The 144,179-nt window shown below is 38.5% G+C and overlaps 3 protein-coding genes and 1 long non-coding RNA gene across 5 annotated transcripts; all 4 read right to left on the reverse strand.

Moving 5' to 3' along the window:
• Positions 1 to 48,713: 48,713 nt before the first annotated feature.
• LOC138885175 (uncharacterized) lies at positions 48,714 to 51,605 on the reverse strand. The gene is made up of 3 exons (XM_070166085.1): positions 51,093 to 51,605; positions 50,063 to 50,199; positions 48,714 to 48,744 (listed from the first exon to the last, which is right to left on the reverse strand). Exons 1-3 carry the CDS (start codon positions 51,603 to 51,605, stop codon positions 48,714 to 48,716), a joined length of 681 nt encoding a protein of 226 aa, XP_070022186.1.
• A 23,662-nt stretch (positions 51,606 to 75,267) lies between these two features.
• Positions 75,268 to 76,668, reverse strand: LOC104240085 (uncharacterized). Its single transcript, XM_009794867.2, has one exon. It carries the CDS (start codon positions 76,361 to 76,363, stop codon positions 75,608 to 75,610), a length of 756 nt encoding a protein of 251 aa, XP_009793169.1. The 5' UTR covers positions 76,364 to 76,668; the 3' UTR covers positions 75,268 to 75,607.
• Positions 76,669 to 94,910: 18,242 nt separating this feature from the next.
• Positions 94,911 to 95,831, reverse strand: LOC138885176 (uncharacterized). The gene is made up of 2 exons (XM_070166086.1): positions 95,752 to 95,831; positions 94,911 to 95,667 (listed from the first exon to the last, which is right to left on the reverse strand). The coding sequence occupies exons 1-2, from the start codon at positions 95,829 to 95,831 to the stop codon at positions 94,911 to 94,913; spliced, it is 837 nt and encodes a 278-aa protein (XP_070022187.1).
• Positions 95,832 to 129,832: 34,001 nt separating this feature from the next.
• LOC104240086 (uncharacterized) lies at positions 129,833 to 135,716 on the reverse strand. 2 transcript variants are annotated; one of them, XR_011405380.1, is made up of 3 exons: positions 135,489 to 135,716; positions 130,452 to 132,950; positions 129,833 to 130,369 (listed from the first exon to the last, which is right to left on the reverse strand). It is a non-coding gene; the product is annotated as an uncharacterized lncRNA (long non-coding RNA). The 2 variants fall into 2 exon arrangements; XR_714329.1 differs by having other exon boundaries at positions 129,833 to 132,950.
• Positions 135,717 to 144,179: the final 8,463 nt, after the last annotated feature.

A 144,179-nucleotide genomic window follows, 5' to 3' on the forward strand; every position in this document is an offset into this window, starting at 1 on the left:
CTGCAGGCCAGGCGGAGCCAGCTCTGTAGCTAGGTTGACCACGCTACATGCCTGGCTTCGCGAGGTCTATAGCCCAGTAATTAAAAGTCGCTGGATAAAAGACTACAACCCGGATTTGGACTAAGGGATTTTTGGCCCTAACATATAAATACTCCTCAAATAAATTGAGAGAGGGGAGAACAAGCCATTTTGGAGGCAAGAACATCACGTGGGACAACTTTTGGAGGAGAAAATCATCGATTTCTTCATTCCTTCATCTTTTCTTTGTAATTTGATTATGCAAAATACTTGAAAAATTATTACTACGAACATGAGTGGCTAAGCACTCTAGTTTCTAGGGTTGTGGTTGACATGATTATTAACGTTTATTAATTACATCTTCGTTAATTCAGATTATCATCCTGTGGTTGTTTCTTTAATTCTAGTTTTAACTTGTGAATTGTAGTAGCTACCAATTCACCCTACTATCTATGCTATGCTTGGAAAGCCGTATTTAGATTAGAGTAGAATTAAAGAGAGCTTATTTTTGAAGTCGTGGCTCGGGGAATAAATTCGCGGTTATAATAGGAATATACATAATAGTCTTACTTAGTTAGAAACCATATTATATTCATTCATGATAGATTCAATAGCATAGGAATATATGATTGATATATTATGGATAAGCGAGTAGTATTGTGGGAACATGCTATTCATATAAACAATTTGGTCAATTAACAACCATTGATAATCTGGATTAACAAGTGTGGTTATTGAACTTAATAGGATTGATAAACCAACCATAACCCTGGAATCTTCATTTCCTCTGAGTAAAATCTAAAACACATGTTGCATCCCTGATAAATTAGTTAATTACATGTTCAATATTTGCAAAAGTAGTTTAGTAGATAAACAATATTTTTGATTATCTTGGATAGTTAATTGGTTTTAGTTTACTTAGTTAACGATTAATCTATGTCTATGTGGGTTCGATATCCGACTTTTGAGTTACTTTATTACTTGACGGCAACGTATACTTGTGTGTACTTGGGGAACCAATAAGTTTTTGGCGTTGTTGTCGGGGACTTAGTTATTGATTGTTTATTTAAGTTAAGCTTTTATTCATTATTTGTTCAAGTTTTAATTTGTAGTTTGCTTTATTTGTGATAACACAAGGTCTAATCTTGAATGGGGAGGAGTAGAAGTGCGAACAACCTTCTTTCTCTTGAACTTGAAATAGAATGAATACTTCATAGGGTAAGAAGGGAAGTCGAAGCTAGAACTAGATCAGAAGGAGAGTTGGACATCATAGTTCAACCTCAACCACTTGAGATGGCATGTAATGAAGTGCGACCAGTGATCGAGGCCGCAAGGCCTAATCTTGCTAATATGACTTAGCTTATAGTAAAGCCTGATATCACGAGTGACTTTGAGCTCAAACAGTACATGGTATAACTGATTTAGTCCACAGGGCAGTATGTGGGTCTATCTCATTAAGATTTGTAGTGGCACATTCAAAATTTTTTGGAAATTACATATACTTACAATTATCCGAATGTTTCCAAAGAGTATGTCAGAAAAACACTGTTTCCCTTGTCACTGTCGGGGGAAGCCAAAGAATAGTTGCTAAAGGAGCCCGCAAACTCGATCCACATTTGGGATAATCTAGCACAAAAATTCTTAATCAAGTTTTTTCCCACTAACAAGACAAAGTCGTTGAGGAGTCAGATTCTTGGGTTTCAATAAGGAGATGGCGAGGCTCTTCGTCAAGCTTGGAAAAGATAAAAGAAGTTACTCAGAGACTGCCCACATCATTGTCGGACTGATGAGATGTTGGGTCACACTTTCGTGGATGGGTTGGACGAGACATCGAAGATGAATCTTGACTCAGCATGTTGGGGTAGTTGTATGGCAAGACCGTATAGTGAAATCCAGATCCTGCTAAAAAATTTACTGCTAATGATAATAATTAGCAAGGAAATGGAAAACCATGAAGAGCACTTAAACAAAAGGCATCAGGTGTAATTGAGCTTGATAATTTCTCAGCCATAAGGGTAGATATAGCGAGATTAGCAAATCAGATGAATAAAATGACAATGCACCAAGCACAACAGATGCAACATGTGCAAAAACTATCTACTTGCTTTGAGTTATGTGGCGAAGGTCACACAAGTGACATATGCTCCGTGAATCCTGAATCCATCTACTAAGTGGAGCAACAAGCTAGAGGGCCGATAAATCAAAATGCTCAATATTGTAACACATACAATTCGAACAGGAGGAATTATCCTAACTTCTCTTAGGGTGGAAATCAGAATAACAAGCCTCAAGCTAACTACAATAATCCACCTAAACCCCCATGGCAAGTAGAGGAGAGTTTGACTGACATGATTAAAAAGCTCATGATAGACAATCAACAGTTGTGCATAAAGTTCAGAAATCTAGAGAGGCGGTTTGGGCAAATGGCTAACAATCAAAACACTGGACCTGCTGGAGCTCTCCCATGTGATACAGAGAAAAATCCTCAAGTCAATGCAGAGACGTTGAGAAATGGGAGAGAGTTGGTAGAAATTCCTAAGAAGAAAAAGAAGTCGTCTCGGCTTTAAGAAGAAAGAGTGCCAAAACCTATAGAGGTAGATGAGAAAAACAAAATAGAGTCTGAGCATATATCAGAGAGGGTGTCACCCCCTTTTCCTCAAAGATTGAGAAAGAAAAATGATAACCACGTGTTCCACAAATTTCTAGATATGCTGAAGTAGATACACTTGAACATCCCTTTGGTGGACATGCTCCGTAATGTCCCAAAATATGCAAAATATATTAAGGATATAGTGGCAAATAAAAGGAGGTTAAATGAGTTTGAGACCGTCGCACTTACTGAGGAGTGCACTTCCAGGATTCAACATAAGCTTCCACAAAAGCTTAAGGATCTAGGTAGTTTACCATCCCCGTGAGGATTGGTGAAATTGATGTAGGTAGAGCCTTATGTGATTTGGGTGAAAGTATCAGTCTTATTCCATTGTCAGTGTTCAAACAATTTGTCTTAGGAGCTCCGAGACCCACCAAGGTGATGCTACAATTAGTTGATAGATCTTATGTTTATCCTGAGTGGGTAATTCAGGACGTCTTGCTGCATATTGGGAAGTTTATTTTCTCTGCAGATTTTATCATCTTGGACTACGAGGATGATGAGTTAGTTCCTATCATCTTGGGACGACCTCTCTTGGCCGCTGGAGATGCAATTATCAAAGTCTAAGAAAGTAAGATAATCATGAGGGTGGATAATGAAGAAGCAGTCTTCAATATATATTGAGCCATTCAGTTACCTCGTCATTACGAGGACCTTGCCATGATTTTTGTGGTAGAGATAAATGAACTAGCCGTGGAGCCAACTGTATTTAAAGATGAAGCACTAGAAAGGGCATTGATGTTGTTCAATCACTAAGAACTTGAAGAAGAGGTTGCGGAGATATTGCAAATTCTGGATGCTTCTTATGAATACATAAGAGAAAGATCCCAATTAGAGCCTCTGGATAGGCCAATCGCCCCGTCCCCTAAACCCTCAGTTGAGAAGGCCCCAACATTGGAACTTAAGCCCTTACCATCGCATCTTCATTATGAATATTTGGGAAGTTCTAGCACTTTACCTGTGATTGTTTCTTCTCATTTGTCTAACTTGCAGGAAGAAAAGTTGTTGAGGGGGATGAGGGAGCACAAGCATGTCATTGGTTGGATAATGTTTGATATAAAGGATATTAGTCCTGTATTCTGCATGTAGAAAATACTCATGAAGGAGGGACACAAGCCTAGTGTGGAACATCAATGCTGCCTAAATCCAATCATGAAAGAGGTGGTAAGAAAAGAAGTGATTACGCAGGTATAGTATTTTCTATCTCCAATAGTAAGTGGGTAAGCCCTGTCCAATGTGTACCTAAAAAGGGGGTATGACTGTTGTTGTGAATGAACAAAATTAATTAATCCCAACTAGGGCTGTGACTAGTTGTCGAATATGCATAGATTATAATCAGATTGTTATTGCCCCGGAAGATCAATAAAAGACCACTTTTACATGCCCTTATGGCACTTATGCATTTAAGAGAATGTCATTCGGGTTATGTAATGCACCTACAACTTTTTAAAGGTGTATGATGGCTATTTTCACCGATATGATGGAACGATTTGTGGAGGTCTTTATGGATGATTTTTCTGTGTTTGGTCCTTCTTTTGCTAAATGCTTGACCAATCTTGCTAAAGTGCTTGCTAGGTGTGAGGAGACTAATCTGGTACTAAATTGGAAAAAGTGGCATGTTATGGTACGTGAAGGTATAGTGCTGGGGCACAAGGTGTCCAAAGATGGACTGGAAGTTGACAAGTCTAATGTGGAAGCAATTGAAAAGTTGCCACCGCCAAATTCAATGAAAGGAGTTAGGAGTTTTCTGGGACATGCAGGTTTTTATCGCCGATTTATAAAGGATTTCTCAAAAATTTCATCTCCTTTGTGCAGGTTGTTAGAGAAGGATGTGCCATTCAAGTTTGACGATGCTTGTCTGAAAGTATTCGAGGAGCTGAAAAAGAAGTTAGTGAGGGCACCAATCATGCTTGACTAGAATGAGCCATTCAAGCTGATGTGTGACACTTGTGATGGTGCAATTGGGGCCGTATTTGGCTAGAGGAGGAGCAAAATATTTCACTCCATTTACTACGCAAGAAAGACTCTCACTCCTACTCAAATAAATTATACTGTGATGGAAAAGAAGTTGCTTGTTGTAGTGTAGGCGTTCGATAAATTCGGGCCTATTTGGTTGGCACCAAAATCATCATCTACACAGACCATGCAGCCATTAGGTATTTGTTCAAAAAGAAAGATGCTAAACCAAGGCTAATCCGTTGGGTTTTACTCTTGCAAGAACTTGACTTGGAGATCTAAGACCGTAAAGGAACAGAGAATCAAGTGGCTGATCACTTGTCCAGGTTAGAAACTCGGAATCATGTAGCTGATGGAGATGCCATCAAAGAAACCTTCTCGGATGAGCAATTGTTGGCCGTTACTGCTGGGGAGGTGCCATGGTATGCAAATTTATTTAACTATATGGAAAGTGAAGAAATGACACCTGACCTTGAACCTCATGCTAAAAGAAGTTCTTGCGAGATGTGAGATCATATATGTGGGATGAGCCGTTTCTGTTCAAATCTTGTACCAATCAGTTAATGAGAAGATGTGTGCCCGAATCTGAAATAAATGATATCTTACATTATTGTCATATGTTGCCTTATGTTGGTCATCATGCGGGTGACAAAACGGCAACCAAGGTGTTGCAATAGGGTTTCTATTGTCCTAGGTTATTTAAAGATGCCCATGAGTTTGTTAGGAGGTGTGATAGGTGCCAGAAAACAGGAACAATTATGAAAAGGAATGAGATGCCATTGCATGGTGTTATGGAGGTTAAAATAATTGATTTTATGGGTTCATTTCCCTTGTCCAATGGGTGCAAGTATATTTGGTGGCAGTTGACTATGTGTCAAAGTGGGTGGAGGCTATTTCTCTACCGACCAATGATGCCAAGGTTGTGGTTAACTTTGTCAAAAAGCAAATCTTTACAAGGTTCGACACTCCAAGAGTGATGATAAGTGATGGGGGTACCCATTTTTGTAACAAGCTATTGGACAATGTCTTATCGAAATACGGGGTCAAACATAAGGTTGCGACCGCCTACCATCCTCAGACTAGTGGACAAGTTGAAGTGTCAAATAGAGAAATAAAGCAAATTCTGGAAAATACGGTTAGTGCAAGTAGGAAATATTGGGTTGCAAAGCTTGATGATGCTCTATGGGCATACCAGACCACCTACAAAACTCCAGTCGGAACCTCCCCTTACAAGTTGGTTTATGGGAAGTCATGACATTTACCGGTGAAACTTGAGCACAAGGCATATTGGGCGATAAAGAAGCTGAACTTTGATGCAAAATAAGTGGGTGAAAATAGTTGATGCAATTGAACGAGCTTGATGAGTTTTGCTTGCACGCATATGAGAATGCCAAGTTATATAAAGAAAAGACCAAGCACTGATATGATAAGAATATCCATAATCGCGAGTTCGAACCAAACCAATTAGTTCTCTTGTTCAATTTGAGGTTGAGACTCTTTATGGGGAAGCTCAAATCATGATGGTCGGGCCCGTTTGAGGTAGTAAGAGTCACTCCACATGGTGTAATTGAGTTGCGCGTCGTAGGTGGTGAGAGAATGTTCTTAGTAAACGGACAAAGAGTAAAGCACTATTATGGAGGTGACTTTGATCGTCAGAAGTCGAAGGTGTTACTTGCCAATGATTAGACGAGGTTCTGCGTCGCGCCGCGACGTTAAATCAGACGCTTGTTGGGAGGCAACCCAGCTTCACTGCTTTATTTTATTTTTATTTTTATTATATTATTTTTATAGTGTCTATTTTTATTTTATAGGAATATAAGCATAGGATGCAAAGCTATTGGAAGAGTGTAAAAGTGAGCTAGATGGTGAGAACTAAGTGTGGGTGGTCCACACAAAGGATCATGCATGAGGGAAGTCTGAGTACTCCGTGAGCCGCTATTTTTCAGCCTTTGGCCTTTCAGGGAGTTTCTTGTCCACCCTCATTATTTTTTTGCTTTATTTATGCATTAGGGACACTGCACTCATTTATGTGTGGGGTGGGAGAATTCCTCTAGATAATTAGTAGTAGTATGTTAGGAAAATATTACTTCTTATTTTGATTTTAGCTTCTTATTTTTGTTTTCGTAGTTGTGTAGTATTTTAGTAGCTCCTAAATTTTGTTTTTCAAAATAAGAAAAATTTAAAAAAACAAGGTAGAAAAATTGGACATTTCCCGACGATGGATCTTCTTAGAAGTTTTCTTGAGGGATTAAAGCCCAAACAAAAATCAAAAAATATATCTTTTAGTTTCCTTTAGGTAGTAAAATCCCTCGTAATTTTTCTTTGTGCTTCGGTTCTTTTCCATGGAACGTAGTTGAACCGGTAGTAGTTTTTTTTTTGTTTTTTTTTTCTAGAGTAGGACTCAGGAAAAAATGGAGGAAGAAAGATGAGATTCCTAGGCACCCTTGACTTGTTTGATAGTAGCATATTTAGATTTAGCATGTGTAGTAACTTCCCTAGGTGCTAATATTGCTTATGAAGCCTTGGTTATTTGGATAGCATGTTTTGTGATGCCTATGTCTCATTTTCTTGACTTATGTTCACTTTGTGTTTAATGTTTAATATCTTGTGGCTCCGTGAATACTTGCATTAGTTTGAGAGTCGGAATGAAACCGTCCTTATTGAGTCATGTGCTATGTTTGAAGTGATATTTTTGTGTAGTACATGTCATTGTACTTGTGTCTAGAACTTGACATGTATGTGAGTCGAAGCGAATTTTTAGGTGAGGCTCGGTTTGACAAATGATTTTAGGCTTTTTTTAATCTTTTCGAGCTTTATTGCTATCACAAATAAAATCTATCCCTAGTTAACCATTTTGAGCCTATAGACTTTTATTTGGCACTCATATTACAAGCTTATACCCTCTTTATTCTTAATTGATGTTGTTTTGATCCTTTTACCTCTTAAAGTACTTTAATTGTGAGATGAGCGCTAAAATAAGTAAAGAGGGAATTCGGGTGGCTTTCAAGCGGAACCAATAAAAGAAAGAAAAATGCACTTGTTTTGTAAAGAACACACCACTAGTGAAAATCGTAAATAAAAAAACAAGAAAAAGAAATTTCTGGGGAAAAAAAAGAGGAAACATTTAGATGAATAAATTGATATCTTATTCTTTCTAGTGGTTATGAATTAAAAGTAGTACCTAAAGAAAGAGAAAATGTTGTTAGTGATGATCTTAGTTGTGAAATTAAAATTGGGATTGAAGAATTTGCGCTTACAATTGATTATGTGATGTTTTAAAGTGCTTAGGATGGTTATCCATTATTCCTAAATATATCATTCCCGTCCCTTAGCCCATATTACAACCATAAAAAAGTCCTAATTAATTTTAGACCGAGTGAGCTTACATTAATAGAGATTTACATTAAGGGCAAGCCTATGGTACCAATTGTATGCATGTGACTTCTGAGAGAAAGTGATATTCTTTGATATATATGAGTCTTTAAAATATATTTGAGCATTTGATTTAAGTGTGTAGATTCAACTTACTCTTTTGTTCTTGTTGTGAGGGCACATGGTTTCATGAGGGATAAGTAACGTTATAAGACTTTTATTTTGGGTGTTCAAGCCATGAGTGCATTGTGACACTAAGTCAGTTTAGAGGCTAGGATTGTTATAAGCATGCCATCTTTGTTGTAAATATTTAAGTTAAGGGAAGTGTAAGTGACTGCATATGCTACAGTTTGATTGTTTCTATCAACCATGATCATTGGTGTAGTTCGCTTCAATTGTGTAAAGTGCCTAATAATAGTATTAAATGTTGGTTGATCGAGGACGAGCAAGAGCTTAAGCGTGGGATGGTGATGTTTGGCTAAAAATCCATATTTTTGCAGGTAATTTACCGTGCATTATGCCTCAATCTTGTTAATTTTAGTGTGAATATTTGTGACTCGAGCTAAATAATGGTATTTATATGTGTAGGAGTCAATTGAAAGTGATTTGGAAAGTTTTGATGCAAAGTGAAGTAAGAAAAGAGCACAAAAGCATCAAGTACCTAAACTGTGCTACAGACCAATAAAGCCAGCTCTATATCATGCCTTATCGTGCTATAGACCAAGTAAAGCCAGCTCTATAGCCAGCTTGACCATGCTACAGGCCAGGCAGAGCCAGCTCTGTAGCCAAGTTGACCGCGCTACAGGCTAGGAGGAGCCAGCTCTGTAGCCCGAAAATGATGATATGATGTATCAATAAATAAAAATAGATATTGAGATATCATATGCAATGAATTATATGACTGAGTACGAAATGTTAATGAAATCAATAAGTCAACAGGAATTTCGGGATTTGGCCTATAATTTGGTATTTTTCTGGAATTGGTTCCCTTAGCCTATATTGATTGTACCGTATTGCTTTTGGCTAGATTTGGGATGTTTGGAGGCTAATTTCATAGGCAAAGGAATTGCGGAGTAGGATTTTGGCTTGGTTTGAGGTAAGTAACACTTTCAAACTTGATTCTGAGGGTTCAAAATCCCGAACTACGTGTTATGTGGTTAGTACTGAGGTGACGCACATGCCAAGTGACGGGCGTGCGGGCGGGCGTACACCGTGAGAATCATGACCTGGTTCATTTCATGGCACCGTTTAATGACTCTTTCTTGTTGATATCCGTGTTTTCATCATGTGATAAAGTAATTGAGCTGTAAATCATGTTAGATATCATGTTTGGTCTTCGCGCCGATATTGTTTGGACCCCTAGTGGTCATTTCTTGCTGTCATTCACTGATATCACTGTTATTTTTTACTCAGTCATATTCATACATTTCATATCGTATCTCAGTCTCAGTTGTTATTAGTGGAATAGCATATCATTATTTTCGGGCTAGTTTCCATGACATTGTGAGCCCGTGGGTGAGATTGGAGAGTGATTACTGAGTGAGGCCGAGAGCCTAGTTATGAGTGACAGTCATGGGTTGGGCTGCATGCCGTAGTAGTTATATTAATTATGATAGCGCTTGGGCCGTAGGAGCCCCTCCAGAGTCTGCACACCCACATTGGGCGCGGATGATATTATTGAGGGATTGATTTCCTTGGACATGGATTTGTTCGAAGTATTGATATCTGGATATAGATTTCTCCACAGGGTTGGATTACCCTTGTTCCTCGGTACCGGGTGACTTATAGTCAGTGATGAGTATGTTCCGGGATATATTTCCTTGGGCCGGATGGCCATATACGATACCGAGTGGTTAAGAATTTATATATATACCTGGAGATGGATTTCTCCTCAAGGTTGGATTGCCCTTTTTCCTCGATACTGAGTGACTAACAGTTAGCGTTGTATATATTCTGGGATGGATTTTCCTGGGCTGGATGGCCATATTCAGTACCGAGTGGTGGAGAACTTGAGAGTGGGAGTACACTATGCATTTCATGTAGTCGTGCATTGGTATGTAAAGGCAATTGAGTTGTGCATTTTAAACTGTTCAGATATGCATTTACCTTATTACTTTGAGTTGTCTATTTAACTGAAAGCATGCCTACGTTTACGTTGTTTCTATTATATCTGTTGAGGTTGAGTTCGTCACTACCATTCTGTCCATAGTTTGGACTCATTACTTACTGAGTTGGTGTACGCACGTTAACCCCTGCACCTTATGTGCAGATCCAGGTATCTCTGGGTACGGTAACGGTTGTTGATATTTTCTGTTGATGACCATTGGAGTTAGTAAGGTAGTTGCCTCGCGACTGCAACCCTGCTTTCTTCTTCTTTATCTTCCCCATAGATGTATTTTGGAGTTTTCCCAGACTATGTAGTCTTGTTATTACCATAACAGTGGTAGTAGTTGCTCATGACTCAGTGATACCCCGATGTTTGGGGCTTTATTTTCCGCATTTCTATTTTTGAGTTCAACTCTTGTTTTCTTTTATGAAACTCTACTAAATATGATGTCCTTTGGCATAGCTTTTAATGAATTATTGTAGTATTGTGGAAGTCGGTTGGCCTAGTACTATTGATAGGCGCCATCACGACAGGTTTGAGTTTAGGGTCGTGACAAGTTGGTATCAGAGTCTAGGTTACATAGGTCTCATGAGTCATGAACGGGTTTACTAGAGTATTGCGGATCGGTACGGAGACGTTTGTACTTATCTTCGAGAGGCTGTAGAACCCTTAGGAAACTTCACATTCTTGAATTTTTATCGTACGAATCTGTTGATTCTGGTAACTAAACTTCTGTTATTCTATTCTCTCACAGATGGTGAGGAAACGTGCTACCGGTCAGGAGGGACAGCTACCAGTTCCACCAGTTGGGGCTGCGAGAGGCTGAGGTCGCGATCGAGGCCATGGTAGAGGCAGGGGTGTAGCCCGCATAGCAGCTAGGGGAGCACCTATAGATCTACCAGTTGCCCCAGTTCAGGATCAGGTCCCAGTTGTGGATGCACCAGCATGACCAGCTCAGGCACCAGCTGTGCCCTTCATGATTCTAGGTCTTCAAGAGACCTTAGCTCAGATTTTGACCGTGTGCACCAGTCTTGCTCAAACTCCTGCCACCCACACACCTGAGCAGGTTGTTCAGGGACTTCAAACACCGGGGGCACCACCATCCTAGCCAGTTGCAACTACTCAGGACTATGTGGTTCCAGCCATGCCTGAGGATGAGCAGCATAGATTGGAGAGGTTTAGTAGACTTCAGCCTCCGACTTTCAGTGGTGCAGAGGGTGAGGATGCCTAGGGTTTCTTGGATAAGTGTCAGAGGATCCTCCGCACAGCGGGTATTTTTTAGACCAATGAGGTTTTGTTCACTAGTTTTCAGTTCTCCGGAACTGCATTCACTTGGTGGGAGGCTTATGAGAGGCATAGGCCGGTTGGTGCAGTGCCCCTTACATGTGTAGCAATTCTCCATTCTCTTCCTAGAGAAGTATGTGTCGCAGTCCCCTAGAGAGGAGCTATGCAATCAGTTTGAGCAGTTGCGTTAGGGTGGTATGACTGTGATGCAGTATGAGATAACATTCTATGAGTTGGACCGTCATGCTATCTGGTTGGTTCCCACAAATAGGGATAGGATCAGGAGGTTCATTAATGGCCTCATATATCAGCTGCAGATTCTTCTAAGTAGAGAGAGAGTGTGTCTAGTGCTTCTTTTGAGAAGGTGTTTGACATTGCTCGGGATATAGAGTCGGTTCGCCGCTAGAAGCAAGTACAGAGAGATGTCAAGAGGCCTCGTGGATTAGGTAGTTTTGGTGGTGTTCCTTCATAAGGTCATTTTCACCACGGTAGGGACCGTCCCTTCAGGCATGCTCAGACGGCTTGTCCAGCTCACCGTGGTGCATCATCTAGCCAGGGTTCTCATAGTTCACATCACAGCCACTCATCTCTCAGTGCCCTTCCAGCTCAAAGTTCGTCTCATGCACCATCAGTTTAGGGTTCATTTATGCCTGGTCCTTCTAGTGGGTAACCTAGTGCTCGGGGCTCCCTTCGGTCCCATTGCTAGTGGTCGGTAGAGGTTTCTTAGTATGGAGATTTGACTCATATCAAGAGATTATTTCCTCGCCTTATGGGAGGTTCATCCTAGCAGAGGAGTCAGCCTTCGGCTTCAGCACCGGTTACTTCACCACCCGCCCAACCAGCTCGGGGTGGAGGTTAATCAGCTAGGGGTCGCCTTAGAGGAGGAGGCCGATCAGGTGGCGGTCAGGCCCGTTTCTATGCACTCCTTGCCCGACTAGATAATATTGCTTCAGATGCTATGATCACAGGTATTATCTTAGTTTGCCACAGGGATGACTCTGTATTATTTGATCTCAGTTCAACTTTTTCATATGTGTCGTCATATTTTGCTCATTATTTGGATAGGCCCCGCGATTCTCTTGTTTCATATGTTTATGTATCTACACCGGTGGGTGATACTATTGTTGAGGATCGTGTATATCGGTCATGTGTAGTGACTATTGGTGGACTAGAGACTAGAGTGGATCTATTGCTACTTAGTATGGTTGACTTTGACGTGAAATTAGGTATGGATTGGTTATCTTAGTGTCATGCTATTATGTACTGTCACGCTAAGCGGAGACGTTGGCTATGCTGGGAGTGCCACGGATTGAGTGGCGAGGTTCGTCGGATTATGTTCCCAGTAAAGTGATTTCATTCTTGAAGGTCCAGCGGATGGTTGGAAAGGGTTGTCTTTCTAATTTGACTTTTGCAAGGGATGTCAGTGTAGAGACTCCTATTATTGATTCAGTTCCGGTGGTGAGGGATTTTTCGGATGTGTTTCCTGCAGACCTGTCGAGCATGCCATCGGACAGGGATATTGACTTCAATATTGATTTAGTGCCGGGAACTAAGCCCATTTCTATTCCACTGTATCGTATGCCACAGACAGAGTTAAAGGAATTAAAGGAATAGCTTCAGGAACTCCTTGAAAATGGGTTTATTCGACCTAGTGTGTCACCTTGGGGTGCACCAGTTCTAGTTGTGAAGAAGAAAGATGGCACTCTGAGAATGTGCATTGATTACAGGCAGTTGAGCAAAGTCACAATCAAGAACAAGTATTCTTTGCCTCGTATTGATGATTTATTTGACCAACTTCATGGAGCGAGGGTGTTCTCCAAGATCGACTTGAGGTTAGGGTATCACCAGTTGAAGATTAGGGACTCAGACATTCTTAAGACAGCTTTCAGGACCCGATGTTGATACGAAATGTTTCCCTCATATTTCTAATATATATATATATATATATATATATATACTTACTTTCAAAATAATATACTTGCATTATTTAGTTTACAAACTTATATAAGCATTTCCTATAATTTTTCATAATTTTTAAAGCTCAAAATTTATTGCATTTAGATTTTCATTATATAAATATCTAATAATTATCCATCAAACTATTTTGTGATGACTTAGCTACCTAAAATAATTATATTTGCACCTATAATATATGTTTCAAACATTTTATTTCATTACATATAATTACATTAGCATTTTTAAAGTTATTTGCACAATTTTGCAGTAATAGCCTATACTCATATAGAAATGCTCTTTATTTATGTCAAAATAGCATTTTACATTTTTATAATATTAAGTTGCCATTTTTAAGCATTTCGGTGTATAAATAATATTCTTACTTATTTATCAACTATTTTTATAAATTATTCTCATGTATTTAAATAATAGCCTAGATTTAAATTAATTTTTGAAACCCCAAGCCCAAACCAGGAGACCCCTCTATCCAACCCGATCGGTACCCGTCTTAGACCCGCTCCACCTTCTTTTTAAAATCCTGGTCGGTGATCTTAAAAGATCAACGCCCCACGATTAACTCCCCACTTTAATTACTCCCCCTCCCCCCCTCCCCCACCAAAACCCTAGATACTCACTCATCTCTTTACAACCGCCTCTACACTCTCTCGAACATTCCCCCTTCTTCTCCAAACCCTAGTATCCTTTGCATGATTCTCTCTGATTCCGACCTAAAAATGGATTCCACCTGCTATCTACTTGCCTTATTACCCCTATCCTGTTATTGGTCGTTCTATTATGGTATCACATATGTACTTGTCTAACTATGGCAAGTACCATTTACAAAATCGGACTGGAATGACTCGAATCTTTGGATTTTAGGCGGTTTTCCTTAGATACGCTCACCAAGGAGCGATTTGCACCTTTAATTTGGATTTTCAACCAACTGGACCCAACTAGGATTTGATATTTTCCCTTACTGGTTCCTGATTGATACTCTTCCTTTTCTATGTTTGACTATTTTTTTTTGTATTTCTGTTTAATCTGCCATGTCTCCTTATTTTCTACTTTATTTTGCCCTAAATCTGACTCTAAATGATTTTTGGTATGATATTTTCCTAATTCTCTATTTAATCTTATGTATTCTTTTATTTTTTTAGTATTATTTTTTATTCCCTGTTGATTTACTAAACTCCTCTATTTATGCCCTAAAATTGATTCTAATTGATTCCAATATATTCTTTGCTTTCTCATGTTTGATTGATGATTTTTCTTTTTTGGGTATTTAATTTCTACTACTATATAAACCCCTCCTTATTCCCCTTTAAAACAAACCCTAATCGCTAGATTTTCACTAAAAACATTCAAAGTTATTATTCTGTTGTTCCCTCATTCTCTTGTTCTGTGCTTTATTTCTTGGCCGGCTAATATCCAAGGCCACTGGGATTCTATTATTCAACTTTTTCTTGGTGCGAGCATTGCCCGGGGTTCCTTTGAATCTCTTGGGAACTTTGACGCATTAAGATTCTGGGTTCTTGTGGAATTTTTGTTCTTTCTTACTGTCCGTTTAACTAGTAAGACACTTGGCTTTGCAATTTCGTTCTCATGTGCTTGTGATTTGCATATATCCTCACTTCTGAAATGCATGACTTAATGTGTTTCTGGGCTACCTTTTGTGTGCAACTCTGTTAACTTTACACTCTTTTAAGCCTCTTTAGCATTTAACTTTCACCTAATGCTGCTAGTTCTGAGATTGTCTAAGTCTAACTGGGATAATCTGATACCCTTAAGCTCATTTAATTAGTGTATTGATGCTTGAAGGCTCATAAATATGCTTACTATTTCTCACTGCTCTGAATCTCTGCAATGATTGTCTTGTATATAATGTGTTTAGCTTGTGTTAAGACCTTTTCTATCAACTATAATCTGTTTCTTTGATAGTGTGTCTCACAGCATATCCCTGTTTTACTTAGTCCTACATCCTTAGTACCTGTTTGAAACCTTTAAAATAGCCATCTTAGTTTGTGTTCCCATACCATGTTTGACACTTTTCTGCTTCATGATACAAGTTAACATGGTTGTCTTGTGATACTAGGATGCATACTTAGCATAACCTGGACCTTTTAGGTTTTAAACTTGTTTAGTATTATGCACCTATGTATAATAATCTTTGTTAATCATGCAAACTTGTTATTTTGCTAAGTGTTGAACATGCTTCTAAGTCTTGTTGAACCTGCTTCTAAGTCTTGTGACATGTTTGCTCTGTGTTCTCAACTTTGCTATGTCTACTCTAAGCTATGAGTGTATTTTCTCAACATCTGTCCCTTAACCATTGTCCACTCTCTCCCATTTGTCACATATGCTATTTTGAACCAATCATTCTTGGTCGGCTGAAAGACAAGGCCACCAAGGCTCTTAATACTGACCTCTCTAGTGTGAGCACTGCTCGGGGTCCGTTTGAGACTCTTGTGAACTCTGGCACATTAGGATTTGGGATCCTTTAGTCACTCCCTCTACTACTGAGACTTGCACTATTCCTGATACTCAACTCTTTCTTCTTATGGTCTACTGAATATGTAAATTGGTTGGTCAATCCATGGTTGTGTGATCTAGCTTAAGTTCTTCAATGGATTCTGGTTGTGTTGGTGAATATGGATCTTTGTTGGAAGTGTGGGTAGGCTACTGAAGGCCGAGACAATGCTGGATATTTCTTTTGGGTCTGCTATATGTCTACTGTAATTATTTATGCCACGTTTGTAATTACTTTATCATTGGGTCTGTAATAACATTGTAAATAACAATTGGGTTGTTAGTAAAAATGGGGAATGGGTAGATTCTGATACTTGTGTGCAATTCAATTTCTATGTGCACTGTAGAAATAATGTCATTAGGAGAAGCACACACCCACACTACTCGTCTACTAGCAAAACATGAATTTAAATGCTTTAATTATTCCTACTGCTACGCGTTACTAGAAAACTTACCTATACGATACAAATACTACTGAACTTTTTTTCAAATCGCGTAACTGCTACATATGCACTAGAAACCATGACTATAGGATTTTAATTATACCATTTGCTATTGTATCATAACGCCCACTTAGAAAATATGTTTATAGGGGGATAAGCATAATAAAATTGGCCCCAAGCACTGATCGTTAGTGATCCTTCCTATAGGATATAACTACTCGCTCTAAATTGTTAGTGTTGAATTTCTCAAACAATGTTTACTGCTTATTCATGCCATTTTCAAAAACATGAGTAATTCTGGGCTTTTCCAATAGATTTCATTGCTCCCTATACTGCATAAACCACTTAGACACAGTGTTCCTATGGTTTAATAACCAAAAACATGTAATCTCAATAATCATGTAACAACTATGTAATCTCTTCTATAAGATGGCACCTTGCATCTAAAACTACTTGCACGAGGTCACATAGAAACCATGTCTATATGGCTTAATGGTTTTAATTTGGCTCAATTCTGAAACTATCTAATGCTTAATGTGAGAATTTGTTCGCGTACATTTTCTTGTCTAAGTGTGGAGGCTAACTTGAGCCCTTAATTGCCTTTACGTGGAGTCCAACTTGTTTTGTATATCGCCTAGTTTTATCATTTTTGAGCAGCCTAAGTTAAGTATAGAACTATCCAAAATTGTAGTCCAAATGCCTCCTGGGTCATAGGCATGGGACGGGTAGGGCACGCACAGGGCACTATTTAGAATCAACTAGTTCGCTTTAGGTAACAACTTAAAGATAGTAATCGGATAGCAGGAGATGATAGTCTGTGCCCGCTGAATAATACAAGTAACACCCTATCTTGAGGGAGTTACAAAGTATTATTTATGTTGCACGGGGTGATCCTTTAGGCTAAAAAAATTTAGGACCCCCCCCCCCATCTTGTCTTTAAATCAATTATTTGTATTTAATAAAACTTCCCAAACTTCTTTCTTTCTTTGTCTTTGTTTAACTGACTAATTCATACAATTTGAGTTCGGTTGGGACCCACAGTTGTGAACCTCGAAGAGTGCCTAACACCTTCTCTTTGAGGTAATTTGAACCCTTACCCGATCTTTGGTGACGCAAACTGTTTAAACCTAAGTTATTTGCAAATAAGTGCCCTAACGCACCTCAAACTCGTTAGGTGGCAACTCTCCTCTTTTAACCCTTCCTTAAAAGAGTTGTCATGTACCGAAACCAGATTTCACGAGAAAAAGGGGCCCGACAACAAGGCGACGCTGCTGGGGATATTTTTAGGCTCTTACCATAGCGAATTTGATTTGTATGAATTAGTCTTCTCTGATAAACGTTTCTTTTATTATTTTGCTGTTACATGAATGTCCCTGTCCTGTTTTTCTTTTATTTCTACTTGTACACACTTTTCCCCATTTTTCCTTTATTTGAATTCGCATTAATATGCATATCTCTGCTTAATTTGGTTATAACATGCATTTTGCTTTAGACATTTTTTAAAAATTGCTACCTCATGTCTCTCCCCACCCTCACTCCCTCGTTTACGTTATTACAATTTCCACATTGCACGAACTAATGTCTTCCTTGTTTTCCTTTCTTTTTATGTCTTTACGTTTCATTTAATACTGCATTTACTTTTTTCATCATGTAAAATATTTGACAACATCTTGTTTTATCTTTGCATAAAGCATGCTCCATGTCATATTCAACTCATGCGTAATTAATACCATAGTGGCGCTTTATGAGTGTCCGCGTTCTTCCTAAATCACCCTTTAAATTTGGAAAGGCTTATTTGCGGCAAAACGAGTCGATGCAGTCGACGGTTCCGTGCCATTCTCTCTCAAGTTATCCGCTTGAGGATATCGGTCTAGACTCTTCTAGACACCCCACTCTAATATTAACTGTGCATGCATCATGTCCAAACCTAGTATGGGTTAGAACTTTGTCCGTGTAATAACTCGCTAAGGCAAGCCTTGTCCAAAGTCCACCGGGATTTCCATAATCCCAATGGACACAATCACGATATGTGCATTATTTGGAGAAAATGTGCCAATATGTTGATCATTTAACGTGTAAATAGCCAAATCCGGAGCGGGAAAGGGCTAACTCTATTTGTTTTGTAGAAATGAGGCACGACGTCCATAGGTTAGGCATGGTTCAAAATATCCCACCTTTGCTCCTGGATTGGTGGGAAAATCTCTCACCAAGTGACAAAAATCATGTGAAAAGACTCCTCGGAAATTTACCCTCCTTGTTAGACATTCAGCCAAACAATTCATTAATTGAGTCTGCCACCGTGTTTTGAGATGAGAAGAGAGTCGTCTTCCATTTTGGTGACATAGAAATGACTCCCCTTTTAGAAGAAATAGGAGGCTTTGCTGGGCTCCCATGGGATAGTCCTGGTTTGTTGGTACCAAAAAACCGCACTTCTCGATGTTTCTTGAAAATGATGAGTTACTCTGTCTGAAGAAGTCTTACATACCATTCGATTTTCTGTATGAGCGTTATGGAAACATCAAGTCATATCGCCTTTATCATGATGAGTTTGCCATCACTTCTTTGGGCTGGACTCACTGGCAAGTTTATGTATCCATTGTCTGCTTTCTGTGGATGCTGGTATTTCCAATACATAGAGAAAGGATCCACACTCGCCTAGCTATGGTCATTAAGACCTTAATGTAGGGGATTGAGGGACAAACTTACACTATTGTCCCTATGATTTTGGCTGAGATATATCGGGCTTTAGACCGTTGCAAAAAGGTGTGTAGGCATTTCGAGGGTTGCAATCTATTGCTGCAAGTATGGTTGTTGGAACACCTTCAGAGAAAAGAATACCGTCAAGAACTTTTGCGATGACCATGGAATGACCACATAGCCTATAACCATCCGAAGAGAATGTCTTTTATCCCAAACAGGTTTGTGCAACCAGAAACCGCTGTGAGCTGGGTACATTTCTTCAGCAATCTGACTGATGACAAGGTACATTGGATGTTCGAGTTGTTCCCTAGCAGTGAATTTATCATCAGGTCAAGAGATACTCCTTATCTAGTGCTAATCGGATTGAGGGGGATCTATCTTTATGCTCCTATCAGGGTTATGAGGCAAGCTGGGAGAAAACAGATTATACCACGAGTTTCAAAAATGGTTCACTACAAAGCGGACTTCCAGGGGAACGCCATTCCATTCAAGTTCTAGGCACAACACATGTGGCATCAAAAAACATTTTGGAGAATGATACCATCGATCCAGATCGGTATCACGCCTGCCATGTCTATTTCTATCCATTATGGTTGGTAGATGATTTAGCGGGGGATGTCAAGCCAGGGATTAATCTGAAGAATAGGGTTGTAGACGATGCTGCTAAAGCACAAGTCAAATACAGGATGTTATGCACAAGGGTTTTCGAATCTGAAGCCAGGAATTTAGAACAACATAAAGTGGACATGGAAGCAATCAACGAGTGGAAAGAAATCGCTACTAAATCAACAGAGAGGCTGGAATATTTGGAGCAGGGGTTGATGGAGCTTGAGGGAAAGATGAGGAAAAGGATCTCGAACTGTCAAAATGCAGAGGGCAATGAAGGAGGGCATCTAGAAAGGGCATATCTGCTGCTGGACTTGCACGAACTGGGAAATCTGATCGATGGAGCCAAGAAGGACAAGCATGGAGAAGGTCCTTCTGGGACCAAATAGACTAGGAATAATGTTTTTATTTGTTTTCCAGACTCGTTTTAGACTTTGGTTGTAATAAGGCAAATGCCATTAGTGACTTTTTATAATTATTGTCGATTTGGTTCATTTATCATATTAATGAAATGACTCGGTTATTGGCATTGATTTTCTCCAAATCTATATGTCGCTTAGGCCTACCTTGAGCACAATGAGGTCCCCAAACTAGGACACAAATTTATAACTCCTCAATATGTGTTTAAATACCACAAACATCCTTTTAATACCCCTTACTGACTTGTTTACCCTTTTTTTCTTCTTTTCTTTCTTTGTTTATTCTCATCCCCTAAGGTTGGTTCGTGCATACTGGAATCTTCAGTATATCATACCAGATCTAGAGGTACTCCACCTCCTCTGCCTCCAAGTGATCCTAAAAGCAAGGGAAAACCCAGAATGGATGATATGAGCGGTATCAGGAAAGATAACGCTACACATGTAGAGAATGTCGAGACTTCGGATGGTCGGAGTACTCCGGCACATAATGACTTGGTTTTATGGTTGGAACAGAAGATACTGTAGCTACAAGGGGAACTTGAGCAGGTCCGGAACTTGGCAAACCTTTCCCTTACCCTGAACGTCCCCGACGTCAACCAACAAAACGCCCAAAACCAAGCACCTCCCCAGAACACACAAAACCAACAAAATCCTCCTGTACCTCATCAGTATGCCACACCTCCTCAAAATTCTAATCCTCCTCCAGTACTGACCCCTCCAAAACATCATCACCATCCGACCCAGTATCCACAAACCACCACCAACCGCACTCCTCAAAATGCACCATAACCTACCCCTGATCCTCAAAACTGAACCAACGACCACCACTACGCCTAAATTTCTGGAATCCATCAAAACAACCCTATATACGTGGAAACCTTACCCCACACTCCACAATAGACCTTATACACAATGGAGTCTGCCGAGAAGGACCTGATCATGAAGAGAGGAACTCAAGAAACTTACTAGTCGAGTCCAATGTGTTGAAGGCAGTAAAGGCATCGAAGGTTTGAATTATGAGGATTTGTGTATTCAACCGGATGTAGAACTACCAGAGGGTTACAAACCTTATGTTCAATGGGACAGGTGATCTGAAGGTACACTTGAGAACATATTGTGACAAGCTCGTACGGGTTGGTAAAGATGAAAGAATCTACATGAAGTTGTTCATGAGGAGCCTCACTGGAAAAATAACAGATGAATAAGTTCTTTGTCGGAGCTCAGGATTCGCAATATTAGGAGAGGTTGATGGTTATTAAAAACCATAAATTTTCCGACATCATCAAGTTAGGAGAAAGAATAGAATAGGGGATTAAGAGCAGAATGGTGATGAATTTTGAGGCACTCCAGGCTAGAAACAAAGACTTGTAGTCAGGCAGTATTTCTAAAAAGAAGGAACTAGGGGCAGTGATGGTGGCCCAAGGTCCAAAGTCTCCTCTTACATACCAAACACCTTCACCCACATATCAGCCTTCACCTCCCAGATACCAACAACCTGCTACCACCATCCATACTTATAACACCCAACCAGCATATTAACACTTACCACCACCAGCCCGCCAAAACTACCAAAAACCCAGACCAAATTCCGACCATAGACCACCCAGACAATACACTTCTATTGCTGAACCCATCGACCAATTAGATGAGAGACTGAAGGCTATCAGTTATGTCATTCCTATTCCCATTGTTGCCATGGAAAATTTCTCTCAATGGGTCAATCCAAATAAGGCATGTGCCTACCACTCGGGCATGAAGGGTCATACTATTGATGAATGTCGCACTTTGAAGGATAAGATCCAGACGTTGATTGACACCAAGGTTATACAAGCAAAAGAGGTTGCACCTAATAATCGCAATAATCCCCTTCCGGATCATAGGGTAGAGGGGGTAAATATTATCGAAACTGATGAAGAATAGGATACGGAAGGATCAATCGGGCTTATTCGTAAAGAGGAGGAACCTAAAATACCTCCAGTCATTCTCACACATATTGTGGTGCAAATTCAGTCACCAATTAAGGTTGTAGTAACCGCATTGACCCCATTTGAGGTTGAAGTAACAATGCCCTCAGCTACGCCAACTCAGTTTGAGGTGGAAGTGACCATATCATTTACCGGGACGGTAGCACCTACATCGTCCTTTAAGTCCAATGCCATACCTTGGGACTATGCTGCGGAAACAAGAAGGAAAGGAAAGGGGAAAATGGAAGAAACTGGTGCAGCACAAGAAATGACCAGGACTGGTAGGGTTTACACGCCCGAGCATTTGGAAGGAACAAGTAAAGAGGCCGCTTCCAAGTAGCCTACCATTAAAACTGGCCCGGATGATCTTTGGAGAAAAGTGCAAGCAAGAGAGTATTCTGTGGTTGATCACCTGAACAAAACCCCTTCTCAGATATCTATTCTATCACTACTAAAGAATTCTGAGGCGCATAGGAACGCATTGATAAAAGTGTTGAACGAAGCCTATATACCCCACAACATAACTACTGGAGAAATGGCCAACATGGTAGAACAAGTGTTGGAAAGCCACAAGATCACTTTTCACGAAGACAAGCTACCACCAGAAGGACTGAGTCACAACAGGGTACTACATATCACAGTGCAGTTTAAGGATAAATTCATTGCCAGGGTCCTGATAGTTCGAGTCTCATTTTTTATCTATTGACTACTTTGAAGAGATTGGGTAAAGGTTTTCATGAGATACGAGTAGGAACTATGAACGTGAAAGAATTCGATGGGTCCCAAAGGGCCACAATTGGGGAAGTCAACCTCTGCTTGCAGATGGACCCAACTTGGTTTGACGTTGAATATCATGTATTGGACATATCCGCTACATACACTCTGTTGTTGGGACGACCTTGGATACATGTTGCTGGGGTCGTAGCCTCCACTCTACACCAGGCCGTAAAGTTTGAATGGAATCATCAGGAAGTAATCATCCACGGGGATGGAAGCAATCCTATTATATCAATCAGACTATTTCGGTCGTCGAGAATAGAAGGAAGTTGGGTGGATAAATGTCCCATCGCATCGAGCACGTCAATACAATTGAGAAAGACAAATGGTGGAGTAACAAGATTGAAAGCATATTGTGTTGGACAGGGTATGAACCTGGCAAGGGTCTCGGCAAGAATCTCCAAGGGATTACCAAGCTGGTATAGTTAAAGCATCATGTATGACTTTTGGACTTGGATATCAGTATACCTGGAAGGAGTACAATGATTGGTCGCCGCCATGGCGTGGTCCTTATTACCCTCTTGAACAACCAATACCACATTTACACCAGACATTTAAACAGATTAACGTGATATAGGGATCTAAAGAAGATGAGGCTTTAGCTGGCCTGAGGAATTTATTTCTAGACGATGAAGACATGGATTGCAATGCAATAGTTGAGGAGGAGGAGGAGGAAGACCTTACCATTCAGACCGTGGGAAAAGGATATATTCTCAAGAACTAGACTGATGCACCGTCCCAGGCCTGTCAAGTTCCGGGTAGCCTGGCAATTAGCATGATCTATTTTTAAAATAAATTTTAAGCATTTAAGACATTTTCAGTATTTTGTTTCTGGACGTATTTTGTTTTGAAATAATTGCTCGAGTCATCGAACCATACTTGTTTTCAAGATTTATTTAATGCATTGATATTTTTGTATTCATTATTATCCTTTACATTTCTTTACACCATTATTATTACTTATCCTGATAAACCAACAACTGTGATATGTAATGAGACAACGCAACATAAAGATAGTGATTCAGAGGAAATTGAAGAAGAAGAAGAAGAAGAAGAAGAAGAAGAAGAAGAAGAAGAAGAAGAAGAAGAAGAAGAAGAAGAAGAAGATATAATACCTGAGGAAATATTCTGAGAAGTAGAAAATCTTGAGAACAAGCCTAAGTCCAATTTGGACGAAACCGAGATAGTCAATTTGGGAGATTCTGAAACAATCAAAGAAACTCGCATAAGCATTCACCTGTCACCATCAGAGAAAAAAGAGTACACTCGTTTCCTAAAAGAGTATGAAGATAGTTTTGCATGGTCTTATGATGATATGACTGGTTTGAGCACGTCTATAGTGGCTCATAAACTACCTACCAATCTAATGTGTCCACCTGTAGAGTAGAAGCTCAGAAAGTTCAAGCTGGATATGAGTCTGAAAATAAAAGAGGAAGTCACCAAGCAGATCAAAGCTAAGGTTCTTAGAGTGGTCGAATATCCTACTTGGTTGGCTAACATCGTGCCAGTTTCGAAGAAGGATAGGAAGGTCAAAGGTTATATCGACTATTAGAATTTAAACAGAGCAAGTCCCAAAAATGATTTTCTGTTAACCAATATACACATACTGATCAAAAATTGTGCCAAGCCTGAATTCAAATACTCTGTGGATTGCTTCACGGGATATCATCAGATCTGGATAGATGAAGAAGATGCCGAGAAGATAGCCTTTATTATGGGGAGTGTATTGCTATAAAATGATGCCATTTGGTCTAAAGAATGCTGGGGACACTTATATGAGAGCCATGACAACCATTTTCCACGACATGATACATAAGTAGATAGAAGTATATGTGAACGACGTCATCATCAAATCCAAGAAGGTCACAGATCATATAGTAGGTTTGAGAAAGTTCTTTGATCGGTTTCCAAGGTATAATCTAAAACTGAATCCCGCAAAATGTGCCTTTGGAGTCCCTGCTGGAAAGTTGTTAGGATTTATCGTTAGCCGCCGAGGAACTGAGCTAGACCCGTCAAAGGTCAAGGCTATCCAGGATTTGCCACTGCCAAAGAACAAGAAAGATGTGATGAGTTTCTTGGGGTGTCTTAATTACATCAGCCGCTTCATAGCTCAATCGACCGTGATCATTGAGCCGATTTTCAAAATGTTAAAGAATGATGCCGCAACAAGTTGCACTGAAGACTACCAGAAATCTTTTGACAAAATCAAGGAATATTTGTCCACACCACCAGTCCTGGCCCCGCCGGAACCTGGGAGACCTTTGCTACTCTATTTGTCCATGTTAGATGGGCCTTTCGGCTGTGTCATGGGACAACACGACGAGATAGGAAGAAAAGAGCATGCCATAAACTATCTAAGTAACAAGTTCACACCCTATGAAGCACGGTATTCTTTGCTGGAACACACATGTTGTGCTCTGATATGGATAGCTCAGAAATTGAGGCATTACTTCTGTACATATACTACATATCTCATATCAAGGATGGATCCTCTGAAATACATTTTTCAGAAACCCATGCCTATAGGAAAACTAGCAAAATGGCAGATACTGTTGAGTGAATTTGATATTGTCTATGTAACTCAAAAGGCAATCAAGGGACAGTCATTAGCAGATCATCTTGTAGAAAATCTTGTGGGAGGAGAATACGAACTACTGAAAATGTATTTTCCCGTTGAAAAAGTATCATTTGTAGGGGAAGATATCACCGAAACTTACGATGGTTGGAGAATGTTCTTCGACGGGGATGCAAATTTCAAAGGAGTGGGTATTGGAGCTATTTTAGTGTGAGAGACATTCCAGCATTACCCGGTATACGCAAAACTTATATTTTCGTGCACCAAATATGAAAGAATATGAGGCTTGCATCTTGGGGCTCAATTTGGCCATTGATATGAATATTCAGGAATTGCTGCTAATTGGTAATTCAAACCTTCTAGTACATCAAGTTCAAAGAATACCAAAATACTATTGTATTTGTATCACGTGCAAGAGTTAATGAAGAGATTCACAAAGATAAAGTTCAAACATGTTCCGAGAATCTAGAATGAGTTTGCAGACGCATTTACCACTGTGTCTACTATGATACAGCACCCGGACAAAAATTGTATCGACCCTATTCTAGTAAGAATCCATAATCGGCCAGCTTATTGCGCTCATGTTGAAGAAGAAACGGATAGGAATCCATGGTTCCATGATATCAAGGAATACTTGGCAAAAGGAAAATATCTGGAGCAGGAAAATCATACTCAAAAATGCACACTCCAAAGATTATCCAACCATTTCTTCCAAACTATAGGAATTCTATACGGAAGGACTCCAGACCTAGGATTATTACGATGCGTTGGCGCCAAGGAAGCTTCCAAAATGCTCGAAAAGATACATGTCGGGACTTGCGGACCACATATGTATGGTTTCATTTTAGCCAAGAAGATATTGAGGGCATGATATTTTTGGATGACTATGGAAATAGACTGCATTAGGTATGTCCAAAAGTGTCATCAGTGTCAAATACATGCAGATATGATATGGGTACCACCAAATGAACTCAATGCAACAAGTGCACCTTGGCCTTTTGCCGCTTGGGGAATGGATGTCATCGGTCCGATCGAGCCTGCCACTTCGAACGGGTACAGGTTTATTTTAGTGGTCGTAGACTACTTCACAAAATGGGTTGAGGCTGCATCTTACAAGGCTGTAACCAAGAAAGTCGTTGCAGAATTTGTCAGGGTTCGTATTATTTGCCGATTTGGGGCACCAGAATCCATCATCACCGACAATGATGCCAACCTCAATAGCGACTTAATGAAAGCCATATGTGCAACATTCAAAATAGAGCATAAGAATTCCACAGCATACATGCCTAAATGAATGGAGCTGTGGAGGCTGCAAATAAGAATATCAAGCAAATATTGAGAAAGATGGTAGATAACCACAATAAATGGCGCGAGAAATTACCATTTGATTTATTGGGGTATCGTACCACAGTCTGCACATCAACCAGAGCAACTCCCTACATGTTGGTCTACGGTACTGAAGTTGTCATTCCCGCCGAAGTCAAAATTCCTTCTTTGAGAATTATACAAGAAGCAGAACTCAATGATGTAGAATGGATGGGAAAAGAATGAATGTGGTATGTCATGGTCAACTTTATTAGAACAAAATGTCCAGAGCTTTCGACAAAAGGGTCAGACCCAGGTAGTTCACACCGGGGTAGCTGGTGCTGAAGCGAATCTTTCCGCATCAGGATGAAGCCAAAGGGAAGTTTTCACCCAATTGGCAAGGCCCCTACATGGCTCACAGAGTACTTATAGGAGGAGCACTCATACTCGCAGAAATGGATGGAGAAATTTGGCCAAGGCCTATCAATTCAGACGAAGTCAAAATATAATATATTTAGATTATTTACATTTCTTCGCTTGATGTTACTGAACTATGCTTGAACTAATTCCCGTTTAAAAGGGGATACGTAGGCAGCCCTGTGGGTTCGATCACATCTTAATAAAATCTTCATTTTCGCCATGGTTAGAAACTAGGGCAGAATTTTGAGGAGGACCCTCAAAATTCCGAAGCAAGTCCAGCCAATTTCATCATGTGCATAACGGTCAAAGAATTGCTTATTAAACTGGGGCAGAATTTTGAGGGGGACCCTCAAAATTCTAATGCAAGAAAGTCGCAATGTCTCTAAAGTGTCATAGTCATCTGTTCATTTAATTTACTTGATATCGCCTACTACTATGTTTATGCATGCATATTTTTTGAAAACTTTACATTTACAAACAGCCAGATGTTACCCAGTGTAACTTAAATAGGATCTCTAGAGCAAAGCAAACAGGCAAAGGCACAAACCAACCTTCCTCGCAAAACTCATGATTTTTCTTTGAATGCAGGCACAATGAACATAACAGGAGTATTCGCAAATACACACATATCAAAATCACTATCTTCATAATGACAAAATTGCCAAATGCAAACATGTCTCCAGATAAGAAATACTCTGCTATCACTCATTATCTTTCCTTTGCATCGAAACTAATCATTGTCTCCTCTACTTGCACGAGGCTAAGCATTGCCTCCCTAATTGCATAAGGCTAAGCACTGCCTTTCCTTGCATCAAAACTAAGCATTGTCTCCTCTTCTTGCATGAGGCTAAGCATTGCCTCTCTGCTTAGCCTCCCTAATTGCATAAGGCTAAGCATTACCTTTCCTTGCATCGAGACTAAGCATTGTATCCTCTTCTTGCATGAGGCTAAGCATTTGCCCCCTAATTGCATAAGGCTAAGCACTACCTTTCCTTGCATCGAGACTAAGCATTGTCTTCTCTTCTTGCATGAGGCTAAGCATTGCCTCCCTAATTGTATAAGGCTAAGCACTGCCTTTTCTTGCATCGAGACTAAGCATTGTCTCCTCTTCTTGCATGAGGCTAAGCATTGCCTTTTCAATTGCATAAGCCTAAGCTCTACCTTTCCTTGCATAATACTGAATGCTATGCTACTGGAAATCTAACAATATTTTGCCTTCGCAGGGCTAAGCTACACCCTAATCTTATGTAAGACTAAGTTTTGTCTTGTTTCGCTTCTTATATGACCAAGCATCATGTCTTTGCGTATCATGGGCTGAAATATCGTCATTTTGTCCAAAGGCGTCATAGTCCAAAGGCATCATCCTCATAGCTTGAAGACACTAAATCATGGCTTGAGGATCTCTAAACATTGCACATCATTATTCAAAGGTGTCATAGTTTAGAGGCACCATTTTCATGGCCCGAGAACATTATTTCATGGCCTGCGAATCCCTTATCTCACGATTCTTGGCCCATGACATCATGGTCCAAGGACATCATCCTCACCATCCAAAGACATCATTCATGGTCCAAAGGGAATTTGTATCATGTTTAAATTCTTGCAATAACCCATATATATTTGCATGCATCGTGTTTTATGTTTTGTAGGTAATCTAGGAAGTAATCGTTCTTCGAACAGGAACAATCTTCGCTCCGGTTTCCGTTCATAACGTTCATATCTTGCAATTGTTTCAAATGTAACCAACCATCAGTTACCCACTTTTACTCGATTACCGTTCAAATACCTGCCATGTGATGCACCCATAACATCTCAAATTCACTCATGATTTCTCATAAATTCATCTGATACTATCTTACCCCAAAAGAATCTTTTCCGAACATACAACCATTCATTTAACAATTCTATCGGTTTCGTTCACCGTTGGATCCAGAACTACATAAGGCCTAATTCCCGTAACACTAGATATATGTAGGCAACTCAGAAATCGGAGTTCAGCCTCTATTTTTAAAATCATCCCACTCGGTCAAAATCGGTCATCATTTCTTTACCCGATAACTCTTTCATCATTACCTGGTAAAGAGGGACTATTTTGTGATGACTTAGCTACCTAAAATAATTATTTTTTCACCTATAATATATGTTTCAAATATTTTATTTCATTATATATAATTACATTAGAATTTTTAAAGTTATTTGCACAATTTTGCAGTAATAGCCTATACTCATATAGAAATGCTCTTTATTTATGTCTGTATGCGGTGAAATCAGGGGGATCTATTTCCCGGCATTAAGGTACATTCGGGAAGTCATGTCAGCATCTCGAGGCTGTAGGATTACGATCGAGCTCCCTCCCTCAAGGATCGTCTGCGACCCTGTAGAGATTCTGAGGATAAAGAATCTGTCCGCGACCCGATGAAGGTTCCGAAGACGGGGGATTCCTGAGGCAAGCAGCTATAGTCAATAGACACTAGTACCATGCCTAGCCGTCCCATACCCATGTCTTTACATTCAATAAACTTTGTACTATATGGTATTCCCTCTCCTATATAAGGGGAATCCATGCCACTTTGTAAAGGGTTGTTGTTGCTCCATTTCTCCACAAGTGCAATAATATCTCTCTCTTTTCTTTCTAACTTTCTTGTTCTCATTGGCCCGAGGTCACCTTAATACCCATCGCTTTTCTACTTGTTCTTCATCATATAGCTTAGTATTCGCCGTGAAGAGCCTTATTTAATTATATATTCAACTGTTATCCCATCCCCTCCTGTCCTCGTTAGCTTGAACTCAACCCTGACGTCGACCTCGAGGTCCCCCATCGACCAGACCTACACCCGGGCAGCAGGCCCTTCGGTTCAATTACTATATCATTTTAGCTCGCATTCCATTATTAAACTCTATATTTTTAGCATCAACTGCTCTAACAACTAGCTCGGGAATAATCACATATTTTTAGAATCTCATTTACAAATTTAATTGTTGTTAACATTTTCACGGTAAATAGTTTGGCGCCCACCGTGGGGCTAGAAATAATAGTGATTATTTTCTTGCTGGTTTCATTGCACAAACGTGCATTATCTTTCACACTTTATCTTGTCCAAGATCCTTTGATTTCAGGTTAGAATGGCTGGCTCGGTAAACAGAGTCAAGAATGGCTACACCGAAAATCACGAACGGAAATGGTGAGGCTATTCCAGTGGTTGGCACGATGTCGCGGAACCCCGATAATGCATCTGGGCTGATTCCAGTGAACACGGGTTTGCAAGATGCACAGCAGGTCGAATAAACTCCTCACACCGACTGGAGCATACGGCACACCGACAGGAGCATACGGCACAGCGACCGACAGAAAGCTCAAAAAACCCCGGCCTGGGAAGAACAGGAAGTTAGTGTTCATGTTATTTTTGAAATGTTGCAGGCATACCAACTGGCCATTGCTCAGTTGAAAAACCATCCGAGAACTCCCAGCACAGTGGCACCAGAGACAGCTCCCCCCACCGAGCAAGTACCAGAAAGATCAAGCGATAATGGGTCGGTGGTCGACCCTGCCATAGAGAAGATGCTCGAGGACCTCACCAAAAGGATCGAATTAGGTGAGAAAATGATTGCAGCCAACGATAAAAAGGTCGATACCTACAACTTTAGGGTGGATCGGATCCCGGGAGCACCCCCGGTCCTAAAAGATTTGGATTCGAAAGAAGTTCATACAGAGTCTGTTCCCCAAGGAAACGGCCCCAAAGCATATTCCTAAAAAGTTTAGAATGTCGGAACTCCCTAAGTACAACGGTACCACCAACCCCAATGAACACGTTACTGCCTATACCTGCATAGTAATAGGAAATGATATAAAGAATGACGAGATCTAGTCCGTATTGCTGAAAAAATTTGAAGAAACGCTTTCGAAGGGGGCCATGATGTGGTATCACAACTTGGCTCCCAACTCCATAGATTCATTCTCCATGTTAGCGGACTCCTTCGTAAGAGCGCAAGCTGGTGCCATAAAGGTAGTAACGAGGCAGTCCGACGTGTTCAAGATTAAGCAAAGGGAGAACGAAATGTTGTGAGAATTCGTGTCTCGCTTCCAGATGGAATGGATGGATCTGCCACCAGTCTCCGACAATTGGGCAGTGCAGACCTTCACCCAAGGCCTAAACGAACGAATCTCGGTGGCCTCGAAGTAGCTAAAGCAAAATCTAATCGAATATCTGATCGTGACCTAGTCGGATGTCCACAATCGGTACCAATCAAAGATCAGGACCGAGGACGACCAACTAGGAGCCCCTTCGGGCTTAGTGTACCCAAATAGACTCCTGGTAAAAGAATCGAAACCAAACAAAGAAAGGTACCAGCCGTACCTCGAAGACAGAAGGAACTCCCCAAGGCACAACCTAACTTGCAACGGTTAGAGGATAGGTCGAGGACAGGACCCTCGAGGGCTCGTCAATAGAACCAAGTTCAATCAAAACATAGCGCCAACAAATGCACCCCACTTATCGGAATACAACTTCAGCGTCGATGTGTCAGACATTGTGTTCGCCATTAGCAAGATCGGAGATGCCAGATGGACCAGATCGTTACATTTGGATCCTTCCCATAGAAACTACAATTTGATTTGCGAGTTTCACAACTCGCGGGGGCACCGAATCGAAGATTGCAGGCATCTCCGAGAGGAAGTGGACCGATTGCTCGACAACGGGCACCTTTGGGAACTTCTCACCAGCCGGGCTAAAAATCAATTGCGAGAAGGAGAAATGGCAAAATGAAACAAAACAGACGAGCCTCAACACGTCGTCCACACAATTTTTTGACGATCGCCCCGAACGCGTTCAAATAAAGGACCACTTAGCAACCACCAAATAAGCGCCAGAACTCGAGAAGCGTCGTCGCCAACAAGGTATAAGCGCCCATCCCTCTTCCCATCTTCTACTTCACGGTTACTCTTGTGCAGGGCAATAACCAAGGTAATCAGAACGATACCTCGGCTCGAAGATTCGGAGGCTTCAGAGCGTTCGTTGCACTCTTTTCCTTTGATCGGAATTTTTATCCCGAAACAGGTTTTTTACCGTCAAGGGTTTTTAGCGAGGCAACATCAACGCACTTCCCAAGAAGGATTCAGCAAGACTACGGGACTTTCTTTACAACCGGCCACATGCCGAAAAATGACGAACGAAGCTCCCAATAGGGAATAACGCATCGGACCAAACGGTCCAAGGAGCCAAGCTCGCAACAACGAAAAGGCATGTATTTACAGCATATATCTAAGACTGTCATTAATCGCGGTTTTCAAGCTTAAACAAACTCAGTTACTCGAAGACTGTCATTAATCGCCATGCTCTGGAAAACCCGAAACTGTAAGACCCCTAGCGGCAAACTCGGCGTAACCAGATTTATTCTACATTACAACAAAAACTGTAAGACCTCAACAGGCATGACACACTGTAAAACCTCAACAGGCATGACAAATTGTAAGACCTCAATAGGCATGACAACTGTAAGACCTTAACAGGCATGAAAATCCCGAAGCTTAGGCTATACATCACATTTGTAAGAATCTCGAAAGGGCATACCCTCGATGTAGACGCCTCAACTATCACTCAGGATCAAAAATGGCTCCGGCCAAAACATATGACTACGGTCAAAACGGCTGATATAGCCAAATTAATGCGACTCGGGGATGCCCGAACGTCGCTAAACAAAATTGTAAGCCACTACTTCGAATATACTTTGGAAAGAAGCGGTTAAAACAGGCTTCCCTCAACAGGCAAAAATGAGCTTCGACCATGTCAGCTCCAAATCACAAGGCTTCGACCTACTCAACCTACGAGCTATGAACCTTCCGAGGTGCTCAAACATCGTTGATAACGACTTGAAATCGAGGTTCTTCTAGAACCGACGACGGGTCAGGCAAAATTATTTCAAAAGACCTTAACATGCGAAAAACAAAGCCTACGGGTAAAATAGCGTAAGAGCCATTGTCGCCAGCCAAACGAGCCTCTATGCCGCATATTGAAAGGTCCCTACGACCAAAAAATGTAAGAGCCATTGTTGCCAACTTAAAAATTGACAACTTGAGGATTAAAATGAGCTCGAATCGTAATTCGATTCGGAGACCGGATCCAAAATAGTTAACTATGCAAGCCTCCGGGCCACATATTGAAAGGTCTCAACGACCAAAATAGCGTAAAAAGCACTATCGCCGGTCTGAAAATACTTAAGGGTTAATTAAAGCGTGAATCGCAACGCGACTTGGAGAATGGACCCGAAATAGTTAAACTGCAACATGCCTAAAGGCACGGCATAAATGCCACTATCGACCAGCCGAGTGAGCCTCCGGGCCACGCACCTGTAAGGTCACTTCGACCCGAAGCACAAAAGGCCATTGTTGCCCACCCATGCAGGCAGGAAATGACTTTAGGGTCAATTAAAGCTCAAATCGCAACGCGACTCGGAGACTGGACTCAAACTAGTTGAAACAACCAAATGCCCAAGGGCAAGAAATAAAAACCATCATCGCCAGCCCAAACAAATGCAAAACTCGAGGGTAAATTAAGCTCGAGTCAGATCCTGACTCGGAGACTGAACCCGAAGACGGTTAAAGCACGTAAGCCTAAAGGCAAATTCGGGGTCGAATCGAACCAATTGAAACTCCAACGAGCAGAAATACAGAAGATACAAGTTGTGGGGTTCCCCCTCTTATTTCTACATATTGACGATGGAGCGCAATCTCAGCGTACGTCATATAATGAAAGCTATATATACAAAACAAAGAACACAGGGAATGGTCATTCCACTTTTTTTCCCGGAATTTATAGCCCGGCGGTCTCCTCCTCATCGTCCTTAGCATTGGACAGTAGGAACTTGGCATCATACTCCTCTCCTTTGGCTTGATCGATCTCCTCTGAGAGATCAAAGCCCCGGGCATGAATCTCCTCAAGGATTTCCCTTCGGGATCTGCTTCTCACGTACTCCTTGCTATTGTTTGCACGATCGAGGGTCTTCTTCAGCTCAGCTTTAGCAGCGGCAGCTCTTCTTGAATAAGCCGCCATTTTCTGTCCCGCCCTGGTGTTGTTCATCACAACCTCAGCCTGTACATTCACCATCTCGGTTTTTGCCCTTGAAAGCTCAGATGAGAGTCTCACGATCATCTTCACTCGAGCAGAATCATTCACACGGGTGGCTTAAATTTGCGCCTCAAAAGCGGAAGCCCCGGCCTGAGCCCTCTATTTGGCCTCAGAATGGGCATTCACATGCGCCTGCAGCTCGATGAATTCACGTTTGGCTCGGCCAACCTCGCCCCAGAGTTGTTCCAGCTCATTCGCCTTATCCTCCAACTAAAACAGCAACACGTCAAGATGACGAGACAAAAAGGGAATATAGGCCAGCACGAGATGCAGGATACCTGTTTCTCCAAAAGGGCCTCCCGGGCCCGACTCCGGTTTGCCTCACGCCGTAAAGTGACGAGCTCGCTTTCCTTTTCCACACAAAGAAGTTTAAGGGACTTATCCCTATCTCGAGCATCCTACAACGGGGCCTCGCAAGTTGTTCGGCTTTGAGCCTATCAAAAGCCCGAGAAAGAAAGCCAGATATATAAAAAGAAAATAGAGGAGCGCAGGGCCAGAACATCCTTACAGCGGCCGAAACTCACCATAAGGCCAAAGAGGTGAGCCTCGCCAAAGGCTGAAGCAACTTCTAATGAAGCACCAACCCCGGAAGGTTGACGGTCGGCCAAATCGCTTCCCCTTAACTGCTATGAAGAAGGCGCCTCGTCACGAGCCCTCTCACACCCCAGGGCATCTTTCCTTTTACCGGCGCTCCTTGACCCCAGGACCAGCAATCTCTCCTCCTCCCTCGGGGAACCCGGCCTCACCTTGAATGGACTCCCGGCACCTGCAGTAGATAAATCAGATGAGCCAACAAGAAGGAAGCCATCTCTTAGGGGGGTAGAATTCCAGGCACATACCATGACGCTTCGCCTCCCATCTCCCTTTTGATAGATCTCGCCACCGGCGCATATCATAGGTCCAGCAAGCTGCTAGCTTACGAGACCATTCGACTAAATCAGGGACCTTGCCGGGCAACCAATGAGTTACTATAAACATAGAGCAGAAAGATATCGTTACGGAGCCAACCCTATGTTGAGATAAAGATAGTTCAAACGAAGCCCTTACGTGTGAAGTTCCATATCTCAGGGAACGGCAAAAATTCTCCAGGGATAACATCGGTCGTCCAGATTCGAACGAACCGATTCATCCATCTGCGGTCCTCATCCTCCTCATTGCCGATCATAGGAGCTCAGGTGGATCTACGTTGAAGAGCAATCAGGCCCCGATAGCGCAATGGTCGATACAACCTCACGAGGTGGCTGAGGGTGAATTCTATCCTGGCCTTGTCAGCAAAATATCTCATCGACTGCACTATTCTCCAAAGAAAGGGATGAACCTGTGCCAACGTTACTTGATATCTTCTGCAGAAATCAAGCACGACCCGGTACGGGGAACCCGACACAAGAACATGAATATACACACTCAAGAACCCCTAAACATATGTCATGACACTCTCCTTGGGGGAATGTGCTTGCAAAATCATGCCTTCCCCCCATCCGCACTCTTTCCTGATCATTTCGAGGTTTTCCTCCCTCAACGATGAAATAATCCTTGACACATGCTCTCGATAGCCCGAAACATTGGGAGGCCTCCCCGGTGTGTTAGCCCTCTTCAAGGCAGGGCAACCCGAGTCTCGCTTTCTTGATATCGGGGGCGAGCCGCTGGTACCGACTAAAGGTAGAGCACAATAGGGACTCCCCTTCGTCCGAGGATCAGGCGTCGAAGTGGAAGCCATGATTACAGCAAAATAAGGGGAAGAATATGAGGATCTAGGCAAAACCTTTCTGAAGTAGGGAAGCGGAGGGACTAACACAAAGCGCCAGGCTCTGCAGAGGAGATAGGCTTATCAAGAACTGCAAAATCGTCGCTCAAAGGGGCGGATGAGCAAATATATAGAGGCTAAGTGACAACTGCTCATTTTCCCAAGAGGGAAAATTAATTATGGTCGCGTTAACATCACCTTCTCCTTGGGGAGTGCACTCACAGAATCATTCCAGGCTCCCAAATAACTCATAAAATCGAGGGACCTCGGGAGATCCACTGCGTCATAAATATTGGTTTGGAAGGAGCTATCAATTCAACCTCGGGACGTGGCTAGTCTCGGGTCCCCCGGTCTGTCCCACGAAAAGGCCCTGAAGGGCCGATGCCGGAACGTAAAAACAAAAAGTAGGGAGAAGGGCTGACAGAATAAAAGCTCCTTTTATACATTGGCAAAGAGAAGAAACATGTTCACACTATTTGTTTCCTGGGGGGAACACATGAAGCAAAAAGGAAGGCATACAAAAAGGGCTCGAAGACTACTCTTCGCCACTATCGTCTTCACCTTTATCAGGGACAATCAAGAGCGTCAATCTCCCCTCCGCCGCACGAGCCTCCTCTAGGTCGGCAGACAGCTCGAATCCTCTAGCCTCGAGTTCTTCCAGGGTCTCCCTCTTTGCCTTCGTTTTGGCATGCTCGATAGCCCAAATTAGTTTATGCTCACCTGCCATGGATATGTCACGAACCATTGTATACACTGCGGTTGCATCCTCCTTATAAGTGGCAGCATCTCGTTCAGCCTCAGACTTAGCCGCGGCCAAAGCAACAATCTCCCTGCGAGTGTCCGTGAGAAGCTCCTAGGATGTCACCAATTCCCCGGCCACTATCTCATTCCGCTCTTTCATCCTGGAGATCTCCGCTTTCAACTGACTAATCTGCGAGTCACTCTGCTCAACCTACAGGAGAAGGGAAATGAATATATGAATCCAAAACACATATTAATGCGGGGTAAAAGGTCGGGCATGTGCAAGGCAGAGTACCTGAGCAGCAAGAGCGGCCTTCTCCCGGAGCACTGCCTCCAAAGCGGCCTGAAGTTCTCCCAACTCTTTATCCCCCCCGGACAGAGCGAGCCTCCGAATCCTACAGCTTTGAAGCAACTGTCTTACACTCCTTTTCGTGGAAAGAAAGTTTTCCGCCGAGCCAAAGAATGGCATGGTCATACATCTCCTTACACTGCGGCACAACGAGAAAGTTAGAAAGACGATGAATAACGCCTAAGAATGAAAAGAAATACATTAGGGAAAACCATCACCTGCTGCATGGACTTCTCTGCCGCTTTAATAATGCCAGAAATATTGACATCAGCCCTGTCGATTACGCCATCAAAAATGTTGGCGATAAAGTCTCCCCCTTTGGGAGGAGTCCCAGCTGTGGCGCCGATCATCCTTTCCGCATCCCTCAGTTCCCCTAAAGAAACCGGAAAGTTCGCAATAAGGTCATTCAGTTCGCCGATTTCTTCAAGTGGCAACCCACGTTCTTGGAAGGCCTCGAGCTCCGATCCTTCCGGATCCACGCCAAAGACCCTCCTAGCAGAAGCTACACCAAATACGGTCATGCGATTCGAAGCTACGTCAGCGTCCTCTTCAAGGACTCCCGGGTCACGAGCCCGACCGGAGCCGGCCGTTCCGGACTCAGCGGCCACTGACCAGGGCGCCTGCGAATATCTCGCACTGGACCTTATTCGCCTCCTCAACGGACTTCTATCATCTTCCTCCCCTTCGATATCAAGATTCGACCCGGAGGTTAGAGCAGCGGTCCCATTAGGTCGGGCAACGGCTACCCTGCTTTTCCTTTTCTTGTTCGTACCAGGCTCCAAGGCCTCTGCTTCACTGTCAGGGGGCAGCCTTATCTACATATTCTCACCAAGAACTGCACCAACGCAACAACCGTGATACATTTTCATTAGGGGTTCGGAAGGAAACACGAAATGCGAAGCACGGGCGGTAAAGGAACCTCACCATGATTCTTGACCACCCAACGCTCCTTAGCCAGGACGGTCCAAGATTGAACACGGTACGGGACCTTCTTGCTCAAACGCCTGATCCATCCTGACAAATCTAGGACCACCTTCGGATGCCGAGCAGCGATTGCAGAAAGCACAAAGAGGTTATTATGACAAACAAAAGAATAGTCGAGAAGCAGTTAAAGGAAAATTTGCTTACATCGGGCATTCCACTACTCCGGAAAGGGCATTTTCCGGGCCGGGATGATGTCCGAGGTCATCACTCGGATAAACCTGCACATCCATCGTCGGTCCTTCCCCTCATCAACGCTCGTGAAAAAAGATTTTTTGGACCTGTGGTAGAGCTTGATTAAGCCTCGATATAGCCGAGGGCGGTACAGTCTGATCAGATAATTAAGGGTAAAAACCTCACCCCCAATCCCCTTTAGTGAAATGTCTGAGCATTAACACTATCCTCCAAAAGGATGGGTAGATCTGACCAAGTGTCACCTGGTATCGGGCGCAGAAGTCAAGAATAAATGGGTCGATTTTCAAGGGAGGAGATTCGACGGATTTATCAGGGCCCAGGGTGAATGGGTAAGTGTATATATAAAGGAAGCCAGCCTTGAAGTCAGTAATGTTATCATTGGGGCCGGGAATCTTTGCCTCCACTGTCTTGCTCCATCGGTAGTCCTCCCTCACCTTACTAACATCGGTCACGACGCTAACATATTGAGATACGTGCTCACACTGACCCGACATAGACGAGGGAGTCTCGATGTCAAAATCCTTCGACGTGTCAAGATCGGGCAGGGTACAATGCTCTAAAGTGAGAGCTGACCTATTTTCTCCCTCGGGTAATCGGGACGACGATGCAGTATCGTTCCGTCAGGGAACCGTCCTAGAAGTCCTAGCCATGTAAAATGGTAAAAACCCTTCTGTGAAAAGAGGAAAGGATGTCAAATAACAAAATTCTGACTCTCGGGCTTGTAAGAAGTGTGAAGATGGGAAGTATCTAGCAACTGGTGCATTTATAGGAATCGTTGTGGAAATAGAAGAGACGAGCCTATGGCAATTCGTGGGTTTCTCGATTACCGCATCTGACGGCAGCCTTGCACGGTTCTCTAGGGCATGGCATTTAATGCTCTTAGACGGTTGAGGTCATGGCAATAATGACATCGAGACGACGATTCAATATCGTTGCCTATTACTTCATTCTAGGAAACGCGGAGACTATCTGTATGCGGTGAAATCAGGGGAGTCTATTTCCCGCCATTAAGGTACATTCGGGAAGTCATGTTAGCATCTCGAGGCTGTAGGATTACGATCGAACTCCCTCCCTTGAGGATTGTCCGCGACCTTGTAGATATTCTGAGGATAAGGAATCTATCCGTGACCCGATGAAGATTTCGAAGACGGGGGATTCCCGAGGCAAGCGGTTATAGTCAATAGACACTAGTACCATGCCTAGCCGTCCCATCCCCGTGTCTTTACATTCAATAAACTTTGTACTATATGGTATTCCTTCTCCTATATAAGGGGAATCCATGTCACTTTGTAAAGGGCTGATATTGCTCCATTTCTCCACAAGTGCAATAATATCTCCTCTCTTTTCTTTCTAACTTGCTTGTTCTCATTGGCCCGAGGTCACCTTAATACCTATCGCTCTTCTACTTGTTCTTTATCATATAGCTTAGTATTGGCCGTGAAGAGCCTTGTTCAATTATTTCTTCAACTGTTATCCCATCCCCGACTGTCCCCGATAGCTCAAACTCGACCCTGACATCGACCTCAAGGTCCCCCATCGACTAGACCTACACCCGGGCAGCAGGCCCTTCGGTTCGATTACTATCTCATTTTAGCTCGCATTCCATTATTAAACTCCATATTTTTAGCATCAACTAGCTCGGGAATAGATCACGTATTTTTAGAATCTCATTTACAAATTTAATTGGTGTTACCATTTTCACGGTAACAATGTCAAAATAGCATTTTACATTTTTATAATATTAAGTTATCATTTTAAGCATTTCAGTGTATAAATAATATTTTTACTTATTTATCAAGCATTTTTATAAAACAAAATTCGTGTATTTAAATAATAACGTAGCTTTAAATTAATTTTTGAACCAAATTGGCCCAATATCCTTAGCCCAACTGATCCCAAGCCCAAACCAGGAGACCTCTCTATCCAACCCGATCGGTACCCGTCTTAGACCCCCCCCCCCCCCGCCTTCTTTTTAAAAACCTAGCCGTTGATCTTAAGAGATCAACGGCCCATGATTAACTTCCTACTTTAATTACTCCCCCCCCCCACCTAAACCCTAGAGACTCACTCGTCTCTTTACAACCGGCTCTACACACTCTCGAACCTTCCCATTTCTTCTCCAAACCCTAGTATCTGTTGAATGATTCTCTACGATTTCGACCTATAAATGGATTCCACCTTCTATCTACTTACCTTATTAGCCCTATACCACTATTGGTCGTTCGTTTATGGTATCACAAAGGTACTTGCCTAACTATGGCAAGTACCATTTATAAAATCGGACTGGAATGACTCGAATCTTTGGATTTTAGGCGGTTTTCCGTCTACATAAGCTCAGAAAGGAGCGATTTGCACCTTTAATTTGGGTTTTCAAGAAACTGGACCCAACTAGGGTTTGATATCTTTCCTTACTAGTTCCTGATTGATACTCTTCCTTTTCCGTGTTTGACAATTTTTTTTCGTATTTCTATTTAATCTGCTATGTCTCCTTATTTTGCCCTAAATCTGACTCTAAATGATTTTTGGTATGATATTTTTCTTATTTTCTATTTAATCTTATGTATTTCTTTATTTTTTTTAGTATTATTTGTTATTCCCTGTTGATTTACTGAACTCCTCTATTTATGCCCTAAAATCGATTCTAATTGATTTTAATATATTCTTTCCTTTCTCATGTTTGATTGATGACTTTCCTTGTTTGGGTGTTTAATTTCTACTACTATATAAACTCCTCCCCATTCCCCTTTAAGACAGACCCTAAACACTAGATTTTCACTAAAAAAATTCGAAGCTATTGTTTTGTTGTTCCTTCATTCTCTTGTTCTGTTCTTTATTTCTTGGCCGGCTGAAAGCCAAGGCCACTGGAATTCTATTATTCAACTTTTTCTTGGTGCGAGCATTGCTCGGGTTCCTTTGAAGCTCTTGGGAACTTTAACGCATTAAGATTCTGGGTTCTTGTGGAATTTTTATTCTTTCTTACTGTCCGTTTAATTGGTAAGACACTTGGCTTTGCAATTTCGTTCTCATGTGCTTGTGATTTTCATATATCCTCACTTCTGAAATGCATGACTTAATATGTTTCTGGACTACCTTTTGTGCACAACTCTGTTAACTTTACACTCGTTTAAGCCTCTTTAGCATTTAACTTTCACCTAATGCTGCTACTTCTGAGATTTTCTAAGTCTAACTGGGATAATCTGACTCTCTTAAGCTCGTTTAATTAGTATATTGATGCCTAAAGGCTCACAAATATGCTTACTACTAGTTAATCTGTCCGCGCTTTGCGCGATTAGATGTATATTTTTGTAAAAGTTGTTAATATATATATAATAGAAAAAAATAAATGTAAAAACACACTAAAACAGGCATTCATGTGAATAACCTTTCTCCATTTTGTTTTCACATCCAAATGAGAAACTATTACTAATTCCTATAGATCTCCTTTGTTGTTGTAATTAATTCTCATTTTTTTAATATAGGTAAACCTTTAGATGAACTCAATCCATACAATTCAACATATAGAAAAGTAACTCCATGAAAATCTGAAAATGAGGAAAAAATAAAGAAAAGATGATATTGTTCCATATCTCAAAGAAACAAAATAATTCTAAACTGAAAATCCACATGAAGTGGAATAATGTGAACTCCAATTCTAACTCAGTTATCCACAGTCAATCTCTCTTGATAGCTCTGACATATCAGATAAAACACATACAATAAGCACTAAAACTGATAAGCCACATAAGTTTTTTGCTCATGGTTTCTTAATAATTATTGCTATATGTTTGTCAAGTTAAAAAAAAGTTTTAAATTTTTTATAAGAATCAAGAATGTCGAAAAATACTCATTATCCAGGAAACAACTAAACCCATTTCTATAAACTAATTATTTTAGGAGTCCATGCGGTCAACTTACAGTAACCACATCACATCTCCTATTGAATACCAGGCATATTCTAGAACCATATTTTATTACTTTGTTCAAATACACACAAGCCTTGCCTTTTGGCTCAAATTAGGATAATTTAGCAGCACCACCCACTTTACATTATCATCTAATTAGTCCAAACGCAAGATCAAACAAATAATATGCTAATTAATGAGTCACATGCTCACTTACTTCTCAACAATCACACCCACGATAACATCTCAATTTTTATGATATTGTAAGCTCTATCCTTCCCCTCGAATCCTGCTTATACAGGTACTAAAATTAATTACTTTACATTTCATACTCTCCTCTTCTTCCCTAATCTCATGCATGACATAAATTATAGATGATTTGTTAAAAGTAAAAACTTAATGCATTCATAAAGAAAAACATTAAAAAATTTACTTCACATCTACAGCATATTCTGTACCCCAAATTATTTAGACTTATGAAACTAAGCGGGCGGGAAAGGCATGACCCCTCCCCCATTGAACAAAGGGGATCCGTAGGGTCTGCTCACTCACATGCTAGATAAGTGACTCAGAATTATAGTGCTAGTTCCGTTCCCTCGGGGAATATGTGAAAAGTGTTTTTTGCCTCTCAAAGTATTGCCATCCAAGGGTACTGTATGGTTAAACTAGCTAAGTAAATAGTTCAAAAATTTTAATACAAACTTTGTTGCTACAACCTACAATCAAATAGAAACCCAGCATACTGAATACATAGATAAATGAAGTTCCAACCATATATGAAAACGAACAAACACATCTCAAAAAAAAAAAAAAAAAGAAGAAGAAGAAGAAGAAAGGAAGAAAATAGATAAATAATAGTAGTAATTTTTTTCTTAATGCTCAAGGCAAGGCACAGGAAAAAAAAAAGCAAATATACAAGGAAAAGATACATATGAAAACAAAACAGGAAAATAAATTTCAAAAAGAGAATCACACCTTTTTGAATTTTTCGTTAACAATATAATAATGCCAATAGACTAGCAAATGGTTACTTGGCTGGCCAATTGAAACTATCTAAGCAATACACGAATTAAAAATAATTTGGTTATGCAAATGTTCACCTTTCATGGCAGAAAAAGATCAAAACTTTAGGTTCACAATCTGTAGGGAGGTAATTATTGTACGTGAATAGTTTCATCCGTGTAAAGTTCAGTATGCATTACTCTAAATAACAATCCAAAATAGTAGAATATTATGAAGAGAGAAAGAGTTGAAATTTCGTAAAATGAAGTTAAAAACTCATATATATCATGGTTTACCCATGATGATGATCAGGAGATCTTGGACGAAGTTTGAGTTAAGAGACGCGACTGGACAAAGGAAGTTTAAAGGGATTGAAATGAGTAACGGCCGTTTCCTTTTGGGATTCTAATACAGAGTAACGCTCCTTTGTATAATAGTGACTTTTAGGGTTTTAACTTAATAATTTGAATAGATGCAATTGTCACACCTCCTTTTTACACACCCGAAGGTATATAAGAGAGTTTTTCCAATTTAGATGACATTATTCGAAATGAGATTAATTATTCAATTCAGAGTTGTCACTTGGGATAGTTTATTTGGTGTCCCAAGTCACCGATTTATTTTAAATCCCAAATCGAGGAAATTTCAACTTTACTTTTGAAGTCTGCGAACCAGAAATTCTGAGTAGGGAATTCTGTTAACCCGGGAGAAGGTGTTAGGCATTCCCGAATTCCGTGGTTCTAGCACTGTCGCTTAAACTATTACAATTGGCCTATTATGTGATTTTTAAAACATGTTTCAACCTATGGTATATTTTTAACTTATTAGCCGCTTTTAATTAAATTTTTTTTGGAAAAATTCAACGTCATATAAAACACGTATTGAACCACGTCACATGAAATGCACCCGCGGTCCACGACACATTTTATCTAACGTTGTTGAGATTTGGATTTGGGTCACATAAAATGCACACCCGAGTTTAGAAAATTAATTTTTTTTTTTTTAAAATAGAGCGCCTAAAGCAACTACTCACTTTCAAGTTTGCGAGGGCCATGAAAAATTCAACTAAATGGCACGCCTCGATTTCTAAGGATTAAAATTAATTAAATGAGGGCCATGAGTTTTGAGATTTTATTTGGCATGGCGCGCCTCGATTATTCTAAAAGGATTGTATTCAATTTAAAGCAAACTACAAATATTCATGATTATGTTTCTTCCTAAAACTACTTTGAGATTATTGCAAGGTCATGATTTATGAATATGGAATTATTATTGAAGAAATATATGATTTGAGTTATTATGGACCTAATCACCCATGTCGGTATCAAATTTGCTATTGACTTAACATCCTTTAATTTGGATCCAAGCTATTACATCGTTCTCTCTCCATTTTGAATACATTTTCCTATCTTTCCCTATGAACTACAATCTCATTGAAGAAACTCATTCTGTCTTTCACGAATTCTATTTCTTGATGCTCTTCCTTCATTTTTTTTTGTTCATATCTTTCAAGTTGGTAGATAACCAAAATATAATATACAAATCAAAAGGAAATACGGTGAAAGAAAAATAATGGAAACATTGGTTAAGAAAAGAATGAACCTTTTATAGATGAAGATCTTATTCAATACATATGGAGCAAACAACCATCAAATTTAATGTGCAAATGAACCACAATCAGAGGCAACGAGCGGAAACCTTTCGAACCGAACTCGACTTCGACCTCTTCGGGCTAGTATTTTGGGCTATCTTTTAAATTGAGTTTGAAGCTTTTGGATTTGATTTTTGGTGTGATTTAGCTCCTGTTTTTGAGGTATTTTTTTTTTAAACAAGGTAATGAATGGCTATATGTGTTTTTTTTGTTGAAAGAAATAGGTAGAAAGAATAAAACTAGTAAAAATTCTCTTTAGCATAGAAGAAAGAAATTTGTTTTCTCTCAATATTTTTCCCTCTTCTCTTCTCCTCTTTTCTTCAAATATTTCTCTTCTATTTATAGGAGAATTTTCAAAAAAAATTCAAATTTTTTTTTTAATTTTTTTATTTTTTTATTTAAAAGAAATCCCACTTACATTTTGCTTTTCTTTTTTTATAAAAAGAATTACCACCTTTCTTTACTTTTATTTTTTAAATTCCAACTTTAATTAATTTTATCTTATTTAAAATCCCACTTTTTTTACTTTTTTTAAAAGAGAATTTCACTTATTTTACTTTTCTTAAAAAAACAATCCACTTTCTTTTACTTTTCTTTAAAAAATTCTACTTTATTTTAATGTAAATTTTTTAAAATTTTCCGCTACCTTTATATTATTTTTTAATTCCAACTTTCTTTTACTTTTTATTTTAAAAATTTCCACAAAACTTTACTTTTATTTTTAAAATTTATCACTTTCTTTTACTTTTTTAAAAGAGAATTCTACCTACTTTTACTTTTTTTTTTAATTTCAATACTTCCCTTTTTCTTATTTTTTTAAATCTCTCCCGAAAATTTAAAAAAAATTAATATTTTTCGGATTTTTTATTATTATTTAAAAATAAGAATAAAAATAAAATAATAGTAATAGTAATAATTCACCTTCTAAAATTTTGTATTTTTAACCTATAATAAAAAGTATAACAAAGCTAAAAATTTGTATGTTAAAACCCCCTAAAATATTTACATAGAAGAAGTGACAAAAACATTAAATATTGTCAAAAATTAGGTGCTCACAGCTGCCCCTCTTTGCTTGGAAACATGAAGAGTTTTCAAGCGAAGATAAGGTGAGCCATGTGACTAATTTTTGAACATATCTATATTCAAAAGAGAAGAAATAAGGATAAGAGAAAAAAGAAAGGGTGCAACCGAGTCTTGATTTTGGACAGCCTACATATCCCGGGTTATAAGGGAATCAGGTCGCGTGTAGTTCAAGAAAAATGATGGAATGATGAGTTGATGAGTTGAGGAGTCGAGTGAGGTTCTGTCGAGGCTCCGGTCCGCAATCATGTTATTATATCAAAAATCAAGGAGAAACTAAACAAGCCTATCAGCTATGAGTTACAAGATTCCTATCTATGAGTCTTGTGAAACTTGTCCTTGATCTTGACTGGTTCTTCCTGCAGACTCTGATCTGAATCTTGATGCTCGTTAGCTGCAACTGCTGGTTCATTTTTCTTCAGCTTTTCGGATCAAGGCGGGACATCAGAGCTTGTGACTTCAATCATATCTTGAACAGTCCACATTTTTCTCCACATCAACACTTTGAGTTCATTTCTTTTTGCTCTTTTTCTTCTTTTCTTTATTTTGGATTGAGACTCATTCTTTTGGTTGTCTCAGACCTTGTGCCTCGAGGCCAAACCTGCTCAGACACCAAAACATACAAACGAACGAAATTTTTATGCCCCAGTTTTCACTAGGAAAATTTCGTAAGTTATTTGTAACCAAAATCTAAACTTTTTTTTTGTTTTGAAAGCGGTAAAATAAGGATTGCGTGTCTTTAGGAGGAAGATATTAGGGAATGGAGCCCTATATCTAAAATAACCTTGACTAGAGAGTGGATACCCTATGTTGGCAAAAAGGCGACTAGGGAATGGAGGCCCTATGTCTAAAAATCTCAACTCAGGGATTGGAGCCCTAATGTTGGAAAAGAAAGGCGACTAGGGAATGGAGGCCCTATGTCTAAAATCTCAACTAGGGATTGCAGCCCTAAAGTTGGCAAAAGGCGACTAGGGAATGGAGGCCCTATGTCTAAAAATCTCAACTCAGGGATTGGAGCCCTAATGTTGACAAAAGGCGACAAGGGAATGGAGGCCCTATGTCTAAAAATCTCAACTTAGGGATTGGAACCCTAATGTCGGCAAAAAGGCGACTAGGGAAAGGAGGCCCTATGTCTAAAAATCTCAACTTAGGGATTGGAGCCCTAATGTTGGCAAAAAATGACGACTAGGGAATGGAGGCCCTATGTCTAAAAATCTCAACTCAGGGATTGGAGCCCTAATGTTGGCAATAAAGACGACTAGGGAATGGAGGCCCTATGTCTAAAAGCTCAACTTAGAGATTGGAGCCCTAACGTTGGCAAAAGGCGACTAGGGGATGGAGGCCCTATGTCTAAAAAATCTCAACTTAGGGATTGGAGCCCTAATGTAGGCAAAAGGCGACTAGGGAATGGAGGCCCTATGTCTAAAAAATCTCAACTCAAGGATTAGAGCCCTAATGCTGGCAATAAAGACGACTAGGGAATGGAGGCCCTATGTCTAAAATCTCAACTTAGGGATTGGGGCCCTAATATTGGCAAAAGGAGACTAGGGAATGGAGGCCCTATGTCTAAAAAATCTCAACTCAGGGATTGGAGCACTAATGCTGGCAATAAAAACGACTAGGGAATGGAGGCCCTATGTCTAAAATCTCAACTAGGGATTGGAGCCCTAAATTTGGCAAAAGGCGACTAGGGAATGGAGGCCCTATGTCTAAAAATCTCAACTCGGGGATTGGAGCCCTAATGTTGACAAAAGGCGGCAAGGGAATGGAGGCCCTATGTCTAAAAATCTCAACTTAGGGATTGGAGCCCTAATGTCGGCAAAAAGGTGACTAGGGAATGGAGGCCCTATGTCTAAAAATCTCAACTTAGGGATTGGAGCCCTAATGTTGGCAAAAAATGACGACTAGGGAATGGAGGCCCTATGTCTAAAAATCTCAACTCAGGGATTGGAGCCTTAATGTTGGCAATAAAGACGACTAGGGAATGGAGGCCCTATGTCTAAAAGCTCAACTTAGAGATTGGAGCCCTAACGTTGGCAAAAGGCGACTAGGGGATGGAGGCCCTATGTCAAAAAAATCTCAACTTAGGGATTGGAGCCCTAATGTTGGCAAAAGGCGACTAGGGAATGGAGGCCCTATGTCGTAAAAATCTCAACTCAGGGATTGGAGCCCTAATGCTGGCAATAAAGACGACTAGGGAATGGAGGCCCTATGTCTAAAATCTGAACTTAGGGATTGGGGCCCTAATATTGGCAAAAGGCGACTAGGGAATGGAGGCCCTATGTCTAAAAAATCTCAACTTGGGGATTGGAGCACTAATGCTAGCAATAAAAACGACTAGGGAATGGAGGCCCTATGTCTAAAATCTCAACTTAGGGATTGGGGCCCTAATATTGGCAAAAGGCGACTAGAGAATGGAGGCCCTATGTCTAAAAATCTCAACTCAGTGATTGGAGCCCTAATGTTGGCAAAATGCGACTAGGGAACGGAGGCCCTATGTCTAAAAATTTTAACTCAGTGATTGGAGCCCTAATGTTGGCAATATGCGACTAGGGAACGGAGGCCCTATGTCTAAAAATCTCAACTCAGGGATTGGAGCCCTAATGTTGGCAAAATGTGACTAGGGAACGAAAGCCCTATGTCTAAAATCTCAACTCAGGGATTGGAGCCCTAATGTTGGCAAAAAGGAAAAAGATTGATTTTGGGGCTTCTAAACTACCTTTGTTTTTTATTTTCTTATTATCTATTTTCTTTCAATTCATTTTTTAGCAAAAAAATGTAGGAAAGAATTTTGAGGAGACTTCCCTTTTGGGTTGATTATTGTTGCTAAGCTATTTCTAGCACTTGCATATTTCTTTTTCCATTTTGGTTACACCTGCTTCTTGCACTGTTGATTGCACCTGTTTCAATTTTCAAATAAAGAACAATTGTTAGTTTGAAACCGTGGTCGGTTTTGTTGCCTTCATTGTTTTTGATCACTTGATCTCGGCCCAACTCTTTTGGCGAGAACCTCTGCCGCTTGCTGGCTTTTCTTAAAGATCGGTCTCTCTCCTAAAACTGAGGAACTCAACTTTTCAAAATTTATCATGACGGCTCACTCGTATAGGGCTTTGGCCCTTTCATTTTAATCTGCTTCTAGGGGCTTTTGACTTTGGATTTCTTTTCATTTTCAATAACTCTGATTTCAGAGCATCGGCTATCATGGCCAGTTGGGATCGACTTGATGCACCCACTGAGGCTGGGTACTTTTCTTTGGACTTGGCTTTTATTAAATAAAACCCTGTAAAACTAATCTTGCCACCTTTTCTTTGTATTAGTTTCGGAACAGAGTTAGACCGAAAGGGATTCAAGGAAAAGTAAAGAAAGGACAAGAAAAAAATGAATTTAAGGAGAAGCGTCCCTTTTGGGGGAAACACGGACTTATCTGGGGTCATGCAGACTTCAATAGACATGACATGCTTCTTGGACTGGATACCCGATATGCACAACTATCCAACTTATTGTGAACTACATCTCCAAATCGAGAAATCTGGCCAGGACTCTTTCAGTGGTGGGGGTGTCTTCTTTTCGATCGACGGCGCCCTTTGCGGGTTTTCGCTAATCGACCTCTCTCATTTCTCTTCTCACCGTCACCTGATAGTACTCTTTACGAGTTTTCACTAACCAGGCTCTCTCATTTTCAATTTTTCTGCTCACCATCGCCTTATGATGCCCGTGTGGGTTTTCACTAATAAGACTCTCTCATTTTATTTCTCTCATTTTTATTGCATCGGATCCAAGTAGCTGTATTCTCTGATCCTTGAACATTCTCACCGATTGATCGGAAGGACTTGAAAGGATTTGGGTAAAAATGATTTGGATCGAATTACAACTTTGGAACCATTCAAGCGGGATTATGGCAGGACCATTACAACATCTGCCCCAGTTTCACTTTTGAGGGAATTTGGATTTTTATTTTGGTGTGACTGAACCCCATAGAGAGGCTGCCTACGTATCCTTTCGGAATCAAGTCGAACGTAATTCAGGAAAACATCTTCTTCTTCTTTTTCATTTCTTTTTTTTTCAATAACACTTTCAAGTTCCAAAAAGGGCAATTAAAGAAGAGTAACCGGCAGAAATAGGTTGGCAAAGGGTAGATAGTGTTTGGGTAGCGAGAATAAAAGCCTTCGTCCTCCCAATCGGACAATGTTGTTGTTACAGAAAGACTAAACATAGTACCTTTTGACTGCATCCGCATTTACAGCTGCTTCAGGATCATTTCCTTCGATATCGCCCAGATACAATGCTCCTCTCGGCAATATCTTTATGATGACGTATGGGCCTTTCCAATTAGGAGCGAATTTTCCTTTTGCTTCCTGGTGATGGGGAATACTCCTTAAAACGAGTTTCCCCACTTCAAAACTTCTAGGCCGCACTTTCTTGTTATAGGCACGAGCCATTCTTTGTTGGTACAATTGCCCGTGGCAGACCGCAGCCATTCGCTTTTCATCGATCAAGGTTAATTGTTCCAGACGGGTTTTAACCCACTCACTGTCTTCAATTTCGGCTTCAACAATGATTCGGAGAGGGGGGATTTCAACCTCGGCGGGTATTACGGCTTCCGTGCCATAAACCAAAAGATGCGGGGTGGCTCCAATTGATGTGCGCACAGTAGTGCGATATCCCAACAATGCAAACGACAACTTTTCATGTCACTGCCTGGAACTTTGAATCATCTTTCTCAAAATCTTTTTGATGTTTTTGTTTGATGCTTCAACGGCACCATTGCCTTTAGGCCGATATTCCGGTGCATTATCTTGAATTGCTCACATATCTCCCCCATGAATTGACTATTCAAGTTTGCAGCATTGTCTGTGATAATAGTTGCAGGAATGCCAAAACGGCAGATAAGATTGGAGTGCACGAAATCTACCACAGCTTTCTTGGTGACAGACTTGAGAGTGATTGCTTCAACCCATTTTGTAAAGTAGTCAATGGCAACTAGTATGAATCTGTGTCCATTTGAGGCTTTTGGCTCGATTGGCCCATTGATGTTCATGCCCCAGGCAACAAATGGCCAAGGTGCAGACATGGGATGCAGTTCTGTGGGAGGTGCATGAATCAAATCACCGTGCACCTGACACTGATGACACTTCCGAACGAAACTAAAACAGTCCTTTTCCATGGTCATCCAGTAATAACCCGCTCGAAGGATTTTCTTTGCTAAAACGTGCCCATTCATGTGGGGGCCGCATACTCCCGCGTGTACCTCATGCATGATTCTTCCAGCCTCTTCTGCGTCAACATATCTTAACAAATTGAGGTCCGGAGTTCTCTTGTACAAGACATCCCCACTCAAAAAGAAACCACTCGCGTGCCGTCTAACGGTTCTCTTTTGGTCTCCACTGGCTTGGTCGGGGTATTCTTGAGTTTTCAGAAACTTTTTGATGTCATGGTACCATGGTTGGGTATTTGGTGATGCTTCAATTGTATTACAATAACCATGCCTTTCCCCGATTTGAATTTCCAAGGGATCTATGTGAGCATTGCCTGGATAGGGCAGCATTGAGGCCAAAGTAGCAAGTGTGTCGGCTAATTCGTTGTGACAACGAGGAATATACCTGAACTCTATTAACTTGAATCGCTTGCTGAGATCTTCCACATGCTTCTTGTAAGGGATAAGCTTAACATCTCGGGTTTCCCATTCTTCTTGGGCTTGCTGGATAATCAGATCTGAGTCTCCCATGATCAACAACTCTTCGACATTTTGGTCGATTGCCATGTTTATACCCATAATGCAAGCTTCATACTCGGCGGTGTTGTTTGTACAGAAGAACCGAAGCCGAGCTGTGGCTGGATAGTGCTGACCAGTGGGTGAGATCAAAATTGCCCCAATTCCGACACCTTTTGCGTTTACCGCCCCATCAAAGAACATTTACCAAGCATGAGTGTCTTCAGATATTGCCTCAACTGAATTTACTTCTTCATCTCGAAAGTAAGCTCTCAAAGGTTGGTACTCATCATCAATCGGGTTCTCAGCCAAATGATCCGCTAATGCCTGGGCTTTCATTGTCGTGCGAGTGACATAGACTATGTCAACTCCGTGAGCAAGATCTGCCACTTTGTTAATCTCCCAGTGGGCATTGGTTTCTGAAATATGTACTTTAAAGGATCCAACCTGGTTATGAGGTAGGTGGTGTAAGCTTGCAAATAATGCCTCAGCTTCTGAGCGACCCATGTCAAAGCACAACAAGTTCTTTCCAATAAAGTGTACTTGGCTTCATAACTAGTAAACTTCTTGCTCAGATAGTAAATGGCCTGCTCCTTCTTTCCGGTCACGTCATGTTGCCCGAGGACACAGCCAAAAGAACTTTCCAAGATGGTCAGGTACAAGAACAGAGGCCTCCCTGGCTCAGGTGGGACCAAGACTGGCGGATTTGATAGATATTCCTTGATTTTATCAAAAGCTTCTTGACATTCAACTGTCCATTTGATTGTCGCATCTTTCTTTAACAACTTAAATATGGGTTCACACGTGGAGGTCAACTGAGCAATGAAACGACTGATGTAATTCAATCTTCCCAACAAACTCATAACATCTTTCTTGGTTCTTGGAGGAGGCAAATCCCGAATAGACTTTATCTTTGTTGGATCTAACTCGATGCCCCTCCGACTGACTATGAATCCCAAGAGTTTGCCGGATGGTACCCTAAATGCACATTTGGCTAGGTTCAGCTTCAAATCATATTTGCGCAGCCGCTCAAAGAATTTTCTCAAGTCCCGAACGTGGTCGTCCTGGGTTTTGGATTTGATGATTATATCGTCCACATACACCTCTATCTCTTAGTGTATCATATCATGAAAAATGGCAGTCATGGCCCTCATGTAGATTGCCCCGGCATTTTTCAGACCAAATGGCATGACTCTATAACAGTAAGTGCCCCAAGGTGTGGTAAAAGCTGTCTTTTCTGCATCTTCTTCATCCATCAACACCTGGTGGTATCCTGCGTAACAATCCACAAAAGACTGTATTTCATGTTTGGCGCAGTTATCAACAAGGATGTGGATGTTTGGCAAAGGGCAATTGTCCTTGGGGCTTGCTTTGTTCAGATCTCGGTAGTCAACGCACACCCGGATTTTCCCATCTTTCTTTGGCACAGGAACTATATTAGCCAGCCATGTGGTGTATCGGACCACTCGGATCACTCCCGCCTTTAACTCTTTTGTGACCTCTTCTTTAATCTTGTCACTGATATCAATTTTGAACTTCCTCTGTTTTTGTTGGATAGGGGAATAATCGGGGTAGGTTGGCAACTTATGGACCACTAAATCGACACTTAATCCTGGCATGTCATCGTATGACCAAGCAAACACATCTTTGAATTCAAACAAAAGTTAGATCAATGCGTCCCTGATTTTTTCATCTGTATGAATGCTTATCTTGGTTTCTTTGACTTCTTCAGAGCTACCCAAATTAACCGGCTCGGTTTCATTTAAGTTTGGCTTAGGTTTATTCTCAAATTGTTCCAATTCTCGATTTATTTCCTTAAAAGCCTCTTCTTCATCATATTCCGGTTCTTGGTTCATTATTTCGCAGTTAGACAGCGTGTTTGGATCTGGGCATGAAGTCAGCAAGCATGTCATATTATTTAAAGCCACATTATTAGAGCTGAAAGAAAAAAGAGAAAAAATAACAAAATCAGAAAGAATAAAGAAGGATGGACGATGAAATATGATTTCATTTCTTTGAATTTGAAGATAACAGGGTTACATTGGAAATTAAAATACAAGAAACTAAAGAAAAACATCCGAGTTACACCCTGACATAACTCGCGATGCAGAAAAAGTGGCAGGACAGGTCTACCGGGACTCCCGCCTGATTGGGAATGGCGTAGCCTTCCAATTCTGCAGCTTGGCATTGGGTCCCATATATAGCACCTCAACGGTGATTGAGCCCTCCCCTGGCTGGACCATGTGGGTTTCATATAGTATCTTCCTCATTGCCCCACAGATCTCTTCAATCTCTTCGGCAGTAAAGGCCTCATCTTCTTCTTTCTTCTGGTATTTTAGCTTGACAAATGTTCTGTACAGATGCGGAACCGGCTGAGGCAAGACCCAACCATCATTCTTTCTATCATCTGCCCATCTTATATCAGCTGGAGTGGGTCGGAAGCCTACCCCAAAGAACTTTTCACTGGTGGGCAGGGTGATAAGTTCAACTATCCCTTGCAATGATTTCCCAAGTCCCTTCCCCAGTTTGAAGCCATGTCGGATCATTTCTTTGGCCACCATGATTGATGTATTAGAAAGGAAGGGTTGGGGCAAGGGTTTCCTCCTTTGTACTGGTCTGCAACCATAATTTCAAAAGCCTGATAAACTATGTGCTCACTCCCCTCTCTTGCTTCAAGATATGGGACTTATGGGTCCCGATAAATTGATTGCTCATCTTCTCCGTGGACCACGATCTCTTGATCCGCATGCTCGAACTTCACCATCTGATGAAAAGTAGAGGGTACAGCCCCCGCTGCATGAATCCATGGCCTCCCCAAAAGAAAGTTGTAGGATGTGTCCATGTCTAGAACCTGGAAGGTTACTTCAAAGTCTACTGGGCCGATGGTCAGAATTAGATCGATCTCTCCAATTGTGTCCCTTTTGATGCCATCGAAGGCATGTACACAGACATTGTTGGGTCGGATTATTTCGGTCCCGATTTCCATGCGCTGTAGAGTTGAAAGTGGGCAAATGTCTACTCCAGAGCCTCTGTCCAACATAACACTTTTCACGTAGTGCCCTTTGCATTTGATTGTTAGGTGCAGGGCTTTGTTATGTGCAGCCCCTTCTGAGGGCAAATCATTTTTGCTGAAAGTGATCTGGTTGATTGCGAAAAATCTTTCTACCATTCTCTCCAACGGCTTTACAGAAGTGTCAACAGGCACATATGCTTCGTTAAGGGTCTTGATCAATACCTTTTGATGTTCGGTGGAGTTCATCAACAAAGCCAACAAGGAGACTTGTTTGGGAAATTTTCGAAGCTGGTCAATCACCTCATAATCTGCCATTTTCATGTTTTAAAAGAAAGTCTCCGCTTCTTCGGCACTCACGGGCTTCTTAAGTGGGAAGCGCTTTCTAGTAGCGTTGTTCACCTCTTCCAAATTGGAATACTTTTCAACAGGGTTATTTTCTTGAACTTCTCCTGGGATTTCTTTGCCCTTATAGGTCACCACTGTTTTGTTGTAGTTCTAGGGCACAGCAGTAGGATCTTTCATGGGCTTCTGTGGCGCGCGTCCAATAGCCACGGGATCATTCAGCCTCAATGGCTTAATTGGCCCCCACATCACATAATCCCCCTTGGGCACATACATCTGGGTTGTTTTGTTCAGCTCGAATCTCCTGGGAGGACTCAATGTCATCTGCTTTTCTTTACGGCTTTGAGGGACATAGAGAACAACATCTTTGGGAGGCGTTGCCCCGGTCTCAACTTCAATTTTATTCTCTGACTTTTGAGGGGTGGTTTCTTTCTTTTTCTCCCCTTTATCTTGCTTAGGGGCAGCTTTTGGTTTCTTTTCTTCGTCAGCAATGGCAATGATGGCCTTCAATGCTGGGTCAAATTCCTTATCCTCACAAATCATTCCAATTACCGGCCCATTGTTGTGGGTTGTTGGTCACATTGGGAACATCTTCATCCCTCGGCACTATCTTCCTTTGTTATATCAAGTTCTCCACGGCTCTCTTCAGAGTCCAGCAATCATCCGTGCCATGCCCTTCTGCCCCTGAGTGATAGGTGCATCGGGTACCGGCTTTGTAAGCGGGTGATGTTGGGTTTTGCCTGGTTTGAGGAACATGCTATAGCAGACCCATTTGAACAGGCTTTGGTAACGGGCTGGAGTAGGTTTCGCCAATTGGTGTGAAATTTGGCCTCTTGGGCGGTTTATGAGGGTGGAAATTATTTTGTGGAGGATGGGGGTTATAGTGGGTTTGGTAAGGAGGCTAGTTTCTAGGAAATAGAGCTTGATTTCTGTTGGCTTGTTGTTGTGGCCGGACATAAGGCTGAGCATTCATGATCGAGTATGGCTGAGGAGTATAGGCCAAGTCTTGGTGAGGGTAATAGTGTTGCGGGGTCCTTTCTGAGAAAAGGGATCTGGGAGTACAGTTTCTCCTTGCACCCGACACTGCCATGGATGTTTCTTCCTTTTTCTTTCCCTTTGCTATTCCTCCAGACCCACCCTGAATGGCTTGGGAGGTAGCTCTGATAGCGTATTGGCTTAGAATTCGACCTGTTTTCATCCCATTTTAAACCATTTCGCCAATCTTGATAGCTTCAGCGAACGGTTTACCCATTGCGGACATCATATTTTGGAAGTAGTCAGCTTCTTGAGCTTGAAGGAAAACTGTGACCATTTCAACCTCATCCATCAGAGGCGTTACCCTGGATGCCTTCTCACGCCATTTAACTGCGTACTCTCGGAAGCTTTCTGAGGATTTCTTTTTCAAGTTTGTCAATGAGTTCCTATTTGGAGCAATATCAATGTTGTACTGGAACTGTCTGACGAAATCTCTAGCAAGATTATCCCAGATGTACCAGCGGGATATATCATGGTCCATGTACCACTCAGATGCGATGCCAACCAAACTTTCTCTGAAATAGGCCATGAGTAGTTCTTCCTTTCCACCGGCTCCTCGCAGCTGATTGCAATATCTCTTGAGATGAGCAATAGCATCACCATGCCCATCATACTTCTCAAATTTTGGGGTTTTGAATCCCAATGGTAGGTGCACATGAGGGAACATGCATAAGTCGGCATAGGATACACTTTTCTGTCCACTCAAGCCTTGTATGCTTTTGAGACTCTGTTCCATACTCCTCATCTTCCTCACAATCTCTTCTTGCTCTGGAGTTTTGGTGGTCTTTTCTTGCCCCGCAGTGAACTCAAATTGGGGTGGTTGAGGGTAAGTATAAGTAGGAAACTTAGGAGGTTCCACTGGGAAAGATGGTGCTTGAAATGTGAAGGAAGATGAATCAATGTTAGGCCTGGGTAAAGCAGGTTGTGTCGTAGCTGAACAAGGTGGCGCGGTGAATATGTTTGAAGCCGCACTTGAAGCTAACACCTGGGGGCGAGACTCAGAAGGTGTTCTAGAAAAGTGGGCTAAAATGGTAGGATATCCTAGTGGGGTATTTGGATAACTTATGGGGATGTTGGAGGTCCTACTTGCCCTGGGAAAAAGCTCAGGGAAAAAGCTCAGGGATAACTTATGGGGATGTTGGCGGTTCTTTTCCATTGGTCTAGGCGTCCCACATTTCCATCATGAGGAGTCGCAGAATTCTATTTTCCTCAGCCGTTGCTGACTCAGAAGTTGGGATGGTCGAGATCGGACTATCCTCTGGAATAGGAACTGTTGGCAGAGGAATTTCCGAAGACATTTCAACGCTTCCTTTTGACCTTGTGAAGTATGAATGTGAAGCCAGACTACCACAAAATCAACCACCTTACTATAGAACCTTTACAATAGTAGACAACAAACCAGTTAGTTTGAAGCAATTAACACATAAGAAATCGCACGTTGAGATGTGATGCACCTATACAGTTAAATGTGTTTCTACATATTTCGCAACGGCTGCATGTTTCATCCTGGCTCTGCCAATTTTCTTTTTCTTTCCACTTTTGGCTTTTGTACTTCTCCTCTTATTCCCATTTTCTACTCTTTTCTTTCCTCTCTTTCCTTTCCTTTTTTTCGTTTTTCTTTGGCTCTCTTTTTCACATCCCTCTCTTATTTGAGTTATTTACAAAAATCGTGACTGGATCCGATGAGGATTTCCTACCTATCACGATGCCGCGTGAATCAGATCATTACGTAGTTCCAGAAAAACAAGTGCGAAAAATAAAGAAACAATTTTTTGGGAATTTTCAAATTTTCATTAATAAAACTCCTAAACTTTCTATTACAAAAGACTTCAAACTACTCATTTTCTTAGAATTTTAAAACTACCAACAGACTAAAAAATAATTTCCAAAATACAGACTCAATAAGTGAAAAATCATGAATACATCAATGCTTCGACTCTTGGGGCCCGTGGGACATCATTCGGTCTCACGGGCCTACGTGCGAGATCCCCTTGAAGCCACTCCAAATCACTCATTATCTGGCGGACAAATGTCATTACAGCAGCGAAGAAAGTGGTCTGAGTCATATCCTCACATGCGTGGCATTTCATGACGATGTAGTCGGCAATGGCTCTAACCCTCTCTCGGACAATACCCTTTTCCTGAAGTAAACGCCCGATTTGCTGATTCCGGGCTTCCAACACTTGAGTGTCATGATGATTTTGATTCTGCAATTGTTGCATATCTTCGTCCATTTGGGCCATCAAAGCATAACAATGTTCCCTATCGGCTTTAAAATTCCTGGCCTGTTTGTCCGCCTCATTTTCAAGGGTGATTAGCTTTCTCTTTAAATTGGCGATTGTCCCCTCATATTTTCTTTTCATTTGTCGCACAAACTCTGCCCGCCCTTCTGCATTCTCTGCCAATTGTGCTCGGACTTTTGCTAGACTAGCCTTAGATTTTTCTAGGTCATCTTGACACTCAAATACTTTCTTTCTCAGACCGCTTATAAGCCTTTCATCTGCCCGGCTTCTTTCCGGGTTTCTAGCAGCTATTCTCATTTTATGGATTTGAGCTTTGAGAGCTTCGTTTTCCTGAGTTAGCTTTTTCTTTTCCCTTTCATCTGCGGCAGCTTGGATACTGTGGCCAAATTTGAGGTCCCTGATTTGTCCCTCTAATTTACTTATCTTAGCCCTATAGTTTTCTTCTTTTGCCAACCAGCTTCACTGCTCCTGCGAGTCGTTAGTGAATTGTTGGACATGAGGTCTCTTAGCAGGTCTTTCGGTCTCTCGAGGAATTTGAAATCTTTTGCCAAACCAAACCATATAATTGGGGTCCACCTCACCTCTAGCTAGATCCCGCACCATAGTCTTGGGTTCGAGAAATCTGCACTCATTCCAAACTTGGCGAACTCTTCCTTCTGGAAATACAGCCTTTGGGCCCAATTCGACGACATGTACACTCAAATCTTCGTCATGGGAGACGGTTTGAAATTTTCCTAGTTGGCGCAAAACCCTGTGAGGAGTATATGGCTGGATGCTCCGGATGCCCATTAGGAGAAAGTAGCACACTTTAGCTGACATGTACATGACTTCGGTGGCAGGAGCCATCCGAACGTCCACTCAATTTTATCCGAAGTTAAAGAACTCAAGTGGGCAAACCAAGATTCGGTACCCTCTGGAAATTCAACCCCCGCCACTCGGCTTTCAAATTCTTCGATGCAATCCAAACCGGTCATGTCGTAGGTCATATACCCGACACGGTGGCAAAGATGTTCCAGTATCCACAATTGTAGTAGTAAGTTGCAGCCTTGGAAGAATTTTCTCCCTTCTCGACAGATGGTCAAAGCTCGGTAAATCTCAGATAAGATCAGGGGAACTATGTGCCATTAGCTTTCTTGATTGCGACATCAACCATTCCCACGGAGGCCCAATTCTATGTTGCCGTCTTTTCGCGGACATATTATAACACCCAAGAATGCTACTATAAAAACCAAACCCCGCCTTGCCTCCCATTTATCTTTATTTCCGGCATGGGTCAGACCAGTATTCGGTGCTTCGAAACCTTGGGGATTGCCATAGCGTTGGTACAGGAACTGGAAAGTGGAAAACCCTCCAGATAAATTCCCATCCTGAATATCCCGGCTAATATTCAACATATCCAGAAACTTGTGAGGAGATACTGGTCTCGGTGACACCGGGTACCGACTTCTAAGGTTTCTGCTAAGGCCGGCGTAACCCGCAATTTCCTCTAGCGTGGGTGTGAGCTCAAAATCAGAAAAGCAAAACACATTGCGAGTCGGATCCCAAAAAGGTATCAAGGCTTCAATCACGTCCAATCTTGGCTTGATGTTAAAAAGTCCGACAAGACCACCCAAAACTTTTATCACAGTTCCTCGGCTACCTTTTCCTAGGTCATTCCACCACATGTGGAGTTGTAAGGGGATCTCTTCAAGAGCTGTGAAGGGTTCGTTTTTATCTGTGCTCATCCTGCACATTTATTAGGGTGATTTAATTTAAAAGTTTATGACTCATTTTAACTCAAGAAAAGGTTATCACTATTTTTTTTTTTAAAATTTCATAAAAAATCCGGCTTTGCAAATACGGCCTTTCAGCACTTCGGGGAAGAAGATTTTAAGGTTGTGTTTGCTAAACGGCCAAAACCTTAAAAAAACTACTAAAGGTGGTTGTTCTTGCAAAAACGGCCTTCCGGCGCCCTTTTGGGGACATTCAACTATTTTAGACAAGAATGACATCACCTTCTTATTTACAATCAAAACAAAATTTTTTGTTCTTTTTGGGCTATTTTTACAAAAAATGAAGTTGGACCCGTTGGGGGTTGACTACGTATCCCACATCCGGTGAGAATCAAACTAGCGTAGTTCGAGCAGACCAAAAATAAAGTAAATAAACTAACTCTTTTTTTTTGGAATATTTTAATTTCCGCAAGAAAGATATATAAAGAAGAAAGAAAATATTTTTGATTTCAATTTTTGTTTTGGGAATTTCGAAAGAAGAAAGATTTTTTTTTTTAATTTAGACTTTTACTTTTTTTTTTTTTGGAATATTGATAGAAAAAAAACTTCTAAAGAAGAAAAAAAAATTGGAATTTTATTTTGAATTTATGAAAGAAATGCTTCTAAAAAAATAAAATATTTTTGAATTTTCTTTTCAATTTTGAAAGAAGAATGAAAATATTTTTGAATTTTTGGAAGAAATTAAAAGAAAATATTTTGTATATATATATATTTTTTTTAAAAACAATTAGGGTCTAAAGAAGCAGAAAAAGAAAATATTTTTGTATATATTTTTTAAAAAAAAAACAATTAGTTTCTAAAGAAGCAAGTAATGAAAAATATTTTTTTTTTTTGGAGTTTTTGAAAATTGGGGTTTCAAAAAAGACTTTTCTAGAGAGGAAGTAAAGGAAAATATTTTTGGATTTTTTTTTGAAAATTATGGGCCGGAACCGATGAGGTTTGCCTACGTATCTCACATCCGGTGAGAATCAGACCCGCGTAGTTCGCCAGTTTTGACAGAACATGGCAGTTGAAAACTTTGGCTCATTTGGAGATGACTTCTTTTTTTTTCTAGGAATTTCGGCAGAGTTTCAGAATTTTCTAAATACCCACCTCTCACTCCTATATTATTATTTATTTATTTTTTTGATTTTTTTTTTTTGATTTTCTTCCTCTGTTCTAGAAGCCGGTCAACATGCAAGCCGAAACAAACAGATGCGCAAGTAGCACGTAAGATGCATCAGGATGGTCTTTTTCATTTGGGTACACCTGTCCTAGACAGACCCAACCCCTGTGTTGAGTCTCCAAGGTCAAATGCACATGATGCAAACAAACGTTCCTACTAGGGATCCGGCATGAGGCTTGTTATACTAGGTTTAAAAACCTGGGTTTATTGTTCTAGACCTGGCTTACCCGAGCGGACAGCTCGAGCCAAGGGGGGGGGCAGAGTACCGGGAATACAAAAGCTTCACCGGCTTTGCAACTTGTCCGAACCTCGTTCTAAAATTGGGATAAGACTCTAACAGAAAAGAAGTCACACGAAGTGCACACTTCCCAGATGATTTAGAAGACTCAGAGAGAGGAGGGTTTCGTAGCAATTTATATACAGCCCAAACAATATCAAAGCGGTAAAAGCGACATTTAGCACATTAGGCTCAACATGTAAAAATCAGATAAAACAAGACAACTATAACAGTTATTCTAAGCTCGAATTCTTGAACCCTGAACCGAAGTTCTGGGTTTAGATCCCCAGCGGAGTCGCCAGAGCTGTCACACCTCCTTTTTACACACCCGAAGGTATATAAGGGAGTTTTTCCAATTTAGGTGACATTATTCGAAATGGGATTAATTATTCAATTCAGAGTCTCCACATGGGATAGTTTATTTGGTGTCCCAAGTCACCGATTTATTTTAAATCCCAAATCGAGAAAATTTCGACTTTCCATTTGAAGTCTGCGAACCAGAAATTCTGAGTAGGAAATTCTGTTAACCCGGGAGAAAGTGTTAGGCATTCCCGGATTCCGTGGTTCTAGCACGGTCGCTTAAACTATTACAATTGGCCTATTATCTGATTTTTAAAACATGTTTCAACCTATGATATATTTTTAACTTATTAGCCGCTTTTAATTAAATTTTTTTTGGAAAAATTCAACGTCATATAAAACACGTATTGAACCACGTCACATGAAATGCACCCGCGGTCCACGACACATTTTATCTAACGTTGTTGAGATTTGGATTTGGGTCACATAAAATGCACACCCGAGTTTAGGAAATTAATTTTTTTTAAAAAAAATAGAGCGCCTAAAGCAACTACGCACTTTCAAGTTTGCGAGAGCCATGGAAAATTCAACTAAATGGCACGCCTCGATTTCTAAGGATTAAAATTAATTAAATGAGGGCCATGAGTTTTGAGATTTTATTTGGCATGGCGCGCCTCGATTATTCTAAAAGGATTGTATTCAATTTAAAGCAAACTACAAATATTCATGATTATGTTTCTTCCTAAAACTACTTTGAGATTATTGCAAGGTCATGATTTATGAATATGGAATTATTATTGAAGAAATATATGATTTGAGTTATTATGGACCTAATCACCCATGTCGGTATCAAATTTGCTATTGACTTAACATCCTTTAATTTGGATCCAAGCTATTACATCATTCTCTCCATTTTGAATACATTTTCCTATCTTTCCCTATGAACTACAATCTCATTGAAGAAACTCATTCTGTCTTTCACGAATTCTATTTCTTGATGCTCTTCCTTCATTTTTTTCTGTTCATATCTTTCAAGTTGGTAGATAACCAAAATATAATATACAAATCAAAAGGAAATACAGTGAAAGAAAAATAATGGAAACATTGGTTAAGAAAAGAATGAACCTTTTATAGATGAAGATCTTATTCAATACATATGGAGCAAACAACCATCAAATTAAATGTGCAAATGAACCACAATCAGAGGCAACGAGCGGAAACCTTTCGAACCGAACTCGACTTCGACCTCTTCGGGCTAGTATTTTAGGCTATCTTTTAAATTGAGTTTGAAGCTTTTGGATTTGATTTTTGGTGTGATTTAGCTCCTGTTTTTGAGGTATTTTTTTTTTAAACAAGGTAATGAATGGCTACATTTTTTTTTTTGTTGAAAGAAATAGGTAGAAAGAATAAAACTAGTAGAAATTCTCTTTAGCATAGAAGAAGAAAATTTGTTTTATCTCAATATTCTTCCCTCTTCTCTTCTCCTCTTTTCTTCAAATATTTCTCTTCTATTTATAGGAGAATTTTCAAAAAAAATCAGAATTTTTTTTAAAATTTTTTTGTTTTTTTATTTAAAAGAAATCCCACTTACATTTTACTTTTCTTTTTTTATAAAAAGAATTACCACCTTTCTTTACTTTTATTTTTTAAATTCCAACTTTAATTACTTTTATCTTATTTAAAATCTCACTTTTTGTTTACTTTTTTTAAAAGAGAATTCCACTTATTTTACTTTTCTTAAAAAAACAATCCACTTTCTTTTACTTTTCTTTAAAAAATTCTACTTTATTTTAATTTAAATTTTTTAAAATTTTCAGCTACCTTTATATTATTTTTTAATTCCAACTTTCTTTTACTTTTTATATTTAAAAATTTCCACAAAACTTTACTTTTATTTTTTTAATTTTTCACTTTCTTTTACTTTTTTAAAAGAGAATTTCACCTACTTTTACTTTTTTTTTTTAATTCCATACTTCCGTTTTTCTTATTTTTTTAAATCTCTCCCGAAAAATTAAAAAAAAATAATATTTTTTGGATTTTTTATTATTATTTAAAAATAAGAATAAAAATAAAATAATATTAATAGTAATAATTCACCTTCTAAAATTTTGTATTTTTAACCTATAATAAAAAGTATAACAAAGCTAAAAATTTGTATGTTAAAATCCCATAAAATATTTACATAGAAGAAGTGACAAAAAAATTAAATATTATCAAAAATTAGGTGCTCACAGCAATTAGTCTGGAATTAATTAATGAGGTGACTCTTGGACATTTTAAAATATCAAATTAATTTTTAAAAAGTGGAAAACGGCAAAAAATTGAGGTAAAAGATAAATAGAAATTCTGGCTTTAAAGAATGCCACATCACCTCTCCTATGTCCTTCAAGTATATATATATATATATATATTTTGCACTGCTCTGAATCTCTGCAATGATTGTCTTGTATATAATGTGTTTAGCTTATGTTAAGACCTTTTCTATCAACTATAATATGTTTCTTTGATAGTGTGTCTCACAGCATATCCCTGTTTTACTTAGTCCTATATCCTTAGTACCTGTTTGAAACCTTTAAAATAGCCATCTTAGTTTGTGTTCCCATACCATGTTTGACATTTTTATGCTTCATGATACAAGTTAACATGATTGTCTTGTGATACTAGGATGCATACTTAGCATAACCTGGACCTTTTAGGTTTTAAACTTGTTTAGTATTATGCACCTATGTATGATAATCTTTGTTAATCATGCAAACTTGTTATTTTGCTAAGTGTTGAACCTGCTTCTAAGTCTTGTGACATGTTTTCTCTGTGTTCTCAACTTTGCTATGTCTACTCTAAGCTATGAGTGTATTTTCTCAACTTCTGTCCCTGAACCATTGTCCACTCTCTCTCATTTGCCACCTATGCTATTCTGAACCTATCATTCTTGGCCGGCTGAAAGCCAAGGCCAACAAGGCTCTTACTACTGACCTCCCTAGTGTGAGCACTGCTCGGGGTCCCTTTGAGACTCTTGTGAACTCTGACGCACTAGGATTTGGGTCCTTTAGTCACTCCTTCTACTACTGAGATTTGCACTATTCCTGACACTCAACTATTTCTTCCTATGGTCTACTGAATATATAAATTAGTTGGTCAATCCATGGTTGTGTGTTCTAGCTTAAGTTCTTCTATGGATTTTGGGTTGTGTTGGTGAATATGGCTCCTTGTTGGAAGTCTGGGTATGCTGCTGAAGGCCCAGACAGTGCTGAGTACTTCTTTTGGGCCTGCTATGGGTCTACTGTCATTATTTATACCATGTTTGTAATTACTTTATCATTGGGTCTGTAATAACTTTGTAAATAACAATTGGGGTTGTAGGAAAAATAGGGAATGGGGTAGATTCTGATACTTGTGTGCAAAGGTACAAACACATGTCTATAGGATTCAATGATTTAATTGCTATATATGCCACTCAATTTCTATTCGCACTGTAGAAATCATGTCATTAGGATAAACACACACTCACACTACTCGTTTACTAGCAAAACATGAGTTTAAATGCTTTAATTATTCCTACTACTATGTGTTACTAGAAAACTTGCCTATAGGACACAAATACTACTGAACTTTCTTTCAAATCGCGTAACTGCTACATATGCACTAGAAACCATGTATATAGGATTTTAATTATCCCACTTTCTATTGTATCATAATGCTCACTTAGAAAACATGTTTATATGGGGCTAAGCATAATAAAATTGGCTCCAAGCACTGATCGTTAGAGATCCTGCCTATAGGGTATAACTACTCGCTCTAAATTGTTAATATTGAATTTCTCAAACAATGTTTACTGCTTATTCATGCCACTGTCAGAAAACATGAGTTATCCTAGGATTTTCCAATAGATTTCATTTCTCCCTCCACTGCATAAATCACTTAGACACAGCGTTCCTATGGTTTAATAACACAAACATGTAATCTCAATAATCAGCATGTAATAACTGTGTAATCTCGTCTATAAGATGGCACCTTGCATCTGAAACTGCCTGCACGAGGTCACATAGAAACCATGTCTATAGGGCTTAATGGCTTTAATTTGGCTCAATTCTGAAACTGTCTAACGCTTAATGTGAGAATTTGTTCGCGTGCATTTGTTTGTCTAAGTGTAGAGGCTAACTTGAGCCCTTAATTATCTTTACGTGGAGTCCAGCTTGTTTTGTATGTCGCCTAGTTTTATCATTTTTAAGCAGCGTAAGTTAAGTCTAGAACTATCCAAAATAGATTTCCAAATGCCTTCTGGGCCATAGGCATGGGACGGGTAGTGCACACATAAGGCACAGTTTAGAATCAACTAGTGCGCTTTAGGTAACAACTTAAAGATAGTAATTGGGTAGTAGGAGATGATAGTTTGTGCCCGCTGAATAATATGAGTTACACCTCATCTTGAGGGAGTTACGAAGTATTATTTATGTTGCACGGGGTGATCCTTTAGGCTAAAAAATTTAGGACCCCTCCCCCCCAATCTTGTCTTTAAATCAATTATTTGTGTTTAATAAAACTTCCCAAACGTCTTGCTTTCTTTGTCTTTGTTTGTCTGACTAATTCGTATAATTCAATTTCGGCCAGGACCCATAGTTGTGGACCTCGAAGAGTTCCTAATACCTTCTCGGGGAAATTTGAGCCCTTACCCGATCTTTAGTGATGCAAACTGGTTAAACCTGAGTTATTTGCAAATAGGTGCCCTAACGCACCTCAAACCCGATAGGTGGCGACTCTCCTCTTTTAACCCTTCCTTAAAAGAGTTGTCACATGTCAAAACATGATTTTGCGAGGAAAAGGGGTGCGACGCCCGATATGGTTATTATGAGTTCCTTGTGATGTTTTTTGGGCTGACCAATGCCCCAGCAACATTCATGCATTTTATCAACATCGTGTTTCGGCCTCATCTCAACTCGTTTGTTATTGTATTCATTGACGATATCCTGGTGTACTCTCGTAGCAAGGAGGAGCACGCTGAGCATTTGAGAGTTGTATTGCAGTGGTTGAAGGAGGAGAAGTTTTTTGCTAAGTTATCTAAGTGTGAGTTTTGGCTCAGTTTAGTAACATTCTTGGGGCACGTGGTGTCCAGTGAGGGTATTCAGGTTGATCCGGAGAAGATAGAGGCAGTCCAGAGTTGGCCTAGACCGTCCTCAGCCACTGAGATTCGTAACTTTCTTAGGTTGGCGGGTTATTACCGTCGATTTGTGCAGGGTTTCTCTTCTATTTCATCGCCCTTGACCAAATTGACCCAAAAGGGTGCTCCTTTCAGGTGGTCGGATGAGTATGAGGCAAGCATTCAGAAGCTCAAGACTGCCTTGACCATAACCCAGTGTTAGTTCTGTCATTAGCTTCTGGTTCATATACAGTATATTGTGATGCTTCTCAGATCGGTATCAGGTGTGTTTTGATGCAGGAGGGTAGAGTTATTGCTTACGCTTCGCGTCAGTTGAAGCCCCATGAGAAGAACTACCATGTTCATGATTTGGAGTTGGTTGCCATTGTTCACGCGTTGAAGATTTGGAGTTACTATCTCTATGGTGTGTTTTGTGAGGTATTTACTGATCATCATATCCTCCAGCACTTGTTCAAATAGAAGGATCTCAATTTGAGGTAGCGGAGATGGTTGGAGCTGCTAAAGGACTATTATATTACTATTTCGTACCATTCGGGGAAGGCCAATGTAGGGGTCGATGCCTTGAGTAGGAAGGCAGTGAGTATGGGTAGTCTTACATTCTTGCCTATTGGGGAGAGACCTCTTGCAGTTGATGTTCAGGCCTTGGCCAATCGGTTTGTGAGGTTGGATATTTCGGAGCCTAGTCGGGTCCTAGCTTGTATGGTTTCTTAGTCTTCCTTATTCGCTCGCATCAGAGAGCACCAGTATGATGATCCTTATTTTCTTGTCCTCAAGGACAAGGTTCTGCATGATGATCCCAGAGATGTGACTATCGGTGATGATAGGGTATTGAGGATGCAGGGCTGGACATGTGTGCCCAATGTAGATGGGCTTCGGGAGTTGATTAGTGAGGAGGCCCATAGTTCGGGGTATTCTATCCATCCGGGTGCCGCAAAGATGTATCAAGATTTAAGGCAGCACTATTGGTGGAGGAGGATGAAGAAATACATAGTTAGGTTTGTAGCTCGGTGTCTCAATTGCCAGCAGGTGAAATATGAGCATTAGAGATCGAGTGGCTTGCTCCAGCAGATAGAGATTCCAGAGTGGAAGTGAGAGTGGATCACCATGGATTTCGTAGTTGGGCTCCCACGGACTTTGAGGAAGTTAGAGGCTATTTGGGTGATTGTGGATCGGCTGACCAAGTCCGCACCCTTCATTCCTTTGAGCACTATCTATTCTTCAGAGCGGTTGGCTGAGATTTACATCAGAGAGATCGTTCGTCTTAATGGAGTGCCAGTTTCTATTATTTCAGACCAAGACACGCATTTTACATCGCAGTTTTGGAGGGTCGTGCAGCGAGAGTTGGGCACTCAGGTGGAGTTGAGCACAGCATTTCACCCTCAGACGGACGGACAGTCTGAGCGCACTATTCAAATATTGGAGGGCATGTTACGTGCTTGTGTCATTGATTTTGGTGGTTCATGGGACCAGTTTCTACCATTCGCAGAGTTTGCTTACAACAACAGTTATCAGTCGAGTATTCAGATGGCCCCATATGAGGCTTATATGGGAGGTGGTGTAGATCTCCAGTGGTTTGGTTTGAGCCAGGGGAGGCTAGACTTTCGGTCACAAACTTAGTTCAGGATGCATTAGATAAGATGAAATTGATTCAGGAGCGGCTTTGCACGGCGCAGTCAAGACAAAAGAGTTATATCGACAGAAAGGTCCATGATGTGTCTTATATGGTTGGAGAGAAGGTTCTACTGAAGGTTTCACCCATGAAGGGTGTTATGAGTTTTGGGAAGAAAGGCAAGTTGAGCCCTCGGTTTATTGGGCCTTTTGACGTGCTTCGCAAGATTGGAGAGGTGGCCTATGAGCTTGCCTTGCCACCTAGCTTATCAAGTGTCCCATCTAGTATTTCATGTTTCTATGCTTCGAAAGTATATCGGCGATCCATCTCATGTCTTGGATTTTAGCACGATTCAGTTAGATGATGATTTGATTTATGATGTGGAGCCAGTGGCTATTTTAGAGCGGCAAGTCCGAAAGTTGAGATCAAAGGATATAGCTTCAGTGAAAGTGAAGTGGAGAGGTCAGCTTGTGGAGGAGGCTACTTGGGAGACCGAGGGGGAGATGTGGAGCAGATATCCACACCTATTTGAGACTTCAGGTATGTTTCTAGATCCGTTAGAAGACGAACGTTTATTTAAGAGGGGGAGGATGTAATGACCCGGTAGGTTGTTTCGAGAGTTATAGCCTCGTTCCCCCATTTTTCTGCTTCATTTGTGTTCTTCAGTTGTATTATGTCTTAACGGGTCAATTGGTTCGAGTCCAGAGTGGTCTTGGAGTGAATTGAGACACTTAGTCTCTTTTGTGAAGGCTTAAGTTGGAAAAATTGACTGGATGTTGACTTATGTGTAAACGATCTTAGATGTGAATTTTGATGGTTCCGTTAGCTCCGTTAGGTGATTTTGGACTTAAGAGCGCTTCCGGAATGTGATTAGGAAGCCCGTGGTAGAATTAGGCTTGAATGGCAAAAGTTAGAATTTTGGCGATTTTGGTCGGCAGTGGAAATTTTGATATCGGGGTCAGATTGGATTTCTGGAAGTCGGAGTAGGTTCATGGTGTCATTTCTGACTTGTGTGCAAAATTTGAGGTCATTCGGACGTGGTTTGATAGGTTTCGGCATCGTTTGTGGAATTCGAAAGTTTAGAAGTTCTTAGACTTGAATCCGAGTGTGATTTGGTGATTTGGTGTTTTGATGTTGTTTTGGATAATTCGAAGGTTTGACTAAATTTGTATGTTGATATATGACTTGTTAATATGTTTGGTTGAGGTCCCGAGGGGATCGGGGTGATTCCGAATGGTTAACGGGGAGTTTGGAACTTGAAAATTGTAGGTGAAGATACTGCTGCTGGTGTTTCCGCACCTGCAGAGTGGGGACCGCAGGTGCGAGGTCGTAGGTTCACTTGGGGAGCTGCAGATGCAGATATAGAGGTGTTTGGCTTTTCCGGAGAAGTGGAAGGTGAGGTCACAGGTGCACACCGCAGGTGCGATGTGTTGGTCGTAGATGCGAAACCTGGTGCATTAAGTGAGTTTCGCACCTGCGATGGAAATTCCGCAGGTGCGGTGTCATAGAAGCGGGCAAATGGACTGCAAGTGCGGTTCCACTAGGCAGAAAGTATAAAAAGGAGACTTCGCAAATTTTTGTTCATTTCCACCATTTTCAAGTCGGACCTTGGAGCTTTTGGAGTGATTTTTAAGGGGATTCAAGGGTTTTTTAGTGAGGTAAGTTTGCTTAAGCTCTAATACTCCTAGCTATGTTGTTTTCCCGTTGATTTCCCGCCTAATTAGTAGAATTTTTGAAGTGAAATAAGGGGTTAGTGCTTGGGATTTTGGAAAGAGTAATTTGGGGATTTGAGGGACCAAATGAGGTCGGATTTTGATAAATTTGGTATGGTTAGACTCGTGAGTGAATGAGTTTTCTAGTTTTGTGATTTTTGTCAGATTTCGAGATGTGAGCCCAGGGGCCAGATTTGAGTGAATTTCAGGATTTGGCCTATAATTGGGTATTTTTCTTGTGGAATTGGTTCCCTTAGCCTATATTGATCGTATTGTATTGCTTGTGGCTAGATTCGGGACATTTGGAGGCCGATTTGAGAGGCAAAGGCATCTCGAAGTAGTATTTTGGTTTGGTTTGAGGTAATTAATGCTTTTAAACTTGGTTTTCAGGGTTCGAAATCCCGTACTACGTGTTATGTGGTTAGTACTGAGGTGATGCACATGCCAAGTGACGGGTGTGCAGGCGTGCACCGTGAGAATCGTGACCTGGTTCATTTCATGGCACCATTTAATGACTCTTTCTAGTTGATATCCGTATTTTCATCATGTGATAAAGTAATTGAGCTGTAAATCATGTTAGATATCATGTTTGGGCTTCATGCCGATACTGTTAGGACCCCTAGTGGTCGTTTCTTGTTGTCATTCACTGATATCACTATTTTTTTGTACTCAGTCATATTCATGCATTTCATATCATATCTCAGTCTCAATTGTTATTAGTGGCATAGCATATCATTGTTTCCGGGCTAGTTTCTATGACATTGTGAGCCCGTGGGTAAGACTGGAGAGTGATGACTGAGTGAAGCCGAGAGCCTAGTTTTGAGTGACAGTCCTGGGTTGGGTTGCACGCTGCAGTAGTTATATTGATTATGATAGCGCTTGGTCCGTAGGAGCCCCTCTGGAGTCTGCACACCCACATTGGGCGCGGATGATATTATTGAGGGATGGATTTCCTTGAACATAGATTTGTGTGAAGTATTGATATCTGGATATAGATTTCTCCACAGGGTTGGATTACCCTTGTTCCTCGGTATCGGGTGACTTATAGTTAGTGATGAGTATGTTCTGGGATGGATTTCCCTAGGCCGGATGGCCATATACAGTACCGAGTGGTTAAAAATTTATATATATATATGGAGATGGATTTCTCTTCAAGGTTGGATTGCCCTTTTTCCTCGGTATTGAGTGACTCACAGTAAGCTTTGTATATATTCCAGGATGGATTTCCCTGGGCCGGATAGCCATATTCAGTACCGAGTGGTTGAACACTTGAGAGTGGGAGTACACTGTGCATTTCATGTAGTCGTGCATTGGCATGTAAAGGCAGTTGAGTTGTACATTTTAAAATGTTCAGATCTGCATTTACCTTATTACTTTGAGTTGTCTATTTAACTGAAAGCATGCGTACGTTTACGTTGTTTCTATTATATCTGTTGAGGTTGAGTTCGTCACTACCATTCAGTCCATAGTTTGGACTCGTTACTTACTGAGTTGGTGTACTCACGTTAACCCATGTACCTTGTGTATAGATCCAGATATCTCTGGACACGGTACCGGCTATTGATATTTTCTGTTGCTAATCATTGGAGTTAGTAAGGTAGCTGTCTGGCGACCACAACCCTGCTTTCTTCTTCTCTATCTTCCCCGTAGAAGTATTTTAGATTTTTCCCAGACTATGTAGTCTTGTTATTACCAGAACAGTACGATACAATCAATACGGGCTAAAGCAATCAATTCCACAAGAAAATACAAAGTTATTAATCAAGGCCAAAAAGTGACTCAGAGCCGGCCCCCGGCCCCAGGTCTCGAAATCCGACGAAAGTCACAAAACCCGAAATTTCACTCAACCACGAGTTCAACCATACCAAATTTATCCAAATCTGACACTAAATCATCACCCAAATTCCTAAATCAAACTCTCCAAATCCCTAGCCTCAAATCCCCAAATTTTACCTCAAAACCACATAATCTAGGCGGGAAATTCAATGGGGAAACAAGATTATTAATCAAAAATGATCACAAGGGATTTACCTCAAGAATCCCCTCAAAAATCCTCTCAAGAATCGCCAAAATCCGAGCTCAAAATGTTAAAATGAAGCCAAAATCAGAACCCTTGTATTTATATATTCTGCCCAGCACTTCCGCTTTTGCGGAAACTTAGCCGCTTCTGCGACATCGCATAAGCAACCACTCAATCACATATGCGGCTCCTTCTACTCCTGCGACCCATCAATTTGCTCCTTCGGACTCGCTTCTGCGAGCATCAAGTCCGCTTCTGTGGAACCTAGGTCTCCTGTCTATTTCCGCTTCTGCACTCGCCTCGCCGCATCTGCGGCCGGGATATCCTTCGCACCTGCGACCACCTAATCACACCTCTCCAAACTTCACAGCTGCTCAAACCAGCCCGCACCTGCGATCAAAGCTCCGCAGGTGCGGTTACACCAGTAGAGTTCCAGCTTCAGTAGTCTTTCAACTTCAATCCTTGATCCGAAAAATCCCCCTCGGACCTCAACTAAACATACCAACAAGACTCAAAACAACATACGAATTTAATTGAGTTCTCAAATCACCTCAAACTACATCAAAAACACGAATCGCACATAGATTCAAGCCTAATGAACTTTGAACTTCCAATTTCTACAAATGACGCCGAAACCTATCAAATCATGTCCTATTGACCCCAAATTTTGCACACAAGTCACAAATGACACTACGGACCTAGTCCAACTTCCGGAACTCCATTTCGACCCTGATGTCAGAAAGTCCACTCCTGGTTAAACTTACTAAATTTTCAACTTTCGCCATTTCAAGCCTAATTCAACTACGGACCTCCAAATCACAATCCGGACACACTCCTAAGTCCAAAAGCACCCAACGGAGCTAACGGAACCATCAAAACTCCATTTCGGAGTCATTTACATATAAGTCAACATCCGGTCAACCTTTTCAACTTAAGCTTCCAACTTTGAGACTAAGTGTCCCAATTCATTCCGAAATCCCTTCGAACCCGAATCGACTAATCCGGCAAGTCACATAACAGCTATAAAGAACAAAATGAACAGTAAATGAGAGAACAAGGCTATAAATCTTAAAACGATCGGTCAGGTGAATACACTTTTTCACAGTTTTCTGGTTGTGCCTGGCCATTATCCACAAAATATACTTTCTATTTTCCCTACAAAGCACATAGATATATAAGTATACTTTCTATTTTACATCCAAAGCCCATATAGTTTAAAAAGGAGAACAAAAGAGAAAAATGGTGCAAACTTCAAAGTGTTTGGCACACGACCAGGGGAACAATATCATTGCCTATTTGCAAACGAAAATAAAAATAGACTCTTTCGGTTAACAACCAGATATCCATCTTATAACTACTTGGAAAAAAAAATCACACATGCTATTCTTGGTGGAATTGTAATGATGGTGTCCCCCAAAACTATTAGGAAAAGAGAAAATGAAGATTTTAAAGAAAGACAAAGAAAAGTTTTGTAGAAGAAATCCAAAACCAAATGCGTTGGTAACTAAAGATTCTTTAATCACTCATTACAAAAAGTGTAAAAGTGACTCTATTCCATGAGAGATTACGGAGATAATTAAAGTGAAAAGCTTATATCAACGCGCGGATCGCTATTACCAGTTTTCTTAATTAAACTCTTCCTTGTCCCTTTTCCCACTAGAATACTCCAAAAGCTTCTTAACATTTTTCTTTTTTGAAATATTGAAAGTCTCTTTTCAAAAAGGTTAAAAGCACAGCCGTCTTCAAGTAGGGCTAGCCTTTGTGGTGAAAATTAGGTACAGTAACAGAATTTGATTACCTAAATTATTGCTAGAACGTATGATTTCTGGAAGATTGGCAATGATGAGTTTTGATACAATTAACCACAAATTAGTTTCTTATTACTTCATTACACATATGGTTATTGTGCATTTCAAAATAATGCACTGTAGATCAAAGTCTCTACAGTTCATATATAATTAGTCTTTTCAAAGTTTCAATAATTAGATTTCCTCTTCATATGTTCCATACTTAGTCTTTTCAAAGTTTCTAAAAGAGCCCATGATATTTCGGTTCAAAGGCTTTTCGTTAAATCCTGAATTCTTTCGTAGGTAGTAACTAGTAACATTTCTTCAGATAGAAGAGAAACAACTTGTGCTCTCCAAATATTTTGGCATGCCCAACTTTTCACGTACGTGATAAGCATTCACTTCTTGGCTTTTCCACCATTCTCTGATGTCAGCCAAATTGAAAAGTGGAATTTACTGTAAATCACTTTATAATTATCCCCATTTTTTTAGTAATGCTTACGATAAGTTGCTCAGCTTCAACAAGTTAAAGTCCAGTTAAGATGGAGAAATAAATCACCTAGCCACGTTCAAGTCATGATAATGGGGGAGACTTCCAAATCAATATGATACTTAGCAATAACGAGAAAAAGTTTACGACTAGGTAAAATTCATACTCTAGTCTGGCCTTACAAGCTAATAGCTTTGATCAACTGGATTTTAAAAATGACGAAACTCAGCCTAAAAGTACACTAATATACAGACTAGTCTGTTAGTATAGACTCGAAAAATAGCTACATAAAAATATTTTAAGAAGTTCAATATATATATAGTTTGAAGATGGTCTGCTCGGCGGAGGTACAGTGTTGGTTGCAAGTTCGGTCAAATCGAATAACTTTTGTTCAAATTTTATATTTGTATTAAGAAATTCATATATTATACAAATTATTAATTTAAAACTCATTAACTTAGAAGGATTATAATCTGGAACTAAGTTTTATCCTAACTCCGCCTCCGATGGTCTCACATCGATTTTCGCATCCGGTAAAGAATCTTCATGCGAAGATGAGCACATGCCTATGTGGACCGATTATATAAATCAAAAGTTCCGATCCTTTGACGTTTTGTTTACACATAACACAATCATAATTTTATCCGCGCAGATTTCTATTAATCATTATTTATATTACATCGCACAACCACAAGCGTTTTTTATTATATAGATTACACTGGTTTCACGAGAAACTTTATATTTCTTGAGGAATATATCCAGAAAAGAAAAAATTTAAAATATTGGAGAAGAATAACTAAAGTGGGAATATGAGAATACATTCCCCCCTTTTTCCATCTTAATTAATTAATTTTAATACAAAGATGGAAAATTAAAACACACTTCTAAATTCCGAGCCGAACAACCATAGCCTACTCTGGAAAAACAGCGAGCACTACGCGTTCAGGGAATTTCTGAATCTTCTTATCCACTGCAAATATCAACGGCTCAGATCACTCACTCTCCCCTACAGATTTACGACTCCTATTATTCATTATACTCTGTACATTAACCCTAACTTTATGTTCTCTAATTTTTATTTTTATTTTTATTTTTATTTTATTAGACAATACAGTAAATACGAAAAGTACTTATTATGGTTGGCTATGAAGAACAATAGCCAACTTCTCTTCCTGATGAAATTTGATTTGCTTAGCAATGAAATCCTCAATGGCTTTCTGAAACTCCTCATTGCTTAATTCATCCACTGGATACACCGTTTCCGACGGATCACCGGAATTATCGATTTTCCGGCACCTCTCCGTCTCCGATCTACGAAGCTTATTTCCGCTTATTTCCTTATCATAACTTCCTCTTTCAAACTTCTCCGATTTAGTTCTCCGTGGAACTTGTGAATAAAATGCCTTCTCCGTGACCCTTTTTGTTTCTTCGGGTTCAAAAATCGTCCGAGTATTCACTTCCAATACAGTCTGTTTGTCTTGGTAGATAATCTCTTCCGGTTCCGGCGGCGAAGACAAGTTACTGGAGGTGAAATTGCCGGAGCACTCTTCCTTTTCGACGAATGAGTCGTAGAGTTCAGCTTCGGCGCTAGCACAGAGAGTTGAGGAGGAATCTCCGAAGAGTCGGCCGGACTTGAAAAGGAGAGTGAGGACGATGACGTTGCAAATAAGGAAAATGAAGAGAGGGCTAAGTATTATGGAGATTAGTTGCCGGAAATACTCGCCGGAGATTTTGACAGCAAAAGGCAACCGAGTAGAACTCCATAAGAGCACAAAAACTCCAACACAGAATTCAACGATGCGAAAAAGCTTCGCAACGCTTTTGAAACTGTGGAATATCAGAATCACTCTGTTTTCCATTTTCTCACTACCAAAATCGAAAGCATCCATTTGAATACAAGCTTTTTTCAAAGATAGAAAAGTTCACTGATTTTGTTTTGGAAAAATTTGAAAGGAAAAATGAGTAGAGGGAGAGAAGAACGGTGGAAGTAAAAGGAAGCTAGGGGAATGACGCTTTGGCTTATTACTAAAGAGAAGAGAAAAAGACCGAGGAATTTGGATTTATTGCATCAATGGAACCGTTTCAAAAGAATAAGTCCTGCCATTTTTATAGAGTGCCAGTCAAGTGTGGAATAAACAATACTCCGATTTTGTAAACGCTATTTATGTTTTAATCAGACGTCCGATAATTTAAAACAGGATCTTCTTTTGTATTTGGTCTATAAATAATTGACAGATGTTATCCTTGTTAAGAAATTTTACTTTTGATTATTCACTCAGTAATTCATGTTTTCTTCCTTAACAGTTAATAATGATAAGAAATTAAGAATTAAAGTGCCTATATTAAGGTAGATTCAAATCTCCTTGAAGTCTATTTCCTTTTCTCTTATCCCCCATTCACTCTCAACTTTAATTGTACATGTTAGCTTCCACTTTTTATCAAATGTTGGAGAAGGTAATTCAGGAAATTTTTTCTCTGACGCATTTCTTTATATATTAAGTCGCGGATATATATCAAAATCAAACACTTAAATTGCTTATATATTGATTATCTTACACCAAATGTTGGGTGTAATTCCAACCTGGGATATTTAAGGCCTCATATAATCATTCAGATCTCAGACATTAAGTGCGTTTGTTTTTTAAGTCTGAATCTTAATTATACAGATCTTAATAATTAAATGTGTTTATTTCTTTTACTTCACAACCACTTAATGGGTCTGAATAGGTTTGTATGATTAAAATCTATAACATAGACTTAATTTCATTAAAATGCTATCACATATTCATTATTAACTGCCGCCACCACCTACCATTACCAACTACCACCATGCCACCACCACCATCGCTGCCACGCCACCATCATCCCCAATCATAGCCGTCATCATTATCGACCATCACCACCCACCATCCCCGCCACTCTGACCACCATCATTCTCACCGACAATCAACACTCATCCACCTCAACTACCACTACTAACCACCCCATCACCATCAACAACCACAGCCGGCACTGCCCATCATTATAACTTACCAGCACCCACCCACCACCTTCCTCAATCACAACTACTACAACTACTCGTCATTATTAACTATCACCACCCACCACCACCATCCTCAATCATAATCGCCACCACTACTAATCACTAGTAGCTACTAGCATGAACCACCATCATCAACCAAAACTACTGCCAACCACCGCCTCTAGTCGGCATTCACCCGTTAGCCACACCACCAACAACTATCATATTTTAAAAAATTATATATTTTATTGAAAGATTAGTTAGTATTTCATTTGAATTTTATGTTTATTAGTTTTCAAATAAAAATAAATTTTATTCATTCAGATGCTAAAAATCAAACAATCTTAATTATTTAGTATTCAGATCTTAATACACATTTTAATATATTCAGATGTGTATTCAGATTCAGATGTCTTAATCTTAATACACATCTTGATATTTAGATGTGTATTCAGATTCAGACGTCTTAATCTTTAAAAAAAATGAGGTCTAAGTGATTGATTTTGAAATATAAGAAGTGTATTCATAAATACATGAATTGGAGTGAAATAGTCAAATGGAAAATTGAAACGAAATTGGTATTTTTATATATTAACTAGTATAAAATTTTAAGAAGAAGGTAGAGATGAATTAATTACAAACTTATTATTATTATTATTTACTAGTAGTAATAAGTATTCCTGCTTCCTATCGAATTATTAGTGCGAATTTTGTTTTTAATATTTTGAAGATACTCGTTTCAGGAAATATGTTCTCCTTTTTTGATATTATTGTAAAAAACGAATCAAAATGTTTGAAAACTAATTAGACCAAGAAATAAACTTTTACCTACTGTCAATACAACAACGACTAAGTTATAAACCAGACTATCAACTGATATAGGCTATATAATTTTCACTTCCGTTAATTCCATCTTACTTTTAAATTTTAATTATTATGTCTGCATTAGTTCAAAAAAAGATTGTAGGACTGTTATAACAACTTTGTGACTATTTATTTAACTCTTTTTCGTCCGGTTAAATTGCAAAAAAAAAAAAAAAAAAAAATCTGAATAGCTAAAATTTAAATCCCATGGCATCCGGTCGGGTTGCATAAGTTAAACAGGGTTGCATTATTACATTTATCTTGTACTTTGTTTTCCAATTTAAACACTACAATAATTTCTTACCGAACAACTGTTTGGGCAATTGTTTTCTAACTTCCATTTTCCTCGTTGGTCGTTATTCGTAGCTACTCTTAAGGACAAATAGACGATTATGGAAATGAGCAATAAAACTTTGCCAGCAACGAGCTTATTAATTTGACATGAGTTGAACTCTATGGGACGATGGCTGTGGCTCCATCAACTCTTGTTTCACCAATTCTTAGTATAATTCAATGCTTTTTTTTCTATTTTTATATGTTGGTACTTTTTACTCATAGAGGTTAGATGCTGAAGAAAGAAACCTAACCAGATTCTGATGAGAGCCTCGGGACGGTACAATATATCAGTCGTGCTTCTGATGAGTTCTGCCCAACAGTGACATTGAAATTAAAAGACAGGCCTTTATTTGTGACATGACCATGTTTGAATAACATTATCGCGCCCTTCTCTCTACTTAATTAAACAAATGCATTCAAATCTGTGACTGCCGATCAAGTCATTTCACTGAAAAATATATACTACAAATAAGAAGAAGAAGAGACCACAGATGTGACAATTGTTAGGGATATAGTAGATATGCCCTAAATCTAATATCATATTTATTGATTTGAACATATTTTTGTGAACATTATTTAATATAAAAATATATGGCATTTGATATTCTTTTATCATAGCTATTATTAATTGTTTGATTAATTTGATAAGGTCCTTGATTAAATTTTGAGACTTGACATTGCGATGAAGATCATGATAATGAGAGTAAAGTTTCTTATAATTTAATCTAAATTTGTTCTTGATCGTAGGATTATTAATTTGGACATTAGTAATCCGGTTAGATCAATATTTATGTGATCGTCTTTATGTGATAAAGATTAGTTGATCTCATTAACTAAATTACATAGATAGATGATGCATATAGAGATATGGTCATTGAACCGACTCATTGGATAATTCCTAATGGTTAGAATTACCATAAACTGTCAATAGGATATTCTCTTGAAGAATGTGATCTAAGAATTTCCTTCGACCTGTGATTGTCATAGTAATTGACAAGTTATTCATTGTGCTTTGATAACGGACACTTATGGCCCTACGGCGATAGTTGAAAGAATATTGGGTATGATTAATTGCTTGTAGAATTAGTGATTGATCAAGATAGAATCTGTCAACTTTTGGTAATGAGTTTAAGCTTCATGTTGTCATAAACTATAAACGACCAAACTAAGACCTTGGCCAGGGCGATTGAATGAAAGAAGAAAAGAGTTTCTTAGATCATTTAATGGTCGATTATATTTGACATGAACACATAGTTTGTCGCCTATTAGGATTTGACAGTTGAATCATATCTTAGGGTGATCCAGAGCTATAAGGATACAAGAAATTACTACATTATTCTTCTACTGGTTCTTGAGAGTAAATTGTATACTTCATTCTATCCGGTCGTTAAGGAGTGTTGCTAGACGCCACTCTTGATTAGTATATTGATGTGATTAATTTACTACCAGTTTAGTATTGAGTCTATGGGGTCGCACACTAACGAGTATTCTGATCTTTGCTAAAGGATTAATTAACTTATTATTTGATAATTAAATTAAAGAATTTAATTAGTCAAATAAATAAAGTTGTTAGTCCAAATGAAATATTATTATACTCTTTGTTAGCACAGAGATTATAATTAATATTGTGAACGAATTGAAGTTTTCTATTTGGAATAGAAAATTAAATTATATCTCTTGGCTGAAATATATATGTAATATATATAATTAGTATTTATTTGTACAAAGTATGCATATAATATATTAATGAAAACTTATTTGGTAAATCCAATTATTGGACTGACACAAGAGTCCATGGAAGGACGAGTCGGCAACTTAAACCCATTAAGAATGGGAATTACATTTTTTATAGAAAAAAAATAATAAGGATTTTGCAATCCAATTTGGAATTGGAAGATCGGCAGTCAAGAAACCGAGAAAGGGATTTCGGTTCTTATAGAAAATCTCATCAAGTTTATTTTTGGAATAAACTTTTACTTTAAGCAAATTATTAGCTCAACCAAAAAGAAAAAGAATTTGTAGGTAATACTATATAAAGGGTGATGGAGAAAATTTGCTGCATTATTTTTTTCTTGAGAAGAAAACCACTTTATGAAAGTGAGAGTGCAGTACAAAGCCAAGAGAGAAAATACAATCACAAAAAAAGTTTTTCTTGTTCTTGTACCTTTGAGTTGGAATTTTTGAGAAAAATTTCAGCACAAGTTTTTCGTTCAATTTGTTCGCGGGTTTCATTGATCAAAGAGTTGATAGCAAGGATCGGTCTCGGTATGAATACGCATAGAGTCTTCGCACTACCGAAGAAATTTTGAAACGAGACTCGCTTCACCAGGTACGTCTTAGATCCGATCTTTGACATGTAAATAAATTTTAAACACGAAAAGATCTGCCTAGGATTGTTTTTTTCTTCCGCTGCATATTACAAACACCTATACTCAATCCATCAACAATTATTTCAGAGGATTATTTATTGGATTTAAGTTACATGCAATCACAATTTTTTTTAACTGGATAGTGTAGTTTAATATATTTATTGTAGGATAGATAGTATTTTTATCAGGTTATCAATTATTAATATTTGTTAGATTTACATCCTTATAAGAGAAATATTGTGTAAATATTTACGTCTTTAACGCATTAAACTTGTACTCTCGTTTCGGAAACAAATAAATATAAATTTATTGGTCATTAAGGACTCATGAGGTTTGACGGATGGGATGAATAATGGAATTTTTAACTTCTATAACAAAGGTTAACACCTTATTTATTTTAAATAAATATCATTTAAAAAAATTATATTCTATAGATACCTTTTAAGGTTTATAGCAAAATATTTTATTTTGGTTAGCTTCTAGCCCTAAGCCACTAAATACGCTAATCGGTTACACTATTTTCTTTCTCTCTCTACTTTGATACATCTCATTCTCTCTTTCCTCTCTCCTCCTTCTTTCTTCTCTTTTTCTCCCGATTTTTTTCTTCCCTGCTTTTAAAAACCCTAGCAGGGGCTGTTTTCCACCAGATACGGCCGACGACCACTTCCCCCTTCCTTGTTGAGTCACCCATAACCCCCTCCTGAGGCCGACAATGTATTTTACCCGTCAATAACGACCTAGCAATCATCTTTAGTATTGTGCTGAGAGGCTTCTTCCATTGTGAATAGCTTCGTCAGTGTTGGCATTTTCTCTCAATTAACTTTTAGCGGCTTTTTTACTTGCAAATTTCTCTTCTCTCAAACAAGTTACTAATAAACCATATATGGCTGAAATACTATACAGAATACTATGGTCTTGGCGGCAGTGGTTTTCGTGTGAAAGGGGGCATGTATATTGGTGGATTGAGAACGGAGTTTAGGGCTGAGCAACTTGATTTTCTGTTAATATATTTTAATGTATTTCATTGTATTTATTGTCTTTTTTTTCATTGTAATTCAATGTATCTCGTTGTATTCCACGTATTTCAATGTATTCACTGTCTTTTTTTAATTATATTTCAATGTATCCAGCTGTATTCTATGTATTTCATTGTATTCACTGTCTCGCTATATGCTAAGAATGTATTCATATATTTTTTTAATTAATATAATTTATGTATTCGAATGTATTATATAATTTTTTTGAAGATTGCTATATTTTTGGGGTATTTTTCGGTTGAGAATCTTTTTTATAACTTAAAATACAAAATTTGTGTGTTATAATTTAGTTTGTTGAGTTATATTAGGAGTCTATTATGTTAATTGATTCACTTTCCATTTTAAAAACAGTGCAATCTCCTATTTCACGCCGTGAATACAGTCGAATGCAATAATCTGTCCAGCTGTAATCCCATGTTTCACTCTATGAATACAGTCGAATACACTCGAATACAACAACTGATTAGCTGGACTTCCCTGATTCACGCTTATTTTTGCTATTGTATTCATGAATACAATAGCTTAAATACATCAAATACATCTTATAACCACAGAAGAGGTATCTATAATCCGTAATATAACAAATGATATCTATAGATGGCTAATTATTACTAAAAGATAATGCTTTATGAAAATTTCTCATGAATAATCATGATATACAACTAAGGCTATATTGTGGGCCGGGCCCAGCCGGGACCGCCCCGGGACTGCGAGACCACGGGCCAAACGGGCCGGTTCAAACGGTCCGGTCTCAAACGGTCCTAGGAGCCCACTGTGGGCCGATCCTCCAGGTTGAGACCGCAAACCCTGGACCGTTTATCCCGGGACCGGCTGGCGGGCCTAGGCCGGTTCAAGTGGGCCTAATGGGCCCAACGGCTATTTTTCAAAAAAAATAAAATTAAATTGGCCAACGATTGAAAGTTTAAAAACTAGCCGTTGGCCTGCCATTTTAGCCGTTTGGCTTTTTTAAAAATAGTCATTTGCCCCCCCCCCCCCAAACTTTGTTTTAACCCCAAACTTTTTATAATTACACTTTTTCCCTATTCTCAACTATAAATGCCCCCTCATTCTTTTATTGTTACTCACAAATCATCAATCTCTCTCTAATTTTCTTCTATAATTGCTTACTTTATTATTGCAATTTGTGAAAAATTGTGAAGTTGGTGAATTGAAGTATTCAAGTCTTCAAGTCTTCAACGATATACAATTTTCAAGAAGTTGTTTGTCAATTCGGTAAACTCGTTCCAACTCTTAAGTTTTAATATTATAGTTTTGTTTGTTTTAGTTTATATAATTATAATTAATATGGACTTTTCTTTGAAAATAATATTTGGTGGTAAGGGTAAGGGAAAATCTAAAATTGGTGAATCTAGTCGCTAAGATACTACTCCCCCCCGGCTCCCCGACCCAGACCTGTTACCCGTCCTCCTCCACCTGTTATTCTTGATAGTGATAACCCTTTGTTTCAATTTTTCGGTAGTCAATTTTGCCATGATGTTGCACCAGGCCAACAATTAAATGATGAAGTTATGAATGCTATTTATGGTAATCAAACTATCGATGAAAATGATGACTTAGATGAAACGTAATCGGATTTAGATGATACACCTACTAGTCCTGTTGTTAACCCAACTGATAATAATCCAAATGATGCTCCGCCTGACCCTCCTGTAGTACCCCCTACTTTTAATAGACAATCTTCTAGACGGCCCGAAATATCTCTTGTTTGGCACTTTTTTACTCAACAAAGAGCTCAAAATAAGGTTAAGTGTAAAACTTGTGGGGCTTTGATGGCGTATAAACCGTAGCGGTACGGGTAGTTTGACTAGACACATAAAGATACACCCTAGAGATAAAGCTAGATATCTTCAAATGAAAGTTGCGCAAGCGGGGACAAGTGTAGGTACTGAGGTTATCCCTAGTACCGGGTCAAATCTAGTTCAACCGGAAACTAACATTGTTACTGGTGGCATTTTATATTACGATCCAAATAAAGATCGTGAAGAATTGGCAAAAATGGTTACTGTTATGTGTTTACCCTATAGTTTTTCTTCTAACCCTCACTTTGCACATTATATTAGAAGAGTTTTTAATCCTACTTATAAAGGATGTCCTCGCGCAACCGTAAAGAGCGATATTTATAAATATAAACATGAATATGAACAATATTTGGGCTATTTATTTACTCATATATATTGTCGCATTGCTATTACTACTGATATTGGTAGAAGTGCTAATGACTGTGATTATCTTACTGTAACCACTTATTGGATTGATGAGGAATGGAAAATGCAAAAGCGCATTATTGCTTATAGAATAATTAATCACGTCACACAGGTAAGTTTATTTCTAACACAGTTGCAAATATTTGTAGATATTTTTGCATTAGAGATAAAATAATGTCAGTTTCAATGGATAATGCTTCTAGTAACACTAATGCTATAGGCTTACTTACAACTACACTAAATCCTGCATTTAATAATATTTTTCATGTTAGATATATTTGTCATATTTACAATTTAATCGCCGGTGATGGTATGAAAATTTTAAATGTGGAAATTGAAAAGGTTAAAATGGCTCTTAATTGACTTTTTTATTCAAACCGTAGAAGTAGACTTAGAGAATATTTTAAAAAATGTGATGAATTTGGCCTTAGAGAAAGAAAGGTTCCTAAACCTTGTCCGACTAGATGGAATTACATGTATGAAAGTTTAGTTGTTGCACATGAATATAGAAACCCAATAAACGCAACGTTTAATGCTCGTGTTGGTGGTGATGATGATGATGATGATGATGATGATGAGCACCTTACAAATCAGGATTGGACTAACTGTTTAGTTTATATTGCAGCACTTGCAGATTTGTTTACTCAATTTTCAGAGGGTGTGGTAATTTATTAACTTGCTATTAATTATATGAAAGATAAGTTAAAAAAAATATTTTTTTCCCTATCCCCCCTATTTATGGTATTGCTGCCATGTTAAATCCTACCATGAAATTAGGAGGTCCTCACTTTTGGTATACAAATATTTATAGGGCTTTATCACTTTCAGATGAGGAATTTGCAACACTTGCAGATGCAAAAGCCTCAATTAAAATAAATGCTAAAACAATTTATAATGCTTATCAACTTGCCTTAGATCATGCTAGACCAAATGTTCCAACTCCTACTTCGTCTAGTTCGCAATCATCTAAAAGAACTACGGGCCTAAAAGCACTTAGTTCTTGGACAGAGTTCAGGGGTTCTCAAGGTGATAATATTGGTGATAGTTCACAACTAAATGAGTTTCAAGTTTATTTGTCGCATGAAATTGAATCAAAGAATCCCGACGGCTCCTTTAATGTTTTGGAATGGTGAAAGGACAAAGATAAATACTATCTGGTCCTTTCAAGGATGGCTCGAGATATTATAAGTATTCAAGCTTCAACAGTGGCATCGGAGAGCGCTTTCAGTCAAGCGAGACTTCAAATCGGTGATCATAGAGCATCTATGAGGGAGAGCTTGGAAAAATTAGTACTCTTCCGAGATTGGATCCATTCGAAAAGAAGAAATTTTGGACTTGCTGAATCACAACCGGAGATAGACGAAGCTTATGAAGAAATGCTAGCGGAACTTGCGCAAGATGCTGCTTCGCCCTGAAGCGGTGATGAACAAGCTTCTTTTCCGCCACCACCAACAAAAATTCCTCCGGACCTTGAAGGATTTATGAAATTTGTTAGAGATAATACATAGACTAATATGTAACTTGTATTTTGGCACATCTTCATTAGTTTTTTTCCTTTTAATGGTGATATTAGTACCTTGTTGTGTTCGTTCCATTGGGGGGAGGAAGACTAAGAAAGATATTGCCATTTTTTGTTAATGTCGTAATAATAAAAATTATAAGGCATTCCCTTGAATATTTCTTTACAATTTATTTTGTGTTTAAATTTGAATTGGAAGATTTAAGTCATAATTTTATATACGTATATGTACCCCTTTTGCTATTTAGGTTCATTCTTCTGGTACGATTCCCAAATATCAATAGGTTCGAGCACTTATCCTTTCTGACTTCCTTGGATCTTTTCCTGTGCCTGTTGAAGCTCGTGCCTCTTCAAGTTTTCTTTGCCAACTGTCACTTGTCTTACTAATCTACGTGTCATGACATGTCACCTCATACTTAATTCTTTATATGAACTTAATTTTTCCCAATACAGATAGTCCCCCCACTTACCATTTATTCTTCAATAGAATATCTGGGAAGTGGATCTCATTAAAGCGGGAATATTTGCCGCCATTATTTCTTCTCTGGAACTGACGCTTCATATGTCATTTCCATTTAATGTTCGCGACACGTGGCATCCCCCGATTGTTTCTGCGACTTTTCAGCGCCTTTTAGGGATTTTTCACGGTCCACGCCTTTTCTTTTGACGGTTGCTTGTAAGTATAAATATAATTTTTCATCTTTGTCTTTTTCACAAAAAGTTTTAGAATATCCAGTTCTCGTTTTCTTCTTCCTCGTACTACTATGTTTTCTTCAAACCCTAACCCTCGAAGAGTCCCCATTGTTGATAACCTTTCTCTTGCTCTTGTTAGAAGTAGGAGAGGGGGAAGACTTCATAGTTTAGGATCTTCATCTTTACGTGGCCCTTCTCTTCCTTCAACGAGTTCTACTCCACCCTCTAGAACTAGAGGTTCTCTTTCCCAGAGGTATTCATCCAGAAATAAAGACTCTAATGAACCTATTCGTGAACCTTTGGTAGAGGAAATTGTTCCTGCGGAACTTTCTTTTTACACTGATAGAGAATCCATCAGAAACCAAGTTCCTTCTCTAGATTGTGCTGATATTTACCCATCTCAAATCACTGAAGGTTTGATTTCTGTTGTTCGTAGGGATTGCCATTGGAGTCAACTTCCCCATTATAATTCCCAATCTAAACCAAAGGATTACGTCTTACTTGACTGGGTTTTCTTTCGTGTATACATATCCTTTTACACTGAATTTCAAACCCCCCATTGATCCTGTTATTATCGAGTTCTGCTGTTTCTTCGACATTTGTTTAGGGCAGATTGGCCCCATTGTGTGGAGGGTTGTCTCATGCTTAAGGCATTTGGCCAATATGGATGGTTAGCCTTCTACTTTCTTCCATTTAATTCACCTTTATTCTCCTAGACTTTTCCGCCATAGGATTTTTACTTTAGTAGCGAGAAGTAAGAAAGTGCTGGTTATCCCCGAGGATGATAAAGACCGTGGTTGGTATGTCAGGTTTGTTGCTGCCCCCACTGTTGGTCTAGTGGGTCAAGAAAATATTCCATTTCCTAAGAAGTGGAATTTTGCACGTAAGTTCTTTTTAATAACTTTTTCTATCTTTTCTCTCTATTTTACTTGCTACCATTTAACCTTTTCCTCTTTTCCAGCAACCACGGGAACTGTTGATGAGATTCCCAATTTTCGTGGTTGGGTAGGAAGGTTATTGAATGTTGCCTCGGTGGAAGGTAGATCTTGGAAAACCCTTTCTCATAGGTTTTGTTGGAAAGTGAAAACGCATGGTAAATACCTTTTCTCTTATATCTTTCGTACTTTCATTTACGTTTTCCTTTGGAATTTGTTTTGATCCTTCTTTTTATCAGGATTTTCCATTCGTGGTATTAGTGTTGATGTAGTTGCGACCTCCAGAGTTTCTTTGGAAAGAGCCCAAGAGATAATCTTGGGTTCTTCATCGAAAAGGAAAGTTGATGCAACCCAAGACTCTGGAGAAGAGGAGGAACATGATGAGAATTCCTTGGTTAAAAGGCCTCGGGCTAGAAGGCGCATTATTTCAGATGAAGCGTCTCCTCCCCGTTCTGTTTCTTTAACCAAGCCTGTTGAAGCCACCTTGGTGATCTCTGATGATGACACTCCCGCGGCTGCTTGTGATTCTGTTGATCATCTTTTTGCTCGTGGGTTTGATAGTGAAAATTTGGGTCCAGTTTCTGATGAAGTGCCCCTTGCCTCATTTTCCATGCCTGCTCCAGTGATATCTTCTTTACCAGTTATGACTAATGTCGTTGCTGCTCTGCCCCAAGCTGTTTTGACTCTTTCTACAGTTCCTCCCACAACTGTTCATCGCACTGAGGTTGGTTCCTCAAGTGGAAGTAGAGCTATGAAGCAAGTTATCATCGAGGTTCCTGCCAATGGTAATCTTTTGAGAAAATCAGGTCGGGCTGATGTGTGGTTGAAACCTCTGATTGGTCCAGTTGAGAGATCCAAGCTTGAGAGTCACAACTCTTTGACTTGGATGAACGACATAGTGCAGTCATCCTTAAAGGTATCCTTTTTCATGCTTTATTACGCCCTTCTCCTATTAAGGTTCTTACCTCTCTTTTTCTTTTTCTAATCAATCTAGTCGACACAGAGATGATGAAGAGGGTTTCTCACAGGGAGCAGTTAATGCATGACTATCAAACTAAAGCGCACAACTGGAGAGAACAGTACAAAAGCCGTCAAATTGATATGGAAGTGTTAGAAGAGAGCAAGTGCACCTTAGAGCAGCAATTGAAGGTTTTAACTTCAGAATTGGCGGTTGAGAAGGCTTCCTCAAACCAAGCTGGCAAAGATAAGAATCTCCTCGAAACGTCTTTTTCTGAGCAACTCTCCAAGGCCAGTGAAGAGATCAGAGAACTGAGGGCTTTGTTAAGTGCGAAAGAAGTTTATGCCAGTGAACTTGTGCAAACTTTAACTCAGACTCAAGAAGATCTTCGTGAGTCTTCTGATAAGGTCCGTCTCTTAGAAAGTTCACGTGCTCCTCTTCAAGCTTCTTATGATTCTGCCTTGGCTGAGAATGAAAAGCTCAAAAATGAGTTTGATCAATGGGAGAAAGATTATGAGATTCTTGAGGACAAGATTACAATTGAAGTGAGTTGGGCAATTTTAAACACACGCCATGATACCCTCGTGGAAGATAGACAAGAGGGCTTTAACTTGGAAGCTGAGTTAGCTAAGATAAAAGAGACTATTGAAAAGACTCAGCAAGGCCAAGATTTTCCTTCTCCCATGGCTGCTATTCCCGAGCATATTGAAGATGATATGGGTACGGTGAATGCTCCAACTCCTTCAGGCCAATGCGAACCTTCTGCTGCTGGTGACTCTGCTATAGATCCTTCTTCAGCTCCTCAGTGACAAGTTTATGGAATGTGACTTCTCTTTTTTTTTCCTTTTGGTGGAATGTCGTTTTAACCCCCGGTCCCATTTGGGGGTTTAGTTTTTGGAAACGACAAGTCCCCAGACCTTTTCGGGGCATTTTGTATAAATGACAAATAGTTTAAGACTAGGTTCATACTTAGTCTAAACTTTTTAATATTAAGAAGTTTTCTGTTTTAACTTAGTTATTCTGAGCTTCTGTTTTGCTCGTTCTTGCTTTTATACTTAAGGACTTATTAGTTAATTCGTGGGTTTATGTTTTACCCTTTATTTGCATTTTTGTTTCATAAAATGCTTTATTAACTTCATGGATGTTTGAATCAAATATGAATTTTATAAAAGAGGGCCCTTTTATATTTGACGGTTAATGAAGAAGATGTCTCAACTTCATAATGGTGTAAACGTACGATAAAGAAATAGGAACACATATGTTTCTTAAAATAACTTTGATAAAGTTTTCATCTGAACTTTGTTAAGTCTAAATAACATATTACATGCATTTAAATAACTTCTATAATTTTTTTGTAACTGTTTTCTTTACAGCAAATTTCAAAATAAAATTCAAGGTTTTTCTTTATAACCCATTTCTATACATTGACCTTAACCTAGATATCATAAGGTTTTTTGATCGGCTTTATATTATTAGCTCGTGACTTTGCTCTGCACTTGATTCATTCGATGACTAGACTTTTCGGGCTTTGACTTGAACTTTGACTATACTCAGTCTTCTTTGCCTTCTTTATACATATGTCCTATATATATTATATAGTCCCCCAAGTGTTTAAGCTTTGAAGTATGAAATCTCGAGCACTTGACTACTCCTCTCATTCGGTCCTTTTCCTAAAAAGGAAAAAACATACGGGACTCAGAGGTACGATTATAGATGAAGACTGCTTTACCCGTTTGAATTTCTATCAGAATAGTTACAACCCTAGACCAGGAATTTATACTTTTCCACATGTCTTGCAGGTCGTGATTCATCATCTAGTACGGGTTAGCTTTTTGCCTATCATCTAAAATCTTTAGTAAAATTTTAAAAATTCAAAAATGAAATTTTAAAATGAAGGTAACTGCCCGTTGATACTTCTTTTCCTTTGAAATAGTATCTCTTCATATGAACGACATTCTAATGTGAAGGTAAAATCTTGACATCTATTGTTTCCAGCTCGTATGTTCCCTTTCCTGCGATACCATGAATCTTATAAGGTCCTTCCCAAGTTGGACTTAACTTTCCCGCATTAGCCGCTCTCGTGGATTGAAAAACCTTCTTGAGTACGAAGTCTCCAATCTTGAAGTATCTTAGGCGAGCTTTCCGATTATAATATCATTCCATAACTTGATTTTGTGCTGCCAATCTTATGAATGCAGCTTCCCTTCTTTCTTCAAGTAAATCCAGGTTTATTCGCATTTCCTCTTCATTGGATTCCTCATTCGCTTGTATATATCTCGTGCTTGGCTCCCCTATCTCGACTGGGATCAAGGCTTCAGCTCTGTATACCAGCGAGAATGGTGTTTCACCCGTACTTGTTTTTGTTGTTGTGTGATAAGCCCATAAAATACTAGGTAACACCTCTGGCCAATTGCCTTTAGATTCCTCCAATCGTTTCTTCAAATTATTGATAATGACTGTATTCGTTGATTCAGCTTGTCCATTACCCACCGAATGGTAAGGCGTTGAGGTAATCCTTTTAATCTGCCAACTTTGAAAGAATTCTGTGATCTGTGCGCCTATAAATTGTGGGCCATTATCACATACGATTTCTTTAGGTTTGCCAAATCGACATATGATATTTTGCCAAATGAAATCTCTGACCTCTTTTTCTCGTACCTGCTTAAAAGCACCTGCTTCTACCCACTTAGTAAAGTAATCGGTGAGTACTAGTAAAAATTTTACCTTGCCTTTTGTTGGACCCACGATATCCATCCCCCACTTCACAAAAGGCCATGGTGCAATAACCGGATGTAACAACTCTACAGATCTATGCATATTATTACCGTATCTCTGGCACTTGTCACATTTAGACACAAAAATTTCCGTTTCTTCTTCCATTTTGGGCCAATAATAGCCGGCATAGCTTTACTAAAGATCTTCCTCCCGCCTGATTTCCACAATGCCCCTCGTGTATTTCTCTCCTCACATACTCTGTTTGAGAAGGCCCGAGGCATCTTGCTTAGGGACCACCGAACATTTTACGATAAAAATTGCCTTGCTTTAAATAGTACCGAGCTGCCTTTTTACGAAGTGCTTGAGCTTTTTCTTATCTTCAGGGCAGTTCCATACTACAAAAAAGTGACAATCTCGTTCCTCCAATCCCAAGTTAAGTTATTGAAATTTACCTCGTTTTTGTCGTGATCAAGTACTGAATGAAACAAATGAATTACAGAAATCTGCACAACTTTCTAGGTTTGGAATTGCCTAACCAGATCACGTGCCTTTTCCAGGTATTGTCGCATTCTTGCCTCCCTAGCTGTATAAGTCCCTAACATTTGGTTAACTACGAGCTGAGAATCGCTTTTGATTATAATCTGCTCTATGCCAAGTTTGTGTGCTAGTTCTAAACCTGCAATCACAGCTTCATACTCTGCCTCATTGTTAGTTATAGGGTGACATTTTATGGCTTGTCGTATGGTTTCACCCGTAGATGGTACCAAAATAATTCCTAGACCTGCCCCTTTCACATTCGACGAGCCATCAGTAAATAAAGTCCAGATTCCCGTATTAGACATGTTGAATACTTGTAGCTCTTTTTCTGCTTCTAGTTGCATTCCTTGGCTATAATCGGCCAAATAAACTGCTAACACCTGTGACTTTATTGCAGTTCTAGGTTGGTATGTGATGTCATATTCACTTAATTTATGGCCCACTTGGCTAACCTACCTGATAACTCATGTTTTTGTAATATATTACGCAGGGGATAAGCAGTTACTACAGAGATAGGGTGACATTGAAAATAAGGTCTTAATTTCCTAGATGTCATAATTAATGCAAGTGCAAGTTTTTCTAGATGAGGATAACGTGTCTCAACATCTAATAATGACTTGATAACATAATAATTCGGAGACTATTTACCTTGGTCTTCACGAACCAAAACAACACTCACCGCTACTTCTGAAACAGCTAGGTAGATAAGTAACCTTTTCCCATCTTTTGGTTTCATGAGCAACGATGGATTTGACAAGTATACTTTCAAGTTTTTGAGCACTTGTTGACATTCCTCAAACCATTCGAAATGATCTTGCTTTTTAAGAGTTGAAAAGAACTTAAAGCATTTTTCTGATGACTTGGAAATAAGTCTTCCCAAGGCTGCAATTCTTCCCGTCAGTCTCTGTACCTCTTTCTTACTTGTAGGCATATCAGGAATTTCCTCAATGGCTTTAATCTGTATGGGATTTACTTCAATGCCACGGTTAGAAACAAGAAAACCCAAAAACTTACCTGATGAAACGCCAAATACACATTTCTCGGGATTTAGCTTCATATTGAATTTACGCAAGATCTGGAATGTATTAGACAGGTGCTGTATATGATTCCCTGATTGTTGGGATTTGACAAGCATATCATCTATGTAGACTTCCATAGTTTTCCCTAAATGTTCTTGGAACATTTTGGTCACCAATCTTTGATATGTGGCACCAGGGTTTTTGAGGCCAAATGGCATTACTTTGTAACAGTAAGTCCCCCTGTCTGTTATAAATGAAGTTTTTTCTTCATCTAAGGGATCCATTTTGATTTTATTATACCCTAAATATGCATCTAAAAAGCTTAACAATTCATGTCATGCAGTAGCATCAATTAGTTGATCAATATGTGGTAACGGAAAAGAATATTTAGGACAAGCTTTGTTTACGTCGGTGTAATATACACAAACTCGCCATTTACCATTCTTTTTTGGTACTACTACAGTATTAGCTAACCAATTAGGATACTTTACCTCGCGGATAGACCCAATTTTTAAAAGTTTTTGCACCTTATCTTGAATCACCAGATTTTTAAAAGATCCCTGCTTTCTCTTCTTTTGTTTGATAGGTGGATACGATGGATCTTCATTTGACTTGCGAGTCATTAATCCCGGGGGTCTTCCTGTCATATCAGAATGGGACTAGGCAAAGCAATCCACGTTAGTTTTCAAAAATTCAATCAACTTACCTTTCATTTCGTGGCTTAAGTTGTCCCCAATGTAGACTTTCCTTTCAAGCCATTGTATGAATAATTCTACATCCTCCAACTCTTCAATCGTTGTTTTGATATTTTCATTTTCTTCCGATTTTTGGATGGAATCGGGCCTTGAGTCCACATCTGTTCGCCCATGTTCAGTTGAGGCTTGTATCATAGTATCCTCAATTGGATTATGTAATTGCTATTTTTCTTCATTTTTTGTGCTTGAATCTGCTACAGAGTTGATGCTCCTGAATGTATGTTGATCACCACGGATTTGACGTATTCCCCATGGTTAGGGGAATTTAATGACTTGATGTAGGGTAGATGGCACAACATCCATTTCGTGAATCCATGGTCTCCCGAGAATCACATTGTAAGCCATATCCATCTCTACCACCTGAAATTTGGCATCTTTAACAACTCCCTCTGCGAATGTTGTAAGTATTACCTCCCCTTTTGTTACGACGCTTGAATTGTCAAAGCCAGATAAAGTATGCGCCTTGGGTACCAGCTTATCTTCAGCTTGCATTTCGTTCAATACTCTCAATAAAATGATGTTCACGGAGCTACCTGGATCAATCAAAACTCGTTTAACATTAGTGTCGTGTACAAGTAGAGATATTACCAGTGCATCATTGTGCGGAGTTAGTACGCCATCTGCATCTGCATCATCAAATGTAATACTTTCTTCTTCCAAAACATGTCGAACCCCCTTCCCGTGTGTAACTGTAACTTCTGAAATTTTCTTGGTTGTCTTATATGTCACGCCGTTGATTTCTTCTCCCCCGTTTATAACGTTAACGGTTCTTTTTGGAGAAGGAGGTTTAGGGGGCTCCTTCTTGTTCTTCATGTATGCTTTCTTACCTTTTTCACTAAATAACTCGGTAAGATTTCCTTGCTTTAATAAATGGCCTATTTCACCTTGTAACAATCTACAATCTGCCGTTTTATTACCATGATCATTATAAAACTCGCACCAATGATCAGGATTACGACTATTTGGATTTGATATCATTTCTTTTGGCCACCGCACCTTATCACCCATGCTTCTTAATATTGCTACTAACTCTGAAGTGCTGATATTAAAATTGTAACCACCAAATTTTGCCTTCAAGCTTCTATCATCATCTCGCGTCTCTCGTATGTTTCGATCTTTCCCAAACCTTGATGATGAACCAGACTCTCTATCTCTCGATCTATGATCATACCTTGAATTGTCCTGCTTTGAACGTGAGTCTCTTCTTGTTGGGCGCATGTAGGACTCGTATCTGTTTTTACTGGACCTTTTTTCAGCTTCAGCATGTCTCAAACTCACCTTTTCCTCTTTTTGAGACCGGGAGATGGTATCTTCTTCTATCCTTAGCTTCGTGATGTATCTGTTGTAAACATCATTCCTGGTTATCGCTGGAAATTCACGTAGACTTTTCTTGAGTCGTCTCGTGGCTTCTGAGCTTTTCTCATTCAAACTACTAGCAAAAGTCATAGCTGCCTAGTTATCAGGTATGCACGGTAACATCATCCTTTCACGCTGGAATCTATCTACAAATTCTCTAAATTGCTCTGAATCTCCTTGCTTTATTTTGAAAATATCTTCCATTCTTTTTTCGACTTTTTGAGCTCCCGAATGCATTTTGATAAATAAATCTGTAAGCTCAGTAAAAGAATTTATAGAATTTTTGGGTAAGAGAGAATACCATGTTAATGCTCCCTTGGTGAGTGTTTCACCGAATTTCTTGACCAATACTAATTCAATTTCTTGTTTGGTTAAGTCGTTGCCCTTCACACCAGTTGTGAACGCAATCACGTGGTCTCGTGGATCAGTTATGCCATCATATTTTGGAATATCGGGCATCTTGAATTTCTTCAGAATTGGCACAGGAGAAGCATTGGGCTTCCAAAGTTGTTGTGAATATTTATCCATATCTATTTCCTTGATTACAGGCGATACTCCCGGTATTTGCTCTATGCGATCGCTTTGCTCCTTGAGTTGTTTCTGCAAGGTTAATACTAAATTTTGTAAATCTGAATTAACTATGTTACTTGGCTCGCCATCACGAGACTCGCTGGGAGTTCCACTACTGCTTGAATTAACGAGTCCAGAACGTGGGTTTTCCAAAGTATTGTTATTTGGAGTTGGTGTCGGTGGTGCAACCGGTAACTGGCTGGTAAAAGCCTGGAGAGCACTATTGACTTGTTGAGCAATTAATTTCTTTAGAGCATCATCAAGTGCTTGTTTGTTCGCAACTCTGTCATTTTGATTTGCTTCAGATCCATCCGGAGTCCCTTCTCGTGATTGTCGCTAAGAATCATGCGGCGAGGGAGGTGGGGACCTGTCATCCGCATCATTCACTTGATGTTGTGGATCTTGTAGTGGTAAGTTGTGTTGGTTGTTGTCGTTGACATTTGACATGATTGTTTTTTATGAAAGAATTGATTTGAAAAGCAAATGATAATCAGATTCCCGGTAACAGAACCAATTTGTTTAACCAAAAATAGGAATTTCGGTCAAAGCTTTATTTTAGAAGAACTCGGGTTACTAATAATCAAATATATGATGAATAAATGAAATTGACTTTTTAATAATAATAATAAGAGCATAAGAGAGCAAAGTAAATCAGTATATTCCAATAGTATTTCGTGTCCTTACAAATGTTCAATCTTCACCTTATATAGCTATCTCTAAGTAGTACGTTTTTCTCCTCTCATAATAGAGTCTTTATGACAATTAATGACATTTAGTGTAACGCTATAATTGGTAATCATAACTGATTCAATACAAATTCTATAACGCTTTCCGCAATTAATGCCTATTAATTACCAATAATTCGTATTTGTACCCCTTTTGCTATTTAGGTTCATTCTTCTGGTGCGATTCCCAAATATCAATAGGTTCGAGCACTTATCCTTTTTGACTTCCTTGGATCTTTGCATGTGCCTGTTGAAGCTCGTGTCTCTTCAACTATTCTTTGCCAATTGTCACTTGTCTTACTAATCCACATGTCATGAGATGTCACCTCATAATTAATTCTGTATATGAAATTAATTTTTCCCAATACATATGGTAAGAACGGGAAATGAAATTCATTTCTCAGTTTGATTTGACTAAAGAAGAGGAAGTAATGGGAGAGAAGATCACTTTTCACGTGTCATGGATTTATCTCTTCCTTATCTTGCCTATATTTCGTCCTTGAACGTTTCCTTTCCTCAGTTTCCAGTTATAAGGGAATAATCCTGTTTTTTACTTTTAAAATGAAAGAGCGTTTCCATGGCTGATGTGCAGAAAAATAAAATGGTAAAGATTTAAAATCAGCTAACCGGAATTCAAATAAAAAGGATAACGTTATTTTTCACTAAAAAGACAATGTTATGAGATATATGCAAATTAAGATAGAAAGTCTGGACCATCATAGGTATAAAGCGTGCACGAGACATATAGAATAAATAGTTGTAGAAGTGAACGGGGCAAAAATCTTGCTTATCCCAAAGAAAAGATTGAGAGTTTATAAACTTAGCTCAGGTATTAGATTCGAAACAAGTCCCATTCCAGTATTGCTTTTTTTGAACATGGATAAAGAGTCACTTTCTTAGGACAAAACAAGGAGTCATAAGAGTCCGAAACTGAAATGATGCCTTTTTGGACATAAAATACGTTTATACAGTTTTAAAAAATTATATTTCTACATAAAACGCAGTATAATACTGCATTATAATTCAATTTGGGCCCACCAAATTAGTGTTCTGCAGGACTGACATAAATAATTTATTTCTTAGCGTAAAACGTATTATAATACTATATTTAACTGAAACGTAGTATTATACTGCATTTTACACTAATTTTTGGCCCACCAATAAGTGTTCTGCGGATAACTGATATAACAATAATTCAAATACATAAAACGTGGTATTATACTGCATTTTACATAAAAAATTCTGCACCCCAAGCTAGGACTTGCCTTATTTAAAGGTGTTAGAATTTTATGAAAATCTATTCAAAACTTTCCTTCAAACTTTCGTTCATACTTCTCTTCTTCTTATCAAGCATTTTTTATAATGTGTGAAGAGCCAAAAATAAGAGTTTCATTATATTGGGGGGTGAGGTTGTAATGGAGAATAATTCTGTGAGGTATAGATCACCTCTACAGTGTCATGTTAAATTGCCGCTTACAATGGAGTACGATAAATTGGTATCGTTGTTACATAAAAAAAATGAGTGTGAGGAAATGTTCGGTGAACCTTAAAGTAACCGGTAGATTTCCGTACTCTGTGACTCCGTAGGGGTTTGCTTATTATTCTGAGTTTAACATCGAAGATGATAAAACTCTTAGAGATTTTTTGTGGATTGCGGATGAATACAGGGAATTTATTGTAATAAAATTATTGTAAATGTATGTCAAGGTTGAAGACGTTCTCAATAATGAGGGTGTGCATAGTAGGGATAACCCCCAGTCATCGGGTGGTTATTCTGGAGCAGTTTTTGCCGGACAGATTCCTAATGAAAGAACTTGCCTTGATTTAAACTTGTCGTGGCTAATTTTTTGACTTTATATAATCCACAAGACAACTTGTAAACTTCATTTTTTTCTACGCTTTAGCAATGTTTATTTTATGTTTGAATTGAATTTGTATTAACACTCATATTTTTCATAGCGGGTACCGTCTGGATATGAATTTTACAAGTTATGACCCCGCTCCTAGTTGGAATATGCGTAGTTCTGGCGTGTTGGACCACGGTGGTCCATCCGGGAGTCATCACCAACAAGAAAATATCCATCATGAAACGTTAACACAGTACGACTTGTAAGTAAAGTGATATAGCTATATGTAAAGTATTTATCTAGTTGAGTAGCTTATCATTTTCTTCTTTTTGTGCAGTGAAAACGAGCAACTTGATGTTCCTGACCTCACAAAGTTGCCCATAGACGACGTATTGACTCGTGATTTGGCAGATGTGCAAAGTCAGGAAGATGATAGTGATTATGACAACAATGTCGATGAGTCTGGAGATGACACGCCTTTCCTTGATGAGGGTGATGACGAGGAGGAAGTGGATGCCGAACCTGATGACGAGGGAGCATGCTCATCCACCTCCCGTTATACCAAGAGTGTACGAGTCCCACATGCTGTTTTTGAGCGGAATATTCCCTACCTTGATAATCTGCCAAGTATGCCGGATGTGGATGACCTCACAAGGGATGATGACGAATTTTGGTCAGTAATGTGGGATGAGTCTAGACCAGCGGTGCTGGCAAAGGGCATGTATTTCCCCGATAAAGCTCGCCTAATGAGGGCTATAAAAATCTGCAGCGTAAGAGAGTGTCGTGAGATGACGGTAAGGGAGCCAACTAAGGAGGTATACAAGGTTGTATGCCGTAGAGACTTTATGGGTTGTCACTGGATGTTGCGTGCCAGCAAGAAGAAATCAGGGTTTCGAAAAAGTGGGTAAATTTATTAGCACCCACAGATGTGAAATGGACACATTCAATAAGAATCACTTCAACCTAGATGTAGACTTAATTTCTCTTATCTTGATTCCATATTTGGAAGTGTCCATTAGGTTCAAGATTAAAGAGTGTATTACAGCCGTCCACCAGGAGTATGGTTGTACTATAACCAAAAGAAAGGCATATCTCGGTCGCAAACGTGCTTTTGAACTTATTTATGGCGACTGGGATAAGCCTTTTTCATCTCTGCCCAGGTACATGGTCGCACTGCAACACTTTAACCCCGGGACTGTTGTTGAATGGAGGCGTGAGCGGAGTCCGAATATACCCGAATATATTTTTAACTATGTGTCCTGGTCATTTAAACCAGCAATTGATGGTTTTGTGCATTGTCGTCCTGTAATTTCCATAGACGGTACTCATGTCTATGGAAAGTATGATATTAAGATTTTGATTGCAGTTGCAATAGATGCCAACGGATAAATATTTCCATTAGCTTTTGCCATTTGTGCCAACGAAAGCGAAGAGACGTGGACGCTTTTTTGAACCATTTGAAGCAGCACGTTGTCAAACAGCGTTCAAGTATTTGTCTAATATCTGATCGACATAGTGGTATTTTAAGTTCTGTACGGCATTTTGCTGAATGGCAGGAGCCCTATGCATACCACCGTTACTATGTGGGGCACCTGAAGGCCAATTTTCAGAAGAAATATCCTGACAATGCCTTGCATGATTTAATGTGGTTGGCCGCAACTGAGCACCAACAATGCAAATTCATGAGGCGCATGGAAGCAATCCGGCAGTTAGATCCACGAGCCTATACTTGGCTGATGGGACATGAGCTTCACATGTGGACATTGCATGCTGATGGCGGCAGACGATGGGGAGCCCTGACTACAAATGTGTCAGAGTCATCAACGGCTTGTTGAAGTCAACCCGTGGATTGCCTGTCACTGCCATGGTCCGCATGACATTCAAACAGATTGCGGAGAGATTTGTTGAAAGGCATGGAGCACAATCGGCATTGATGGACAGGGGTGTTCAATTTATGCCAATACCGATGAGAAGATTTGAAAGGTACAGGAGGCGAGCAGATTGGCATTCATTTTTACAGTACGAACACGACCGGGGTATTTTTGAAGTTAAGATCGCTATCCGCGGACACCGGGGGAATAATCTACAGACATTGAATGAAGCCCGCAGGTTGTGTTCATGTGGAAAATGGATCATCTACCACATGTTGTGCGCACATGCCTTGAAGTGCTTTCAACAAGTTGGTTTAGGGGCAACCAACTATATTGATAGGCAATACAGTGTTGCTGCATACGTAGACACGTATAGTGGGCAGTTGCAGCCATTGGGTGCTGAACATTATAGGCCGCCGGAACCTTTTAAAATTGTGTGTAACAAGGACTATTTGCGCAAGCTGCAAGTGCAAAAGAGAATGCGTATACGGAACCAAATGGATGTTGGTGACACCGTTTATGTGCGTAAATGTGGCATATGCTTGCAAACAGGACACGATCGTCGTAAATGTCCTTCAGGTGGTGTGCGTGACGGTGGTAATCCAGCTCCTGGTGTAAGTTCCTCAAATGTACCCAACTATCAAGGATACACCTAGTCTTTTGTTTTCATATTGTTTTTGTAGTACGTGTTTGTACTTGTGTATGTTGCAATATCTATCAAATAAAATTATGTTCCACAATCTTGTTACATCTTATTTTTTAACATGACCTTTTGAATTAGGATGTTGATATGGTTGTTCAAATATTCAACTTATTAATGTTAGTAAAGAAGGTCAATCTAAAAATTAAAAAAAACCTATAAAATCAAGGCATACTTTATTATCCTTCTTAAAATTTAATATGTAAAATGTGGTATAATACTACATTTTGTGAGTTGTCTTGTCATTCTGAAAAAAGCTGAACTGACTGCGAAAAAGCTGTTTCATTTCAGAAAAATTTAATATGTAAAGCGTGGTATAATACTATATTTTGTGAGTTGTCTTGTCGTTCTGAAAAAAGCTGAACCGACTGCGAAAAAGCTATTTTATTTCAGAAAAATTTAATATGTAAAGCGTGGTATAATACTACGTTTTGTGTGTTGTCTTGCCTATAAATAACGGGCGCATTCTAGTTATTTTTTGCGCTTAACAATAACCAATAGCAAATATTTCCATAAAACCAAGATTTCTCTTTACTCTTTAACAAATGTCTCAACAACCCCTTTGTGTCCCAAGGTGCGAGTACGGCAAAAAATGCATGATGCACAATTGTTGGGAAGAAGCTGGACGCCGCTACTGGGCGTGTATGAACAAGTTTTATAGGAAGCCCGATGAACCTACATGCAATTTTGAGGTATGGATTGATGATCCCTGTGGGTAGGAATACTACAAAGACAAGTTGTATTTTCTTCATAATTTGTGTACGAGGTACCGGGAAAGAGAGCGTCAATCCAAGCAAGAAGTTGAGGAGTTGAAGGCGAAATTCAAGGTGGTGGAAGAAGAAAAAAAACTGGAAGACCAACTCATGTGGTTGGAGCAAAGAATACTAGGCGGTCGTGACTAAACAATGACATATATGTGTTGAGCGTAGTATTGTATCTTTATGTTTCCCTTATCATGTATTTTCATTAGTTGTACTGAATTTATGTTTTGTTAGGTTTGCTATGTTTGTGTTTGTGTTGTACTTTTAAAATAAAATTGTTGTTCAAATTCTGTTAAAATAAAATTGTTGTTAAAATAGAATTGTTGCCATTATTTACATAATGTAGTATTTACACAAAATACAAACAAAAATAAATCAATGAGTCCCGCAGCCTGTGTGCTTCAGTGCAGCTGCTTGCCTGAGTCGCATACCCTATCGCCCGGGTACACTATCAGGATCATCATCATCAAGTCACCTCTTTATGTGAGTATGCGCATCAGCATCGACAGTACAGCTGGCATGATCGGTAGAAGGGGTCGTCGGGCCATCAACAACCTACAAAACAATTACTAAGCTTAGCATATGAAAATGTATATTAGTAATGTACGTGTTAAGTCAAAAATATTTTCTCACCATGGTCTCGTCGGCCTCCTGAGTATAAGCATCCGTGGTGTCCTCATCATCGCATATAGTGGCCTCCGTGATGGGCTGGGACAAAGCCTTAATAAGAAAATTAAAAATTAATTTATGGCAAATCATTAAGGAAAAAAAACAAATTGAAATTTTACAGTAATACAAACATACCTGCGCCTGTGGTAGATCCGCATCAACCGCTGGAGATGAAGCATAACTCAATCTGCGCCCGCCATCCACGTCTCGAGTCAGCCGATCCTCAGCTGCGGTGGATGGGCCTGAAAAGAACTGGTCTACATCTCCATCGAATGTACCCGTGATCAACAATGGATATGACGGGGTGACATGCAATGCTGGCAGAGACAGCTGAAGGCTGTACCACGGCATGCTGCTGAAAGGCTCGTCTAGCTGAGGGAAATAACCCGGCTGATCATCTCCAAGATCCTCATCAGGTGCCTCAACAGGTAGGTCGACAGGTGCCTCAACGCCCCTTGCTGGGGACCACCTCCTCGCTGTCCTCCGCGACCCCGTGGGGCACCCCTGCCTCATGGGACAGCCCTGGCTCGTGCCCGACCCCTGCCTCGTGGGACAGGCCTACTTCGATGGTTCTCTTCTGGCGCCGCATACTCAGCCTCGTGATCCATCCTCGCGCCCTCTCTGGCTCGCTGCAGGGTTTAGAGAGCCATCTCTTCTACCAGCTGGCCATACTCAACGACTGCAGCATTGTCGCCATGCTGCTGCATCTCCTGTCCCAACTGGTAGAACATATGATGTGTAATATCCTGCACAACATTTAAAATATTAATTAAATAACCTATATCACAATTATAGACTTATCCCACAAAAACATACCAGTGCCTCGTGCCTCCCGGCGTATAGTCTGTACCGACCGCCAAGTACATGAACAGGGTTCCCGATCATCAGTCGGGTGTGACGGCGGTACCATGACGTATAGAGCTCAATAGTCGCCTGCTGGATCTATGAAGGTGGTGGCGGAATCAAGTCCTCTCGCTGGTCCCAAATATGGACATGTGCCTCTAGCCATCCTACAAATTCGTTGTCCACCCTAGGACGATCATCCCACTGATAATGTGTAGCCACTCATGCAGGCTCCCTCGGTATAGTCTGGAGGCGGTCAAACTGGCGAAGTACACGCTCTATGGCATGATGCTCCACCACATCGAGGCACATCATCGGGACGGAAGTGCTCCAAAGCAGTCGGTCGACCGAGCAATAATCGGGCAGATCAGCTAGCAACTCGTCGCTGTATGGCGTCCAGATGAACTATCAAATAATAACATAAAAGTGAGTATGCGCAACACAAGTGAATTTATAACAAGTAAGTTTAGGTACATATTTACCTGTCCGGCCACCAGCGTATCTAACACATCCTTGACAAGGGGGAGATTATGATGAGCATCACTACCTCGGTAGTTCCCACACCGGAGAACCCACCACGTAGCTAGAGGGAGAAACGAAGGTGTTACACCCTGCTCTAGTGGTGGTAGAGGTGGCTGCAACGGCATGATCAGCTCCCAGGCCCAAACCTAAGATAAAAGGTTGACCTAAAATTTAAGAGTCATTTTGACTATATAGAATTCGAAGTAATGAAAAGAGTATTCTAAAATGTTGTCACCTGTAGAAGTGGCAGAAAACCACATATGTCCACCTGGGTGCCTATGCTAGCCCGGCACATACTCTTGTATAGGTATGCTAGAACAGCAGCACCCCAGCTGTATTGGGGTAACTCATCTAGAAGCTACAGATGATGCAGAAAGCGCAGACTCACTAGATTTCCCGAAGTGTTCGGGAACAAGACACCCCCAAAAAGAAGGAATAACGCCAACCTAGTGTACCAGTCAATATGGAGATCCTCTATCTCGCCATATACTATCTGATAGCTGTCACAAAAATGTGACTGCCCCCTTTAATTGCAGCCTCACCCTGTGATCTGAAACCAATATACTTCCCCAGCAAATCCAAATACTGGGGACGTGTCATAGCTCTTATATACTGGGGCAGTGCAACGGCCAGTCCATCAACACGCAACCCATACAAAACCTGAACATCCTGAAGCGTGATGGTGGCCTCTCCAGTGGGGAGGTGAAAAGTGTGCGTCTCCAGTCGCCACCGCTCTATCAACGCCATGATAAGAGATCAATCGAGCTGCATCCGCCCAATCTCAAAAATCCTAAGGAAGCCCGTAGCACGCAGGCGATGGACTACGCGTGCATGGAAAGCTCTCTCCCTCAAAAAGTCCCACAAGTCATCCAGTCTCCTGGCGCGGAGAGTCTGATCCAATACATGTCCGTCCCATACATAGGCGGACCTATGGTCACCCAGTAACACTAATATCTGATCCGCGACTGGTCCAGGATGCACAGGCGACAAGTCCATGTCGTCTACTATAATTTAAGTAATATTAATTGTGTATTTGTGTTATAATAAATTAAACAATTAATTATTTAATTGGACAGAGTAGTTATCTATGGGTTCCAGGCTCGATATTTGAGGCCCAGTAGCACCAAGCTATCCTTAATTATTATGTGTGTCAATTTTAATATTTTTAAAATTTTGTTAGTTTAATAAATTAAATAATTAATTTTTAATTAAATAGAGTAATTATCTATGGGTTCCAGGCTCGATATTTGAGGCCCAGTAGCACCAAGCTATCCTTAATTATTATGTGTGTCAATTTCAATATTTTTAAAATTTTGTTAGTTTAATAAATTAAATAATTAATTATTTAATTGGACAGAGTAATTATCTATGGGTTCCAGGCTCGATATTTGAGGCCCAGTAGCACCAAGCTATCCTTAATTATTATGTGTGTCAATTTCAATATTTTTAAAATTTTGTTAGTTTAATAAATTAAATAATTAATTATTTAATTGGACATAGTAATTATATATGGGTTCCAGGCTCGATATTTGAGGCCCAGTAGCACCAAGCTATCCTTAATTCTTTTGTGTGTCAATTTCAATATTTTTAGAATTTTGTTAGTTTATAAATTAAATAATTAATTTTTAATTGGACAGGGTATACAACTATGAGTTCCATGCTCGATATTTAATTTGACAACATATATTAATTTGTTAGTTCTGTAAGTTTATTTTATAAATTAAGTAATAATTTTGTAAAATGTAATTGGATAGAGTTTGTAGTTTGTACATACTTAAACTACAGAGACTCTACGCTAAAAGGCTCTATATTCTACTATGCTAAAAGGCTCTATATTAACTACGCTATAAGGTTCTATATTTTACTACGCTAAAAAGCTCTATATTTTACTACGCTAAAAGGCCACTATTCTTTAAGCAAATAAATAATCTAAACTGAATAAAAACAACAAACATATGAACATAACATTCACGAAATTACATATAAAACAGTAAAAGATATTTGTGAACAATTTCATTAACAGTAAAATTATTTCTCAAGTTTTAAATATTTTTTTAAAACACTAATAATTTAATCCGGTTAAAAATAACATACAAATTTAATCGCAAACATAACACAAATCAACGTGGAAACACATTCAAGAAAACAAATATGCATATGCTCTACGAGTTTCGACATAAACTAAATCGGAATACCTCGATTTATGTTTTTTGAAATATCGAAAATTTGAAATTTGAAATTTTGACCCCGAAAGAAGGAATCCAAGACTTGGGTTGTATGCGGGACCTCCCTTTTTGTGTGACGGGTGGGGCCCAAGATTTTTTTTTTTTAATCCGGGGGGGGTTTAAAAATGTCGACTGGTTCTGTAGTGGGGAAGAAGGAGGGGTTATATATATTTTTTCTAACTGTATAAACGTATTTTATGTCCAAAACATCATTTTAGTTTCTAACTTGGAGTCGTAATAGGTTAAGGAAAAAACTAGGATTAGTTGAGGTGGACCAGTCAAAATGGTTAGTCAGAATCAGATTCAGGATAGAGAAAGTGATGGACGTGTGTACGTACCATGGTTTTTAGAGCATTGCCTGCAAACTTTCTTAACCAAGAAAATTAAACCCGGAAATGGTGCTGCCATTTGCGTACGGATTTCTCCCTATTATTTCTCTCTTCGCCTTGTATGTACTTAATGGTGGTCCCTATTTCCACATGTCACTCCCACGTCCTACATTTAACCTTTTTATTTTAAATTTCTTGAAATAAATGTGATATTAAAATAATGGTATTTACAGGATTTGTTAAAATAGAAGTAGTTAAAAACTAAGGGGTCGTTTTGTTAGGAAATGCGTTATAAATTTATGTAATGTAAAGATTATTATATTTTTTATCGAGCATTTGAATCTTCGTACTAAGAATGGGATATATAGGGCAAATTTAATTAAGGATTAATTTTTTAAAGTAATAAAATTGAAAAGGTGTTGATGATGAGGTTGAGGAAATTAAAAGATAAAGCGTAATTTTATCATTTGGTATTTAATCCATGTATCATATAATGAATATGTTGTCATACCATTTTATGTTACGCATAAAATAGTACAACAATTAGTATATTTATATTACAGGATTAGTTATGCATGATTCAGAAAACATATCAAATAGTGGATAGAACAATACAAAGTTGTATATAAGGTTGTATTCTGGGTCGAGCCCGGGCCTAAATGGGTCGGGCCTAACGGTCCCGGGTTTTGGCGGACCAGGCTCTGGCGGTCCCGGGCCAAACGATCCCGGGCTAAATAGGTCGGGCCCACGGGCCTAAACGGGCATAACTGTTCCGGTCTATTTTTTTGAATTTTTTTTATCTAAGGCAATTTCTTATAAATTATATATATATATATATATATATATATATATATTGGTAATTAATATGCATTAATTACGGAAAGCGTTATGGAATTTGTATTGAATCAGTTATGATTACCAATTATAACGTTACATTAAATTTTATTAATTGTCATAAAGACTCTATTATAAGAGGAGAAAAACGTACTACTTAGAGATAGCTATATAAGGTGAAGATTGAACATTTGTAAGGACACGAAATACTATTGGAATATACTGATTTACTTTGCTCTCTTCTGCTCTTCTTATTATTATTAAAAAGTCAATTTCATTTATTCATTATATATTTGATTATCACTAACTCGAGTTCTTCTAAAATAAAGCTTTGACCGAAATTTCTATTTTTGGTTAAACACCATAATTGTTGAAAGTTACATTACATAGGAGCAAATGAATGTATCACACACAAGAAGAAATATTGTCTCCTAAAGAGGTTAAGCCAAATTTTGAATATATGAGTTCTGGAATTTAGGGCATGATAAGCTACTGAGTTCGGATAGATTATTTAGACATATTAAATAGTTTTTTAATACATATTATACAGAATTTGACCTGCAATTATTGGGTTTTGCCGAATCTTGTAGCTAGACTTGTGCCTCCACCATTGCTCCTAACATTCCAATTTCTTCCATTACTTCGAAAACTATTTTTAATTTGATTACGATTCACGAAGAGAGAATAGAGAGAAATGTGATAATGCCACGTTGCTTTAGAAAAGTTGCCCTACCACATAGGTTTTTTGAAACCTATATTTGTAGTACCTGCATTTCGAATCAATGTCTTTGCATTTTGAGTGGGTCTAATCCCAAGTAGCTCGCTATCACGGGAGTAGCAAAGGCAGCTGGAAGGAAATAGTTGGTATATAACTTATGTTCCCTTCCTTCCAATTTATATGAACTTGTACGTTGACTGAACATAAAGTTTAAGAAAAAATGTAGACTTTTAAAATTTGTGGTTCTAAACAAGTTAAAAAACGGCCAAGAGTATTTGTGTGTTATAAAATCTTCTCATTAAGGGTAGAATTGTAAGTTTAAGTTAAATTGTTTCCAAATTTAGAAATGGACCATTCTTTTTGGAACGGACCAAAAAGGAAATAGGTTCACATAAATTGAAATAGAGGGAGTAGTAATTTATAATATTGAGATAAAGAACGAGTTACATAACATGGAGAAAATTTTGCTACGGCCAAAATTGATGATATTTTTATGTTCTGCGAGAATGACTCTAAAATTGTACGTACGTAGTATATATTTCAACTTCATACAAAAATAAATCTATATAATTTAGATATATTTATTCTTTTATTTGTATTATCAAAGCAGGGGAGTACTATATTTTCCCACTTGCCTTTCTTCTCTTATTTTCATGTAGAAAACCATTTTGGTACGTTAATATTCTCCCAGTTTGTACTCTCTTCCTAATTTCCCCCTTTTGCCTACATTGCGTTAAAGAAGTTAAATTGTCCTCAACATGCTTGTCTCACCCGTTTTGATCACATAGATATTTATGCAAGAATCGAGATACCATTTTGTTCCATGAGCTCTTTTAGGCAAGCTAGAATATAATGAAGTAGTGGCCTAATTAGCTTGCACTCGGAGAAGACCCCCACCTTATAAAAGTCTGACTATATGCTAGTAGTAGTAGTAGTAGGCACTAGAAATCATATCGTTGTGGCAACTTTAGCAGTCTCCAGTTGCCACAACCGTTGATGCCTCCTTCAAATTATGTTACACTTGACTGTCAAATATGTCCAAAAGTTTTTACTTTCACAGTGCTTTATTTACTAGTCCAAAAGGGCCTGTTACATTATATCCTGCCCCCCCCCCCCCCTGTTTCTCATAAGACAGCTAGACAAGGATACACAACACTAATAATTATACCTCATTTCAAGCAAATTAGAGTCCGTTAAATAAACTTTCACTATTCATATTACTTCATTTAATTAGCTTATTTTCGTATAATATTATAGAGTATAAAATAAGTAGTACTAAAGCATCTCTATATTTTTACTGAAATATATATAAATCTATAAGATCACCCCCAAAAAAAAATTGGAGCTTAGGTAGACATACCTGTACACGATAAATTCGAAAAAAGGCTGCTTTATTTTGAAACTTTGGCTTCTCTCTGTTCTTTCACAAATCACAATCTTCTTCAAACACAATGTTTACCTTTCATTTTTCTATGGTGTGGCAGAGGGACACACGACAAAATATAAAAATAAGGGCTGTATTGAAGCTCTGGCTTTCTATCTGTTTCTTGCAGATATCTTCTTAATTCAACAACACTGTTTACCCTGTTTTCTTTCAACGATTCAAATGGGCAATAATGCGTACTACTCATGGTCTCGTTTGTGTTAATGGACAGAAAGATTTGAGAATTTTCTGGGCAAAGCTTTATTTGCAGTAGCTAACAGATCAGCTATGAGCCTATGAGTAATAGGCTTAAGGTTAAAAAATATCAACTCCGGGACGAATCACCTGACATTGCCTCCCTGTTATTTAACCGTACTATGTCATATTAGAATTAATTAATTTTCACCTAATCAACTTCATAACGAGTGACTCTTCTGATTTGGATTAATAATATACAATACTTACAATTAAGTTGCAACATAAGAGCTTCTCTCAGATACATTAAGTGCTTTTTAATAAACAATAGAGAATATATGCAATTTTTTCAAAACTATAAAACTCAATTTTCTGAAGAAATAGTTTTGAATTAAAATGCTGATGAGACTTATATGTTACTGTTAGTTTGGCAGAATAGTTGGGGACCTCCTGATCTTAGTAACTTTTGTTTAGTTCTACCTTAAATTTCACGTGGTCTTTAAATACTCGTTTGAATTTGGAAATTCCGTAACCTCAAGCCCCCGGACGCTGACAATCCATAGGAGTGTGACGCACGCTGCCACGTGGATTTTTTTGTCCACGTGACATTTTTTATAATAAAATATATAATTTATCTTTTTAAGTCCACGCGGACTATTTAAATTATTTTTCTCGTGTCAAAATCTGTAAAAAATAAAATGAAAAACATTATTTTGATTATAATTTTTTATTTGGCTAAAGATAATAATATTTTAATCAAGTTACTTTTACATATTTAGTCAGAAAAAGAAGAAATACACAATTAGAATATATTATCATTGCATCTTAAAAAATAAAAAAATATATTGTTGGAACTCCATATATTGGCTAAATAATTATTTTAGTTAAAAATAGTAAAAATTAAACATTGCATAAAAACAAAAATAAATATAAAAATACTGTGTATTTTTTCTTTTTGTAAGAAATACACTATTTGAACTTCATTACATTGGCTAAATCTTATTTTTATTTGGCTACCATAAATGGAGCTTCAACTAACTCTTGTAGATTTGGACCGAAAAAAAGATAAGAAATACATAGTTGAAAAATATAGTCATTGTATCTTAAGAAAATATAATAGGGGATAAAATATGCAACGTATATTAAGAAGAAATAATGATAAATAAAATTGAAATAAATAAATGATTATATTTGATTATGTGGAAATTAATATTTAAAAAATACCCCACTTGAAAGCTGATTTTTTGATTTTTCTTCCTTCCCATGCGCTTAAAAGAGAGTGTTGTCACGCTCTTTGCTACATCAGTATCTGAGAGGGTCAAGACTATCAAATTTTCATGTTCAAGGGGTGTTAAAGACCATATAAAGTTTAAGGGAAAACCAAACAAAAGTTGCCAAGTTTAAGGGTCCTTGTTATTTTACAGCTTGTTTGGATGGTTGTTACTAAGGGTGTACAAAGGAAACCGACAAATCGTACCAACCCGATAATCCGAGTCAAACCGAGAAAAAAAATCCGACTATGATTTGGTTTGGTGTTGGAAAAAAAAATCCGACCATAACTGGTTTGGTTTGGTTTGGTTTTAACTAAAGAAAGTCAAACCGAAACCAAACCAACCTGATATTACATATATAGAAATTTTAGATATATTTAATATATAAATATAATTATTGTGATGTAATTTGTAAATATTTCTTAAAAGATTTCATAATTTTATCTTTTGAGGTATTATTTCAAGGTTGGACTTAGAACTTTTGAATGTTCTAATAAGTTTTATAGCCATTAATATTAGTAAATTAAATAGTGCTAACAAAAGCCCAAACCAAAATCAAATCAATACTAATGCTAATAAAAGACATTCAAATCAATACTACGAACGAGAATGTATTGAATATCTATTTTTTTGTTTTGCAATAATTCAGATAAAACCCCCTACTTTCAACCAAGAGGTTGTGAGTCCAGTCACCCCAAGAGCAAGGTGGGAGTTCTTGGTGGGAAGAATGCCGAAGGTCTATTTGGAAATAGCCTCTCTACCCATGATAGGGGTAAGGTTTGCGTACACACTACCCTCCCCAAACCCCACTAGTGGGATTATACTGGGTTGTTGTTTGTTGTTTGTTAATTCAGATAAAAATGCATAACCTATTTTTATTTTTTCTTTAGCGTTTAATCATGTAATTAATACTCCCTTATTAGTCTACTTATTTTAGCATGACTTAGTATTTTTAGATTATGTTTTATTTTATTATGACTTTTTAATTAGCAATATTTATATTACATATATTATTGTCTTTATTTTTGAATATTTTAGGATAATGCCATGACATATCTCATATTTTGTATTATTTTCTTGAAAAATTCTTCATATAGTTGCATCTTACTAGGACTAAAGAAACATTTTGAGCATAATTTATATGTTTTGTTCTACGAAGATTTTACCGGAAAAAACCCCCGAAAAAATCCGAATAACCCGAGAAAAACCGAGAATGAAAAATCGAAGTTTTATTGGTTTGGTTTGGTTTTTATATTTAATAACCCGACACAATAGGTTTGGTTTGGTAATTGTAAAATCCGAACCAACCAGACCTATGTACACCCCTAGTAGTTACATATCGATTCATAATGTATCGTATCGTACTGTACTATATCGTTTGATAAATACAATGTTTGGATAGATTGTATCGTTTGCCATCGTTTCATGATATCACGCACCATCAATATGAAGAATAAACTTGCGATATTATAAAGAAAAAATATGATACATGGTAAAATTATTATATAAAAAGGTATGGTAAATGATAAAATAAAATTATTTAATTAATAATAATGAAGGGTGAGATTGAGAGAAAAAGACGAGGTAACGACCCGACCACACCAAATCGGTTGTTACATAAAGTTGCATATTTCGTCGTTACGTAACAACGGATTTAACGATACGATACAAAAAAAATTAAGTAACAAATCAAAACAAACATCGTATTTAACGTAACAATACGATACAATACAACAGGTAACTAACCATCCAAACAAGCTGTTAGTCGCTACATTGGATTGATCGTAAAAAATTTGGCATAATTCAAGGATACTATAGTTTTAATCTTTTATTGGACTTTTTAGCTTTGCGACTTGAGAGACTTAGCTTATTGCCTAAAATATTCAGCTTTATCGTTAAATAAAGAAAGAGAGGATATGTAGAAAATATATGGGGTCATGTCCATTAACAAGATTATCCTGAAAAGTGGCTGCTACGCTCGTGGTGGAGAATCTGCAGCAATTGAAAGCTTATGCTGCTGATGTGTTTATCAAAATTGACAAGCCCCAATTAATTAATTTTGAGCATATAATTCGCATAAGTGAATTTAAATTCCAATTTTCAATAAGCTAGTAAACAAGAGGATCTTTTAAGAACCCATACAATGGAAGCAGCTTGCGTGTAAAGAGCTCAAGGAATATTTGTAAAGGCCATTTATGCCAGTCATCTATCAGATAAATCCTAATACTAAATGTTCTTTGCTTCTTTTATGAGACAAGTTATGCGGTCCAACTGATCCCTCCAAAAAGATAAAATACGACAACTTCCTTTTGCTTTCTTAGTTCCAAATGACTTATTTCGAATTTTGGTTATTATTATACTTCATTATTTCCATTTTCTTTTTTTGTGATTCGAGATTTAAATAATATGAATTTTGGGCATTAGTTTAAAATGTATATTTTCTTCGTATTGACTTGAGAAGTATTGCTACTTGTAATACTTTTGTATAGTTTTTAAATATTTAAATTTTAATTTTAAATATAAAGTGATTTAATCTAATTTGGTTTCAAAACGTAGTTAAATTAACTCTCGAAAAGATAAACATGACAATTACAAAGAGACGGAAGGAGTAATATTACTATACTTGTGGTTCTTGTCTTTTGGAATAACAATATGCCCGTGATGCTGAGACAATTGTTATATATGCTTTTCAAATTTGCCATTACATGCATATGTCGTATTCTGGGATTTCTTAATTTACACAGGAGAATATCGAACTGATTTCCGTGTGAGTCACAATATCTTCTACATTGTTTTATTTTGTCTTTTCGAAATTTTCCTCCTTTAATTCGAAGAGCATCAAGCATCAAATTCTTGGCTGATAAATTGTTCCCAGGATTGTAGATTAAGATATTTAGCATGGGAAGATGCCGTCGTTTCCGCGTCCAACTTTTTATATGTCTCTCGCTATATATATTTAGTAGTAAACTTTTTTTGATGGAACAGAACGAAATATAAAGGAGTACGTAGATCTAAAGTTCTTTAATGGACTTAAGTTACATACTGGCGGTTAAAATTGTTTTTGCATAATATAGTTTAACCTATGACGATAATATGTTAGTTACTATAATTTATACCGGTAATTACTTGGATGCATTTATGCATGGGACTTATTAGCATGTTGTTGGACACTTAGGCGTGTTGGTTTGATGGAAAGGTTAACTTTATCACATTATATGATATATGGCTAGCTCTTATCGATGCATTTCATATAAGTGTTGATTGTGCATATAATTAATTATGTTGTTTTGATGCATTGTACATGCATTAAACTTGTATAGCTGAGATAGATTGCATCATCATCATGTACCCTATCTGTACATATTGTTATATGTTTTGACTTTTTCTTTTAAATAAGAGAACAGTTTTTTCTCCATCAGAAAGTTTTCATAGAAATCTATAATAATTTTTGCAATTTCTGAAATATTCTTCGTAGAATATAAGTTTTAATTATCTCTCTACGTTATTTTTATCATTCGTTTTTATACGTAAAAATATTTTCAGAGTTATATTTTTGTAAATAACATTAAGGTCACTTAAGTAATTTTAATATCTTATCAGCAACCTTTTATGAATACAATCTGTATATAATTAATTTCAGCACTTCAATTTAAATACGTCATTACTTATTTATAAAATTAATTTTAATATTTAAAAATATTTTTATTACTTAATATTTATCACCTACTTTTAATCAGCTACAGCTAATTGAAACAGGCTCTTTGTTAATAAAACATAAGCTAAAAGAACACAAAGACAACAAGTAGGATGGAAGAGAATAGGATGAGGGAGATGTTAAGGTCAGAAAGCTTTACTTTTTCTCACTTTTCGAGCACCAATAAAACTAGTATAAATTGGCATATATCCTTGGGTTATTCCGTAATGGGTTTTATGCGGGACGCCCTGTTTGATCATCCCTATTTAATTTATACCTATATTTTTAAAATTATTTAATATATATTCTAATTTTTACAACTTCAAACGCCTCCTTCTTCCTGCGACCTGTGCGCTCCTTTAATTGCTACTGAAACATGAAAGCACGACTTGATTCCCTGTGCATTAGGTGAAGATGTTACTTTTACTAATGGTCTTGTTTTATATGAGTATGGCTTTTCAAATTTCCTGATAATTCTATTATAGCAACTGGATCCTAATGGCAACTTGTCATAGAACTAAAGTTCAGTAAATATAAATAAAAACTTCAGCTCCTAGAATGCTGAAGTTCAACAAATACAAAACAAACTTCAGCCTTGAAGTTCATCACAAACATAACAAAGCTTCAGCTAAAACATGCTGAAGTTCAGCAATTGCAAACAAAAACTTCAACAAATAGAGAACAAAACTTCAGCTACTAGAATGCTTAAATTCAACAATTACAAACAAAAATTTCAGCCAACACTTGATTCAGCAATTTTTGCTACTTCAGACCCGTCTACGAGAATGATGAAGTTTGCATGATTGCCTTTGTTACTTCAGGCCCGTATGCTTGGAGTTACGCGAAAAGTGGGTAGACTTGCAATTTTTTTGCAAAGCAAGTATAAATTACATCGTGATCCAAAAAGCGGGTATAGATGCAAATGCCCCGGTTTACAATTCAAGGACTGACCCAAACCGTTTTCGTGGCGTGGTATTTTCTTAGCCCATTTGGTAAATACAAGCTTTGCAACAATAATTTGCGGTTTAATTTGAATCGGATCTTTGGGTGGTTTCTACTTTTTGATCTTCGATAAATAAATTTTCACCACCAAACTGGTGCTAACTGTAATATGGCGTGACTACTACTACATGTTATTTCAATGGATGACTAGTTTTTTTATAAACGGCTAAAAAAAGATTTCCTTTATCTCAATTTATGTGGTATTTTTACTTTTTAAGAGTCGAACAAAAAAAATCTTTAAGCGGAATTTATTCGCATGTTTTTTAAATATTTTAAATTGTTAATTATTGTAATTTTTAATAATTTTTATATAGTTTTTTAATATATAAATTATTTTTAACAGTTTAATATAAAAAAGTGTAACTCTTAAAATTCAAATTATGTCACACAAACTGGGATTGAGAGAGTAGAAACAAAAAGAATGAATAGCTTGCTAAGACCACTACGATAGGACTCCAAGGGGAGCACCCAAGAAATTATCATTTCCCATAGCACGTGATAGGCACATGATTTAGTAGCCGTTATAATTATTCCAATATCATGGGACCTAAAATGAAATTTGTGAAACAAATAAGCGACCAAGAAAGTAATTTTTAAGTAGAGAAACGGAAAATAAAAGGCCAAAAATAAGCTGGAATGTGAAATATATTGTAAAAAAAAACAATGGTATGTATGATAGGAACTCGGTGAATAGCAAAGGCTTGCCTATATACAATATGAAACAGAAGGAGTTTTTGGTCAAGTAGTAGGAAAATGCTTAAATAATAATTGATACTCCGAGCACACACACTAAAGAGATAGGAGTAATACTTATATCTAGGGGTGTATGTACATGGACCAAGCTGATTTGGTTTTTATTAAAATCAAATCAAACTAATTATATCAATTTGAATTGGTTCGATTTTATCGGGTTTTTCGAATTTTTCGGATTTTTTTGTTATATGAATATTATTTCACTATTACTTTCTTAAATTTTAGATAAGTAAATATATATTTAGTAAAAATTGAAAAAACTGACAAATATATGTTCTATTAAAATATTCTTATGGAAGGATTTTCTTAGTAACACATAATAGTTATTTTCTAGTTGCCTCACAATAATTTTACATTGATGCATGTGCACTTTCAAGGTTAATCGAATTTAATAATTAAACATAAAAATTAAATATAAACCTATATAATGATATGTTGTATTTAATTTTAAATTATCAAAATACCATTTAAATTCAAAAAAATATAAGAATTTAATAGATCTTGACATATGCAGGGGCGGATTTACCTTAGCCCAAGCGGTGTCACATGACATCGCTTCATAAAAAATCTTTGTTAATTATTTGTATGTAATTCAAATGAAGAACCAAAAAATAGGTAAAAATAAATAAAGTGACACCATTTATCACAAAGAGCTCTGTAGCTTAAACGGTCAGAGGATCAAGAAGTCCATGTGAGGTCACGAGTTTGAGCTTTTCGTATGCTCATTTTATGTTTTAATACTTTTATGACTCATCTAAAAAGTATCCTAAGTCATAACTAAAGTGACCAGCACAATACAATTTTCAAATCGGAGGGATGCTGCTGCTTCCGTTAGTTGTATTTTTTTATTGGTGTTTTTTAAAATATGATATTATATATTTTTTTTTGTTTTTTTTTTCACGTCTAATAGTGACACCGCATACAAAATTCCTACATACGCAACTGGACATAAGAATATGAAAAAAATAAAAAAAATTGACATATTAACCACTATACTAGGGGTTGAGGACTATCTTAGCTTACTTAGTGAGCTTCCTGTCTTTCTGCCTCTCTACCCTTCCCTTTCCTCTCTCCCCTTCCTCGATGTAATTATTTTGTTTATTTCTTTGTGAAGGACGACTATTATATATATATGTATATAGATCCAGTTTACTAAAAAAAAAGAAGAAAGAAAATTACCGTACTAAGTTAGCATTGGATATAGATTTGGTTGAAACTTGAAAAATAAATTTTCGAACATGAAATGAAATATAATTTTTGGAAGTTAAAATTGTGTTTGGACATGCATTTTACTAGAAAAAAAGTTGAATTTTTGTGAGAAGAAAACTTGAAAATCTAGTCCAAACCACTTTTAGAACTTGAAAAATTCATATTCAAAAAATTGTCCAAAACTGATCACTTTTTATTAACAAACAATATGTTTTAAAAAATTGAAAAAAAGTAAAAATTATTGGAATTTTTACCTCCTATAGCAAAGGTTGATACCTTATTTATTTTAAATAAATACCCTTTTAAAAAATTATATTCCATAGCTACCATTTGATCTTTATAGCCAAATATGTATGTATGGTTACCTCTTACCCTTAAGCCATAAAATACTCTTTGTATTATTTTTTTATCATTCTTTCAGATTTTTCTCCACCCTCTTTCTCTCAACACTAGTCTTTCTCCATGAATACATCTACTATTCTCCACTGATTCATCTCCATTGTCTCGTGAAATTTTCATTGTCACTGGGTTGGGGCTCTGAATCAATCTCTTTGGATTCCATAGCTGATTCTATCTCCTATCTTGCCTCTGCAAACTTGAGGTTAATTTTATCGACATTATATTTCCTTACATTCTGCAAAATTTTGAACAGGGTCGATGAATTTGACCACGTTGGACCAAGAAAATGTCTGGTCTTCGTGGGGTTTAAGGATGTAATTGGGTCAGATGTAAGAGTTGTTAAGGAAAAAGAAGATTTGGGTATTGTTGACATGGCAACTGCAACTCTTGCCTCTCACCACCTCCATTACTGCTTTTCTTCATCTATCAAATTCGCAAATACTAATAAAAGAAGACAATCTGCTATTGAAAATAAGGAATTTCTTTCGTTTTTGCTCCAAATTTTGAGAGTTTCGAGTCAGAATCGCGACCCTCTTGACGAAACGATATTAGAGTTGTTCTTGAACAAAGACGATGGAGTTCGGGGCTGAGCAACTTGAAGAGTCTGTTACCTTTTTTTCATTGTATTTCAATGTATCTCACTGTATTCTATGTATTTCATTGTATTCATTGTCTTTTTTTTTCCATTGCATTTCAATATATGCCGATGTATTCCATGTATTTCATTGCATTCACTGTCTCGCTATATTCCATGAATGTATTCATATATTTTTTTAATTAATATAATTTATATGTATTCAGATGTATAAATGTATTCAAATACAAAGTTTGTATGTTATAATTGAGTTTGAGTTATATTAGGAGTCTATTATGTTAATTGATTCTTTCCGTTTAAAAACAATTGAATAGACCATAAATTGCGCTATTTACGTTACTGTATTCACAAATATATATATCGTGAATACAGTCGAATACAATAATCTGTCTAGCTGTAATTCCCTGTTTCATGCCGTGAATACAGTCAAATACAGTGGAATATAATAATCTGTCTAGCTGTAATCCCCTATTTCACGCCGAGAAATGCTACTGTATTCATGAATACAGTAGCTTAAATACATCGAATACACTCTAAAAAACCTGAAAACATAGCTATAGGAAGTAACATAGTAAATTATAGCTATAACTACCTAATAACCACTAAATAATAGTGGTTTGTGAAAATTTCTCAAAATTATTTATGGTCAAACGGGTGCTAAGCCCTTTCAAAATTTTGCAGCAAATACTTTGGGAGAAATTCAAAAATAGCCAGATTTACAACTGTCCGTTCAAAAATAGCCTAGTTTCAAAAGTAATTGAAATTTAGCCACTTTTCATGTGAAGATAAATCTGAGCGAAAGCACTGTTCAAAACCCAAAAAATATGGCAGTATATTATGTTGGAGTTCCAACATAAGTATACTTGAACTCCAGCATATTATACTGGAGTTCCAGGATAAGTATGCTGGAACTCCAGCATAATATGATAGAGTTCCAGCATAAGTACGCTGGAACTCCAGCATAATATACTGGAATTCCAGCAAATATACCGGTCCAACATAATATACTGGAGTTACCGGTGCTCCAGTCTCCAGTATATTATACTGGAGCCAGCAAAGTATATCGGTCCAACATAATATGCTGGAGTTCATAGACAGGTGCACCGAACTCCAGTATATTATGCTGGACCGGTCTCTGTTGCAGCAAAATAGTGGCTATTTTTCATTGACTTGATAAACATTGGCTATTTTTAAATGATCAATTCGAAAACTGACTATACCGTGCTATTTTTACTAATACTTAAGTTCTTCAAAATCATAGGGTTGGCCCAAATATGAAATGTAGAGAGAGTTGGTCTCGAGCGTGTACATCTCAAACCCAATTTGTATAGAGTTTTGGAATAGAGCCTATCAACCTGAGTTGGAAGTAAAGCCTTAAAAAAAATCCATAGCCCAAACTTAGCTCAAATTTACTGGCAAAAAAAAAAAAAAAAAAAAAAAGAAGAAGCAAAAAACACTATCATAGGCAAGGTAATGTACCTCAGATCTACTGGACGTACTTGCTTAACTTTGACAGAGTTTTGGGATTTCCACGTAACGATCTTTGTATTGTTTATCATATAATAATCTTAAATTGTTGTTCGTAATATAATAATATTTATATTTTAATTCATGTATAACTACTCCGAGAACCGAATTCCATAATACAGTGATTGCATATGGGGAATAAGGATAAAAATGTTTTCATCCCAATTCCCAACAATCCTCTTCTGAGAAACCAATAAGGAAAAGCCCTTTAGAGATGTAGCAAATTAGGATCTTATCAAAGTTTAAATGTATCCTCATATATATTATATTATAAGTATGAACATTCAACTTAAGAATTAAATTATTAAAATATCTCTTGAATATTGAAATGTTGATTTATGCTTTTGTCCTTTACCACTAAAAAATAGTTTTTCATAAACAATTTCTGTAACTTTTCCCATAATTGTTATTTATGTGGATAAATAATTAGCCTTTGTGATAAAAAAATAAAAAAATAAGAAATTTAATACTCTATTTTGAAGGAGTGCAAAACAGCCAAACCTAAAGAAGTGTCGCACATTTATAATGCCTCTTAACTCTCACTAAAGAAGGGCCCTAGCTGTTCATTAAATTCACGCATAATCAAGCTACCTAGCCTTCATTTTTATTTTCTTTAGGTTCACTCTTTACCCTATTTGTTTTCCTTTTTTTTTTTGTTCTCGAATCTACTTAAAATTTTCATTCGTTTTCCTTTCTTATTCAAGTTTACTAATAAACTTTGAAATTAGTTTACAAAAAGTCTGTCTGTGGTTGAACTCTCAAGGCAAAAACTCGTGAATATTTTTACTTGACTGATATTTCAGTGTACTTTTTTTTTGGTAATATGTCTTTGATATTTGATTTTGCATATATTTTTTCTTTTTTTTGTAAATTTGAATATGATTTGATATTTGATGTTTTCTCTAACACTACAAAACAACACAACCCCTTAGTCTCTTGTATTCTCATATTTACATTTTTTATAATAGGGTTTTTCTTCTTTATTTTGGCTAAATTTGTCTACATCTCCTTTTTATATTTCTTTGACAATTGATTTGCATCGGTTTTGTAAGTGGAGTACTATTTTATATTTGATGCTTTCTCTTCATGTTATGAATTGCGCTGTTTAGACACGCATAATTTATTATGAATTGCGCTGTTTAGACACACATAATTTATCTTATAAATTTTATGGTTCAATTGATACTTATTTTTTGTTGCTGCAGCGCTTGTGATAAAATATAGTTATTACATTTACTTGGTATATTTATGTTAAAAATAAGTCCTAGGCCAGGCATTGTTGAGCTCTTCATAAGCATCGAGCTTCAGAGAAGAAGAAGGAAGAAGGAGAGAGAAATTTGATCTCATTTCTTCACTAAACTGAAAAAGAGAATATATATATATATATATATATATATATATATATATATATATATATATATATATATATAACCACCGACTTTACAACCTAACTAACTAACTCTAACTTTCAATAATATATCTTCTAGAACAGTATAACATAAATAGCCTTAGGTACAACTGCATTAAGCTACTAATTTCTACACTCTCCCTCAAGTTGAGAATGGAAAATATTTTTCATTCCCAACTTGGATACCAAAACTGCATGTTGTTGGTGTCCCAAGGCCTTTGTCAAGATGTCAGTTGGCTGCTCATTACTTCCTATGTGTCCAGTCTTGATCAACCCTTCTTGAATTTTCTCTCTTATGAAGTGACAATCAATTTCTATGTGTTTAGTTCTTTCATGGTAGATGAGATTCAGAGCAATCTGTAAGGCAGCTTTGTTGTCGCAGAACAACTCCATAGGCTCTTTAATGTCAACTGTTAGTTCCTTTAGTAGGTCACTTAACCATGTCAACTCTGCCACTGTATGTGCCATACTTCTGTACTCAGCTTCAGCTGAGCTCCTTGAGATGGTGGTCAGCTTCTTTGCTTTTCATGAAATGAGAGAATTCCCTAGTTTGACACAGAATTCGTTGATTGACTTCCTGAACATGGGACATGATCCCCAATCTGAGTCACAAAACCCTTGAACTCTTTCTGTACTATTGCTAGACATGAGAAGTCCAAGTCCATGTTGGTCCTTAATATATTTCACAACATGTAATGCAACCTCATAATGAGACTTCTTTGGAGCATGCATAAGCTGGCTTAGGCTCTGCACAACATATGCAATGTCAGGTATGTGATTGTCAAATACAAAAGCTTTCCAACTAATCTTTGAAAAAGACTTCTGTCTTCTAGGATGCTGTCACCAGTGTTCTCTTTCACAATCTCATCAAATTCTATGCTTGTAAGCTTCAAATTCCGTTCCATTGGGGTCTTCTTGGGCTTTGACCCTGAGAGTCCTGCTTCTGAAATCATCTCCAAGGATATTTCCTTTGAGACATAAAAATACCTTCTGATGATCTAGCAATTTCAATTCCTAGAAAATATATCAATTCTCCAAGGTCTTTTTGCTTGAAGTTCTGATGCAAAGATGCTTTTGATGCATCAATCACCTTTTGATCATTACCTATAATAAGTAAGCCACCTACATAGACAAGTATGAGAACAAATTTTTCATTAGTTGTTTTAGTAAACAAAGAGTAATCATGTCTGTTTTGATGGAAACCAAATTTGAGAAGAGCTTGTGTTAGTTTCAAATTCCATTGTCTAAAGTCTTGTTTCAAGCCGTAGAGGGATTTGAGTAGTCTACATACCCTATGCTCCCCTTGGCTACCAAATCCCCGAGGCATAGTCATGTAGACTTCTTTATGTAATTCACCATTCAGAAATGCATTGTGGACATCCATTTGATAAATTGGCCAATGTCTAAGGGCAAAAACTGCAATAACAGTTCTGACTGTAGTCATCTTAGCTACAGGAGAGAAGGTATCATGAAAGTCAATTCCTTCTTGTTGAGTGTACCCCTTTTTCACTAGTCCTGCCTTAAATCTCTCCACTATGCCATCAACATTATATTTAATTTTGTATACCCATTTACATCCTATAGGGACTTTGCCAGGAGGCAGAGTCACAACCTCCCAAGTGTTGCTTTGTTCTAATGCCTCAATCTCAACTTTCATAGCCTTGATCCACCTGTCATCTATGACAGCTTGGGAGAAAGATGTTGGTTCAAGATCAGAAGAAAAAGAGGCTAGGAAGGACTAAAAGGAGGATGAAAGGTAAGAATAGGAAATGAACTTATGTATAGGATAGAGTGATGAAGTAGAAGCAGACGTAGAAGGTAAGGAAGGATGCACATAGTTAGTTAGCCAGATAGGAGGTTTGGAGACCCTACCTGACTTCCTAACTTGTGTGGGGTAGGTAATTGTAATGGTATTTGAATGTGAGTTTGATGCATCATGAATATCGGATGATGATTTTGTGGGCAAAGGAGGAACAAAGGAGGAGGATTGGGTAGGAACAACAGGAGAATCAACAGAGGAATCAGAAGAAGGAGTAGGTAAGTCTGTGAAATCATTTGAAAGATCAGGAGTGAGAACTTCTGGTTCATTAGTAGCAGAGGGTTCTGGTTTTATGTTGGAGGGTGAAAATAAATCTGAAGCAAGGTGACTGGGAGTGGGATCAGGAATCATTAGGAACTTGTGTTTAGGATGTTTGAAGGGAAATGTTACTTCCCTAAAGACAATATCCCTGCTAACCATAAATTTGTTAGCACCAATATCATACACTTTATATTCCTTTTGTGTTGGTGCATAGACCATGAAGACTCCAGGTGTAGACTTAGGATTGAACTTATCATGGAAATCAGTCTTTGTGGCATAACAAAGACAACCCAGGGTTCTCATGTGAGCAAAAGAAGGAGGTTTGCCATGGAACATCTCATAAGGAGATTTTCCTTGTAGAATAGAACTGGAAAGCCTATTTATGATGTATGTTGCTGTTAAAATGCAATCACTCCAGAATTTTAAGGGTATGTTGGCTTGAAATCTTAAGCTCTTCCTATTTAAAAAAGGTGTATATGTTTTCTCTCCACAACTCCATTTTGTTGTGGAGTGTGTACACAATTGCTTTGATGAATTATCCCTTTAGATTTGAAAAGATTTAAACAAAGAGTGTTAAAAAATTCATGTCCATTGTCTGACCTGACACACTTGATAGTAGTTCTAAACTGATTTTCTACAAGTTGAAGGAAGTCTTTCAAAACAACATACACATCACTCTTGAGTCTTAAGAGAAAAACCCATGTCATTCTAGTGTAGTCGTCAACAAGAGTTAGAAAGTATTTTAAGCCATTGTAAGTATATACTTTATAGGGTCCCAAACATCCATATGAACTAGATCAAAAGAAGAAACAGATTTAGAAGTGCTAATAGGAAATGACAATCTAACTTGTCTAGCAAGAGGACAAACAGGACAATTACAAACAAATGACTTAGACAAGTATTTATTTATCTCAGATATAGTTTGTAAGATTGTCATAGGGGCATGGCCCAATCTTTGATGCCACAGAAAACTTGAACTTGGTTGATGTGAAACTGTCATACATTTGGAGGAGGAGGAAGTAGTAGCAGGTGCTGAGGGGTTGAAGATGTAGAGACCTCCTTTGAGTCTACCAATCCCCTTCACCATTCCACTGGAGAGGTCCTGAAAGATGCAAAAATCAGGATAAAAGTGGACAACACTATTTAACTCTTTAGTGTATTTGGATATAGACAACAAGTTATATTTGAATCAGGCACATAGAGAATATTATGAATGGTTTCTGAGTTAAACAAGTTGCAGGAACCAGTATGAGTAATTTTGGTGCTATTACCATTTGGTAGGTGGACTGAAGATGTTTTAGGTTCACGTATTTGGTTGATGCTTGACAAGAGATTCAAGGATGATACCATATGATTTGAGGCACCAGAATCAATAATCCAACAGCTATATTCAATTAGTGATTTACCTGCCATGTTGGAAACTTCTGTTGGCTCAGGTTCCTTGCTCAATAGTTTGAGGATTTGCTGATATTGTTCTCGAGTGAATCCCTGCACAGTTGAAATAGTTGGGATATTCTGCATAGCATATGCATTTCCTGCATTTTGAACCTTATCGCCTGCATTCACATTATGAGCCATAGATCCACTGTTGTCATGTATTCCTCTCCTCTTACTGTTATTGAACTTAAAACCTGGTGGATATCCATTGAGTTTGTAGCAATTATCCCTTGTATGTCCTTTCATCTTGCAGTAATCACATACCAATACATTGTTCCTCCTAGGTCTCATGTTAGAAGTATTTGTAGTCACTAGTGCACTGCTCTCTATCCCTAAAGGTGCACCTCATAATATTCCATTCTGTGTGGTAGAACCAACACTTATCCTTTTACTTTCCTCTTGAAAAATCATGGAATATGCTTGGTCAAGTGTTAGTGTAGGATGCATCATCAGGATTTGACTTCTTTGTGGTGCATAAGTCTCATTCAATCCCATTAAAAACTTCATAAATTTTTGTTGGTGCAAGAACACAACAAATTGTCTGGACTTCTCACAATCACAACCAGGAAATGGGATAATTGATTCAAATTCATCCCATAGGTTATTCAGCCTAGAAAAATATACTGACACACTAGAGATTCCTTGTGTCAAGAAACTTATTTCCTTGTTCATGTGATAGATTTTTTAGCATTTACTTTATCAAACTTATCCTTCATAGATTTCCATACGTTTTGTGCATATGAAGAATACACAATTCCTCTCCTAAGTTCTGGTACTACTAAACTTCTGATCCATGACTGGACTATTGCACTGCACCGTTCCCATTGTCTTAGCCTAAAGTTATCTTTCTCATATTGAGCTCTAGTGCAGGTTCTGTCTATAAAACCTAGTTTATTCTTTACCAAAAGCGATATTGTCATAGATCTACTCCATTCCGAATAGTTTTCTGTTCCAATTAGCAATTCAGGCACAAGTGAGATACCTGGTGTGTCCGAAGGATGTACATACAGCGGATCATTGCAATCGATTGTTTGAATGTTTGCATGTGATGATTCAGCACTTACATCAGGAGTATCGACAACCATTTCAGCAGAAAATCAAAGAATTTTGAGAATTTCTCAATCATAAGACGATTTTAGAAGAACAACTAAAATAGTTGAAGAAAACAGAGATCTAGAAGAAATGATTAGATGCTGGAGCTCGAGAATCAGAATCGCTTGAAGCCGGGCTCTGATACCATGTCAAAAATAAGCCCTAGGCCAACCATTGTTGAGCTCTTCATAAGCATCGATCTTCAGAGAAGAAGAAGGAAGAAGGAGAGAGAAAGGAGAGAGAAAACTGATCTCATTTCTTCACTAAATTGAAAAAGAAAAATGTACTGTACACATATATATAACTACCGACTTTACAACCTAACTAACTAACTCTAACTTTCACTAATACATTTTCTAGAACAGTATAGCATAAATAGCCTTAGGTACAACTGCATTAAGCTACTAATTTCTACAATTTAGAATTTTAAATAATAAAATGTTAAATATAAGTAGTTGCCATAGATGTAATCTTCAGCTTCCATATTTTGTTAGTTGTTGAGGAGAAAGGATTCTCCTTTCAACTTCCATTTTCTTTTTGAGTTTTTTTTTTTATTTCTATTTCTTTTCAGAGTTTTTTTAATTTTCTGTTATGTATTGCTAACATAATCTGATAATTTAGGATTATCTATTTGTGTTATTTTAAAGAACGGCTAAGATGCTTCATATTCAATCTCTTTTCAAAGACTACTATTTACAGAGATTGAAAAATGCTCAAAAAAAAAAAGTCATTACAGTTAAATTCTTATCACTATATCGTAAATGTTAGCCGTTATTCATATGCGACAATCCTTTCCAAAACTATAAGATTAACTTTGAAATATATAATTATAAGTTTGTTAGATTGAATATTTTGGTACATATTAAAACTGCAAAAATAGTTTTGGACTTGTTCCTACGTAACCGTTTATGTAAACATGCTTTGCTGACATGACATATAACATATGTTCAACCAAAAATTGAGCACACATTGCCAAATAATTTGGAATTTTCCTCAACAAAATGCGTTTGTGGCCATCTTTATTCAAACGCCATAGGTGGCCATGTTTTCAAATTCATACCAGATTCAAACGCCATTGTTTTGAAGCTGATAATAGATTTTCCTTATTCTTCTTTTTTCTTTATTCAAACACATATATACTAATAGTAGGATTTTTCTTCTTTCTTCTTCTTAGTTCTTTTTTATTAATTCAAATGACATTTTATCCAAACTTATACTTGATTCAAACACCATAGATAGATAGTCAATTTTCTTATTTTATTCAAATGCCATTCATGGAATGACATCTATATGTGTTATGCAGAAAACCGGTTTCGATAAAAAATGCTTAAAAACTAGAAAAATGGATAAGATGCACCATGTACTTGTTCGGAAAAATCAGTTTCATACTTAATTTTTACGGGCGTTCTATTGCCTTTCTATACTTGTCCAAAGTGAATTTAATACAACTCTGTGAAGCGTAATACCACTTTCCTGGTGTGAGGTATTCCACCCGCGCGTGCCACGTCAACCCTATATCAGCATCAGGTCAGAAATATAATAAATTTATGCTTTTTGCTATTTTTTTTTTTTTTTTCATTTACACATTTTTTTCTTTTTTCTTTTTCTTCCATACCCACTGCCAAACCTCCATTATAGCTAAACGTTATGGCTTTCAAATTAGTTCCAGCTAAAATTCAAAAGAAACCTCTCATCAATTCACGAACCCAGCCATCCAAACATTGAACTTTAGGCGTAATCTTAAGTTAGTTCAATTTAAAACCTTGGCTGATTTTCAATGGAGGACATTAGTTGACTTGAGGAAAAATTGTATTTTAGAAATCAATTCAATATACAACACAAACTAAAAAAATTGGTGATGAAGGAAAAAGAGTTGGGGTGTGCAGATGAAAAAAGAAAGAGGAAGACACGAAAATTGGTTCTTAGGAGAGGTGGATGTGAAATTGGAGAAGAAGGGAGTAAGTGTTTAGATGGAGAAGAAAGGAGGGGGGTGGGGTCCAAGAAAGTCTATTCTTGCCGAAAAATGAGTTTTTAAAAATTAATGCTAATAAAACGAGCCTTTTTTATTTTTATTTTTATTTTATATTTTGCCAAATAAGCTTTTGGGTAGGTATTAAATTTATTTTGGATAAGTACCGGGAGATTATAGGACGCCCACAAAGATTAGATGTAAAACTAATTTTTCCGGACAAGTACAAAGTGCATCCTATGTATTTTCTCTAAAAACTACCATCCTCTTGTCAAAATCCAAATTGTAGACATGCTTATTTCTTACGTTTACTGACGGTCAAAGAAATATAAAGTAATAATTCAAAAGAAATATAAACTTAACAAGCTTGTTAGATGGCTTAATGACGACTTATTCGGACCTGAAAATTGTTAGAGCACTTCATTATTGAAATGATCGTGACTTTCCAATTTTGCATCGTCTGTAAACATATGGTACACTTTGTTTATGTCTTTTTCTTTTTCACTTATTCGGACCTGAGTTTGGTGAATTTGCAGTATTGAGTTGGAAAATGGAAGCCATGTCTGAGACTAGAGTCATCCAATGTCACCACCATGTTTCCAACTTTGAAGGAAACCCCCTTAAGTTTTACGCATGTCGTTAGCTTTGGACCATAATTGCCCCAATATCACATATTTGGAGGATGTTGTATGTTAAGTAGAGTATTTGAGGGATGAGAATATATTTACCTCTAAACTTAGAAGACCCTTGTGATTTTTTTTTCCTAATATCTCACGTACGACGGGATGCTGCGACATAAGATCCGTTTAGGCAGTGAGATGCATTACTTGTCTTGCGCCAACTAAGACCGCCAGCCACTAAAGTCAAAATAATAGTGAAAGTGAATTTTAAACTTCATTGCTCACTTCTTACACCTCCTTCAAATTACATGTCTCTGCTCAACATGATTATAAGAGTCTTGTCTCCTTAATTAAAAAGCAGAGAAAGATAGAAGCGCAGCTACCAAAATGTCTGCTGCTACTAACCTTGTATATCGACCTATACTAGTTACCCAACGTCAATTTCCCAGACTCAATAGATTTTCCACTTTCAAATTGGATTTCTCACGCAAATTCTTATCTCGAACATCCATTTCTCATTCTACAAGGTACCCACTTCCCCCTATGATGGATTCAGTCAAGAACCAAGGCGCTGCCGGTGATGAAGGTGTTACTCTTGGTGGTTTAGAACAAGAAGCTCTGTCCATGAATATTGGTTCGGGTGGAATAGAAGCTGCTCTCAATAGCCTGGTTAGTCAACCTTTGACATGCTCCGTACGTTTTACCATTGCTTCATGTTTATGTATCATTCATTTGACATTTTAGAAAGATTTCGCCAATTTCTGTGCTAACTTCTCCTCCGTGTGTATAATATACAGATAAATACATACACCAAACGAAGCACAGAGGAATAACTTGCTAATTTATTGAAGGTGTACGGGAATAATTACGGGAAAAAAATTGAAGTCTTCTGTAGAACTTGAATTATATCTAAGACGAAGCTCAACGTTTACTTTACACATATAAAAGATCTGATGAAGTACTTTTGTAATTGTTTGTTGTAATTTTCAGTTTTTTATGTCCTGTTTAGTTGGAACAATTGACATTGGAGATTGACCCTGATAAAGTCTTGCATTTGCGGCAATATTGTTGTTCGTTTTAGCTGCGAGTAGCTGGCTCTTAAAAGAGAGCTAGTTATATTGATTTCTAATGAATTTCATTGGGCAATTTAATTAATGTACATATTATTCTGATTCAGTGGCGAAACTAAAATTTTTCTCAAGGGTGTTCAAATTTGAAATAAGTAAAAACAATTCGACAAAGGGTGTTCAATATATGTTATATATCTCTAAAACCTAATATTTTTTCTATATACGCAATGTAATTTTTCGAAAGCAAAGTGTGGTTTCGCCCATGGTTCTGAAGATAAATGACGAATTTGAATTTCCATATGCGAGTGCCCAAGGGGGAATACTGCTACTGGTTTAACTGTTTCTATGTTATCTCTGGTTAATTAAGCTCATGTTTTTCAAGTTATTTCCCCTCTTTTTCGGCTTAAACGACATATTAGCTTCCATAAAGATTGTAATTTTGTTGTATAACTATATATCTAAATTGAAAAGTACGAATTGTGTTGTTTTCTATTCAACATTTTTTTTTTTAGGAATCAATGTCATTAGTTAAGGAAATGCTCCCTCACAATATCATGTTGGTCCTGTTAACCCATAGAATCGACGAGAAAATGAAGATAGAAAGTGATGAAACCCTAGTGTCTAAGACGAAGTGAGAGATCAGATATTAGACACATAAGATAAATAAAAGAATGATTCTCATTAATTAAAAATAGAACTGATGGTTCTATTTATATCTACAGTGCTGGTCTAGTGTAGTAAGTAAACCGGACAAGGGCCGTGTCCCTAAAATAAAAATAAGGCCCAACTGATAAAAGGCCCAATATGAAAAAGGTCAACCTGGATCTGGGCTTGATAGCTGAACTCCAACACCTCCCTCAAGCTGGAGGGTGAGAACACACCCAACTTGCACAACAATATGTGATGAGGGACACCGGTCAAAGCTTTAGTCAATTTATCAGCAAGTTGATGAGTGGTAGAGATATGCTGAAGAGAGATCAAACCAGCGGAAAGAACATCACGTACATAGTGGCAATCAACCTCAATATGCCTGGTACGCTCGCGGAACACTAGATTTTTAGTAATATGAAGTGCAGCTTGACTATCACAAAAAAAAAAAAGGAATAGGGGAAGTGATCACCAGGCCCATATCAGAAAGTAAACGAACCAACCAGGTTACTTCAGCAAAAATCTTTCTGAGAGTTCAATATTCAGCCTCTGCAGAAGATAAAGAAACAGTCTGTTATGTTGCTTCTTAGATTTTCAGGAAATGGGAGAACCCCCAAAAACAATATAGTACCGAGTGACAGACTTTCTGAATATGGGGCATGCAGTCCAATCTGAATCAGAGTAGGCCTTTAGGGAAAAATCAGTAGTATTGTTTGAGCAAAATACCCTGGGCAGGAGCAGTGAGAATATACCTAAGGACATGTAATGCAGCCAACAAGTGCGGCACCTTAGGAGAGACTAAAAATTGGCTGAGATGTTGTACTGAGAAGGAGATATCTAGCCTTATATGTTGACGGAGGTTGAGCTTGCCAACTAGCCTCTTATATAAGGAGGGATCAGGAAGTAGATCCCCAACATTAGGTGAAAGCTTAAAGTGTGGATCAAGAGGAGTAAGGACATGCTTCATATCAGGTGAAATTCCTGGAAAAGATCCCTTGTGTACTTGTGCCGATTGATAATATAACATTGAGGAAATTTGTTGACCTCAAGACCAAGGAAATATTGTACAAAACCAAGATATTTTATTTTAAACTGCTGGTCTAGAAAAGACTTCAAGGTAACCATCTCATTAGCGTCATTGCCAGCCAAGAGTATGTCATCTACATAAACAGCCAATAGAACAATAAAGGAGGAAGACACCTTGGTAAATAAAGAAGAATAATTCTTGCTAGGTTAATACCCTCTTGAAATGGGAGAGGCAGAAAGCTTGGCAAACCACTGCCTTGAGGCCATAGAGAGATTTTCTCAACCTACAGGCCAAAGGAGGATCAAATGATGTGGTGTTGATAGTGAGACCCAAGGGGATCTTCATGTATACCTCTTCATGAAGATCACCATGCAAAAATACATTTTTGACATTCAATTGATGGACAATCTAGTTATGCTTGATTGCAAGAGTCAGAAGACATTTGATTGCAATGATCTCGACCACTGGATTGAAAATTTCATTATAATCTAAGCTTTCCTGTTGAGAATCACCCCTGATAACCAGCTTGACCTTATACCTTTCAATGGAGCCATCACTCCTCTGTTTGACTTTATACATCCATTTCAAGGATAACCTTCTTTCCAGGTGGCAAAGTCACAATATCCCAGGTATGATTGGTATCCAAGGCCTAAAATTCCTTGAGCATAGCATCTTGTCATGCAGGATGAACTGCAACATGCTGAGGCTCATGTAAAGGAGAAGCTGGTAGAGAATGCTTGGATGGAGCAGCAGGACGTACAGACGTACAGATGTAGTCCTTAAGGTAACTAGGAGGATTAGAGACTCTAGTAGATTGTCTTAGAGGAGCTAGATCTGGGCAAGGGGCAGGAGGAATGACAGAGGAAGGAGAAGCTGAAGAAGGAGGAGGTACCTCAAGAGGAGGAGGAGGAGAAGGGGGATGGATGAAAGGTGTATGAGGAGACTGGACAAGGAAAGGAGTAAGAACATGATACTGGATATCTTCAAAGAAACCAGGAGTAGGAGGAGACACTAAATAGGAAGAAGGGACAGAAGAAAGAGGAGAGGAGTGGTATGGAAAGATGTGCTCATGACGTATGACATCTCTAGAGAAGAAGACAAAATGAGTGTCTAAGTTCAAGAGCTTACAACCCTTCTTTCCCAAGGGATAGCCCAGAAATACACATGGAGAGGCTCAGGCCTGAAGTTTATCTCTCCTTATCTTGGGAAAAGTGGCATAGCACAAGCAGCCAAAGGTCCTCAAATGGTGATAAGTGGGAGGATTGCCAAGTAAATTTTCATAGGGAGAAAGATTCTGAATGACAGTGGAAGTAAACCTATTAATAAGATAGATAGCTATTAAGACAAAATCACCTAAGTACCTGACAAGAAGTTTAGACTGGAAAAGTAATGCCCTAGATGTTTCTAAGAGATGTTTATATTTCCTTTCAACTACCCTATTCTGTTGAGGAGTGTGAGGTACAGTGGTCTGATGAATGATACCAGATTCAGCAAAGAAAGAAGTAGCTTAAAATAGATCCAAGTTCAAAGGCATTATCTGATCTAAGTGTTTGAATAGAAGTGTGGAAGTGAGTTTTGACCATGAAAATAAATATTTTAATGAGATTGAAAGCATGGCTTTTGCAGGAGTGTAAATGAGTCCAAGTGACTCTAAAGTAGTCATCCACAATGGTCAGAACATATCTAAGTTCATTTTACGTCTAAGTGTTATAGGAACCTATAGGTCAACATGAATAAGGTGAAAACAGTGAGTAGACTTAATAGAACTATATGGAAAAAAAAGTCTTTGTTGCCTAGCTAAAGGACACACGGAGAAAATAAAAGATTGCTTAGAAGATAATTTATCAGATAAACAAGAGATAGTTTTCATTCTAGAAAAAGGCATATGACCTAATTTTTGATGCAAAAAAAAAAATATCAGCTTTATTGATTGAAGTAACATGATTACAAGAAGTAGTGCAAGCACTGTAATCACATTACGCAAAGAAGTAGTAGCTGGAATGGTATTTACAGATAAAATAAGCTTAGTCAATTCAAAAGATGATTGAATTATAACCCATTTGGTGCTCTACCAATTTCCAACGGCCTCTTCCGAGAAAGGCCCTGTATAAGACAAGAAAATATGGTAAAGAAGGATGCACAACTGAATTGTAAAACTAATTGAGGAACATAAATGAGATTGAGCTGGAAAGAGGGAACTAGAAGTACATTTAATAAAGTAAAATCAGCACAAAGATTTAAAGAACAAGTGCACGTGACTTTTACTTTATAACCATTTGGGAGTGTTACTAGAAAGGAAAAAGGCAAAGGTTGAATGTTGTGTAAAAGGTCTTTGTGAGGTGTCATATGACTTGTTGCTCCTGAATCTAGAATCCAAGTGTTTATCTTTAAGTCTGGAGCACAACACAAGGCCACAAAATATACAACAAGACTGCAGAACACACTTGCAAAGGCACCCATGGCAGCATTGCTAATGGGAAGATCCTGAACTGGTGTGGCCAGATGATATTGTTGAAAAAGATTCATCAAGTGTTGATATTGCTCCCTGGTAAACCCATGAGCAGGAGCAGGTGTTGTCCCTTCAGGGGATGATGAAGATTCCACCCTAAGTTCATCAATTTGAGCACAAGCTGCAGACTTCTTTCCCTTAGTAAATTTGAAGCCCATTGGGAAGCCATGGAGTCTGTAACACTTGTCAACAGAATGTCCAGGCTTCCTACAATATTTACAAACAATATTGACCCTCTTGTTGTCAAAGTTGACCCTATGAGTGTAAAACTTGTTACCAATACTAAGTTGAGCAAGAGCAGGAGCTGGAGTGGATTTTACAGAAATGGAGGCAGAGTCTGAGAGGACATTGGCCCCTGATGATTGAAGCTCCCTCTGGTATTCATCATGAAGGAGCATAGAGTAAGCCTTTCCTAGAGTTGGTACATGAGTCATCATTAAGATGTTACTTCTGACATTGGAATAGGTGTCATTAAACCCAGTTAGGAAGTGGATGAGTTTCTTCCCTTCACTACATTGTGGTTCAGCCCACAAGGACAAGATGGATCAAAAGAAGCAGTTACTCATCCCACAACTTCCTAAGTTTTGTATAATAACTGGAAATATCAGAAGACCCTTGAGAGACACCGGCAATCTCTCTCTAGATTTGATAGTACCTACTGGCATTAGACTGCCCATACCGCTCATTTTTGTCTCTCTAAATCTCCTTTGTAGTGTCACAATGCAACACACTATCAACAATATCTTTGCACAAAGAATTGCTTAACCATATGTTAGTTTGAGTGACTTTATGGATTATTAAAGAACTTGATTGTTTACCTTACTCCTTACGCGTAAAGTAAAATAAGCGGTAACGTAAACGCAATAATTTTTACGTGAAAAATCATCCGTTTCAAAAGGTGCAAAGACCATGACCTACTACGTAAGATTTTTAACTTCCACTTTACTAGAACAATGAGCCAAGTGTATCAATTATAAATCTGTAACTCAATACTCTCCAGTACTCCTACTTCAACTATTTGATTTACAAGTTACTCTAACTTGTAAAACACACACTCACTCCAACTTACTAATTGTTTATGACACTTTGATTATAACTCAATTTTTCAAAAGACATTTACTAGACTGACTCAAGAAAAACACAACACTGGTACTAGACTTCAATGTAGAAAATGTAGTTCTTCAGTTAATGTGCAAAATGATGATCCCAGGGGTCCAAAAAGATAGTATTTAAATTCCCTGGACTTCGAGATCTTTTAGGAGTCCTATACGTAGCCAATTTCTCGTTTGATAGGAATCCTACTGCTCCAAGGACTCCACAAGTCTTGGACTTTTATCTCTCACTTATGCATGTGTATCTTCTTGGGCAACAACTCTTATCATGTTTAGCAGTTTTCTTCAAACAAACTCAGCCTGGGTAACTTTGTGATAATGTTAATGTCTTGCAAAGACGTACAATCATCAACCTTGAGGAGCTGGTCCTTACCCCTGAGGATCTGGTTCTTAGAGCACTTAAGCAACTATGTATAGGACCTGATTCTTAGAATATTTCATCTGAAAAAAATTTGTTAATCATTAAAATCTCAATACTCAACACCATGCAAACACCATTGTTGCATCTCACCCATTAATCATAGAGAAGGGACTTAGGAGGTGGCTGGTTGATTCTTCCATTGATCATTTCAGCCTTGTCTTTGCAGACAAGGCAATGCGAACATTTTTCTTCCAGGATACATAACCAGTTCCATTGAAAGGTACTGGTACAAGTAAACTTCCTGGGCTATCAGATGGATGTACATATAGAGGGTGGGAAGAGTCAATACAATGACTGGTGGTGGAGTCAATAGTTGAAGAAGTTGTGGAAGCGTCAGTACTCATATTTGCTTACCAACACTATCATTCAACTAGCAATTAAGTGATTCACACAATACAAATGACAAGTAACTAAACCAGGAGTTTCAAATCGAAAAATATACATCCATGTATCAGTGACCTATGATACAATATACAACAGAGGGAATAGCATAAAAAATCTCAAGCTAGGGCACAAAATTTATGAAATTGATCAAAATCTTAAGGAATTGAAAGATATTACCGGGTCTGCTTCAATAAATTGAAGGAGAGCAAGCTTACCTAGTCATGACTCGAAAGAAATCCAAATTCTTCCGGAGAACACACGAATTGTCCGTCGCCAAAAAATTGAAAGTCAACCAAATCGAAAAATTGAGCCGATGAATCGAAAGAGCTCGTCGAGAGCTATTCGGATCTTTGCTATGATACTATGTTAACCCATAGAACAATGAGAAAATGAAGATTGAAAGAGATGAAACCCTAGTGTCTAAGACAAAGAGAGAGATAAGATATTAGACGCATAAGGTAAATAAAAGAATGGTTCTCATTAATTAAAAATAAGGCCCAACTGATAAGAGGCCCAATATGAAAAAGGCCAGCCTGGATCTTGGCTTAATAGCTGAACTCCTTCAGGTCCAGCAGACCTGAATGTTTTTCAGCACTCTTTGTTCATTATTTGATCAAATTTCTTAACAAAGTGGCTGTCTAGCTATGTCTAGCTCTTAACTTGTTGCTTTGAATTCTTGGTGTTGTTAAGATTTCTAATAATAGTCCTAAAGTACAGAGTAAGAGGCTGATTGCTGCAGTTTTCGGTATTATCTTCTTTTGGAAACATGACATGGAAGCACTATGGGCTACTTCAGGTGCAATTATCAATATTTGTCTCTCAATTGTACTAAAGAGGATACTTAAACATGAATGCCCTGTTTCAACATTAAGATCAGACCCTGGAATGCCTTCTTCACATGCCTAGTATATCTTCTACACACTCACATTCTGTATACTCTCAAGTAAGTTTCTCATTGTTATTGATCAATATACAAAAATTTACTTGGTTTTAGATGATTCTACATGATCCATACATACTAATTGTCTATATACGTATGAGTTGTACGATACTAATTTTAATTTAAGAAAACAAAATAGCCATATCCTCTCTTCATTGTGCTCTTCAGAGGCTTTTATGCATCGCAGATAAAAATTGTAAAAACTAACATTAAGGATGATGTTTGTTGTAATGTTATTTAGTTATGCATATGTTTCCTATGTTTTCTCTCTTTCTTCTCCTAGAGTACACTCTGCCTTCTTTGAGCAGCTACTATTCCATATTCTTTAATAGAACCGTTGGATAAGATTTCTACATAGTCAAGTTTGCAAATGCGGTGAAATATTGTTAGGAGTTTGTCCTGACTTTCTGATGATATTTGGTTTTCCTATCTCTTAAAGGATAAACAACATATTTACCATATTTGATTTTATCTTTTAAGAAAAAAATATAATTCTTCCATATTTTTGGCTAGTCCTTATTCTAGGAGAAAAAGGTTTTAGACTTCTATAAATTATGGATCATTTCCTTCTAATTTAGGAACATCCAGAGTGTAGCCATAAGACGTTTAAGATTCTTGTTTAGAGGAAGAATTTTTGGGATAACTTTCCACTTGTATGTGTCTCTTTGTGAGGTTGTTCTCTCAATATTTTGTACTTTTTTTTATATAGTGAATTGTTCATCTTTGACTGTAGACGCAAGTCGATTGACCAAATCACATTAAATGTTTGTGTCTCTTTTGTTATCTGATTTATAGTCGTTCAAGATTTGTGACCTGACTATTTTGATCCTAACAAATAGCTCTCTCAGTCGATTTAGCATTTAGAAGAATATTAGTAACATTTTTCCAAGAGATAGTCACACCAATTATTTAGATGGTTAAATGAACCGAGAACTGTTCCACCATGACTGGTTCTCTTGAACAATATGTTATTGATAAAAATTAAAGAATACCTAAAAGCTGAAGATGACAGCTAAAGGAGTAAGATTAATTATTGTTACTTCTTGTGGATCTATGTACATTCGTATGGCTTAACGATACATTAGGGAAAGGGCTAAGAATTTGTAAAAGGCACAAGCTAAAGAATAGTTGTGGTACGACCCAAGTTCGCCCTCCGTGAACTGTTGTAGCGGCACCTAGTCTCTACGACTAGGTAAGCCTAATGATTTGCGTAAAAAGAAACGAAAGATAAAAACTGGCCAAAACCTGCGGAATAAACATAAATAAAACGTTTAAGATGTCGCTCGACATATACAATATAAACTCTCAAACTTAATCAACTCCCAAAACCCGGAATCTCATGAAATCACAAGTTGTGGAATAACTACAAAGTGTTCTAACTCCAGAATATCTAAACAAAAGTAAATACAGGAGAGCTAAAGCTAGAAGTGAGAATAGAGAGGGACTCCTCGGTCTGCGGACACGGCAGATATACCTCGAAGTTTGTGAAGATCATCTCGCCTCACTGGAAGTATGGCTGAACCGAAGAACCTGGATCTGCATACGAAAAATATGTGCAGAAAAGGGTATGAGTACACCACAACGGTACTCAGTAAGTGCCAAGCCTAACCTCGGTCGAGTAGTGACGAGGAAGGTCAGGGCCCTACTGATTATAGATGAAAAAATGGTAAAACAGTAAAGAATATGACAACATAATAAAAATGCTAACAGTCTATAACGAATAAAATTACAGAAAGAATCTAACTCAATACATAGAAATAGCAAGAGGGGATCTCCCGGGATATCATCACGTATTCCCAAACATAAATGTCCAGAGGATCTCCCAGGATATCTTCCGGTAGTCCGAATCATAAATATGTAGGGGAAACTCCCGGAATACCAATTCGTAGTCCCAAAATAAATATCCAGTACATGGATCTACCGGGTGCTGTCCCGTAGTCCCAAATATAAATGTGCAGGAGGATCTACCAGAATACCAATCCGTATTCCCAGAGTAAATATGCAGGGAGATCTCCCGGAATATCGTCTCGTAGTCCCAAAGTAAATCACACAACAATCTCAGAAGAATTTGCAGTTCTATTCTAGAATTTAAGCAGGAAATTCTTCTCTAACATGCTACACGGAGTACAAGTAGGCAACTAAAGCAGGTAAGACAGTTAAATCACATAAGCATGCTTTTTCTAAACTAAGCAAGAGGCTTCAAGTACAAATATTGCTTAATTACAAGGAAACATAGGTATTAACTTAATGAAAACGGGATTTCAACAATTAACACGCGTACGCACTCGTCACCTCACGTACACGGTACTCACATAACACAATACCAAATCCTAAGGGGAGTTCCCCCACACAAGGTTAGGCAAGCCACTTATCTCGAACCAGCTCAATCAACTCGAAATCACATTCTTGCCACGAGTACCCGACTCCAAATGTCCAAAATTTATTCAAATTAATTGCAAAAATGTAAATATAACTTCAAGTAACTAATTTAACTAATTAATTCGAAGCTAACACGTGAAATTAAGAAAATCTCCCAAAACGTCCCTCGGGCCCACGTCTCGGAATTGGATAATCTTTACAAATTCAGAACCCCGATCACCCACGAACACACTCGAACAAAAATCACCAAAATCCGACGTCAAAATCTCACTTAAATCTCGGATTTTCAATTGGGGAACTTCTCTCCCATTTTCAAACCTTCACCCCCAATTTCCTTAATTAGAAAAGGAAAAGAACAATATATTATAGTTCTAGGATCAAAATCAAGATAGAAAATGTTACCCAATGTTTCTCCTTCAAAAATCCTCGAGAAATCGCCCTCAACCGAGCTCCAAATCGTTTTCCAAGTTTTGAGTTCAAACCCTCATTTTTCCCCTTTTCTGCCCAGTGATCCCTCTTCTGCGACAAATAGACCGCTCCTGCGACTTTTTATTAAAGCCCAAACTTTTGCACCTGCATTTACAAACTCGCAGATGCGGTCCGCTTCTACGGTCCTTGGGCCGCATCTGCGACCAACTCCACTTAAGCCTTAGTCCGCACCTGCGATCCTCATACCGCTTCTGCATTGCCGCACCTACGGTCCTACACACGCAGGTGCGGTTATGACAGGTTCAACCAACTTTAGATTTTTTACTAAGTCTAATTAAATTTCTGTTAAATACCCAAAATTCACCCGAGGCCCCCGGGACCTCAACCAAACATGCCAACCAATCCTGAAACATCATAAAAACTTATTCCAACCCTCGAATCACATCAAACAACGCTAAAACCATAAATCACTCTCCAATCCAAGCCTTATGATACAAAAATCTCAAGAATCCTACACCCGATTATAAAACCAACCAAACCAAATCCAATTACCCCTAATTTTGCACACAAGTCACATTCAACACTACGGAGCTACTCCAACTCTCGGAATTGGATTCCGATCCCGATATCAAAATTTCACTATCGAACCGAAAAACTTGCAAATTTCAACTTTTGGCATTTCAAGCCTAAATAAGCTACGGACCTCCAAAACACAATCAGAACACGCCCCTAAGCCCGAAATCACCCAACGGAGCTAATGGAACTGACGTAATTCCATTTCGAGGCCGTCTTCACACTGCACCAACTACGATCCAAATTCTAAAGCTTAAGCTCTCATTGAGGGACTAAGTGTCCCTAAACACTCCAAAACACAAAACGAATCCTCCCGACAACTCAAACTAGCGGAAACAAACTCGGGGAAAGTAGTTAATAGAGGATCGAGGCATTAATTCTTAAAATGACCGGCTGGGTCGTTACATCCTCCCCCTCTTAAAACATTCGTTCATCCTCGAACGAGCATAGAGACATACATAAAGTAGTGAAAAGATGAGGGTAACGGCTGTGCATATCCTGCTCGGTCTCCCAAGTCGCCTCCTCGACCGGCTGACCCCGCCACAGAACCTTTACGGATGCAATGTTCTTTGACCTCAGCTTTCGAACCTGCCTGTCCAATATCGCCAATGGTTCCTCAACATAAGATATATCCTCATCCAATTGGGCCGAACTGAAATCCAACATGTGCGACAGATCACCGTGATACTTCTGGAGTATCGAAACATGAAATACCGGATGAACTCCTGCCAAGGTGGGAGGTAAGGCAAGCTCATAAGCAACCTCCCCAACACGTCGCAATATTTTAAAAGGACCAATAAACCTCGGACTCAATTTCCCTTTCTCCCCAAATCTCATAACGCCCTTCATAGGTGACACCCGAAGCAAGACCCGCTCTCCAACCATATAGGAAACATCACAAACTTTCCGGTCCGCGTAAATTTTTTGTCTGGACTGGGCTGTACGAAGTCTATCTTAAATCACCTTAACCTTCTCCAAGGTATCCTGAACCAAGTCTGTGCCCAATAATTTAGCCTCACCCAGCTCGAACCAACCCACCGGGGATCTACACCACCTACCATATAAGGCCTCATACGGTGCCATCTGAATGCTGGACTAATAACTGTTATTGTAGGCAAACTCCGCCAGTGGCAAAAACTGATCCCAAGAACCTCCAAACTCCATCATGCACACAGGGAGCATATCCTTAAGAATCTGAATGGTGCGCTCGGATTGTCCGTCCATCTGGGGGTGCAATGTTGTGCTCAACTCCACCAGAGTTCCCAACTCATGCTGTACGGCCCTCCAGAACCGTGATGTGAACTGAGTACCCCTGTCTGAAATGATGGAAACTGGAATACCATGCAGACGAACAATCTCCCCAATATAAATCTCCGCCAACCGCTCCGAAGAATAGGTAGTACATATAGGAATGAAATGCGCGGACTTGGTTAGCCGATCCACAATCACCCAAATAGCATCGAACTTCTTCAAAGTCCATGGGAGTCCAACTACGAAGTCCATGGTGATCCGCTCCCACTTCCACTCCGGAATCTCTATCTGCTGAAGCACCCACCCGGTCTCTGGTGCTCATACTTTACCTACTGACAATTGAGGCACCGAGCTACAAACCCAACTATATCCTTTTTCATCCGCCTCCACCAATAGTGTTGTCTCAAGTCCTAGTACATCTTTGTGACACCCGAATGGATGGAATACCGCAAACTATGGGCCTCCTCTAGGATCAACTCCTGAAGCCCATCAACATTGGGTACACATACACGACCCTGCATCCTCAATACCCCATCATCACCAATGGTCACATCTCTGGCATCACCATGTAGAATCTTGTCCTTGAGGATGAGCAAATGAGAGTCATCATACTGACGCTCCCTTATACGATCAAATAAGGAAGATCGAGAAACCACGTAAGCTAGAACCTGGCTGGGCTTCAAAAGGTCCAATCTCACAAACTGAGTGGCTAAGGCCTGAACATCCATAGCTATGGGCCTCTCTGCTGCTGGTAAATAAGCCAAACTCCCCAAACTCTTCGCCCGATGACTCAAAGCATCAACCACCACATTGGCCTTGCCCGGGTGATACAAGATAGTGATATCATAGTCCTTCAGCAGCTCTAACCACCTCCTCTGGCGCACATTAAGATCCTTCTGCTTAAATAGATGCTGCAAACTCCAGTGATCAGTATAGATCTCACAAGGAACACCGTACAAATAATGACGCCAGATCTTCAAGGCGTGAACAATAGCAGCCAACTCGAGATCATGGACAGGATAATTCTTCTCATATACCTTCAACTGTCTGGATGCGTAGGCAATCACCCTACCATCCTGCATCAATACCGCTCCAAGGCCAATCCTCGAGACATCATAATAGACAGCATAAGACCCCGAACCTGTAGGCAATATCAAAACTGGGGTTGTAGTCAAAGCTATTTTGAGCTTATGGAAGCTCGCCTCACACTCTTCCGTTCACTGGAACGGAGCACCCTTCTGGGTCAGCCTGGTCATAGGTGTTGCAATCGATGAAAACCCATCAACAAATCGACGGTAATAACCCGCCAAGCCAAGAAAACTACGGATCTCTGTAGCTGAGGATGGTCTGGGCTAACTCTGCACTGCTTTCACTTTCTTCGGATCCACCTGTATACCCCCACTCGATACCACGTGACCCAAGAATACCATGGAATCCAACCAAAACTCACATTTCGAGAACTTTGCATATAACTTCTTTTCCCTCAAAGTCTGAAGCACTGTCCTCAGGTGCTGCTCATGATCCTCCCAACTCCGGGAGTATACCAAAATATTATCAATAAAGAAAATGACGAACGAGTCAAGATATGGCCGGAACATACTGTGCATCAAATGCATGAAGGTTGTTGGGGCATTGGTCAGCCCAAATGACATAACAAGGAACTCGTAATGACCATACCGAGTCCGGAAGGCAGTCTTCGGGATATCTAGCTCCTGAATCTTCAATTTATGGTAACCTGAGTGCAAGTACATCTTAGAAAACACTCGTGCACCATGTAATTGGTCAAACAGATTATCAATATGAGGCAAATGATACCGGTTCTTCACTGTAACTTTATTCAACTGGCGATAATCAATGCACATACGCATAGAACTATCCTTTTTCTTCACAAACAAGATAAGAGCACCCCAAGGTGATACACTGGGCCGAATAAAACCCTTATCAAGCAATTCCTGTAACTGATCCTTTAACTCGTTCAACTCAGGAGGGGCCATACGATACGGTGGAATGGAAATGGGCTGAGTGCCCGACAACAGATAAATGCCAAAATCAATATCTCTATTGGGCAGCATGCCCGGAAGGTCAGCTAGAAACACATCAAGGAAGTCCCGTACTACTGGGACTGAATCAATTATAGGGGTATCAACACTAACATCTCTCACATAGGCCAGATACGCGTCACACCCCTTCTCAGCCATTCGCTGAGCTTTAAGGAAGGAAATAACTCTACTATGAGTATGATCTAAAATACCTCTCCACTCTACTCGCGGTACACCTGACATAGCCAGCGTCACGATTTTGCCATGAAAATCAAGAATAGCATAATGGGGCGACAACCAGTCTATGCCCAAGATAACATCGAGAAATCTACCATGCAAAGCAATAATAAATTGGCTCTGGTCTCAAAACCACTAAAAACAATCAAACACGACCGATAAACGCGGCCCACAACAAGAAAATCCCCTACAGGAGTAGAAACATAAACAGGGGAACTCAAAGAATCCCGAGATATGCCCAAATGTGGGGCAAAATAAGAAGACACATAAGAATATGTGGAGCCTGGATCGAATAGAACCGATGCATCTCTATGACAAACCAGTACAATACCTATGATGACAGAATAGGAGGAAACAGCCTTAGTACGAGCAGGAAGGGCATGATATCTGGCCTGGCCTCCCCCTCTAGGGCGACGTCTACCTCCCTGACCTCCACCTCTAGCTGGCTGAGCAGGTGGGGTAGCAACTGATGCTGTAATCATAGCCTAAGAACTCTGCGGGGAACGTTGCGGCTGAGAAGTTTGTGGAAGTGCACCCATCCTAAGTCTGGGGCAATCCTTCACCATATGGCATATGTCACCAAACTCAAAACAAGCTCTAGGAGGATGTGGTGGCTATGACTGGCTCGGGCCAGGTCTGCTGGACTGAACACGGAAAGCACCCCGTGCAGGAGGTGCACTAGATACTATGGGTGCATAATAAGGCTCCTGAGGTCTAGGAAGAGCTGGAATACCACTGGCTGTTGGAAGAGCTGAATGAACGGGGCGACTTATATAACCCCTACCATAACGAATTGTAGCTGGGGCACGGGCACCAGAATAATTGCCCGACTCTCGAGACCTCTTGGCCTCCCTCTCCTCTCTGTCCCGAGCATGCATACCCTCCACTCTCCTAGTAATGCTCACCACCTACTGATAAGAAATATCCATCTCTTACTCACGAGCCATGCTAGACCTGATGTTAGGAATGAGCCCCTCAATAAACCAGCGAACTCTCTCACGAACTGTAGAAACCAAGGCTAGTGCATGCCTAGCCAAGTTAGTGAAACATACAGCATA

This window comes from Nicotiana sylvestris, chromosome 2, assembly GCF_000393655.2.
Source record: "Nicotiana sylvestris chromosome 2, ASM39365v2, whole genome shotgun sequence".
In the NCBI taxonomy this organism is placed as follows: Eukaryota; Viridiplantae; Streptophyta; class Magnoliopsida; order Solanales; family Solanaceae; genus Nicotiana; species Nicotiana sylvestris.

Coding starts and splice junctions, on each gene's coding strand:
- LOC138885175 (XM_070166085.1), bottom strand. CDS start 51,605: ATGGCAATCGACCAAAATGTCGAAGAGTTGTTGATCATGGGAGACTCA. Junction 50,200..51,092: donor CTGGAAGAATCATGCATGAG/GTACACGCGGGA, acceptor CCCCATCACCAG/GAAGCAAAAGGAAAATTCGC. Junction 48,745..50,062: donor AATGCGGATGCAGTCAAAAG/GTACTATGTTTA, acceptor AAATTGAAACAG/GTGCAATCAACAGTGCAAGA.
- LOC138885176 (XM_070166086.1), bottom strand. CDS start 95,831: ATGTCAAATGTCAACGACAACAACCAACACAACTTACCACTACAAGAT. Junction 95,668..95,751: donor GTGAATGATGCGGATGACAG/GTCCCCACCTCC, acceptor TCAAAATGACAG/AGTTGCGAACAAACAAGCAC.
- LOC104240085 (XM_009794867.2), bottom strand. CDS start 76,363: ATGGATGCTTTCGATTTTGGTAGTGAGAAAATGGAAAACAGAGTGATT.